The sequence below is a fragment of the Dermacentor variabilis genome, chromosome 10, assembly GCF_050947875.1.
Source record: "Dermacentor variabilis isolate Ectoservices chromosome 10, ASM5094787v1, whole genome shotgun sequence".
In the NCBI taxonomy this organism is placed as follows: Eukaryota; Metazoa; Arthropoda; class Arachnida; order Ixodida; family Ixodidae; genus Dermacentor; species Dermacentor variabilis.
This window is the reverse complement of record NC_134577.1, coordinates 84,700,030-84,844,208: the sequence shown is the minus strand read 5'-3', so window position 1 is coordinate 84,844,208 and position 144,179 is coordinate 84,700,030. Positions and strand designations below refer to the sequence as shown.

The 144,179-nt window shown below is 46.7% G+C and overlaps 3 protein-coding genes across 3 annotated transcripts; 2 read left to right on the top strand and 1 right to left on the bottom strand.

The window, feature by feature from the left end:
* Window positions 1-26,687: 26,687 nt before the first annotated feature.
* Window positions 26,688-75,369, bottom strand: LOC142559313 (uncharacterized). The gene is made up of 3 exons (XM_075670928.1): window positions 75,247-75,369; window positions 30,068-30,272; window positions 26,688-27,180 (listed from the first exon to the last, which is right to left on the bottom strand). The coding sequence occupies exons 1-3, from the start codon at window positions 75,367-75,369 to the stop codon at window positions 27,002-27,004; spliced, it is 507 nt and encodes a 168-aa protein (XP_075527043.1). The 3' UTR covers window positions 26,688-27,001.
* A 4,866-nt stretch (window positions 75,370-80,235) lies between these two features.
* On the top strand, window positions 80,236-86,884 carry LOC142559312 (uncharacterized). The gene is made up of 3 exons (XM_075670927.1): window positions 80,236-80,981; window positions 84,765-85,165; window positions 86,548-86,884. Exons 1-3 carry the CDS (start codon window positions 80,310-80,312, stop codon window positions 86,882-86,884), a joined length of 1,410 nt encoding a protein of 469 aa, XP_075527042.1. The 5' UTR covers window positions 80,236-80,309.
* Window positions 86,885-90,607: 3,723 nt separating this feature from the next.
* On the top strand, window positions 90,608-107,972 carry LOC142559630 (uncharacterized). The gene is made up of 5 exons (XM_075671203.1): window positions 90,608-91,080; window positions 100,768-100,995; window positions 102,447-102,857; window positions 104,518-104,786; window positions 107,145-107,972. Exons 1-5 carry the CDS (start codon window positions 90,652-90,654, stop codon window positions 107,293-107,295), a joined length of 1,488 nt encoding a protein of 495 aa, XP_075527318.1. The 5' UTR covers window positions 90,608-90,651; the 3' UTR covers window positions 107,296-107,972.
* The last annotated feature ends 36,207 nt before the right edge of the window (window positions 107,973-144,179 follow it).

Here is a 144,179-nt window from a genome sequence, read left to right as displayed (position 1 = left end):
TTTTATCGTGTTATACTTGTGATGTGCCCTATAACCCCCTCCGCACTGGAAGAACATGAATGGCCGTACGGCTATTATAAGTAAGTAAATAAAATAAATAAATAAATAAATAAATAAATAAATAAATAAATAATGTGACATGATGTCTTCTAGTAACGTCAGCTGCACCAGCTCTCCGGAGCTGTCAAAGGGTGATTGCTACGAGTCAGATGAATTCAATAGCTACGAATGGCCGTTCATACTGCAACATGAAGACCAAGAGTGTACATCCATAAACACTGATTTGATACGTGCTGCTTGCAAATTTAGGTGTTTTACCCCTTCTCGGCGAAGCATTTCGCATACTCACTACATCATGTTGTAGAGTGCTGCATTTGACATTTGTATGTGTATTTATGGAGGGCACAATTTTCCGGGACGAACGCCTCTTGAGTGTCCATAGCACTCACCAGTGAATTTGCTTCCATCGCCAGGGTCCAGCGTCCGCTCGTCGTTCGCTTTAAATATTGTGCAAGCAGCCCGTCGGTGGCATCAAATATCGTCAGCACATAAATAAGTACGCGGATTTTGTGCATGTGCGCAATGTCGTATCACTCGTTGTGCCACTGGCATAAGCGACCGAATACCTTAGAAAACAGCGAGCGGGAAACCGTAGTATGGGAGCGTTGTTACGCTGCCTACTTATAATTATTCATGCTCGTTGCATGCACAGAATATAATGTGTTCTATAAAGTAGACATAGAATAATGCTTTCTGCGTATGATTGTTCATTTAGAGAACGCGTAATTTTCTCTCGTGAACATCGTTTGCAGCTGAAATAATTCTTTGGTTTTACGTGCGCAAACAACGAAAAGCAGGCGAACGAGGCGGTTGGTTAAGCTGCTCTACGCAAGGGGCCTACACTTGTTGACCATTTGGAAAAACAGGTTAAGAGTACAACTCGTAAGCTAAATAATGAGTAAGCATAACAATATGTGAAAAAATTAACCCATGCGCATAGTCATGCTTCATATACTGAAGTGCTGGCGAGGGCGACTGGCAGCCCTCGTGAACGCCAGCGTACTGATGTTGATAGTGCGCTCTGTCGTCGCCTCTCGCTTCAAACTGCGTGTGAGGCTAGCGAGGGTTGAAGTTCGTGCCATAGAGTTTCCTATAAAAATTACTAGAGAGAACTCTGGCGCTGCAGTCGTTGTGCTACCATGGGAATGATGGGAAGTGCATAGATTTGTCTGATCTTCGTGCTTGTGGATTCAGACGTTCTTGTGGCTTTGTATGTTACGCTATATAAATCTTATTATCGTATATTTCAGCGCAATCTATATTCTTCGAAGTGCGGAAGACGCCGGGACAGCGTACAATTGTTATTAATTGCAACGATTGAGCTTCTCCATGTGGCCAAATCCAAACGCGCCAAGCGTCTCAAGGCACTGCCATGTCCGCGATAAATTCATAAGGGCGTCTCATTCGCTTGTCGATACATGCTTCCGTGGCTTAATGGCTTCAATATCAGGCTTCTGTGCTAGAGTCGCGGTGTTCGAATCCTGCCGTCGGGCAATTTTAATGATGTTTATTTAATTACTTATTATGCAATACACTGTTCAAAATGACGAGTTTCCAAAGTCACAAAGCCGCTTGAAGCCAAAAGGACGAAGTTTAGGCAAATCCATGTTACTTCCCATAATTCCCATGCCGGGACAACCGCTGCCATTGCAGCTCCCGTAGACACTAGCGTCAGAGTTCCCTCTACTAATTTTTGTAGGAAACTCTATGGTTCGTGCGGCCAACGCTACGGCTCTATGGTTCGTGCGGCCAACGCTACTTGCCCCCCCCCCTCCTTCCCTCCCCTCACTTGCCATTCACATAAAACATAACTTCTCGCACCTTCAACTTCTCACGCCAAGCACTAGCTCACGATCGCCAGCTCCTCAACGCCGTCGTCTGCCATTCATTCCCAGCATGCTCTCTGCTTGCCACCGTTTACGTCATAAGACAATGTGGCCAGTAGCTGAGGGGTAGGCAAGGCTGGTTATTCGAGGGAATTAACAAAATCCATCTGAAAAATATCGGCGAAGTTCTCAAACCTGCTTACTTAGGACATGACGGAAAGATGCGGAGGAGCGTACCCTAGTACATTAGTTGACATCATTTGACCACAATGAATTGCCAGAGTTGCCCTTTTAAGAATGATGCACGTGAAGGTGCGTACTTGTTAGAGTCGGGATATTTAGTAAGCTTGTTCTTTCATAGCCTAATTTTCTAGAGGATTAGACCGGTTACAGTACATTTGTAGCGGGGCCCGGAGCCTTCTTCTTCAGATGCCACAGCTGGAGGGGGTGGCGGGAGAAAATAAGGGCCATCCTTTCCAAGCGCTTACTCCAAAGCTCTCGCTCCACAGCGCAACAGCAAGTGTCGGGAGTGCCGCCTGTTCGCTTGTGCGTGCAACGATGTTACGACAGCATGTTCACCAAGTTGTGCCCTCACATTGTCGCTCCGTTGTCCATCTTCGCAGCCTCTGGAATAGCACACAATTCCTTGGAGAAATTGAACAAACTACTTATATTACTGCTGCGATGCCATAGCTTTGTGAGAACTACCTGTGCAGCGAAGATTTTAATTGATATATTTACTGTACGCGACAGATGTCACCCACCGTTGGGTTGTACGAGAGCACGGGACCGTTCACGTCGGTGGCGGAACACCGACCGCCAACCACCGACCATGAATACTGGCGAAAAAGCTGTACAAAGCTATTCATCATGGTCTGCATCATATTCCTCCTCGTCGTCGTCAATTAATCTATTTAATGATCCCATAGTAGCCGTATTACATAAGGGATGGGTTTCCAACATATGCAAAAAGTGTTTCCTTTAAAACCACTTCAGAAAAAGTCCCCCCCCCCTCACGTTCACAGTTATTCAAAAAATAGGTCCCTGTCTTGGCAAACAGATGCGGTCTAGTAATTGAGAACCGACTGTGACCCTACGTGCTGAGTCGTATGCATTTTCTTTAATCGTTCGACTTGAGAAAGTCTTGTTGAGGCTCGGAAGGCGCCCACCCGACACTGTGTCCCCGAATCTAAGTAAAGAAAGCATACGGAAACGGTTACTGTTGCTGGTTTTTCAAGCCATAAGTCCCTCCCGCAATTAGAACTGCAGGCGGAAGCGATCGAACATTATGTTCAGCACCAGAGCACACCGACAAGGAAAGAATTTGTGCCAGAAGGCCGTAGATACGCTCGACGCAAGGTAGCTTTTTCAATATTGCCGGTAAAATGCATTAAACTTTTTTTCGTTCGTTTATGAACACCGATAGAGTGAGCTCTACTTCGAAAGTGCTGAATACCCATCAGTCCTGCTCAAAATGGTTTCCTCATGCACACACACAGGGATGGAACGATACGTGTGTATTGTGAAATGGGTTTTGTCGCTTCATTTTAATCTATTTTGCCCTAGTTAACATTACTCTTTCGCTCCCCTCTCCGCCTCCCACAGTATAGATTAACAAAGGCTAATCGATGCTGACCTATATCGTTGCGTTTAGTAATCAAACTGTGCCCTGTATCATTTATTTCTTTTATGCTGCCAGAAGAAGCACCTCGGTTCTTCTAACACATATGGGCAACAATTTCTGGCGAGTAATCTGACAGCCATCAGCCCATCATAAATCTGCAACGTTTATCGCCCGTCCCAAGTAATCAAAGTGCTGGAAAAGCTTGCAAATGTGTCACCACTGCATCTGCGTGCACCTGTACCTCTGTATGTATAACGTGCAAGGGCAGCAGTGCTGTTACGTTTGTGGGCGAGCGCGCATGTCCCAGGTGACGCTGTTATTGCGCTTAAACGAGGTGCATTAACGGAAGGCGATGACTTCATCCATTTCTGCAGCTGCTTCGTGATAGGTGCCCAAAAAGTGGCGGGCGTGGTCCGCACCTGAAGGTAGTTTCGTTGCACTTCAAGCCATTCCTGCACTTGGCGTAATTTTTTGGATGGAATTTTCTTGAAGGAAAGCACCCGTCACCTTCGTCTGAAAGAAATAAAAGGAAAATAATTTTTAGAGAAGGAGACGCAGACGCTTCGTTGCTCTGAAGCTACGTCACCGTTGAACTGTGACGTGCGAAGGCGGTGCAGCGCAGTAGACTTTCCGCGACAAACACGAATGGACCGTGAAACTTTGCTCATGTCATCAGAAGTTTATTTGTTCTTATCAGTTTCGAAATTCCTATAAAATTAAAACTATATACTCCTGTATTTAAGGAGCTAATGAAAAACAAGCGTGAGTTCGCAAATCATTATTTAAATACAAGTCCTGGTACTGCTATGTCAGCGTTCTGTAGTAGGGGAAAGGCCGACGACCATCAGTGAATGGAAGGTTGGATTATGTCACTCTGCAAATTGGCCCTGATATCATTAACATTGATGAAACTTCGGGAACTAAAGGCGATTTCAAGCGTGCTCTGTGTTCGTTATCGTGACACACAGTGTCATAGAGTAGAAATGATGCCGTTAGTTTCTCCTCAAATGAATGTAATTAATGTGCGGTGTTTCCTTTCACAGCTATCTATGCAGTTTGTGTAGGATAAGTTGTTCTAATGGTTAGGCCTGTCACTTATTCCACGTGTTCTGCGCTCGCTCATTTTTTATTTATCTTTCCTTTTCGTTTTCTGCCTTAGTTTACTTCAACCAAAGGGATTACGTTCTACTAGGTACACCGCTTGCTATAGTCAACAGTCCTGTGAGCGCGGCCTGGGCATTTCCTCTTCCTCATTTGTACATAATCATCATCTTGACTAGAGGCCATATTGGAACGTGGCTTGCCCGATGAAATAAAAGAAAGACCTAGGCCTAACCGCTGTTTCATAAGTCCATATGTACTTGCAATCGTCTGTATAAGGGGCTGACACCTTATATGTGAAAATGTCATCGCACCACTAGTTAGAGCTCAGCTGCCGTCCTATATCAATATTTATAAGGCCCTAATGGCAAGAGTGTTTCCAGTGTGGCAGGAAAACACCCTTAAGGGTGTCAACATTTTTGCAGGGTGCGAAATTGTGGTTATTTTTGTGTGCCCTGAAAATGACGGTTGCTATTTCACCGCACGAGACCAAGACGCAGCCAGGATCTTACTTTCTCCTTTAGATTTGGCTTGTAGGTAACACAGTTAATATATTAGGCAAGAATTAAATATTTAGAATTCATTCCACTCTGTAAAGGTGGACGACCAGCTAAGCTGTGTAGATGGTATAATATAGAAGACAGATATACATAAATATTTTGGTGTTCTTTATTATTTCACGCAAATTGCTATAGCTTTGTGGTCGCTATGAGAGACGACCAAGGGCTCGGTGATGACGATGGACTGGCTCTTCGCGAACGTTAAGTCGAAACCACGAGGGCCTCGTGGTCGTTGGCACCTTGGGATCGGTGTAGCAATGTAGCCCGAACCGGTCGAGCATAAACGAGGCCGGCCGGTCGCCGTCTGGCTGCGTCACATCCACGTTGAAGTCGCCTACGACGAGGAATGGAGTTTGTTCGTCATTGGCCCGATCGAGCAGCCATCGAGAGTGGTTGTTCATAAAGTGCTCGACATCGCGCTTGGAAGAGTGAGGCCGGACGTACACGATGGCAATTACCGTTGGCGGTCCCTATGGCACACACGTCCAAACAGCACGCCGCTCTTTCTTGTTCTCGGGTGGTGGACGAAACGTAGTGCGGCCCGACGGCAGCGCCTGCGTCGTTTTTCGCGTATATGGCAACTCCGCCAGCACGGGAGTCGACTCGATGGCAGCACGTGACGGCGGTGTATCCATCTACTTGAACGAAGAAAGCGGACCACGTCTCGAAGAGACACAAGAGGGATACCCGTCAGAGTGTAGGACATCGTGTACCATGTCCTCCGCATGCAGACGCAGCGACTTGACGTTGAGAGCCGCCAGTGAGGAGGAGGTATGTTGCGGGTCGGCGAGTCTCGGCACACAGGCTATGGCGCCGGTTGGAATGTGACAGTAGGAATGTGAATTACCCAGACGCCGAAAACATCGTCCACCAGGTCGTGGTCCAGGTTCTCTCGGGCGTGGCAGAAGGTGTGATCTCCCTTGGCGGGGGTGAGGTATAGCCGGTCGAGGATATCGTGATGATGTGAAAAGGCTTCGAAGGAATTGAAATTCTTTTAGCGATTCCCGGTTCCGTCAAAATCTTGCAACCAACTTTGCATTCATTTCTCTCCTGGAAAAAGAGAGGCTTAATGCTAGCAAGACCAAAGTCATTGAAACAAGCGATTACAAATAAATGTAACGAACCCAAGGCTTCCGCGACGTGCCAAAAATTGCTCAGCCAAATCGATCACTCACATGCCAGATCGCAGCTCGCAATAGGTAGCTTTAGCAATAAAGAGCGCAAAGCTAGGGCACGCAATTGGACATACGTACAAGAAAAACGAACGCTGAGTTTGGGTTTTAAAGTTCGATAAGTCTCTTGGATAGGCCATTTGTAGAACTCTATATGTGGTGTGCACTAATGTCGCCAAGGCCAATATGTTGTTGACTGGCCAACAATTTAAAGAAAGATAACATTATCCCGATTTGCTTATCTTCAGCCGCATCGTTGAGGCTGTAGATTTGAAAATACGGCATCGGTGACTCCATATCTGTACGCCTTGTTAGGTGTTAGACTTTTGAGTCCACAAGTACGTGCTCTTGGGCTTGGTGGTTCCACATACGCAGTGCCATTTTCGGGCGTGACCGCATAATTGATAAAGCAGAAAAAAGTTCTCGCTATCAGTCGATATTTGTAATGTCATTGCGTGACACTATAGTTATTGATTGTTTATTATCTGAACATCTAAGGCATATTCACGAGGGGAAAGACTCAGGCGCTGTAGCACACCTGCTTAAGGCCTAATTATTCCAAGTTTTAAAAAATAAGCACTCTTTCATACTAAGGTCCCTTCCTTATTTTATGTAATCGGTTGTCCCGAGCAATAGAAGGTTGTCGCGAAACCACCAGAAACAGCACTAGGATCTCGAGTCCCCGCTCACCGAGAGGCATGACGCATTGTTCGCAGCAGCCGCAGTCGCTGGCGTTGGGTACCACCTGCCCGTCGCAGTGGCTGGCCTCGATCGGCTTGCACGCCACGTTCGAGCAGAAGTTCGGAGTGCACAGACTACCTGCAGCACGAAGAGGCGCCACGAGGAGCGAGGCGGCGTGTACAAAAATGACGAGCAGGTTGGACCAGCCCATGATCTGCAAAGTGCAGCATGCCCAGCGCATGAGTAAGAAAAGTAAGGTCACTGAAGATTCTACAATTTTGATAAATATTCGAATTATGCTGATCCCTCGCTCTGGGGTAATCAGGAGGTACTTTCGATTAGGCTGCACTTTCGCCACTAGTCCTGTTGAGATGCGGTACGAGTACAGCTGAGTGCCGTGAGAGCTCAAAAAGCTCAAGTACAATGTCTGCATCTGCATTTGACGTCGATTTAAACAGTGAATAGTGCTATGCAGGTCTTGTCGTCTGCTCGGCGTATTACTTGCTTTGCCCGTTGTTTCATCGCGTCTGCTGTTGTCGCGAGCCACATGGTGCTGTGTGATGTGCCATAGCGTCTCCTGTTGTCGCCAAATCGTTTCACCGGCACCTTTTGAGTTGGTGCGCCTCCTCGTGGTTCGAGATACGTTTCGCTTTCACATACGCCGTTATCAAAGTTTGCATCCTGTGTGATCAAGCTACTGCAATCTGGCAGCCCTCACATCAACTTGGAGCGAGCCTGTCGTGAACCTTTTCGACAGCTTTTTCATGTAGCAAAAGGGCCTGTAGTAAGATTGTAAATTGGATGAGTTGGTACCCATAATCTTTTTACAATGCAATTTCAAAACACAGGCAGGCTAAACAGCACGTGACAAGCGCTGGCTATCAACTAAACTTATTACACGTAGACGGTAGCCTTATATACACGGTAGCATCACTTGCAAAGTACGCCTGCGCACACATAGCCTGCAATCAGAAACTGATGTCCACAGTTATCGAATCTTTCGACGCCCTTAAATGCCAGCAAAGTTTAGGTGTGCAGAGGATTTAAAAATAAAAGCTTGATTTCTCAGAAATCTTCCAATAAGGCAAACTGCTACTTGAGGGCAATCTTTTTCATATTTCCACAGTGAACTGCATTTTAGTATGAACTTCAGTAAACCGTACCGAACTACACCCTGCTTCTTTATTTCGTCGTCTATTTGTATGAGATAGAGCCAAGCGCCTCTACAACGAGTGCTTATGAAACGGAAGTACCTGTATGATGAATGAGTAATTCTATCTTGGTTTTATTGGGAGCAGCAATGTATATGCGACTTTTAGACGAAGTGACCTTTATAACCAATGATTTTAGCGGCCCCAAGCACTTAGTAATAAAGGCGTTTGACTGTACACCGCGGAAATTCTTTTTGTCGTAATTTTCGGCTTGAGAATGTGCCTCGTGTTATATTCGCGTTCGTGACGCGAATCAAACACGGCTTTTTAACTATGACCTTTGGCAGGCGGACCCTCGATCCGCTGGCCACCCTGCTGGCATCCCATTTCATGCGTCGTTTCCAGTTCCCTTGTTTGAATATAGTTTGTTGTTTTTTCTGATACCTACAACCCCTCCTCGCGTTATAGTTATGGTCGCGTTATTTACGTCAAAATGCGCTATGTTGCCATCGCTGCAATCGACAGTTCAGCTGATAGCACTGGGTCACATATTAAAGATAATCACATCTGAATAAGCGGTGCCTATGACTCAAACCTACCTTTCCTCATATGTTCTGAGGAGCTTAAGGAGAGCCTTAAGGAGGTAAAGCAAATTGCTGGAAATAGGAACAAAGTATTGACCAAATAAGCAAATGCGTGTGGAACAGAGAGCTTGCTGAGCTAAATTTTTGTACAATTCATTTTAATGAGGGCAGAAAGTGGCGAACTGCTTAAATCTGTACGCCACTGTCTTAAGAAACATATATAAAGTCATAATCAGCGGAACTCTGGGGGTAGGCACCTACTTGATGCACCGTCTAGACAACGACGTCAAAAGTTGGTTGAATCCATGATCACTGGCGAGGAGTTATAGGAACAATGCCACAGCTGAACGCAGCTGCGAAGCTATATTTCTGCACACGCCACAACTGAATATGATCTACGGAAATTTTACACGGGTACTTATCTCCAGCTAGCGCGATTTTTGTCTCGAAAAGAACACGTGGTCACTCACGAAAATCTTCGGTGGTGCATTGTTCTTTTATGTTTTTTTTTTGCTTAGACAGTTTTCGCGACTAAATTTCGTGTCAATGTTTTGTAAGCTTTAGTTAATCGTTTAATTTTGCTCAATTTGAGCTAAAATACTTGTAGATCGATGCTCAACCGGACAAAAGTGTGGTTGGGGAGTGAGGTGGAGGTATGATTGACACCTGTTCTCTATGCGAAGAACAGGCTGTGAAGAAGAAGACGCGCCTCGCGGCACAGCCGCATCGCCAACACGCGGCTCGTCTCCGCTCGCGCTGTTGATTGCTGGCGTCCGTTTGGACAGTGCTTCGGGCTGCCTCGCCGTTCCCGGTCGCTGTGCCCTCGCATTAGGCGCCACCAATAGACCTTTTCACAATTGGTGGAGGTGCGGGGACTCAAACCCCGTCGCTTGTAACCCTGGAGCTAAGATCAAGAACGCTACCGCCCGCCATGACCGACAGCTCATCCCAAACGGCACCGCCGCCACAGTCCGTCACCTGCACCGGCGTTCCACGACAACGGGACCCCAAGATCTTCAGCGGTGCAGACGACGAAGACGTAGAAGACTGGTTTGCGTCATATGAACGGGTGAGCGCACACAACAAGTGGGATGATCCAGCCAAGTTAACGCACGTCATCTTTTATCTGGCTGGTGTTGCCCAACTGTGGTTTCACAACCACGAAAGTGACGTACCCACATGGTCACTCTTCAAGACCACCTTTACGGAAGTGTTCGGCCGACCCGCTGTTCGCAAGCTGCGCGCCGAACAACGCTTGCGCGCCCGAGCACAGCAGACGGCAGAAACGTTCACAAGCTACATAGAAGACGTCGTGGACCTTTGTAAACGAGTCAACGCCGCAATGCCCGAAGCTGAGCGAATTCGCCATATGCTGAAAGGCATCGATGACGGCGCATTCCAGATGCTCCTAGCTACAACATGCACGAAAATAGCAAGCGTCTATATCGCTTCGACTGCATGCGCGAAAATTTTCAAAAAACTGCAAGTCATTTCTAACCAACTCTTGCATTAGAAACCTGCGTAATTGTTCTGCGGATGCCGCGCGAAACAATTCAACCGTTCTTGTTCAGCGATTCTTCGCTGAACATTACGGGACCTTGGCCTCACCTGCGCGTTAACTCCCAAGCGCAGTGCTTTCTTCAGTTGCCCGTGTCCGACACATCTGTAGATACCGGCCGTGTTCTGCCAATGAGCACGCCAGTTGGTCAGCGTTACAAAATCAAGAAATGCTGGTCAGGTTGGCGTGAAAGCGTGTTCAAAAATCTAGCCATAGAACGCGGGCTACAACAAAAGAGAGGCAGATACAGACGCCTACTAAAATTTCAGTTTCATACCGCTGCAAATTTCCTCTGCGATAGGGAGTTACACTCGACAGTCGCATACGCGATCGTTGTTCTGGCACAGACCTAGATAGAGTTCCCTGCAAAAATTACTAAGAGAACTCAGGCGCTCGCGTCTGAGGCAACTGCACGTACGGGGCATGGTTCAGTCAACTTTGAGAATGATGTGTTCTAGAACACTCATTCGGCTATGCCTGGTCCTTGCTACGATCGGCTACGTGACTTGGCTCACTGATGAATTGCAACAAAATTATTGGACGCATGTCACGCGTTTGTGGGAAACGGGATGAAACGAAGCTCTCGTTAGTTTATGCGTTAAGCTAAGCGAAACAAACGTTAATGGTGCGAATATTTATACAAATTGAAGCAACTTTGATACGTCGTTTACACAGATGTGAAACCAATGACATCAACGGGACGTAACGTTTGTACAAGTGTAACGTAATCACGCAAATGTCCCGGCGCAAGTGCGGTGTCTGTTTCAACGAGACACTGATCCATGTCAAACTTATTAGATGCAACGCACGTGTTCGTTGGTCTTTTGTACTGCACGTAACAATCATCACTCGCAAAACAGTTTCTTCACGTTACACATCGCCAGAATTGTCAACGTCTGTAATGACCTGTGTTCACCAATAGCACGATTTCACACCTTTGCACGGACGTCATGTTACGACTTGGCGATGCATCGAATGAGCGCGTGCTTTGTATATTCTTAGATCTCTTCTTGTTGTTCGTGTTTTTTTTTTCACTTGGTACGATGGTGAGAAGCGACGCGTGCGTCGAAAAATGCTGGGCGCAACGGGGAACGTTAAACGTGTTCATCCCTCTGACACGTGTTGTAACCGTTGTCTTCGTTGTCTTCGTGGACCGTGATGACTCGCTAAAGTGACAAATGACGAGGTGCAGGGTGAGTGAGTGAGTAAAGACTTTACTTGAAAACAAGGTATTGACGGATGACCTTGTTGTTAGGCAGCCACGAGCCTTGGACCCGGGCGGGTTCTTCAGCTCTCTCGATGGCCTTGGCCTGCAGGTCAGGGTCGGAGCTGAGCAACATGGCCTCCCACTGCTCAGTATTACTTATTTCGTGATTTGTGTGATTTTCGGCTGAGCACGACCACATAATATGGTATAGATCCGCTTTTTTGCTTACAATGCTTACATGTATTAGGGTATTGGTCCGGGCAGTAGTAGTGATAGGCTACGGGTTTGGGGTAGGTGTTCGTCTGAAGTCGTCTCCAAGCTACTTCTTTTAGCTTGTTAAGCGATTTGTGTGCTGGCGGGTACATTGGCCTGGTTAACCTGTAGTGCTGAGTTATTTCCTGGTAACTGACCATGGTATCCCTCTCTGATCCTAGCGTGAGCCGTCCGGGTGCTCGGTTGGCGAGTCCTCCAGCGGCGGTGTGGGGGGGGGGGCATCGTTGCCGGGTAGGGTGAAGTGTGCTGGTGCCCAAATGATCTGGATTGGTCGTGGGTGTTGGTTGGTGTCTACTATGTGTTTTACGGGAGCCGAGACCCGACCTTTCGCCAAATTGCGTACTGCTGCTCTGGAATCGCTAATACTGTAATGACGATGTGTGGAGGCTATTGCCAGAGCGATAGCCGCCTCTTCCGCTGTTTCGGAGCTTCTGGTACGAATTGAACCACCAGCGCGTATTTGACCTGAGGAGTCCACCACTGCAAGGGACATACAGTTGCGTTCTATATATTCTGCTGCGTTGACATAGATTACGTCTTTGAAGGCGTGGAATTTCTGGTGTAGGGCTTTGGACCGCTCGGCCCTCCTTTCCTTGTGGAATTCGGGGTGCATGTTTCGAGGGAGTGGACTAATTTTGACATGGAGCCTCTGATAGGGAGGATTGTCTACTTTAATGCTTTGCATCGACTCTTAGTTGATGCAGAGATTCTGGAGGATGTTTCGCCCGGCGGCACTCTGAGCTAGCCTTTCGTATTGAGATATAAGGTGGGCTTCTACAAGTTCATCGAGGGTGTAGCGCACACCTAGGGCTAGCAATTTGGCGTTGGCTGTTCTTATAGGTAGCCCAAGAGCCTGTTTATAGGCCCTCCGGATAATTCCCTCTATTTTCACTCTCTCAGCCGCTTTAAAGCAGAGGTACGGGATGATGTAGGTGATGCGGCTGAGCACGAAGGCTTGTACCAACCTTATGAGGTTGGCTTCTTTCATGTCAGAGTATCGGTTGGCAATTCTTGAAATGACTCGCACCGTCTGCTGAACACATGCTTCCAGTTTATGAATTGTGCTGCCGTTGCGCCCGTGAGCTTGCATGAAGAGGCCTAGTTCACGAATGGTGGTCACCACCGGGATCGCGCCTCCTCCGGCTCGCACAGTGATTTCTGGGGGTGGCGCAGTGTCGGATTTGCGGTTTGTAGGGGCTCTGAGTAGGAAGAGTTCTGATTTTTGTGGGGAGCAGGCGAGGCCTTTGTCGGTAACGTACTTTTCAACCGCGTCTACAGCTTGTTGCAGCGTGGTTTCTATATCTCCATCGCTACCTTTAACCACCCACTGGGTGATGTCGTCGGCGTACAGACTGTGGTGTAGACCTGGAATCTGATTAAGTTGTTCCGGTAATCGGATCATTGCTAAATTAAAGAGGAAGGGGGATAAGACTGATCCCTGCGGTGTGCCACGACTTCCAAGAGGGATCTTGTCCGATTGTAGTTCTCCTATTCTTATTTCCGCAGTGCGGAGGTTGAGGAAATCTTTGATGTAGATGTAAGTCCTCTGGCCATCACCTAGGTACTGCAGATTCTCTAGTATAACCTGATGCGCTACGTTGTCAAAAGCCTTTGTAAGATCAAGGCCCAGGATAGCCCGGGTACCATTCTTGGGTATGTGGTCCAGAACTTGATGTTTAAGCTGAAGCATGATGTCTTGCATGAAAAGTTTTGGACGAAAGCCAATTATGGAGTTCGGGAATGACTTGTCCTCCGCAACATTGTGGAGGCGGTTAAGTATAACGTGCTCCATGAGTTTTCCTACGCATGAGGTCAAAGAGATCGGGCGTAAGTTCTCGAGCTGTAGTCGCTTACCATGTTTAGGTATGAATATTATTTGTGCATGCTTCCATTGTGAGGGGATAGAACCGGTTTCCCAACAGCGGTTGAAGTACTCTTACTCTGTTAGGGCAGTGATAAATACGTCGTCTAGATTTCGGAGGGTCTTATTTGTTATGCCATCGGGGCCTGGTGCAGATTTAGTTCGGAGTTTCAGCAAAACGGCTCGCACTTCAGCCTCTAGGATGGGTGCGTCTAGGTTAAGATTCTCCAGACCAGTGTATGGCTTCTGGGGGATTTGTGCATTTGTGCCTATGTACCTGGTTTTGAGCTCTGTTAGGAGCTCGTCGTTGGTGCCCTAGTATTGGTGCGTGATCTTAGTGAGGCATTTCCTCTGCTCGCATTTACTCTTATCCGGGTCCATAAGATATTGGAGGAGATTCCACGTTTTGGCTAGACCGAGTTGTCCCTGCATGCTGTCGCATACCTTTTCCCATTGGTTTTTTGTTAATTGGTTAGCGTATTCCTCGATTTCTATGTTGATTTGCGCGATGCGCAAGCGGAGTGTACGGTTTAGTTTATTCTTTTTCCAGCAGGTTTGCATGCTCTTTTTGGCGTCCCACAAGTGTCTTCAAGTGTCTTCAGTGACACAAGTGTCTCCATCGTCTTCAGGTATTTCCCTCGTGGGGCGTTTCACGCAATCTCTGAGATCCCCGATCCAGGCCTCGAGATCGTTTATATGCTCGGTGGCGGTTGTCTCTCGAATCTGGCGGAAGCGGTCCCATTCCGGGAGCGAAACTCGTTTGCCTTTCTTGCGGGGTGGACCCGCCTGAATGTGGATTCCTATGATATAATGATCGCTACCGAGGCTTTTCCCGGTATTAGTCCAATCATAGTTGCCTATGTTTTTGATGAAAGATAGGTGGGGAGTGGTGTCAACACTGACACTATTCCCGATACGGGTGTGTGTCTGGGGGTCTGTGATGAGAGTCAGTCCCTGTTGTTGGGCTTCTAGCCATAGGTTACGACCTTTGACTACCTCTGTGCGGTATCCCCATGCAGTGTGGGGAGCGTTAAAGTCACCTAATAATAAAATGGCCTTTTGTTTGGAGATTCTGAGAGCCTTCCTGAATAGAGTTGCGAACTTGTGACGTCGGCACTTTGGGCTACTATAGGCATTAGGAATGAATATGCTTTCATCCTCCTTACGTTTTGCGATGAGTTCAATAAAGACATGGTCCATGTCGACTTCTTCGATATCATGTTTAATGGCTGTTAGATTTCTGTGAACTAGAATAGCGGTGGTGGAATCCTACCCAGAAGCATTACAGGATTTGTACCCTGCCTATTTTGCATGGCCTTCCGTCTCCTGAAGGGCAATGATATCCGGGGCGGCCTTATCCCCAAGGAACTGCTAAAGGTTTCCCCGTTTGCGGCGAAACCCACGGCAGTTCCACTGCCAGATCTTGTAGTTGGGAGTGTGAGCCATTTTGAGGTGGCGGGGGTTCAGCGATCGGTTTGGAGAGTCCGGATAGGGATGGACGGTCATAGGGTTCGGATGCCACGCCCTTAAGGGAGCCGGAGGCCGTGGATGTAGATCTCGACTCCCAGCGAAGTACTTTGGCTTCGGTCGCGGCTACCCGAGACTCTAGGTTGGTGGTTCTGGTTTCGAGAGCGTCTAGAAGTGCGCTTATTTGTTGCAAGTGGGCACCATTCTCCTGATGTTGCTGAAGCATCTGGTTGGCAAGTTCAGTAATCATACGTTCTAGTTTCTCGAATCTTGGGGATATGTCTGAAGAGTTGTCTGTATGATCTTCTACCTTATGTTTCTGTGGTGGTGCTGTGGTGCCGTGTGAGGGATTAGATGGTGGGTTTGGGCGCGGCGTCTGACTGCGCTCCTGTTGTCTGTTTGTAGTCGGGTGATTTCTGCACGCTGCTTAGTGAACAACAAATCAGGCAGCTAATAGAACAACAGAGGACAGAAATCACTAAACAAGGTGCAGAGAAAATTTTTTATGTGAAGGTTAGAAATGAGCAGTTTTCCAGTTTTTGTAAATTGACCCCAATGTCTTCTGTAAAGACCGACGACGCCGCCGCCTTGTCGTTACTGTCGTCGTAGCAATAGATCACTTTGCCCTGTGCGCACTAGACACAGAGCGGTACGAAGCCTTGAACTATCGTTTCCGCAGCCGAACGGCTGATGTGGAGGGCGGTGAACCCAATGACCCATTTCTTAAGGCGAAAGCCTTAAGCCTGTTTCACATGATGCGATTTTCGTCGCGCCGGAAGTGCAATTTCCGTCGTTTGCGATGAAAATCGCAGTCGCAGTGCCGACCCGCCAATTTTCGGCTGCGACTAACCGGTTGGTCGCTGTGAAGTGTGGTGCGCGACATAGTGCGGTGATCGGGACGGTCAGGAGCAGACGACAAGGAGTGCACGCGCCGAGGCAAATTCCGTGCTGGAAGGAGAAAAGCGACAACGCCGAAGAGCGTCCGGCACGTGAACGCACGGTGCAAGAAAAACAACTAAAAGAAGAGAAACAAACCAATTAGGGAAGACCACGGGGCGTTAGGCAGCCAATCGGAGAATGCCTAATTGGCCAGAGAGACGTACGGGAGACGCCGGGGAGACGCCGGGAGAGTTCCCCCACCACGTCGGTACTTCTTGTTCTTAACCCCCCGAAGAGTCGCACAGACCCAACTCCAAACCCCAGCATCCGTTTCCACATGAGGACGTACTCCATTCCAGAGGTCACACAGCTACGAGTGCTTGGCATGGTCATGCAGAACAACGGCAGACATACGGCGACCTTGAACAAACTCACCCCCACAGTACATCACACTATGCGCCTGGTTAAGCGGATAGCCAATAGACACAATGGGATGAGAGAGCAGGACTTGAGAAAGTTAGCGCAGGCCTTTGTCATAAGCAGAGTTCTATACTGGCTCCCATACCTACCTCTCAACCGGGCGGAAACGGAAAAAGTGGATGCGCTTATACGTGAAGCGTATAAGACAGCACTTAACCTCCCCAGGCACACGCCAAACGAGCGCCTCCTTCGCATGGGGGTACATAACACATATCATGAGCTCACGGAAGCCCATCGCTCAGCCCAAATGGAGAGGCTGTCCTCTACCACCACAGGTTGGCACATCCTGTACAAACTAGGACTAATCCCGACTTCCAAGGCCCATCAGACATGTCCTTTACCATGGGACATACAAAACTGCATCACTATTCTCCCCCTGCCTAAAAACATGCACCCCGTGCATCACGAGGCACGCAGGCAGACCAGGGCAAAAGCCCTCTACAAACAACACCAACACGACCACCTCACTGTGTGTGTCGACGCCGCTGGCTACACACAATAACCAGCCTATGCCGTAAGTGCAGTGTCACATCAACTTGGTTACATCACAGCTGCCACAGTACAGGTGCGCACGTCCATAGAGGCGGAGGAGGCTGCCATAGCGCTGGCCATCTCAACCACCGCTGCCGAGGTTATCCTTAGCGATTCCAAAACTGCAATCCGCAACTACTCGAAAGGCCGAGTTCATGAACTGACACTAAAAATTCTCAATCATCAGACCCCCCTCAGACCAATTAAGCTCACCTGGGTGCCCGCGCACGCAGGCCATCCAGGCAATGAGATGGCCCATTCTATCGCTCGAATAGCCGTCAACCGAGCCACGCCGTCCGATGACCTGGATAACGCCAGAGACCGATTGGTCGAATATCACGAGATCACCCTCCACTACCGCGAAATGCGGTTGAGATATCCTCCCCCAGATAAATCCTTAACAAAATTCCAACAAAGTACCTGGCGCCAGCTTCAGGCACAAACTTTTCTTTCTCCAGCTTTTCTCGCCCTGTTTCATCCAGGCCTATATCGACAGGAATGTACGCTCGGCGGTGCGCCTAGAGCCAACTTCCATCACATAATGTTCTTATGCCCTGAGCTCCAGCCACCCTCTGAGTGGTAACTCACCGACGTCGAGGGATGGGAGACCGCGGGGTATGGCTCCAACCCAGCCGACCAAATACGGCTGGTGGACTAGGCTCTGAGGGTCGCCGAGGGCCACAAACTCCCGGACACCCTACGTGCTCCTGAGCCCCCTCACAAGTAATGTTGTGAAAGACTCAAGTAATAAATGTTTACCACCACCACCACCCAACAGGAAGCGACGCCAGGAGGAGGTCAACCACCGGGAGTTGAAGACGGGCCGTCGGGTTCCGGACCCGAGCCACCAGGACTTCACGAGACCGGGGCCTCCTGCCAGCCCGTTCCAGTGCGTCGCCCGTCTACTCGAGCGTGCCGTCAGCTCCTCAAGGCCGGTGAGCTTCTGCGCCCGTGGGCAGGACGAGAACAGTCGGGCTCCGGGCCCGAGTTCTACGCCATCTGCCCGGCCAGAACGCCGCCCCCGTCTGTCGTGCCGCCTGCTGCCCGAGGCCGGCGTTCGAGCTTCTGTGCCCGTGGGCAGGACAAGAGCAGTCGGGCTAAAGGCCCGAGCTCTACACCCAGCTGCCCGACCAGAACGCCGCCGCCGTCTGCTCGTGCCACCAAGCCGCCTGCTTTACCTCTCCAAGCCAGAGCTGGTGCGCTCCGGTCGCCCGGTCAGTCAACTTACACCACGACCTTTGGTGAGACCGGCGCAACTCCTTTCGCCAACTTGTCGCCGCGTCTCCGCATCGAGACTGTTATGCGTCCCTGCCGTCGTGGCAAGCCCGGACTCGCGCACTAGTTAGCTTCACACTAGCCCCAAATGTGTCTTACCGCCGTAATCTCTATTTGAGGGTTTGTTTTATTCTTTCTATTTCTTTCTATAATTTATTTTACGCTTCTAGTTTGATTAAAGGTATTTGTGTGTGTGTTCGAAACCAACGGCTTTGTCCTCAATTGGGTTCTCGGAGGCTCCGTCTAAGAGAACCGTTAAAACATTCGAGTACACGAACCGTTGTCCATATTTGGGCATCACAGTCGCACAGTCGCATCGTCGCAGCGATCGCTGCGATTTTTCGTCGAAGTTGGGCGGAGAGCTATCGCGGAGCTATTTCGCCGGCTTCTTTTGAAAATGGCGTCTCGCACAACAAGTGCAATGCCGGCGACGTGGATTGCCGAATTCGGTACGTACGGGAAGGCAGGATAAAACACTGGTCCTGCAGATTCCATTCTCCCGTTTCTATGCGTTTGTTGACACGCTACGCAGCAAATGAAGTGCATTTTCACGTTTGCTTCGTACGCCTTTGCGAGTTGTCAGTGCTAGGAGGTGTTCGATCCCCACCAGACGACGAGGTCGTCACAATTTTCTTTTGCTCACTAGCATGCAAAAATCGCGCTTACGGAGCAGCTTGAATTATTTCAACCTCGGTAAGGGCAAATGACAAGACAGCAAAGTACCCGAAGTTTCTACGTTGTGCTGAACGCGGTACCATTCAGTTGCATTTTCTTCTTCGTTTTCAAGCTTGAATATCCCGATGCATCTTGAAAGCTTATTTATTTTCAAATTTGACAAAGCAAAAGTGTAGGCTATCGTAATGAATTTGCTAGACTAGCATTAAATCCGTGGCTTGAATAAATATTACATGCACGTTAAGTTGCACCTCTTCTCTGGAGAATTTTCTTTTCTTCCACAGAAATCAATAAACGTTAACTATGTTGCAGACTTTGTATCCTTACTGCACCTGTAATAACACTTGCTTTGAAAGGTAATTAACTCCACAGCTAGTAGATTAAGTAAATTACTTGCTTGCTATAGTGGCACCGTGACAACATACCCTCCTGCACCGTCATGTAAAACTTGTGCGACAATGCGAAAAGCAGGCAATCGGCCTGTTCTTGGGGAGCAAAAACAGTATAAAACGACACGCTGAAGAAAAGTAAATTTAAACTGTGCAGTGAAGTCAGCCAGTACAAGCAGTTCTTCAAGCTGGCTACAGCTGATCAAGTGTGCAGAAGCATTTATGCCTTACATGTTTCTAATAAGTTCGTGATCACATATATTAGTGTGTAAACCCATATGACGATATCTGCTGTGATTACTCTTCATAAGTAATGAAATACCATGCTGTTTGCAAGAACATATCACCCGACGATTTTAGAACAAATTTCTGCATTCCAACTATACACAATATGTGGTTTATTCAATAAACGACCACAAACTGGGCTTCTTTGCAATGAAAAACTTATTCCAAATTTTACTTACATGCAGGGAAGAAAAAAAATGTATACACAAGAATATTGTCCCTCACTTTATTCACCTGCCACTGTGGCTATAGCATTCTGCTGCTAACACTAGGCGAGGGTTTGATTTGCCAGCCATGGAAGTCGCACTTCGATGGGAGTCATAGGTAAAAAAAAAGCGCTTGCACTTAGATTTAGTTCATCACCTTTTATTGAACCCTTCAACTTCCACATAGTATTGCATAAGGGGGCATGCTTATGCAAAATCTAACACCAATAGAAAGCAATGGGCAGAGATTTAAAACAACCATCTTTCGTGATAATTCGAGTGAGTAAATATTCATTGCATCAATATGTATTGTTCAACAGCACTGCACAAATAAGCACAATCAGGTACAGCAAGTACTCTGTCCGCAAGCTGGTTCTACAGATGTATAAATGTCAAGGCATGAATGCTCATACTACGTCACACATAGCACAAAGAAAACCTTTTTCAAGAGCTGTCCCTTCTTGCAGATATGAGTGGGCCATCAGCAGCAGAAACATTATTGGAGGGCATTGTGTAATACCGCTTATGAAAGAATGAAGAGAGTGAAGAGGCTTTTAACAGCAGTACCTCATGCTACTCTAATAAGAGGTACGATGAGCAAAACCATTTCTGGTAGAGCGCTTAAGCAGTAACTTTCTGAAAAACAGAAAATTCCAGGTGAGAGTAGGAGGTACATTTGGCCCACCCACAACACAGGCATACTACAAGAAACACTACAGCCTATGGTGTATTACAGTCTATGGGAAAGCTGTCTTATACAGAAATCAAGAATGATGCAACAAGCCCTCGACAACACTGCAGACTTTCTTGGCCAGTCTGGCCTCTCGCTTTCTGATAAGTCGGCTTAGATCGACGTCAGAAAAAAGACTAGAATCAAGATTTACTCTAGATTGCACATTGTGGTCCCAATAGCTGGAGAAACATATCCGCAAGTCAACATCCACAAATCCTCACCTAGTGTAAGACCATGACAGCAGAGCCAGCATGTGGGTGAAACAATTATGTCATGCCTGGATGCAAATTCTACACCTGGTGAAATGAATAATCTCGAAATCATGGGGGGTGGGCGAGTGGATACTATGAAAAATCGCAGATGCTGTGCTTGTGTCCAAGGTGTGGTATGGTATGAATTACCAGCAGCACACAAAAAAGACAACTCATCGAATACAGGCATCGGGTAACAGGTATTTCAGGCTTTACCATGCTTGAAGACCTCTATGAGAAAGAACAAACGAACAAGCACCTAGACAGAGTAGAGTTGCAGCCTGCAGCACAAATTCTTTGCCTCAAGAGCTCATAACTTGGTCCCAAGATACTGTGCCAGCTAGCATATGAAATGAAAGGACGACTACCCCTCCCTTTAGAAACAACGTCGAGAGCACCTGAACTTGAAACACAACAGGCCCATACCGTGAAATATGGGGGCAGACAGTTAGACCAGGAGACTATATGCAACTGCCAGACACATAGAGGAGGTCGCTAATCATGAATATGCAAGCAAACATCAGGCACACATAGTACACTGATGTGGCAATAGCAGTTTAACAGTAGTATGACGTTACATAAAACTAAACCACATATAAGTGAGTACCATTCCAGTTCACCCTACCCCTAGAAAAGCTGAACTGAAAGCAATCAAAGCAGCACCCTGCACAACTACCTTCATGGATTCACAAGAAACTGTATGGGCCTGCACATCACACAAGATTGTCAGTAAAATCAGGAGATTGACACGTGACTTGTAAGCACATGGCCAGAAATTACATTACAGGATACATAACCATGCAGATATTCCAGGACACAAGCGGGCTTATAAGCCCGACATAATAACTGAAAACTGGATGAGTTTGTGTGTATTCATTATTAACTAAAGTGCGACAGATAGACAACAGACAAGAACGAAGTGCTCTGTGTGTTCACTTTGTTCTTGTCCATAGTATTTCTGTAGCACCATATTTAATGAATTCATAAGGCTGCACAGGAGAAGTATGATACCTCTGGCCAAGCGCCCGATTTCACATCCAAATCCACGCGCACGCACGCGCGCGTGCACACACACACACACAAACACAAATGTTGCAAGAGTGCATAGCATGAACCAGTATCAACAGGATGAGGACTAACTTTCAACTGAAGTTCATTTGTAAAAATGTGGCGAGTTATACAAATTACCAGAAAAAAAGACGATGAGCAGAACGAGAACAAGGTGATAGCAGGAGCCAACGTTTCGACAAGTGGACTTGTCTTCTTCAAGGTACACTTGTGGAAATGTTGGCTCCTACTTTCACCTTGTTCTCGTGTTGCTCATCATCTTGAATTTCCATCTTCCGCCTTCCCCGTGTTTTCCCCAGAAAAAGAAAGACATCTTTGAAGGATAGATAAAAATTGGTGCTTGATGCTGCCAAACATAAATAAAAATGCTACAGAAAGAAAATATAGAAAAATTCCAAGTGCAGGAAAAGAATCATTACCATTGCCAATCCTGCATGCCACCACCTTTCAAGAAACACTGTTGTTATTCCAGTAGACAGACTAACAGCTTGCTTATGCAAGCGCATTCTTCCAGTTCCATGCCATTGGAAAAAAGAATGAGTTTCCTGGAATGTAGCCACATGCACACTTGGTGATCACAATGTTTCTTTCCCTGGACTCCATATGTATTTTCTACCTTTCCCGCTTTTATGTTTGGTTTCATCAAGCACTAGTCTTTATCAGGTTTTATTGCTGTACTACTTTCTGATAACCTTTATAGATCACTGCATTTTCACAATAAACCTTTTAATTAGAAGTTAGCGTACCCTGTTCTTACGGCTTCACACTATACATTCTTGCTACATTGGCCAAATAAAAGATTTTATAAGGTACATAGAAGCATCACAAGGGCCATTAAAGTGACTTGTTGCAGTCTAAAAAAATAATGAATAGCCTGGCTGCAAATGGCACCAGAGAACACATAGGACGAACAAGAAAACCCAGATGATCTAACAACCAAAAGTTTAATGTACACACCGAGCAAATGCTTGCTGACAAGCAATAGACCGAACATACACAAAAAAGAGAACCAAACATTCATGTGCGGTTCCTGTCAGGAAATGCATCCATTTCTAACGGAGGCCGTGCTAACAAGATTCTCCCAGCATTTTTAGATCTACAGCTTCCTTAATTTCTCTAGGCAGCCGATCTGCACAGAATGCTAGCTTCTTCCTCTGCAATGCACGCTCAGATGTGGAGAGTGCATTGTCGAGGAATAAGCTAGCGTTCTGTGGAGATCGGCTGCCTAGAGAAATTATGGAAGCTGTAGATGCAAATACACTGGGAGAATCTTGTCAGCATGGCCTGTGTTACACTTTCAAAGATGGATGCGTTTTCTGTTGGGATCTGTATCAACACACATCAGTTTTTGCTTCTGCTTTTTGTGTAACTTCGATTTATTGCTTGTCAACCAGCATCTACTCGGCATGTTCAATAAACTTTCACTTGTTAGTACGCCTTGGTCTCTAGCAGAAAGGTGTTCATTCTTTTTACAGTGAAGCTTTATATGCCTAGGCAAAACACTCATGGCCCGATCCCAAAAACCCTAGTGCAGGGGTGTGAGCCATTGTTTAAGGAGGTGTGAGCCATTGCAGTCGTCTTGCATGATGGACAGAGAAATTTCTTGTTGGGTAGACATAGAAATGCTTATGCATTTCAAACATACATTTATCTACGTATTATTGCAGGGAAGGGACACAGAGGGGGACGGGGTTAGGAGAAGGTCGTGATGTCATTATTATCTCGCAGCAAAGGTGTGGTGGGCCATTGGCTAGACCGATAGTGACGTCGTTTCTCTCTAGCACCAAAGCGCGCATGCAGCAGACTCTCTCCGACTTCCCAATAGGTTCAAAAATGTTTCCCTGTATTTAATTAAATGAAATGTGCAGCCCCGGTGTGTCACTTGGTAACTACAGTGCATAACTGAGCCATAACCATTATGATTAGCGCATTACAAAATACAAATGCGTAACATAATTTAGAAAGACTTTGATGGACCCGCTGGATTAACGCAATCAACCACTCATTGCACTTTCCCTGATGGTGATCTTGCAAAGTGCGATGTGTGGCATTCCAAATAAACAATGTGATAAAACCAAGCCAAACATGTGCATAACCTCATTAAGAAAAACAGACATAACCAATAATATCGAAAGACTTGAATAAACCATTGGAATTAACCCAGTGAGAAACACCGGGGCCGCACATTTCAGCTTCGCTGGTTTACCGTCTGTACAAGGTGCATGGGCAGTAATTTTTTCTGTTATTGTTTGTCAAGTATTGTATAATGTTGTGCCAGTAAAACACGTTGGGCTAGTTGGTGCAATGTATTGTTACTGCTTTTTTGCTGGTTTTTTTCTTAATGTTGTGCCCTTCTTCCTTCTGTAACAACTTTTTTATTCCCCCTTGCATAATACTTCAACCTTGCAGCCTGCGAGGTATATAAATAAATAAGTACATAAGTACGTCATTCATTAATCTGCATACACCTCGCACCATTCCTTGCTCAACAGAAGTCACTGTGTTGTCTCACAGCGTGCATCTACATTAACTGCCGTTTGCGTTTCGGTATGATTTGTGAACAGTGTAATGCATAAAGATTACATGACATTAAGGTTGTGACCTATGCGGTGCATAGGCAAACCTTGGAAAAGATGACATGTTGGATTGTTGAAAATAAGACAAATTGTATATATCGCAATTACTTGAACAGCATTTAATTGACCACTTGACAAAAACTTCACATAGATTCCAACACGTACACTGAATCTGCAGTTTTTTTTTTGCTTATTAATGTAGTCGTTACTGCATGGCCACATTGTATATTTGAAAACGAAGTTAAAAAATTTGTTTGTTGCAATGTAACAATATGCGTAGATCACTGCGATTGTACACCAGAACTTGATACAAACATACACACTATAGGAATGCAGACAAATGCTCAGGACAAACTCCAGAATGTTTGCATCCTGATACTTATGAAAGTGAACGGTTTCATTGCATGGCTGTCAATGAGAGGGAGAGAACAACTTAACTGTGTTCGTGGAACAAAAACGCATTGATAAGCTTAGACATATAGTCATTGCTGAACACTTTCGAATAGAATAATTATAGCTTGCTACCGACATTGAATCAGCCTTTCGACAGCAAGAAAAGGAATCAGTTTTTCCGGCACTGAACATTGAATTGCAGAAAATGCAAGCAGGCATAAAATTCTGCCAATAGAATCTGTTTAGGAATACCAAATTGGAATAAAAATTGACTTTTATTTGTACTTTTATTTGTACTGGGGGGGGGGGGAGCAATCTAGATTGAAATGACTCCCATAAGCATGTCGTAACAATGTTGATCTAATACAGGTTAAATGCATGACTAGCTTAAGAAATCTGGATGATTGCTATAAATTACAGTGAATAGACTGTAATATCCAATAACATTAGTAATATAATAATAATATTTATTTCCACAAAACAGGCTAACCGTGAGAGGCATGCGAGGCTGAGCAGAAAGCTGAAAAATTCTACGGCTAGTGCGCCTGCCGTGGGCCTACGATCCTGCATTATGGATAGCGCGTATTGCTTTGGTATACTTGCTAGAAGTTCCGAGTATACCACCAGCGCGAGACACAGGACCACGAAATGGAAGAGAAGCGTGTCTTTTAGAATGCTATCTTACAACGTACAGGTTTCTACAAAAGTGAGGGTAACTGCTCGAAACATTTGATGCGTCAGTTCTTGCGCCTTTACAAATATTTAGAGAGGGCTCCCATATATATATTCGCAGCGCAAGCGCGGCGATGGACGAACCAGACTATCGCTAAGGTTGAATTTCACAACATAATTTTCATTCCACGTCGTAATCACACAGATCGTTTGAGGCTTCGTTCAGGGGCACACGCTGGCGTTCGGGTTGGTGTTTCTTATGGCGTTTGGCGTAAGAATACGGCTAGGAGCAGGCACCACATATGCGCAATCACGGGCAATATACACGCATCATTTCTCTAGAAGCTGACGCCGAGCACGGGTAGCGCGAGGATCTTGTTGGGCTGACATGACTTCGTGGCAGCCGAATTCCGAATGCTGCATATGCAGTGAGGGTAGCTATATGAACTTGTCGATAGGTCATATTGTATATTGTTGTAGCGCAGGCAGAACGAAATGGTCATAGAGGGTAGATAAGACAGCACACAGCGCTGAAGCGAAGAATAAAGAACCGCTGAACCACCTGCGAACAGATGTTTACGTGCGCGATGTCGCACTGAACTACAGAAACCGCCATCGCGCACTCCAAGACAAATCTTAACTAAGGTATTTAGATTAGTAAACGTACATATTATTTGGTTCTAATCAAGAGAAGTCAATAACATCATAGTGTAAACGTTTTATTCATTACAATAAAAGAATTATGCAGCGTGTGCCACGAAACCTAGCAGTAAGCAACCCTGGGCGTCGCACCAGTCGCATTGTTGAAATCGCAATAATGTGAAAAAATAAGCCATCTAAAAATCGCATTGCGACGCGTGCGACAGCACCGATTTTCGTCGTTGCAGTCGTAGCATGTGAAACAGCCTTTAAGTGGCTCCTTGCAATGACTCATACCTGAAAAAACGTGGCGTCTAGTCGAGTGGTACAACAAATATCATCATCAGCAATCGCTCATGACCCCCTCCCTCCCGCCCCACGAGCAAGCAGATGCAATGGCTCATACCCCGTATGGGATGGTGTGAAAAAACTTTATTTTATGAAAAAATTTATTCAATACCTCCGTATGCAAGCGAAAAATGCAACGGAGCAGTATGTTTCCTTCTTCGTCCGTTGTCGTTTGTGCGGTTACATTATGCAATCACAAAAAGCACCTCGGTCTTTCTAACACATATGGGCTTAGTAGTGCGAATGATTCTGGGCAGTAGTCTGGCATTCTGATCACCACGTCATAAATCTGTGCTCTCCCTGCACGTCTCAGTTAACCAGAAACCTTGAGAACCTTGCAAATGTGTCGGGACCGCATCTGCGTGCGCTTGTGTGTCTGTGTTCATCACGTGCAAGAGCAGCAGTTTTGTTACGTTTGTTCGCGAGCTTGGGCAACTATGTCAAAAGGGATTGTTATTAAATTTAAACGAGGTATATTATTGGAATGCGATGAGCGTATCCATTTCTGCAGCTGGCACGTCGTCGTTGCCGAAAAGATGGTGGGTGAGGTTCTTCACGCACCTGAAGGTGCTGTCGCTGCACATCAAGCCCTTCTTGCACACTGCCCACTTTCGCAGACCGTATTTGGTGAAAGAAAAGCACACGTCACCTTCATCTGAAAGAAAGAAAAAATGATAATGAGAGAAAGACAAGCAGGCGCTTCGTTGTTCTGAAGACAAGTCATTATTTCAGTGCGAAGATGGTGGAGTACAGAAGACTTTCCTCACCGAACTCGAAAGGACCATCGAAATTTCCTCGTCTTATCTGAAGTTTATTTGTTCCTCTTATCGGTTTCAAAGTTTCTATAGAGTTAAAATTAGGCACTTAAATTTTTAAGAGTTCATGAAAAGGAAGCATGAGTTTACAAATCATTATTTAAAGTCCGGGTGTGCTTCGTGTCAGAGCTCTCTAGTAGGGGAAAGATGGCGGACTTTTTATGGTAATCAGCGAACGTAACAACAGATTATGTCACTGTGCAATGTCTGTCACGATATTATTATCATTACCTAAACCTCTGGAACTAAACGTATTTAAACAATGTGCGACGTTGTTTTTTCAGCTTATTCACGCAGTTTAAGCAGGTGAAGCTCTCATTATTGCTAGGCTTATGACTTGTTCCTCCTCTTCTGCTCCTGCTCATTTCCTTGGGTTTCTTTCTTTCTTTTCTGTCTTTCGCATTTCTTTACTTCACACGAACAGTTAAGTTCTACTTGGTACACCGTTTACTCTGGTTATCAGTCCTGTGGGTGCTGCATGTCTACTTCCTATTCCTCATCTGTATATCATCAAGACTCGGAACTGTAATAGGGTGTGGCTTGCTCGATGTAATAAAAGGGAGGCCTGTGGCCTAGTCATTGTCTCATACGAGCCCGTATGTGTGTTACTTGCCATCATATTGCATATGTGACTTATACATCTGACATACTTTTAGAAAGTTCTGGTTATTTCTTTCTGCCTTGGGGATGACTGTTGCTCTTTAGCCCTGCAAGACCAAGGCCCATTCAGGAGATTACCGTCTCATTTCGCTCTGGTTCGCAGGCAAAACCATGTGTTGCCTGAACAAGATGACAAATTTCAATTTTAAAATTTGATTCTCCCCTTGAGCCGAAATATCCATGACACAAAATAGTTATCAAAACAGCCTTAAAACGAGGCAGACTTCAGAAAATACATATTTCGGATTTGCGCATGAAATTTAAGAGATTTATGCTCCGTTACTTAAGCTATTGGCAAGTTGTTGCTGGTCGGTCCGGTGAAAATCAGCGGGCTTTCGCAAAACGCTACCATTTAACCTCGGTTGCTGACACTTTTCAGCGCAGTGGTGAAAAAAATGACGCAAAGTAGTCGTCGGGAGGGCACAGTGACTGTCAGCTGTGTGATATGCAAAGCTGCTTCTGATGGGTCCTGGACAGCCTCCATAAACGATTAGCTGTCGGAAGGGGCACACTGTGAGCCTATTCAGGTGTGTTTCTATGTCAGCAGGAACAATAATTGAGGAGGTACAACGTATTGCGACTGCGTGATTACAAACAGCAAATTGTGGCAAATGGTTTCTTATTCGCCTAGCTGTTTTTCCCTATGCGCAGCTATTCCCCTTTAGTGCAATGACGAAATACATGATCTCCTTATACTCCTGCGCAGATATTTGCGGTTTGAAGGCTCTATCTCTGCTCGGTTCCTCATGCAACGCGTCCTTGTACAATGAGACGCTGTTCACATTCAACTGTATAAAACCTCCAGCGTGGGCTTCTGCAGTACTTTATGCTTCCTTAAGCATCCATTATAGGCCGCAAATTGTCTTCACGTCTTCTGCTTCATTTCCCAAGAGGCATGACTGGATGTGTGGAGAGATACCGCTAGTGATATCACAAGAGACGCTTACGAGCCTCGACGCCTGATTACTGAAGTTGCTTTCCGCTACCGGCACCCAATAACTAAACCAAAAAACACACGTTCAGTCGGCTGCAAATATTACGGTACGGGAGCTTAATGAAAAACGTGAATTTCTGCTGTGCTAGGGCATTCTATAATTTTTGGTTTAATTTAGTACATCCCTGTGCAGGTCACCAAGCCTGCAATACAATAAAGCGCTGATTTCGAGATGATGTGAAAAGGGTTCGCTCAAATCGAGATTCCTCTTAGCGATTACCGAACGCCTTAATGCTTTCTGACCAATTACGCACTCATTCCATTTTCTGGAAAAAGAGAGCCTGAGGCCAGCAGTACCAAAACCATTGAAAAATGCGACCACAATTAAATATAACAAATGCAACGCGCTCGCGGCGTGCCCGAATTGGCATCCAAGAATCGGTCACTTGCATGCCAGATCAATGTTCTCAATAGGCAGCTTTATAGAGAACGCGAATGCTGGGCTCGCAATCGGCGATACGTGCCAGAAAACCAAAGCTGCGTTTGGGTTTTGAAGTTCCATTAGTCTCTTGGATACGCGATTCGTAGAACTCTGTATTGGGTGTGCACTGACATCACCGAGGCCTATATCTTGTTGAGTATCGAACACGTTAAAAAAAAGCTAGCATTGCCATAATTTTCTTCTCTTCAGCAACAAAGTAGGAGCTCTAAATTAGACAGTACCGCATCCGCGACTTTATGCCAGTACTTCTTACTGAGTGTTAAAATTTTGGGTCTGCAAGCACGTACTGCTGCGCTTGGTGGTCCGATATAGATAGGGAAAATTTTTAGCGGTACAACGAAATTGACAAAACAGAAAAAAATTCTGGCTCTCAGTTTATGTTTGCAATCTCAATGCGTGACATTAGAGTTAGTTATTCTTAGTTGCAGTTATCGTTAGCTATTGTTTCATGAGCCAAAACATCTAAGGCATGTTCCCAAGGGGAAAGACTGACGCACGAAAGGACATTTGATTAAGGCATAGTTACATCGAATAATCGAACAATATACATCACTTGATAGTAAGGTCCCTGTCTTGTTTTATGTGTTCGGCAGTCTGTAACATAGCACTGGGACCTCCAGTCTCCGCTCACCGAGCTGCTTGACGCAGAATTCGCAGCAGCCGCAGTCGCTGGCTTTGGCCTCCACCTTCCCGTCGCACTCGCTGGCCTTGATCGGCTTGCACGTCACCTTCGAACAGAAGTCCCGAGTGCACAGCTTCCCTGCGGCTCCACGAAGCGCTACGAGCACACTGGCGGCGTGTACGAAAACGACGAGCAGTTTGGACCAGCCCATGATCTGCAATGTGCCACATGCCAGGGGCATCAGGAACAAAAATGAGGCGGCTGAAGGCTCTACAGTGTTGATAATTATTTGAATTTATCCGCTAACGAAGGCTGAATAAGAAGCGTTTGCGCCTGCGCTAGAAGCAATTAAGCAATTAGAAAAAGCGCGCTCACACTTCCTTTCTGAAAAAACTAGTGTCAGTGTCGGCAATACGATAGTTATAAACAAGCTTCCAAATCTAGAAGAGGAATAGCTGACAATACTCGCTGGACTAACTCTCTGGACTAACAGCTTCGAAATAAATACAGGAGGCCGCTGAAGGGGAACTCAAGCCTGCTGAATGCAAAAATCACTTCGCTGGTCAGCAATCCCGCTTGCGGAAGCTCGGCTGACACCACAGTTGGTGCTGATATCATGCGCAGTGTATCTGAGTGATTGGCCACCATTTCCTCATGGTGCGATGACACTGATAATAGAATGCGACGCTCAAAACTTCTCTTCTTTAACATAGCGGACGATGAAGGAAAGGGCTGGGCATCGTCCGAGCAGAAAATTGTGGAATTCCGTTCTCAATAACTTGACGTAATCCTATCAGACACGCACTTTGACAGGACGCACAGATTAAGAAAGCCTGTCGATAGCAAAAGAGGCCCATGATAGCGAAGTTTACCTGCTATAAGGGTAAAGAACGCATCTTGTCAGCTTTGTGAAAGCTTGAAGGGTCTGGGTCTTTGATGCTACAAGACTTCTCCTCAGCTACAGAAGAAGCAAGAAGGAAGCTGATAGAACTCGCGAAGTCGAGAAAAAAAAACGTTTTCCGAACTCAGCTTCGACAGAATGCGCGTAGAAGACACAGCCCACGTATAGGACCACGTCACTAGCACAGCAGTGCAACAGAGCAAATAGCTGAAGCAGAGCACATGCGGGCTGTTACGATCAGCCTGCAGGGGCGCCGACCTGCGAAATTTTGCCAAGCCTGCTGCAGCTGCGAGAGTGGCGAGCTTCGCAGAAGCAACCTTGGAACGCTTCCCGACCCGCTGCGACCATAGAGTTTCCTACAAAATTACTAGAGGGAACTCTGGCGCTAGTGTCTACGTGAGCTACAATGGGAGCGGTTGTCCCAGCATGGGAATTATGGGAAGTACATGGATTTGCCTAAACTTCGTCCTTTTTGGCTTCAAACGGCTTTGTGACTTAGTAAACTCGTCATTTTCAACAGTTTATTCCGTAATAAATAATTAAATAAACATCATTAAAATTGCCCGACCGCAGGATTCGAACACAGGGACTCTAGTACAGAAGCCTGATATTGAAACCATTAAGCCACAGATGCATGTATCGAGAAGCGAATGAAACGCACTTATGAATTTATCGCGGGCATGCCAGTGCTTTGAGACGCTTGGTGCGTTTCGATTTGGGCACATAAACAAGCTCAATCATTGCAATTAATAGCAATTGTACGCGTTCCCCGGCGTCTTCTACACTTCGAAGAATATAGATTGCGCTGAAATATACGACAATAAGATTTATATAGCGTAATATACAAAGCCACAAGAACGTCTGAATCCACAAGCACGAAGATCAGACAAATCCATGTACTTCCCATCATTCCCATGGTAGGACAACGACTGCAGCGCCAGAGTTCCCTCTAGTAATTTTGTAGGAAACTCTATGGCTGCGACGACGCCCCTTGTAAAAAATTGGAGGACGCTTAAGCTTCGCCTTCAAGAGTGGAACGCGACAGCGTTCCCGTCGACCCGCCAAGGGGTGTAAGACAATGGGCTACGGCGCAGCGACTACGCGCCCCGCATCGGACGCGGTGAGCGTCGAGCAACGCAGCGTTCGGCGCGACAACGAAATGTGCGCCTGAGCAAGCGACGCACGCCTGAGCCTTAGAAACAGCTCGTTTCTAAGGTAACACCGCGTTCACTAGAGGCGCTTTTGTACCGCTTTGAAGCATCGAACTCGTGGCTCAGTGGTAATGTCTCCGTCTCACACTCCAGAGACCCTGGTTCGATTCCCACCCAGCCCATCTTGGAAGTTGCTTTTTATTTATGTAGTGCCTGCCGTGATTTATCGCTCACGGCCAACGCCGCGGACGCCGACGCCGACACCGACCCCGACGCCGACGACACCGGCTTTTCTGCGACACGAGCTCCTTAACGCTATCGCGTTAAAACAACAATGCACCTCATCAACAACCCGTCGGCGCCGGCATGTCTAGACGCGGTCGGCGGGCCGAGTATTGCTGGTTGATTCGCGGTCGCCTTTACGGTTGCTTGGAGCGGGGCAATTCCTGGAAGGGGATGCTTTGCGGTGCGGTCTCACGGGCCCCAGAAATCACCGGTCAATGGACAGACGCGGCGATTGCTGACTTCAGGGACAACCCTGGAACTCTGGTCAACTCTCGCCTGCTCAGGGCAAGACCCCTGTCTGCCAGAACCCTCTCACCTCGGTGTGTTCAGTGAAACCTGTGCGGAAGTGAGTGTGTAAATCCTCCCCCTCAAAGGCGGGTCGATGACGATGACTTTGGACGCTCCCATTGGTCGAAGGTTGAAAGGCTTCCCTCACCCAGGGATCTAGAGAGGACAGAGTGTTTTTAAGCAGCTGTTGCGCAACTGTTGAGGGTGCAGTCTCTTTCAGACATGCTAGACTGATGAACTATAACGTTCTCAGGTAGATACTTTAAATAAATCCCATATTCCTCGTTGTCGATGAGAACAAGTCTCTCCCTTCAACAACGTCCTCAGCGTGGATGAGTTGGACGACGGCATGGGCCAGTTACCATCTATCTCATGCCCGACCCCAATCCTTACAGAGCAACCACGATTGCCAGCAGTCTCCAGAGGATCGTACAGTCACTACCACCATCATTTAAGAATATTGTAAGCCCAATGCGAATGCTCGATCAAGTCCCTTCTTTCCTTGACAATACAGGTTTTGACAGTATCATCTTCACGGAAGCATGGCCCCATCCTGACATTTCAGACAATGAAATCAGCCCCATACACACCATGTATAATATTTGCCGATGTTATCACACTAATTAACGAGGGGGAGGCGTACTTATAGGCGTTAAGAAGACAATGTACTATCGTATTTAATTGATTTATACGCTAACCTAGAAATCGTCTTCGTTGCGTGGGTGACTGGTTTTGAGAAATTATGAAGAGGTTGTTGTTATGGTACTCCAGACTATAATCTGTTGTTTGTTGGCGACCTCTGAAACAGCGTAACTCCCGCCTTTAAGACTTGTTCGGCCGAAAGCATTTGCCTCTTCTGCGACTTCAACCGTCCCTCCATAAACTGGACGCAGTAGTGGTCGACGTGCTGCCTTTCTTCTGATTTCATTACTTTAACATTGGGCTTCAACCTGCCGCAAATCGTCAGCGAGCCCACTTGTGATTTTAGTATACCGGATTTAGCACTAACTGTCCATAATACGGTTGAAATTACAACATATGTAAATGGCTTCAGTGACTGCAAGTGACTGCAAGTAAACTTAAAGCCCCGTCCCGTTTTGCTGGTGCCAGAAGAAATATAATTGGAGATTATAACAGAAAAAAACTGCAACATTATCAATGCTAAAGTTGAAAACTTCCTGCTGGTGTTTTACTTCCTCCTTTCCTTAACTGATCAGTTCATGTTTACTGGGCTTTGTTGAGAAACAAGCTAATGTCACTATTTAGTCAACACGTTTCGTTAATTAAAATACCAATTGAAAACAACCCGCGGTTGGCTAAATCACTTAGCGGACTGAGAAATAAGAAGAAGCGATTGTGTGCAATCCCAAAACGCGCATGCACTTCAACATCTTGGAAAAACTACAGTGACTTTTTGAAAACCTACTGCTCGGCAGTACCCACTGCCAGAGATAAGTATTTTTCTCACAATTTGCCATCACCATACACGCAACAAAAATATTGCTACGTGTAGCTGACGTACGAGTCTACAATATATTTACACGTAGACAAGCGGTGGCAATGATGGCGACGCTATATCAAGCGGTGGCCACGTCGTCTTCCTTCTCCTCAGGGCAGCCACACTGTGGCGGCTGTTCCGTAGCATCACCCCCGGCAGTAGAAGCGCCGTCCCGGTGCTTAAGCTACACATCCGCGGCGAAAGGTGTGTGATAGGGCTTTAGTCTCGCCACGTGAACGATGTCACTTGCAGCCGACGATGACGCTGAGAGGCTGGCGGGGATGACTTCATACGTGACATCGGTCACTTGTCGCACCACACGGTATGGGCCAGTGTAGCGGGACAGCAGCTTTTCGGAAAGGCCCACACGTCGAATGGGGGACCAGAGAAGCACCAGAGAACCCGGAGTAAATTGTACGTCGCGATGGTGGCAATCATAGAGGCGTCTCTGATGCTCCTGCGAGGCCTCGAGACGGGTGCGGGCGAGCTGGCGCGCGTGGTCGGCGTGTGCGATCGCGTCGCGGGCGTATTCAGTGGTTGAACGTGTGGCCGAGGGCAACAATGTGTCCAAGGGCAACGCGGGTTCACGGCCATATAGGAGATAGCATGGTGAATAGCCGGCGGTGTCGTGACGCGATGAATTATACGCGAACGTCACATATGGCAAGTGAAGATCCCAGTCGTGGTGGTCGGTCGCGACGTACTTGGAGAGCATGTCGGTGATGGTCCGGTTGAGGCGCTCCGTGAGGCCGTTGGTCTGTGGGTGGTAGGACGTGCTGAACTTGTGCTTAGTCGAGCAGGAGCGGAGGAGGTCCTCGACGACTGCCGACAGAAAGCTGCGGCCACGGTCAGTGAGTAATTGGCGCGGGGCACCGTGCACTAAAATGATGTCATAGAGCAGAAAGTCAGCAACGTCAGTAGCACAACTTGTCGGGAGGGCTCTGGTGATTGCGTACCGCGTAGCATAATCAGTAGCGACGGCGACCCATTTATTTCCGGAGCCCGAGAGAGGGAACGGTCCAAGAAGGTCTAGACCAACACGGAAAAAGGGTTCCGGTGGGATGTCGATCGGCTGAAGACATCCAGCTGGAGGTGTGGAGGGCTTCTTCCGGCGCTGACAGGGCTCACAAGCGGCAACGTAGCGCCGCACGGAGCGAGCGAGACCCGGCCAAAAGAAGCGACGGCGTACACGGTCGTATGTGCGCGAGACGCCCAAGTGTCCAGCCACGGGAGCGTCGTGAAGTTGTTGGAGGACAGTCGACCGCAAGTGGGATGGAATTACGAGCAGAAGGTCACGGCCGTGTGGATCGAGATTGCGGCGGTATAGTGTCCCTTCCTTAAGGAGAAACATCCGGAGGGAGGCGTCGCCAGGCGTTGACTCCAGATGGTCGATGAGGGCTCGTAAGGAAGGATCGCGGCGTTGCTCATTGCCGATTTCGAGCAACTTGGACACAGAGAAAACGCAAGTGATGGTGTCCGCATCAGCCGGGTCGTCGACGGGGTAGCGGGACAAACAATCGGCATCCTGGTGCAAGCGTCCCGTCTTGTATACCACGGAGAAGGTATATTCTTGCAGGCGTAACGCCCAGCGAGCGACTCGTCCCGTGGGGTCCTTGAGCGAGGATAGCCAGCAGAGCGCGTGGTGATCAGTGATGACACAGAAGGGGCGTCCGTACAAGTAAGGGCGAAACTTGGCAACAGCCCACACAAGAGCGAGGCACTCGCGCTCTGTGATTGAATAATTGCGCTCGGCGGGTGATAGAAGTCGGCTGGCATAGGCTATAACGCGATCATGTCCACGCTGGTGTTGTGCTAATACTGCTCCTATGCCGTGACCACTGGCATCAGTTCGAACTTCCGTTGAAGCAGACGGGTCAAAATGGGCCAGAATTGGAGGCGTGATAAGGAGAGTAGTGAGCTGCGAAAAAGAAGCGGCATGGTCAGGTCCCCAAGAAAATAGGGCGTCTTTCTTCAAGAGGTCGGTAAGGGGACGGGCGATGGTCGCAAAATCCTTCACAAAGCGTCGGAAATATGAGCACAGCCCTACGAAACTACGAACGTCCTTGGTAGACTTCGGAACAGGAAAGTTCGTAACGGCGCGAATCTTGTCCGGGTCAGGTCGCACGCCTCTGGCGTCCACGAGGTGTCCAAGGACGGTGATTTGGCGGCGAGCGAAGTGACATTTTGACGAGTTCAACTGGAGACCGGCGCGGCGGAACACGTCAAGAATCGCTGAAAGGCGGTCTAGATGCGAGTCAAATGTGGGTGAGTAAACGATGACGTCGTCCAGATAGCACAAACAGGTGGACCACTTGAACCCCTGAAGCAAAGAGTCCATCATTCGTTCGAAGGTGGCGGGCGCCTTACAGAGACCGAAAGGCATCACCTTGAACTGATAAAGGCCGTCAGGGGTAACAAATGCAGTCTTCTCTCTGTCCATGTCGTCGACGGATATCTGCCAGTATCCGGACCGTAAGTCGATAGAAGAAAAATAAGTGGCACCGTACAGGCAGTCTAGAGCGTCATCAATACGTGGCAAAGGGTACACGTCCTTTTTTGTGATTTTTTTCAGGTGGCGATAATCTACACAAAAACGCCACGTGCCATCCTTCTTTTTGACAAGTACGACGGGAGAAGCCCAGGGACTACAGGAAGGCTCGATAATGTCCTTTGCAAGCATCTTTTTGACTTCCTGTTGGATAACAGCTCGTTCTGACGCAGAAACACGATATGGACGTCGGTGGATAGGGTTCGCATCGCCAGTGTTTATGCGATGGGTCACGACGGACGTTTGACCTAAGGGTCGATTGTCAAAGTCAAAAATGTCGCGATAGCCTTCAAGAACGCGGCAAAGGGCTGCATCTTGAGCAGGTGTAAGGTCAGAGGAGACCATCTTCTTCATGTCGACGTCAGTACTGTGCGATGACGTCACGGTATGGGCTGAGCGGTAACGATCTTCCACTGTGAATGGCTCGACCTCATCATCCTGCAAAGCGCGAATTATAGCCAAGGAGATCCCCTGAGGCAGAACTTGCGCGGTTAGCGCGAAATTGACGAGTGGAAGGCAGGTGCGGTTACCAGTAATTTTCAGCACAGTGTGCGGCACGATAACACCATGTGTAAGCATAACGGCCGGAATTGGTGCGGCCACGTAATTGCCGTCAGGTACAGCTGGTGAGGACAACAAGTCTACGTGTGTCATAGAGTGAGGTGGTAGGCGAATAAAATCTATGCAGCTCAGATGGCTTGGAGGCGGGTCCACAGGGTCGGCAAGAAGAGGCAAGTCAAGGCGAAGTGAGCTGGCCGAACAGTCAATGAGGGCAGAATGATGGGCAAGAAAATCCAGACCGAGAATGAGGTCGTGAGGGCAATGCTCGATGACGGTGAAGAGAACGACGGTGTGTCTCTCAGCAATGGTGAGTCGGGCAGAGCACATGCCAACAATAGCGACAGTCCCTCCGTCGGCGACTTGTACAAATCGGTTCGGGGCAGGCGTCAGAACTTTCTTGAGCCGACGGCGAAGAGCAGCACTCATAATGGACACATGCGCCCCGGTGTCAATCAACGCGCACACAGGAACATTGTCGACGAGAACGTCCAAAAGATTCTTGTGCGTCGGTAAGGTGAAGCGAGGATTTTGAGCCAATGTCGTCTTTGCAGCTTCACCTCCAGAAGCTGCGCTGTCTAGTTTTCCGGTCGGGGGCGCGGCGAGTAGGTCGGAGAAGGAGCACGGCGAGACGGGGGCGAGCGAGATTGACGACGGGAGGGAGAAGGCGATCGGGAGTAGCGGGGTCGTGGCAAAGGCGTCGCAGGGTCAGATGATGGGGTGGGCATAGAAGGGGCGAAGGAAAAGGACGCACTAGAGGGGCTAGGGTGGTAATTAGGAGAATAGCGTGTGGGGGAAGTCCAGCGGCTGCGGCAGCGGCGAGCGACATGTCCAATGCGTCGGCAGTTAAAACAGATCGGCTTGTCGTCCACGGTTCGCCATTCGGAGGGGTTGCGCTGTCCATAAGAGTAAGAGGGGCGCGGTGGGGCCGTGCGTGGAGAGAGGTTCCGAGCATGCGGAACGAATGGAGTGCAGGCCGACGTTGGATAACTCTTGACGGACGATGGCCTGGATCAAGGAGATTGTCACCGGAGAATGATCAGGTGACGGAAATGAAGGGGCCGCCGGTTGTGCCGCTTCGACCTCACGACGAATAATGCGGGTCAAGTTGTCACATCGCGACGGCTGGAGGAAGAGGTCGTCACAGGATGACGTAGCAGCTGTGTTGGGAAGTCGCGTGATGTGCTGGGATAACCGGCGGCTTTTAGCATGCTCAAGACGGCGGCACTCCTTGAGGATCGTATCGATGCTGGTGACGTTGGTAAACACCAGTAAATTGAAGGCGTCGTCAGCAATCCCTTTGAGGACGTGATTTACCTTATCGTCCTCAGACATGGTCGGGTCAGCCTTGGCACAGAGGGCCAAGACGTCGAGAATGTAGGACACGTAGGACTCGGTCGACGTCTGTACACGTGTGGCTAGGGCTTTCTTGGCATTGACTTGACGACCGAAGGGATTGCCAAAAAGGTCGCGGAGCTTCTCTTTGAAGAGATCCCAGCTCGAGATCTCCTCTTCGTGAGTCTGGAACCATGCAAGTGGAGCTCCGTCGAGGTAGAAAACAACGTTCGCGAGCATAATAGTCGAATCCCACCTGTGACTGGTGCTGACACGTTCGTATAAGCGGAGCCAGTCGTCAACATCAGGACTGCCGACTCCGTTGAAAACACCAGGATCCCGAGGTGGGGAAATGGCGACGTAGGTCGGGGCTGCAGGCGGAGACGGTTGCGTAGAGGAAGTGCCGCCAGCAGGAGCCGAAGTTGCACTGTCGCCGTTGCGACCGCTAAGAAGCTCCATGACGGGTACGGGGAACGTCCACCTCCACCAAATTAATATTACGTGTAGCTGACGTACGAGTCTACAATATATTTACACGTAGACAAGCGGTGGCAATGATGGCGACGCTATATCAAGCGGTGGCCATGTCGTCTTCCTTCTCCTCAGGGCAGCCACACTGTGGCGGCTGTTCCGTAGCAATATATTTGATAATCAATGGGTCCGGATCGACACGACAGCAACGTCAGCTTGCATGATGACGACCACATTTCAATTCCAGACGAAGATTGGCCTAACGCGTTCAATGCATTCTTTTCATCAATATACGCCATAGAGGACCATTCAAACGTGTCTGAGGTGGCTGGTCTTCACTATCCCTTTTTGTAGCCCATCGACATCACTATCGATGGCAGCGCGTTCCATATAAATATACTGAAAGTGTCCACATCAGCACGCGTTGACGAGATTAACTCAAACGTACTAAAAATACGACCTCAGTCTTAAATAAAGTATTATATGATACATACCGCAAATAGCTATCGACAGGAAAGCTTCCCCGTGAATGGAAAATCACGAAGGTCGTTCCCATTTATAAACGTGGCAATAGAAATTAACCCCTCAATTACAGACCCATTTCACTAACTTCCAGCTGCTGCACGATGTTAGAGCATATCGACTCCCCTATTTACGATCGTTTGGAGCATAATAACTTTTTCTTTGCCAGCCAACGTAGATTTAAGAAGGGTTTACCGTGCAAAGCCCAACAATTTGAGTTCAAGCCTGAATTACACTTTAACCTGGACAAAAAAAATTGCAAACTGACTGCATTTCTTTTTTTAAAGAGCTTTGATCACGTAGCTCTGTTCCGACTAATTTCTTAACAATCTTCTTCATGCTAAGATTCACTAACGCTATCTTGGATGCGGAACTTTCTTATCAGTCGGCTGCAGTTCACCGTTGTTAATAATTTTCCTCCTTCCTCTCTCACGTTTCCTATGGTGTGCCGCAGGGCAGTGTTCTCGGTCGCCTATGTGTTCTGACATATATAATAATGATTTACCGCACAAGAAAAATTATTCGGAAAAACATTATTATATGCGTTGTGCACATGATAGATATCTTCTCATGGGCAGATTTTTGCTGATGATTGTGCAATTTACGGGGTGTGTTCTAGTACTCATGACAACGTAAAAATTCAACATGAGCATGACCTTATTATCGATTGGTGGAGCACGTGGCTAATGCCGCTTAATCCAAATAAATGTAATGGCTTTCACTCGTTAGAACGTCAGCGCAAAGTTTTCCTACTATAGTAATAGCAACCCTGTGTCTGAACTTACGTCTTTAAAATATCTACGCGTAACCCGGACACAAAGCCTCCCCTGGATGACAAATATCAATAATACCTGCGGCGACGCTTCCCGGTCCTCGTGCTATTTACAGGGGAGCCTGCGTAAGACTCCGACTAATGTACGCGCATTAGGATACCTAACATTTGTCCAGAAAATGCACAAAGTAGTGCGGAAAACGTATCCAGATCGACGAGACAATTTGTTACACAAAACGTTTTGCGGCCAGCTAGCCACTGAAAACCGCTTAATGTTCTGTAAAGCCTTACCAGATGTAACAACGTTTCTTAAGCAAAGATTTCTTTGCAAATTCTTAATTACTTTGTTTCTGGTGGCGGTTGCTGCCTTGCCGATTTCCTCAAACATGACAGACCTCGTTTATGAAATCGGCTTATGTATAGCACCTTAAGTGCTGACCCTAAGTTTGTGCTCACGGGCGGCTCCGTTCTTTACGTTATGGCGTAGTGAGACAAAAAGTGACACCTGGAGCATGCATACCTTCACTGCAATAACTAAACCCCTTCAAGCACATAATTATTCTGTTATAGCGAAGCTTTCTGTGCGTAATTTCCCTGCGTTCGGCGATATTCTTTTCTGTGGTTGGTTTCTTGCCTAAAAGAACGGGTTGTTTCTAGAGACAGTACAATAGTGAAGTGAACCCAGCCCGAAGAGTGTGTCTTCATAGGTGTCATAGCAAAGTTGCCCGACCTGAGAGACAGTGTATTCGGTGGACTGTAATGGACGTAGCGGACCCGTAATCGACTCGGCACCTTTCTGGGCAGTTGCGCAATCACTTTGCTGCGAAACAAGGTACAGAAGATGAACAGGTGTATAGCATTTATTGATCCTCTTCAGGATAGCTTTGCTTTCTATAAATTCCAATATATACGTTGCATCAGCAGGACTCTTGTACACGTCAGGCCATTGCGCCTGTCTGACGCGAGTGTTTGCGTCAGGACCGCACCAAGGCGCTGACAATGGCGACGACGTAACAATGGCGGTGATCGCATCATTAACTATTTTTTTTTTGACTCCCCAACTTTTCTCTTCGAGAGCTTTCATGCGTTGTGCCCCTCCTTGTGGCGATTTCCAGCTAGCTCTCTTCCTCTTCACTGTGACTGTTTTAATGTGTGCAAACCAAATAATAATAATAACAATGGTGAAGAAACTTTATAAGCTGTTTCGATGCGACTCGGGATGATCCCGAAGGCTGTGAAGTCTAACACAGCGTCTCACAGCGCTATCAGCCGCCGTTCGCATCAACGCGAACTAAGCCGCGAAAACACAGCGCAGTCCGGACTCTGTACTCGTCGCAAATGGCTTTCAAGATACTGTGTCCCGGCCATGATAGCTCTCGTATTGTACGTTGACATACGGGAAAACATAATTCTGTTGCGCAAAAATTCAAAGAAGCCCCTTTTCCAGCGTTTATGCCAATCACAGACAAGCCGTGGCGGCCGCCATTTGCGCGTGCCGGCGTGCAGGTGTCTTGGGGCCACGAAATAACGCACCTGGTTCCTTGCAATGCCTCCAGCTGGCGCTCGCCTTCGTCACGTCAAGGCCCACGCAAAAGGTCGCGTTTCTACCACAAAGCCCGCCTTCGTGCATTGCGTTCGAGGCCTGCGTTTTCCGGTAAACATTACGGGTGCATACGCTCCTGTAGCCGAGAAGCATGAGAAGCAGCCAAGAATATTTGAATGCTAATATCCCACTCTTAGAGGCAAAGCTGAAGCGTCCTCCAATTTTTCTGCATATAGGTACAATAAAGCGCCTCTACAGCAAACACTTATACAACGGAAGTTACAGTACACGAATAAATACTTCTGCCCCGGTTCTAATGTGAGCAGCAAAGCGCGCGACCTCTACAACGACGTGACCTCTATAACGAATGATTTCGGCAGCGCCAAGCACTGCGATATAAAGGTGGTAGATTGTATACCGTATTCACACGAATTCTTTTTTTTTCGAATCTTTTGGCTTGAGAGCGTGCCTCGTGTTATATTCGCGCGCGTGACTCGAATCAAACGCGGCTTTTTAACTATGACCTTTCGCACGCAGAGCCTGGCTCGGCTGGCCTGGTCGCCGCGCTATCCGCGTCCGCTGCCACATCGCCTCACGCCAGAGCTACGAGCTAGGGGCTGTCACTCAATTTTGCGCCGTTAATCCTATCCTGATTTAGAACGCTTCTTGTGCCGCATCAGTCGGGTTAATTACGGCGCCTTAATAGCAATCTTGAGAAGCAGGATGGGCGCTGTTGTGTAGGCGTGTCAAGCGAGCAGTATTCGAAGTCACGCAGTAAACACAGCGCCATCCCTGAAAGGAGCTGCCGTGCTCGATTATGTCGCAGGCATTTTCTGCTACCTTTCCAATAATATTGGTGCGTAGGATGCATTGGGGGGGGAGGGGGAGGAGGGGGGTTGGTGTCGTTCACGCCGACAGTGACGGAAACTTCAGCACTCCTCCTTGTACTTTATTTTGCGGTGGCGTTTCACTGTAACATTGATTGAAGCCCGGCTACACTCCGATATTATAGGTCGCCTCCTGTATGTCTTCGGACGCGCTTCGCGTTATAATACTAATACAGATTTTTTTTCTGATACTGATAATTCCCTTTCGCGTTATCTTCACTGTCGCGTTATTTACGTGAAAATAAGGTATATTGCAATCGGTGTGATGAACAGTTTAACTGATATCAGTGCGTCACGTATTAAGGATGATGACGTCTAAATTGGCGATGGCCATGACTCAAACCTACGATTCTTCATATGTTCTAATGAGCTTAAGAAGAGCCTCGGTAAAACAAATTACTGGAAATAGGAACAAAGTATTGCCCGAGTAAGCAACTGTGTGTGGAACAGAGAGTTGGCCAAGCTAAACATTTGCAAGATTCATTGTGAAAAGTGGCAAAGTGCTTGAAACTCTAGAAACCTGTCTTGTGAAAAATATCTGAAAGCCTAATGAGCGGAACTCTGGAAATAGGCACCTACTTGATGCACCGTGTATAGAACGACGTTAAAATGGCGTGAATCCTTGCCCATTTCCGAAGAGTTATAGGAACAATGCAACAGCTGAAAGCGCCGGCAGCTGCGAAGCTAGATTTCTGCGCACGCCACAAGTGAATACGCTCTCTTGAAAGTTTACGATCGCATTCATGACCAGTTTGTGTTATTTTTGTCTTGAAGAGAACGCGCGGTCTCTCAGGAGAAGCATTGGCCATGTATTTTATTTCCGCTTGGAGAATTCTCGCGACAAAATTTCTCGCCATAATTTTGCAAATTTTTCTTCCTCATTTAATTTTGCTCGAAGGGAGCAAACGCACTGGCAAGAAGACGCTGAATTCAAAAGTGAGTGTGGGAGGCTGGGAGGAGGTACGTAAACGTACAGAATATACGACACAATCCACGAAATTGGTAAGCGTCTATCTCGCTTTCTCGGCAAGCGCAAAGAATTGTCAAGAAATTACAATTGATTCCTAACCATCTCTTGCATTACAGACCTGGGTAAATCTCCTGCGCACTCAGGGCTATTGTTCAGTCCCCACGAAACCATTGTACGATTCTTTGAGTGTTTTGTTACGCACCGAAAATTACGGGGCCATGGTCCCACATACGCAGCCGCTGGCTGCGCTTGTCCGACACATCTGTAGATATCGCCCGTGTGCTGGCACTGAGGGATTCAGACTGTTAGCGTTGTAGAAACAAGAAATACTGCGCGATTTGGCATGAAACCGTGTCGAAAAATATGGCTCACAAACACCGACCACAGCAAAAGAGACAAAAACGCAGACGCTTACTTAAAATGACAGCTGTACACCCCTGCAAATTTTCTCTACGACAGGAAGCTGCACTTGACGGAATAGCATGCGTGATCGTTGTTCTGGCACAGCGCTAGATGGCGCCAACAGCCGAGAGTGTGCAGCGAGTTCTGCAACTCAAAGGTTTTCCCGCAAAAATTACTAAGGAAACTCTGGCGCTAGTGTCTATGGCAGCTGTACGTATGATGCCTGATTCCGTCAGCAATGGGAATGATGTGTTGTAAAACATGGATTCGACTAAGCTTGGTCCTTCTGGCTACAAACCGCGGTGCGACCTGGCGCGCGGACATTGGCCAAAACTAATTTCACGCATTCCATGCAGCTTGCGTTATTTATTTGCGTGAGGTTAAGCAGAGGAAACGTTTTTGGCGTAACTATTTATACATAATAAAGGGGCACTAAAGCGACCCAATAAATCAGATTGGACTAATAAAGCATTGTTTGAGAACCTTGCAGGCAGTCATTTCAAAATAATAGTTTTATTATTAGATGAGAAAATGAAAGTTGAAGTATCAGCATTTGAATTTTGACTCGAAGCCCCAACTCCGGTACGTCAATGTCACGTCAGTGATTCCAAAGCACGTTTTCGCATTTGGGCCGCGTCGGCTGTGTAAATGTCCCCGAAACTTGCCATGTTTAATATTCGGTCCCTTTAGAGCACAATTTAGTCAGTCTGTACCGCTATATAATTAAGTAGGCCCTAGAAGGTGCCATCAAAATCCATGACGTCACAGCGACTAGGTGCGGGAAGTTCAAAAGGCGTCGCCACAAGTATTTCGTTCTAGCCCTTTTTCTGGCTTACCAAGAGTGTTATCGTGGTAGGAGTGGTAGTTTTGGTGTTGTAGAAATGTAATTTGCTGATGCAGAAGAAATCATTTTTCTCTTCAGTGTCCCTTTAACGTAGCTGTGATAAATCGTTTACACAAATCTAAAACTGATGACCCCAATGCGATATGATGTTTATATAAGTGTGACGTAATCACGCAAATGTCCCGGTGCAACTCCGTCGTCTGTTTCAATGAGACACAAAAGCACATTGAACTTATTAGATGCAACGCACGTGTACGCTGGTCTTTTGCGCTGCACTTAACAATCACCATTAGCAGAAGAGTTTCTTCACATTACACATCGCCAGAAATGTCAATGTTCGTAACGATAGGAGTTCACCAATAGCACAATTTCACACGGTTGCACGGATGTCATGTTACGACTTGATGATGCATCGAATGAATGCATGCTTCGTGTATTCTTGGGTCTCTTCTTGCTGTTAGTGTTGTTCACTTGGCACGATGGTGAGAGCCGACGGGTGAGTCGAAAAACACTGGGCGTAACGAGAAGCGTTCAACGTGTTCATCCCTCTTGCTGACACTCGTAAACACATCATCAGCTGTCTTCGTAGACCGTGGTGACTGGCTAGGCGTGCAAATGACAAGGCACACACTGAAAACATTTTATGTAAAGGTCACTAACCAGTGGTGCTCCGGTTTTTTTGTTAGTACCCTAATGTCTCCAGTGAAGACCACCGGCGTCGCCCTGTCGTGGCTGTTGTGGCTTAATATAGATCCCTTTCCCTGGTGTGTAGTGGAGGAAATGAATGGAAGGAAGTATTTAACTTTCATTTCTACAGCCGTACCACTGATGTAGAGGACAGGTAACACAATGAATCATTTATTAATCGAATTTTTTGCAAGAATTGCCAATGGAAAATTATTTCATTTTGAAGCTCCAAATTTCCTATCCGTATGAAAATTACGCGTTATAAGAATACGCTGTCTAAAATGATTATATCCTGATTTACAGAACTGCCGCATTATCATGCCTTATTTTCGCTTTTAAGTTCTATTCTTTCTCCTGATTAAAACATTCCTGTAACCCTTAGTGGGTTAAAGCAATGCGACAAGAATAAAAAAGAAAGAATGAGGCACTGCAGCCATTGGCCTATTGCCTGAGTAGGTACACGCCGCAAAAGGAGGCCGTGATTATCATCATCATAGAACCACCCGATTCGTCACCAATTTCGCACAGCCGCAGTGACACATCATTTTTTTCGCACATGCCCTGCATGGCCTACGCTCCGTAGTGGCGACAGGGAGTGACGTAAGCAAGCCGGCAGCCACCTGCCCTTTCCGAACGGCACTAGGTGAAAGCACTGCCAATACAACAAGCCCACGGTCCTTGGAACACTGGTCGCTACCACAAAGAGGCCATTGATAACGGATATGCAAGGACACAAGGTCAAGCGTAAGACGAAGCGATATCAAGGGCGTCGTCGAACTGCAGTGGTCCTTCTTGGCATCCCGCTGACACCGTCTCGGAACCACCGCTACTGCCGAATCTATAGAGTTCACATGCCCCTTCGGAGGTATTATAATATCTGGCCTGGCAGTAAACCTAACTCGCGCAGGTTTCGTACTATTCTTCGGAACGATAGCGCAAGCTTTTCCCAGAGAAATGATGGCGTAGGGAGCTCCTGATCCTTCAAATACTTCAAGCAGACAAAACTGCTGGACCAAACGGTGACACGTGGTAACGGGCTGCAGCTGCCTGTCTTGACATTCCACCTACGTGCACCCAGGACGGCTACCTTCATTTGCCAGCCAGCGATCCAGCCTGCTGCTGCTTGGGCTGCCTACGACGTTGATGATTTCGAAACCATCCTGGAGTGCCAGAAAGAAGACGGTGGCGAAGAGGTTCGTCGCTTTGAGGATGACACCATGGAAGGACATCGGCTGACAGTCGGGGGAGGCGACGATCAAGCCGTAACTCGCAAGGCCGGGCTCCCAGGTCGATCGCGGAAACAACTGGCAGTGATGCTCGCAAGCGAAAGAAGCATGTTTCAATTTGGCCTCCAAGCAGCCCGCCAATTTAGATGCTAAGCATGGCTGCTCACGTACCCTTAGGAAAGGACTTGAACACCGCGATTCGGCTCTACAGACGGATTCATTGTTTCATTCTTGCTCATCATCATCAACAGCAGCAGTAGCACCAGCCTGGCTACGCCCACTACAGGGCAAGGACATCTCCCATACTTTCCCAACTACCCCGGTCATGTGCTAATTGGGGCCATGTTATCCTTGCAAACTTCTTAATCTCATCCGCCCACCTAACTTTCTGCCGCCCCCTGCTACGGTTCCTTTCTCTTGGAATCCAGTCCGTAACCCTTAATGACCATCGGTTATCTGCACTCCTCGTTACAGCCCTGCCCAAACCCTGCCCATGCCTCCCCCCCCCATTTCTTTTTATTTATTTCAACTAAGATCTCATTAACTCGTGTTTGTTCTCACACCCAATCTGCTCTCTTCTTATCCCTTAGCGTTACACGCATCATTATTTTTTCCATAGCTTGTTGCGTCGTACGCAATTTAAGTAGAACCCTTTTCGTAAGCCTGCAGGTTTCTGCTCCGTAGATGAGTACTGGTAAGACACAGCTGTCATACACTTTTCTCTTGAGGGGTAATGGCAACCTGCTATTCATGATCTGAGAATGCTTGCCAAACGCACCCCAGCCTATTCTTATATTTCTGATTATTTCAGTCTCATGATCCGGATCCACGGTCACTACCTGCCTTAAGTAGATGTCTTCCCTTACTACTTCCAGTGCCTCGCTATCTATCGCAAACTGCTGTTCTTTTCCGAGACTGTTAAACATTACTTCAACCCCGCAGGGGCGTCTGCGTAAGCAGGCTTCTGGTGTGTTGCGACGCCATGTACCCGAGCACATGAGGGTTGGACCCTCCCGCGTGTAGCCGTGCATGGCTTAGCCATGTCTGGGGAAAGCGGGATCCTGGGGGTTGAGCTGATGCGGGGTGTTTGGAAGTATAAGACCCCCCGGCGGAGGCAACACACCTCTTTGACCTCTGCTTCCCATAGACGGCACCTCCAGGCTGACCCACCTGGGGGAAATCGGCAGTCGCCATTTCCTGTCCTTTCCATTCATCGTTTTTCTTTCTCGCCTTTTTCATCTTTCCTGTCTGCTCTTCACTTCTCCTCACTTTCTAGTTTCCCGGTGGCAAGGGTTGACCTTGTGTGCCGGGCCAGTCTTGGTTACGTTGTATTTGGTTATAGCAGCGATGTGGCGGCTGGCGTTCGCAGGACTTCTCTTGCAGGAACTTCTATCACGTCCCTTTGTTGGGCTCCATGGTGGGTGGTTGGCATCGCAGGCCGAACACCCAACTACACTTATGGAAAATGCTTTTCCTAAACTCTTGGATCGCCCCCAGAAACGAGGACGCACCGAAGATGTCTTTCAGTTCTTCCGACGCCAAGTCCACACCTTCCCTCGTTTCCATGTTGTTCACTCGGAAAAACCAGTGCGAACCTTTTCACCGTTTCGTGTTTCCAAGTCTTTGACTGAAATTCTTGGTACGAGATATAAGGCGTCGAGGATGGCAAGCGGTGATCTCCTCTTGGAGCTGCGCGATCAGAAGCACTATGAGAAACTGGCGAAACTTGTATCATCTGGGGAGACCCAAGTAAAAGTAACCCTGCACCGTACCATGAACAGGACCCACGGCATTGTCTCGGACGATGACTTGCTGGAGCTCCCTGAGGCTGAACTCTTGGAAGGCTTCAGTCAACAAAATGTCATAAATTTTAAACTAATTAAGATGAGGTGGAGTGGTAAAAAGATCTAGAAGAAACACCTGATACTCACCTTCGGCTCAAGTGTCCTTCCCGAGTCCATCGAGGCCGGTTATATAAAACGTCGTGTTAGGATATACGTGCCCAATCCTCTCAGATGTTTTAAGTGCCAGAGGTTCGGCCACAGTTCACAGAACTGTCGAGGCCGGCTGACATTTGCCTAGTGCAGTGACAATGAGCATTCCTCTGAAACGTGCCAGAACACTCCACATTTTGTCAACTGTGATGGCGAGCGTGCCGCATACTCGCGGTCTTGCCCGTCTTGGAAAAAAAGAAAAAGAAATTGTGACAATCAAAGTCAAAGAAAATATATCTTTCAAGGGGGCCCGTAGGCAGGTGCAATACCTGCCTAAGAGCAGCTTTGCCCATGTGGCGCGTCAGGGGGCAGCGCTAAAACGGCCTCAGACGGCTGCCCGGCCCACACAGTGAGCCGGCAGTGACGTCACCCTCCCCGGCGGTTGCTGCTAGCGCTGCTCCGCCACTCCAGCAGAAGAGGCGATCCACTTCCTGGCAGGTGGCCTCAAAGTTCTCGACCAACGTGCCGAGACCTTCACGTCAAACAAAGCGCTCGGAAGAGCGCGTGTCCAGCGCCTCGCAAGAGGCCACGGACGCAACCACTAGCAAGACGGCGCCACCAGCGCCTAAAGAGCGGCGAGCATCTTTCGACTGCTCCAAAAAAGACATAACTCGCGTCACGGCGCCTTCAAAGGGCCCGTGAGCTGATCCTTATCTCTTAAATACACAGCATCCAACACATTTACCATAATGGAGACACAAATACTACAATGAGGTATTAGATGTCTTCTTCAGAACCTTGACGATATTCGAGAACTGCTACACAAACATAATCCAAGGTTGCTGTGTGTTCAAGAGACACATCTGAAACATACAAACACAAATTTTATTCGTCACTACACAATCTATCGTAAAGCCCGCAATGAGGCGAACGCCTCGTCTTGCGATGCAGCAATAGTTGTTGACAGGTCAGTAGCTTGTCATCATGTCGCCCTTCAGACGCCCCTTGAGGCAGTGTCAGTTGGGGCAATTCCTATTAATAAGTTCATCACAATATGGAGGTTTGCATATACATACCCCCAAATTATCATCTCAAAAAGCGAGTTTTCTAAGCTAATTCATCAGCTCCCTGACCCCTACCTACTCGTAGGCGATTTCAATGCCCACAACACCATGTGGGCAGACACGCAATGCGACGCCAGAGATCGTTTTATTAAAAATTTTCTCGTGAACTCTGGTGCATGCCTCTTTGACAAGAAGGAGCGAACGTATTCTAATTCTCATCATAATTCATATTCATCAATAAACCCGTCGATTGGCTCTGCATCAATTTTTCCTGATTTCCAATGTCATGTAACCAAAAATCCCTATGGAAGTGACCCCTTTCCTATAATGTTACATTTAGTACATCAACATGAATGCCCTACACACGCTCCCTGGTGAAAACTAGCCTCCACCGAATGGAATAATTTTAAGGCATCCACGTACTTATCATTAATTTTAGCATAAATGAAGCAGTAGCATATTTTACTTGTTTTATACTCGACGCAGCTGAAAAGTTTATTCCACAAACACAGGCTCTCTCTTGTAAAAGACGGGTACCTTACTCGAATAAGCAGTGCAGACTGCCGCGAAGGAAACAAAACAAAACGTGGGGTTTGCTGCGTCGCTCCACGACTGCAGAAAACCTTACAGAATTTAAACTGGCAAATTCGCAAGGAAGGCGCACGCAGAGACAGGCGAGGAGGGCTAGCTGGGAGAAGTTTCTCTCGGGCATCACTTCCTACACCCAAGAGTTCAAAGCATGGAATTATATAAGAAAGATAAAGGGGCAACAAATCTACCCTTTGCCCTTAATGGACGACCAAGGGACTACCTTGGAAGACCAGGCCAACGCTCTGGGCGAACATTTCGAATATGTATCAAGCTCCGCACATTACACCCAATCATTCATCATCATCATCATCAGCCTGGTTACGCCCACTGCAGGGCAAAAGCCTCTCCCATACTTCTCCAACAACCCCGGTCATGTACTAATTGTGGCCATGCCGTCCCTGCAAACTTCTTAATCTCATCCGCCCACCTGACTTTCTGCCGCCCCCTGCTACGCTTCCCTTCCCTTGGGATCCAGTCCGTAACCCTTAATGACCATCGGTTATCTTCCCTCCTCAAACTCAAATATAGATATAAATTAGCTGAACTTAAGGCACTTGATCGTAAATGCCGTCCACATGAACCATACAGCCGTCCTTTTAATATGGTCGAGCTTAAAGCTGCGTTGAGCGCATGTAGAAGCACTGCACCGGGAGTTGATTGAATCATGTATGACATGATTAAGAACTGACACAAAGACACACAAATGACACTTCTGGCACTTTTCAACTCTATCCGGGCTGCCGGATACCTCCCATTGTTATTGTTATTGTTATTCTCGTCTTGAAGCTGGGTAAAGACCCTTCCTTGGCGGCAAGTTATCGCCCGATAGCCCTTACAAGTTGTCAATGTAAGCTATTTGAAAAAAAAATGATTAATCGTATACTAATGCATTTTCTTGAACTGAACAATATGCTTGATCCCTATCAGTGTGGCTTCAGAGATGGGCGGTCCACAACTGATCATATTGTACGCGTTGAAGGAACTATCTGCGATGCATTTGTACATAAACAGTTGCTCTTATCGATATTCCTCGATATGCAGAAAGCGTATGACACAACGTAGTGATACGGGATTTTGCGAGACTTGTCGGGAATGCGCATTCGTGCAAGTATGCTAACCATACTAGAAAGCTGTCTGTCCAAACGTACCTTCTGCGTGAAAATCGGCAATATATTGTCGCGACCATTTATACAAGAAACTGGTGTACCGCAAGGAGGCGTGCTTAGCCGCACGCTCTTCATCGTGAACATGAACACGCTTAGGGCTTCATTACCGCCAGCCATTTTTTATTCTGTTTACGTAGATGCTACACAAATAAGTTTCAAATCCTGCAACTTTGCAGTGCGAGAGACAAGTACAAAAGGGCTTGAACAAAGTGTCCAAATGGGCACATGAAAAGGGATTTAAAGTACACCCGAACAAAAGTTCTTGTGTGCTTTTCACCAGAAACAAAGGGCTCATTGCAGATCCCAATATCGAAATGTATGGTCAGCAAATACCCGTGAACAAAGAGCACAAGTCCTTAGGCATTATACTTCACTCTAAACTAACATTTATTCCACACATAAAGTATCTCAAGGTTAATGCTTAAAAACAATGAACTTACTGAAAATTTTATCGCAAAGAACATGGGGAAGAGACAGGAAATGTTTGATGAATCTTTACAGGAGCCTTACTCGATCACGATTAGACCATGGGGCCGTGATCTATCATTCCGCCGCCCCGAGCGCGCTAACGATGCTAGATCCAGTCCACCATCTAGGAATCCAACTGGCCAATGGCGCTTTCAGAACAAGTCCCATTGAAAGTTTATATGTAGAATCAAATGAGTGGTCACTCCGTCTGCAGAGAACATACATCAACCAAACATATTGTTACACACGAGGTGTTTAATGCAGAACCAGATGAATCTGGTTGATAGGCGCGGTTTGGAGAGTGGTCCCGCGGCAGCTTAGCTAACGTCGTTCTCCTCTTCTTGCCCCTGGTTGTCTGCCCGGCAGCCGTGGCTCATGACAAAGCTCGTGACATGTCCCCGCTCGCAAACGAAGCCCGCCGGGCGAGTCAGGCATCTCGTGGGTGGTAACGCCTCAGACGCGCGACGTGGGTCATTCAGCCTTGGCCGAACGTCGTCCACTGCTCGTGAGACGCGCAATAGGATAGATAGTTCACTTCACTGAGGCGCTCCAAAATAACGTAGCGGCCAGCCTAGTGGGCGAGAACCTTCTGGCACAAGCCTCGCTTCCGCAACGGCGTCCAGAGCCACACAAGGTCACCAGGATCGAAGTAAACGTGGCGGTGACGCCCGTCATAGCGTATCTTTGACCGGTCCTGCGATGCCATGGTGCGTAGCCTAGCGAGGCGTCGCGCTTCTGCTCGACAGAGCATCTCATCAATTGATTCGTTGTCATGAGCGAAGTAGGGAAATATGGTGTCGAGGGTGTAGCGCGGCGGACGAGCATAAAGAAGGAAAAATGGTGAGTAACCAGTGGTCTCGTGTCTCGCGGTATTGAAGGCATAGGTAATGGAAGGCAAGACACTGTCCCTATTCTTGTGTGCTAAATCGACGTTGGACAGCATCTTGACAAGCGTTCTGTTTGTGCGCTCGACCAGACCATTAGTTTGTGGATGGTAAGGCGTAGAATGGCGGAAGCTACATGAACACAGAAGAAGGGTTTCTTCAACCACGTCCGCGGTAAACTGTCGCCCACGATCGCTGATTACTATGCGAGGAGGTCCATGTCACAGTATAACGTGAGCCAGTAAGCAGATAGAAACATCTGTAGCAGTGGCCGATGGCAATGCGGCGGTCTCACAATAGCGGGTAAGATGATCTACGCAAACTATAACCCAACGTTTGCCCTTGGAGGATCGCGGGAAAGGGCCCAGAAGATCTACACCAACTCCCTCAAAGGAGAAGCTAGAAGGGGGAACTGGTTGAAGCAGGCCGTGTGGCACTTGTGACGGATGCTCGTAGCGCTGGTATTGAGAGCAGCTGGCGACGTACCGTTCAATATCTTTCCGCAGCTTAGGCCAGTAAAAACGTTCTTGAGCCCGGTAGAGTGTACGCGTGGAACCAAGATGACCGGAAGTTGGGTCATCGTGCATGGCCAGTAATACTTGGTGGCGAAGGTTCTTGGGGACACCTAAAAGGTAGCGTGCACCGGTGGTCGAGTAGCTCTTCTTATACAGCGCGCCACCATCACGTAGGCGAAAACGACTGCCTGCAGGTGACTCCTGTGCTGCCGCGAAGAGTGGTTGTAAGCTCTCGTCCTTGTGATGCTCGGATATGACAGTACCCATATCCGGAAATTCCGGGGACACAAAAGCGATATATTCGTCAAAGTTGTCCGCATCACATTCAGTTGTTTGAAGTGGCATCCGAGAAAGCCAATCAGCGTCAGCATGTCGCCGGCCACTTTTGTAGCAAATAACGAAATCGTATTCCTGTAGACGGAGGGCCCAGCGCTCCAGTCGTCCTGAGGGATCCCGCAGATTCACAAGCCAGCATAGCGAATGATGATCTGTTATCACAGTGAAGGGGTGCCCGTAGAGATACGAACGAAACCGTTGCACTGTGAAGATAACCGCCAGACACTCTTGTTCGGTGACTGTGTAGTTTCGCTCGGAGCGGCTCAAGGACCGGCTAGCGTACGAAATCACGTGCTCACTGTCGCCGACACGCTGAACTAGCACAGCATCGATGCCTACGCCACTGGCATCGGTGTGAATCTCAGTTGGTAAGGAAGGATCAAAGTGGTGAAGAATTGGTTGGGACGTCAACAGGAACTTGAGCTGGCGAAACGATGAGTCGCAATCTGCACTACACTCAAAGGGAACGCCTTTTTGTAGAAGGCGTGTAAGGGGATGAGCGATGTCAGCAAACCGGGGAATTAATCGGCGAAAATAGAAGCACAAGCCCAAGAAACTTCTTAACTGCTTGACAGAGTTGGGTACTTTAAATGCTTCTACGGCCGCAATCTTTTGTGGATCTGGTCGGATGCCTTCTTTAGCGACCAGGTGTCCTAGCACAAGAGTTTATCGTTCCCCGAAACGGCATTTTTTTAATTGAGCACAAGGCCCGCTTTCTCCAAGTGGTTCAAGACCAAGTCCAAACGTTTGTTGGGCTCACTAAACGTTCGCCCGAAGATCACAACGTCGTCTAAGTAGCACATGCAAACTTCCAATATTAAGCCGATTAATATCGTGTCCATGACCGTTTCGAACGCTGCGGGCGCGTTCTACAATCCGACAGGCATCACGTTAAACTCAAATACTCCGTCGGGTGTTACAAATGCTGTCTTTTCTCTGTCGTCCTTGTGTATAGTAATTTGCCAGTAACCTGACCGTAAATCAATTGATGAGAAGTCGATGGCGTCGTCGATTCGTGGGAGCGGATATACATCTTTCTTAGTAACGGCATTTAGGTGATGATAAGCAACACAGAACCGCCACGTACCGTCTTTCTTTTTCACCAATATCACAGGGGCTGCCCAAGGACTAGATGATTCTTGAATGACTCCTTTGCATAGCATTTCTTGGACCTGATCGCTGATTATCTTGCGTTCTGACGGGGACACACGATAGTGTTTTTGGCGAATTGGCTGGGCGACTCCTGTGTTGATGCGGTGGCGCGTTCTGGATGCAGGAATCGGTGGCGGGCCATCGTGCTGCGCAAAGTCGAATACCGAGGTGTGTTTCGTAAGCAGGGCCATCAACACTAGACGCTCGTGATCACTGAGTGATTTATCGATCATGGAAAGTATCTTCGAGCTCCCGGGGCTCGAGACACTGGTTGCTCCTCCATCGGGTAGCTCTGTAATTACTGCCACCGATACGGGCGAATCTTCCTAAAACGTGGCAATCTTTAGGCCTTGAAGTAACACTGCCGCTTCAGTGGAACTGTTTAGCGCCCATAGCCCCAAGCATCCATTGGTCACTGAGGCCACGCAGTGCGGAACTAACACGTTTTTCTTGAGGCAGTTCCGATGTACAGGTTCCACTTCAGCTTCGAACGAGATAGGAGTCGGAGATGAACAGGCGACGGCAACACGCACCGCGGATAAGGCGCGGGCAACTGTATCATGAGACACGCACAACACACTCTCCGGGCTAGCTGCACCTTCAAGGAGCACAGGCGAAACACTGGTGTCGACATTGAGTTCTCCTGTCCGGCAGTCAGCATTGGCACCACACAATTGCAAAAAGTCAATTCCCAGAATCGCGTCATGCGAGGAGCGAGGAAGAACAGTAAACTCTGCAGTAAAAACTTTCCCACCCAAAGACACATCTACGTTACACAGACCAACAGGGTATAATGATTCACCACTGACTCCATGGAAACTAGTGCACTGGTCCCAACGAAACATAACCTTGCGTCTCAGAAGGCCTTTAAGCCCCACACTCATGACCGAGACAGTTGCTTCCGTGTCAACTAAAGACATTGTAGAGACCCCACCACTCAGTACAGGAACCTTATTCTTCAGCATGAAAATAGTTGAAGACAGTTGAGTCGGCAGCACACATTTTCCAGCGACCTCACCTCCATAGGCCACGCTGGCTAGTTTCCCGGCGGGGGTGACACGAAACGGCGCCGAGGCGATGGTGACGGGAATCGCCGCCGAGGGGATGGTGATCAGGAGGCTCGGAAGGCTGGTGGTGGCGTCAGAGTACGGTCGGAGGCAGGGGAGCGGTAGTGGTTTCGGGTTCTTTCTTCTCCAAATAAGTCTCCTGGGCGGTGCATCGGTCCTCTCGGAAGTGGCTTCCTGGAGTGTCCTGGCCACTGAGTGCGCAGTGTACGATCGCTAGACCGCATAGTCGGCGCTGCGATCCGTAGTTCGATGCTTGGCATCGGCTACAGTGCCTAGCTATACGGCTAGGCATGCCGCAGCAGTAACACACTGGCGAAGGGCGAACTACAGAATGCGGATTGAAGTATTCTGCCGAAGACATCGGTTGAGGGTAACGAGGCTCTTCCCCTTGAAAGTCGTAGGTAGCGGCAAGTCTTCGTGGACGAAAGTTGCGTGGGCGTGCATCAAAATGTTGAGGGGGAGAATCATTGCGTGGTGGTTCGGTCGTACCGTAATGCGGTTCGTCTCTGGAGCCGCTAAGATCCGCGACGTTCACCGAGTGGTTCCAAGTAGCCGAAGGGGGTTCCCAAAGAGTGTCTCGGAAAACGGAGGAGCTGCAACGTGGCGGCGCATAAGGTGCCTGTTCGTCATGCCGCTGTAGCTCCTCGCGGACTATCTGGCGGATGGCGGACGAAAGGTCTGGGAGCAGAGGACTCGTGTCAACACTTGCTACGGTCATTACATTGGCCAGCCGTCCAAACTTTGGTGTAATTCGGCGAGTCTTCAGCGCCTCGAACGTACGGCAGTTCCATTTCAGTTCTGATACAGTGTTCAAGTTCTCTTTACCAATAAGAAAGTTGTACACGTCTTCCGCTATTAATTTTACGACGTGTCCCGCTTTATTTTCCTCTGTCATTTGAGGGTTGACGGTTCAGCACAGCTTCAAAATTTCTTTGATATATGTAGTGCAACCCTCGCCGGGTACCTGAGCTCTCTGGGCTAATGTGAATTCCGCACGTTTCCTCTTTGCGTCCGAGTCACCGAAACACTTCTTGATCTCCTCAACGAAGCGTGTCCATGTAGTTAGCGTGTCCACGTGGTTGTCATACCATACCAACGCCGTGCCGGCCTAGAAGAAAACAACTTTCCTAAGCTGACTGGCAGTGTTCCAGTTATTGTATTGACTTACCCTTTCGTAATGGGTTAACCACTCATCCACATCTTCCTCTGCCTTCGTCGAGAATGTGCGTGGCTCTCGGTAGTGCTGAATAGGGACTGGGGTCGCCAAGGCACTGCTGGTGAGGGTATTTTGTTCTGTGGCCATGATGAGCCCGACGGCGAAAGACCGGCGAGGCGACGGCTTCGGCGTAGTTCTTATGCTGATGGCTCCATTGTAGGTCGTGGGAGTTACCCCGCACAGCTCCACCAAATGTTACACACGAGATGTTTAATGCAGGACCAGATGAATGTGGTTGATAGGCGCGGTTTGGAGAGCGGTCCTGCGGCACCTTAGCTAACATCATTCTCCTCTTCTTCCCTCTGGTTGTCTTCCCGGCAGCCGTGGCTCATGACAAAGCTCGTGACAATATTTTCATAAGGCTTGCTCTACTCCTCAACATCCGTGTTTTAATACCGTTAACGATATTACATATGCTATACTCTTTCGTAATCGTCCCTCTGTAAGAAGCCCTTTTCACTGCGTGTGAGGGAACTTAGCGTTGGAATGATTGTCCCACTCCTCAAACACCGCTTAATGCCTCCAGCTAAGCTGCTACCCCCTTGGGAATGGCAGCTGATACAATGTGATATATCTTTCCTGCAAGTTGTGGCGGCGCTGACGTCAATTATCCAGGGTTTAGCAATGTAAAGGCAGAACCCATGTGCAGTGCAACCGTGCGCAGCCTCACTCGACTCCTTACGTCGAGAGGAACACGTGGACACCCAAAGCAATACTGTGAGTCGCTTGCTTCACGAATTACCGGACTCTGAACTTCGCAAGAGGCGCCCGCCCAGCTAAGCCTTACGACGGGTACGGTCTAGCCGACGACCTTGGCCCAGTTCGGCGCACCAATGGCCACCAATGATGGCACCGAGATGAATCTCGAGCACGCACAAATCCCACTTCCTGATGAACCTGCCGGCGGAGACTGGCTGACTGTTAAGTACGGTCGGAAGAAAACATCGACTCCCACCAATCCACCTCTCCAACCCCGACACCCATCGGTTCCCCGACAAGCCCGACTCCCACCGCTACACCGAAATGACCTCAAGGTAATCATCCGCCCCCGAGAAGGACTCAACCTTGCCACCTGGACCACGCCACAGGTTGCTGAAGGCATCAAGCTGGCATGTCAGCACCCCACTACTGAGCACGTACGGACCCTTACTGTAAGAATTGACCCAGTACAAAACATCGCTATTGCTAGCACACCAAACGAAGAGCTAGCTATGAGCATCCGTCGCATCACTACAATTCACCTGGGCGGTCGAGAATTCGCAGTCACGGCATACGTGGCGGCACCCGACAGCTCCGTCAAAGGGGTCATTCACGGCATTCCCGCAGGAACTCCCACAGAAGTCCTCCTTAACGGACTCTATGCACCTGGCCGAGAAATCTTACATGCCCGTATGCTCGGACAAACCGCTACGGTAGTGATCACATTCACTGGCAAGGCTGTACCCTTCTACGTGCGATACTACAGCGGTGAAGTACGATGCAAACCATACCGACCAACCACGCATTTCTGCCGCATCTTCCACCAAGTCGGCCACCGGACCGATGTATGCCCAACTCCAGAAGCAAACGTATGCCCCCAGTGTGGTACACGAAACCCAACTCAGGACCACCCCTGTCACCCCCGGTGCGCCTTATGCCAGGGGCCTCATCCTACGGCTTCCAAGGAGTGCCCTGATCGACTGAAGAAGGCATCTTCAGCATCCCGAAGGACCAGCCGCCGGGACTACTCAAGGTCGAAGTCTCAGTCACGTACAGACCAGCAACGGAGGCGTTCCCGCTCCAGGTCTCGCTCCTGCTCGCGGAACCAACAAGGAGGGACCCGGAACCTCAACGAACCTGCTGTACCGGGATCACAAGCGGTGAGCTGGTCAGCACGGCTTTTCCCCTCTCACACAACCCACCAAGACAACACCCTGTCATCGCGTCTACACACAGCACCCACCCTACACAATTCTTCACCCCTAAACAATACTGACGTTCAACTGCAAATTCTAGCTGAGCTAAAGGCCATCAGAGAAGAAAACAAACGCCTTCATGAAGAAAACAACAAACTTCGCACGCAGATTGCAGAACTATACGCCACTCGTACTGCCACTCAGCATTCCACACTAATGACCGCACCCTCAATGCCATCATCTTCGGAACGTTCTGAACCGATGATTCTCGCGGAATCAGCAAAACCGACAGAAATCGCACAAGTCGAGGAGAAAGTTGATGTACTGCAACGGCAGCTCCTAGCAATGCAACAAAGCATCCAGCAACTGGCAAGTGTTATTGAAGAAACACGGCTCGGAAAAGATCAGCGACGCAAGAAAGTTAGAACACTAGTACAACAGGAAGTAGAGCAGGGACACCCTGCCGATCCACCCGTCAGCCAGGACGAATAGCAAAACCAAGCACAGGAACGAAAACCCACTCATAATCTGGCAATGGAATTGTCGCAGCTACAAACGCAAGCAAGGGTCACTGAGACAGTACATAAGTAACGCCAAAATGAGACCAAGCGTAATCGCACTACAGGAAACAGGCACACACCCAACTCAAACTGGCTACAACACACATATCACCACGCCTGACAGCCGCGTGGCCACACTTACAGCTAAAACGCTCACAACCACACAACACACTATAGACGGCAGTGATGTCGATCATAACCTAATTGAGATCCTGCCGCTCCAACGTGGCCGAAAGAGCCTTTTCATACTGAATATATACAGCCCACCCAAGCAGAAGCAGGCCAAGTTCGACTACTTGATGACTAAAGCGATTGGCATAGCCAATAATAATAGTCTGCTGATTGTAGGCGACTTCAACGCGGCTCACCAGGCATGGGGCTACACGACAGCCACATCAAAAGGCACTGCACTCCAGTACACGATACAGCAGCACCGTCTCACCATCCTCACAGACCCCGCATACCCCACACGTCTAGGAAACAGCGTCTCCCGAGATACATGCCCTGACCTCACCCTCACTAAAGGGATACAGCAAGCTTCCTGGCACAACATGGAGGAAACTCTGGGCAGTGACCACTGCATACTTGCCACCACATTGAACGTTGCGCATGCACGACACCCGATAAAAAAGACAACACTCACAGATTGGACAGCTTTTCGCAAAGAGCGAGCGGATGACTCCTCAACCAGTATTACGGATCTCGAGCAGTGGGTACGAGAGCTCCAACAAGACGTAGCCAGACATTCAAAACAGATCACACTCACCACAGACATACCGGCCGTAGACCCGCACCTTCTTCATCTCTGGGAAGCACGTCGAGGCCTTGTTAGGAGATGGAAGCGCCAAAAACATAATCGTAAATTGAAACTACGTATAGCGAAACTCACGGCAACCGCGGAATGTTATGCTGAGGAGCTCACCCGTCACAACTGGCGACAACTATGCAACAAGTTGCAGGGTAATCTTAGCACGGCCAAAACATGGTCCCTGCTACGCCATCTTCTTGACCCCACACAAAGCAAGGCAATTAGCCAGCAAACAATTCAACGTATCCTGCACAACCATCCGGGTTCTGATGACGAAATCCTGGAGGAGTTGCGGGCGCAGTACATAGGCGATTTCGAACCCGCACAAGGACAACCTCCAACCTACAGCGGGAGCGACAATTACGACCTCGACAAGCCGATCACCATCACTGAGGTGCAACAAGCACTCCATGCACTCACACGAAACACCACCCCAGGCAAGGACAAAATAAATAACAAGCTCCTGCGCAATCTGGATGATGGCACCATTCAATCTCTTACTGACCTCTTTAATCATCACTGGGAAGCGGGTACGCTACCAGCAGAATGGAAGCACGCGGACATCATACTCATTCCGAAGCAAGGCAAACTCTCCAGCTTAGAAAATATGAGACCAATCTCACTGACCTCATGCCTAGGCAAGCTTCTGGAACATGTCATTCTGAACCGGCTTCAACCTTACCTAGAATCCAGCGACCTCTTTCCCGACACAATGTTCGGGTTCCGGCCCCACCTTTCTACCCACGACATCCTTCTTCAGCTGAAGGAACAAGTCCTTGAACACATCTCACCGCACAACACCGGAGCGATTTCAGCACTCGATCTCAAAGCCGCTTTTGACAATGTGGCTCACCATACCATCCTTACAAACCTAAGCCTCACGAACTGTGGTCGTAATACTTACAATTATATACGCGCCTTTCTAAGCAACCGCATGGCCACAATAGGCATTGGCTCACTCAGAACCCCGACGTTACCTACTCGCAACAAAGGAACCCCACAAGGTGCCGTTCTATCACCCACCCTTTTCAATATTGCTATGATGAAATTACCTGAGAAACTCAACGCAATACCAGGAATCAGGCATGCAATATACGCCGATGACATCACTATCTGGACCACCACTGGTTCCGAAGGAGAGAAACAAGACGCCCTTCAACAAGCGACCGACGCCGTCCAGCAATATGCAAAAACAAGTGGTCTCCGGTGCTCCCCCGAGAAGTCAGAACTATTAGTCGTTCGACAGAAATCACGAAGAAAACTCACTGAACTACCCCAAATCACACTCACCCTCGACGACAAAGAAATACCCACAGTAAACCGCGTCCGCATTCTAGGACTCCACATACAACAGGACGGCGGAGGCGCATACACCATCCAACGTCTCAAGCAGACCACCTTCCAAATCATGCGAATGGTCAGCCGTATCACCACCAGACAATACGGACTGAAAGAAGACGACATAACACAGCTCGTCCGGGCCCTGATAATCAGCCGCATGCCTACGCTGCCCCGTACTTGCCCCTCACTCCCAAGGAACTTGATCAATTAGACGTACTTCTTCGGAAAGCCTACAAGCAAGCGCTCGGCCTACCACCAGGAACAGCGACACTCAAGCTTGAAGCCCTAGGAGTCCATAATACTATAAGAGAAATTATAGACGCCCACCTCACAAGCCAACGAGAACGACTAGCCCTCACACCAAGAGGAAGGACAGTCCTAGCGCGCCTAGGCTACCCCACACACGGCAAAGGCCACGAACAAGCAATTCATCTGGCCCCCAACTTCCGGGAACACATCAAGGTATCCCCTATTCCCAGAAGCATGCACCCGGAACATCACGCCGATCGTCGCCAAGCTCGCGCAAAAACTCTACAGACGAAATATGGCAGTCTCCCCACCACACTATACACAGATGCCGCGCAGTACCCCCAAAAGGCAGCCATGACGGCCAGCGTTGTCGACTGTAACCTACAAGAGGTGGTCTCGATGACGGTCCGCACTGACAGCGCCCTCGTAGCGGAGGAGACAGCCATCGCCTTGGCCATCACCTCTAGTCAGACCAACGAGTACGTCACAATCATTACTGACTCCCAGGCAGCTTGCCGTAGCTACGCGAGAGGCAGAATATCTTCAATAGCCCACCGACTCCTCAAACAAGCCTCCCAATTGCCGGACGTTGAAATAGTGTGGACTCCAGGACACGAGTCCCTCCGTGGAAATCAGCGTGCGCACGCTGTAGCCCGAGCTCATGCCTCCCGGGCGCCACAAGAGAGGGATACGGCCGCCTCCATGGAGCCCGTACCTTTACAATACAACGCCATTCTACAACACCACAGATTGAACAGACGACAATACCCGCCTCCACACAAGACCCTCTCACGTGAAGACGCCGTAACATGGCGACAACTACAAACCAACACATACCCCCATCTAAGCAGACTACACGCAATACACCCTACACTATATTCATACAAATGTCCCCTTTGTAATGATTACGCCTCCCTATATCACACCACATGGGCGTGCCCCAACGTGAAGGCGGCCCCGCAAATACCCAACCCCACACCCGAGCAGTGGGAGGCCGTGCTGACTAGTTCGGACACTCGTAACCAGCAGCAACTGGTGCGGCGGGCCCGGGAGACAGCAAGAGCCGCAGGAGCCCTGGACTAAGGGCGCCTCCCGCACAAGCAGACAGACACCTGCTTGTCCTTTCTTTTTAATAAATGTTTCTCCTCCTCCTCTTCCTGCAAGTTACAAAGCATGCTCCAGAGATCGAAATCCAAATGCTTTACCTGGAACTCCAGTGCAAGCACTCCTGCACGGAGCGTATCGTAGTCCCATGGCGGGGTGTCCTATGCAGCCGTCGGTCCATCTTTCTTGGAATTCGATGAACTGCTTCCGGAAACAAGTATCTTTACGGCTGAGGCCTATGCACTTTTGTCGGCTGTGAAGCATATAAGGAAAACAAAACTCAAAAAATCAGTTATTTATACGGACTCCCTAAGTGTTTTGAAGGCCTTGACGTCATTTTGTAAGCAAGAAAATCCAGTAATTAATGAACTCTGTTCCGTCCTGTGTAAAGCGTATACATCTAACCAGCATGTCATCATATGCTGCGTGCCCGGTCATAGGGGCATCGAAGGTAACGTTCTGGTGGGCAAGATGGCCACGTCAATTGCATCGCATTCTGTTAATCCTACCGCTGCAGTCCCTGTCACAGACCTGTGGCCCTTCTTGCCCAGAAAACTGCGCAAATTCTGGCAAAGCTTGTGGTATGTGGAAACAAATAATAAGCTGCACGTAATAAAGCCGCAATTAGGTTTCTGGCCTTCTGCAACAAAATCACGCCGAACAGATGTTCTATTTTGCCGTCTTAGGATGGGACAGACATTTGGCACCCATAACTTTTTACTTTCTGGAAATGAACCTCCTACCTGTTGTAGATGCGGGGAGAGGCTGACTGTCGTCCACGCCCTCGTTGAGTGTCGGGAAGCCGAATTTGAGAGGAAGAAACATTTTCCTCTAGCATACCGGCAGCACATCCCCCTTCATCCTGTAATGTTACTCGGCCCAGAACCGCTCTTTCACACTAACGCAGTCCTAGGTTTTCTGAAAGGTGTGTTACATGTGATTAGCCCCATACATTCGTAGCACTTCCTCTCTTCAATGGATGCCGCTGTGATAGTTGTTTCATATAGCACATGCCTCTAGGCCCTTGTGCTTCAAGGGCTCGGGGGAGGCCGTAGTGCTCTAGCCAATTTTGACATCTCACATATTTTGTATAAAATATCATATTTTTCGCAATGCATATTACTGTTCATAGTACACGTCATTAGTGATTGTCATAATGTTGATAGGTAGACTTTATATTTTTTCATCAACACCTTTAGGCCCTTTACAGCCACGTTACGATAACTTTACAGAACTCATCAGTGCACTGCGTACCCATTAACACTAGCATGGCGCTCTTTGGCCATACCTAGCCCTTGCGCCATTAAACATCAAACATTCATTGAAACATTACTTCAGTTTTCTGGAGATTAATTTTATACCCACCCTTCTGCTTTGCCTGTCAAATTCGGTGAGCATGCATTGTTTCCTTAATACGCTTTAATTAATTGACTGTTTTTAGGCATCAACGTATAAAATCTTTTTATGACACGAACTGTATGTCCTTTGTGCTATGTAGGGATAGAGTAAACTTTCATTGAACACGTAGCAATGGATGGCCACTCACGTTGTGATAATGCAGTGTATCTTGACTGGCTGCGTGCCATGTGCCGTGGTTATGGGCCTTATGAGTTTGTAGAAGGATGGCTCGGGACGATGTCAAGTCTGACTGATTGGTCATGTTCTTGAACGATGGGCTTCATGAACGCAAATTTGGATGAGCACAACACAACTAACGAATAAGAGCCTCCTTTTTGGTTCTTGCTCGCAGTATGTACAAAGCAGTTTACACGAACACAAGCACAACGCTGGGCAAAATGGTGTTATCAATGAAAATTGGAGCTTCGGCTTCCATACCACTTCAATCAGGTGTCATAAGAAGCCTTTTTTGATGGCAACCTTCTGTATTCTCTACTGAGTACCAGCACTACTATTATCACAGAGCACAATATATTGTGAAACGTGTCAGTCCAAAGTAACCTTAGTGAGACTGCATTGCAGTATTATGCGTTGCCAACCCAAATTTTTTAATTGCACAGATGTGATCTGACTGCCTCTCTATTCCATTTTTTACGCAATGAAACTTAATCAACCGAATTTTCTAAACAACGCTGTCGTCCTTTCACCTCCTTTAAGGAAAAGGAAGGCTTTGGAAGTTTCATTTTTGCAGCTAAGGCTGCCATTGAACAAGCTCTTTTTGTTGTTGTTTTTTCGGTGCATTTGTGATGACTCACGGCGACTTCACCACCGCTACATCGTGACAGTATTAGGTCGGAATTGTTGGTAGTATCCTCTGCAAACGCCACCAACAAGTTGTTGATCTAAAGGTCAAGCGCACAAGCCCCTAATCCAAGACCAAGGCGAAGACCATGGCCAAGAGCAAGGCATAATGGCAATTTATCGTGTGATTGCTATCATCTTCTTTTGATTTTCTTCTAGTGACGGCGCATATCCACTGTGGGGAAATGGCCAACACTGAGATGAAATGAATAAATCACATTCAGTACTGACTAAAGTTTTTATTCTTCGGGTGTGCCTAAGTTTTTTGTCCAGTTCATAAAATATAAGCCTAAATCCGGCCCGCCTGACAACTCAAGGACTCGGTATAGTTACGAATTCTGATGGTATTTATTTTTATTTACAGTACTGCAGCTTTGCAGATGCTACCCGAGCAGGTGGACAAAATGCATATAAGACTGATGCGCTGATAACACAAAGGGAAAACAAAGAAAAATTCACAATTTTTGAGATGCAATCATACAAGTTACGTAAAGAACCTAATTTACATGGCTACAATAATAGCAGTTATATAGGACGAGTTAGAATGAAATTTTAATACGTCGAAGACACTAGATGAAATAAGTGCCCGTCGACACTAACTGTTGCATAATACAATTTGAGAGAAAATCCCACCTAAACCGCAAAAATTTTATGTAATGAAATAAGCTACAGAATATATTGGAAATACTAAGGTACATAGGTTCAAGAGACATTGTCAGCAATAGGGTGCTTCTGAAGAACTAAGAAGACTCGAAGATATTCTTCCGGAACTGGTTCCGGAACTATTCCGGAACCAGTTCACTAACTTTGACAAGTTTATGCTATAAGCGTCAATTCAATATTTCCTTCTGGTATCAGATGTAATTTACTGCTGAAATCTGGCAATGAATCTTCACTGATAATGGAGAAGTCTAGCTAATTCTATTCTCTACTTACGAGGAGGAACATCGATTACCTAAATGTGCCAAGGCTTCATAAGTACTTCGACAGCGTTTTTTCATGTTTGTGTCTTGTAGAAGCTCTTGGTTACGTGAAGAAGATGTATTTTGATATGTCGATTTTGTAACAATGGTGCAGTAGCTTGTCCATCTTGCAATAATGGTGCAGCACTTCAAGGTCCCTCCGTATAATACGCTTATGAACGCCGCCGATTCTCGTGGCATTAATTTGTGGGTATGCGCCACTGCCTTGGAGGTCATATTTGTCATCATCATTCTCTTTGAACTGTTGTCGTCATCGTTGTCTAAATTCGCTTTGAACTATTGAAGCTGTACACCACGCATAAAATTGAAACCCGAAAAGAAGGCAGCGGTGCGTCGCGTAGGCTTTTGCTGGTATACCTTTTACGCACGTTCATCCTGTCGTACAAATTGACTGCGTCTCGTTGTCGATGGTTCCTGCATGCAATTCTTCCGTGGTTACACTTTAGTAGGGAAGCTTCGCGTTCGTGTTTGGTTTATCAAATGTTGTCGCAAACTTCTCGTGTACCGTGCATATTCTGCGCGCTAAAGAACCACAAGTGATCAAAAAATATTCATTATTTCTCAATAGGGCACGTCGGCACGTCCCATCGGCACGTAAAACTGCGGAATTTTTCCTGTTGCAGTGTGCAACAGGAAGTAGTAATCTCGCTCTTGCATAACAATTTGACATTTTAACTGGGGAATATTTCTCTAATACAGTATACGTTGTCTTTGACCTGCTCGCAGTTAGTCTTCATCCAGAATTACGGTTTAGTCTTGTTGATTTAGCTCGATTCCATATGCCCCGAACTATCCTTCTGCACACGTCGCTACATCCATTGAGCGATATAATCAGAAATATTCTTCTCGCTAATAGTATTTTTATGGCCTTGCGATATAACTATTTTGGTCGCAGCGCTAAGCTACTTCCTACCTTACCCTAAACTTACTGTTTCAAGATCATATGACGATGATTTCGACCAAGGTTGTTGAAACCGACAAGCGAGCCTGTGAACACTAATCCGGAAATAGTTTTCTATTATTTTTTTGGTTGCCTATTTATTGGCCCTATGCCGAGTTCATAAATGTAGTACTGCTACAGCGTAAATTCTGCTTTCGAAATACAATAGCTGCTGTTGTTTCATATTCCCTATCTGTGTGTTCTTCCCACCGCACCTAGTGACCCTCACCCTCTATAGCCAGAATCCTATTCCCCTGTCCGCGCACATTTATAATGTGTGCAGTTAATTTGGGCACCAGATCACAGCAGCCTGCTTTTTGATAAGACTGCTTCTCATTTCGGTTATCTTCCTCGTGTGCCATTGTCAGTGTACATAACTGTAGCTAGAATGCGCGCAGTTGGGCAAGCGTCTCCTGCTCCTGTACCAACTGCTTCTCCTTGAGAAACAGTGAGAAGGCCATCGAACATTCGTGAGGGACTGTTACCGTTCAGAGTTCCAGAAACTCGCTACTGCGGAAGACGGATAGCTTCGACCAGTGGTGACGCTAGGCTTGACCCGTCAATGGAGTACGTGGTTGTCTTGTCAATGTTGACGCAAGTGTTGCGTCAGAACGAACAGCTCCTCGAGAAACTTGCGAGTTAGACGCCCATGCGAGTGATTCCGGAGGGGTCAGCAGCCGTGTCAACCTTCTCCGGGCGCGAGGCGACATTGCTGCGAAGGAATGCATTGTGGAGTTGAACCAAACGGCAAGCTCGGCAAATTGAAGCGACGAGAAGAAGCTCACCGTGACGAAGATAAAGCTATCGGGTCCCGCGCACGACTGGTAGCAGTCCACGGAAGGAAGTTTGGCTTCATGGCCGTCCTAGGAAGCCACCTTCCTAGATACGTTCGTCCGGCATCGGTGACAGAGCAATGGAGGTTCATGGAACAGCGCGATCAAAAAAAAAGGGGGGGGAGTGCTACAAAGGCTACGTTCGCGAGGAAGAAAACTTTGTGTGCGTCTTGGCCTCACTGGGGAGGAAACAAAATAAGAAATCGTCACAGAATTGGTGTCGAGAGAATTGACTTACGCTATGAGGAACCATGTCCGCAACTGCAATAATTACCTGCTGCGCGACATTAACAGTTATGAATGCTTCAAGAAGCAATGTTGAAGGCAGGTCCACGTCAGAGAGACGAGAAGCTTGCGCAAGTTTTAGGACAAGCGAACTACCTTCCCGACAAAGCGAGAACGCTGCGAAGCTGACACTGCGGCAGGGACCCGGGTGCTAAAATCGCGAAGAGTGTGGTCATCTCAAACGAGTTTGCCCGAGTCCACGACGTGAAAATAAATGCACTTCTTGCGGCAATGGCGCAAAGCCCTTCTCGTAAACGTCAATGGCGAACCTGCAGTCGCTCCAGTGCACATTTGTGCGCAGATCATCTTGATCAAGTCAGAATGTACGATGCAGATACGCAAAGGAATAGCCACCCCAAATAACTGGGAGCAGTTACGCAGTGTTGATGGAACTTGTGAAACAATGGGCGAAATCGAGGCTGATTTAGAAGTTGACACTAACCTGCTCAAGGGCGTGAGATGCACGTAGTTTCTGATGATGCCTTTATAGGGCCTGATGTTATAGTGTGAACGGACATTATTGACTCGCCCAATGTTGTGTTGCTGAGGAAAGAAGGCAGCAGCACGCTGTTGGATGAGCGAGGCGTCCCGTTTCTCAGGAAGATTGAAGTCAACAGTGACCATGAGCGAACGGCCTCGTCTACCAGTGAGAAGGTCAAGCTTGAAAATACCACTATTTAGAGGGTTACCGTCGAACTGTTCTCGCGATGTATGTGTTTTCATTTTATTAGGCGTTCTTTCTTCTAACATCGTTTACACATTTCACAACAAATTTCAATCGTCATCACCCTCATTGTAGCAAGAAGAATGCGTTGTCACACTTGTCGTGGAGCCGATTACTGCCGTTAAGCTTCCTCTCTCTTTCCTTCTCTCTAGCTCTCTCTCTCTTTTTTTTTGTGAGCATCACCTCCAGTGTGCACAATCACACTAGTGGGTATGTACTAGCTATTGAGGCCGCAACAACCACGACCTACTGGAACTCCAGACCTGCACAGATATCCGGCTTCTATGGGAGCAACTTGCGCCCACTTTCGTTCAACCGACGGCCGTAGGGAGCGCTTTTATAACCTGTTCGTCTGCTACGCGGTGGGCCGCTGTGCGGTGTTGTAATTAGTACGGCAGCTGTTGCGTTGTGACGAACTGCTTCTCTAGTTGATGATTTTTGCTAACACAGTGATGTCACAAGGCTTTGATCGGTCACTTGGCTCCAAAAGTTGACTGCCCGAACCTAAACAATGTCGGAGCGTGTAATCCGCTGCTGTCTAAAATAGCGTTAAATAGCCGCTCCTACTGTCTTCTTCAAGCAGATTATTATAAATCACATTGTGTATAGAGTTCGAACGTACACAACAGTTTCATTGTACACGTTGTAAAATTCACTTCTGCGCTGTTTAGAAACTTGAAGCCATCGTAATGTTCGATGACAGAACGATTACCACTCATTTTAACTCTTAAAAGTTGTCCGTGAATGCGTCGCGAGTTCAAAAAGTGAATTATGCACACAGATTCATTGCGTACGTATCTTAAGCACCACCGTTATGCTGCCGCCGTACCACGGAGAAAGGCTAGCTTTACAGTTTGAAAAGAGTCCCGTGACACAATTTAAGGCCTGCAGTGCAGTACGTTTTAAAGCACTGGGATCGCTTCATTTTTTGCAAGCTTTCTACTGAGCTAGACATCCAACGATGCTAAAAACAAGATATGCTCACCTTCGCTTGAAACAGAATCGATCAGCCTATTGCACCTATCAGGCGGAGGACTTACTCGTGAACACTTTTGTACTATACTTTTACCAGATCATCTGCCTTTCACTACGGCACACACCAGTAAATCCTAATGTCATGTACGACAATAGGCTGTCTGTAATCAACTAAAAAATGCTACATTATCCTATGAATTTTTAAAACAATTTTTCCAGTCTCTTAAGGAGGTTAGGAAAGGGAAATTTATGCCGTCGATCTAGCATTGCAGCGGCCACCTATGCTCGTTGTTTACATTTCTTGCACCGCTCCTCCTCTTTTCGATTCACTATTCAAACTCAAAGCATTCGAAAATATGTCTTCTTTTGTATATTTGTGAATTTATTCATTTACCGCCAATACAAGCGCTTTGTGCCTGCCGAAATGGCAAGACAAGCCCTGAACAGATCGCAGAAGCAAACGACAGCGAACAGGTTATAACCAGCGCCACTCTGCCCCTACGTTCTTTCCCTAGCGGCAAAAGGGGCAAACTAGACCAGGCACAGATCTCCCCTAGGAGGAGGGAGATCTGTGCCGGTCTGGAGTTCAGTAGGTCGTGGCAACAACAACGTGCGCGTTCGCTGTAAGCGCTATGGCGGCGGTGATGCAATGGCATCTAGCCGTCGTATTCGCTGTGACGCCATCTGCCATGAGCTGTCCGTGTCCGCAGTACCAATGCAAGTTGTTCCGGTACAACTGTGGGCCACTGCCAGATCCATGCGAAGGCCGGATTGCGCTCGGCGCTGGTTTCTGCGGCTGCTGCCGTCAATGCGTCAAGCAGATCAGTGAGTAGGCTAGACAATGGGAAGTTGGGCTAGTGGAAATCATAGTCACTCCAACAAAAATTACTAGGCATAACTCTGGTGCTGTCATCGTTAAGCCATCATGAGAATGAGGAATACGTGATTTTTGTAATCATCGGGCCAGTGGCACCAGAGGTTCCTCCTGTGTTGTTCATTGCCCTTTCGGTTGTAAATTTGCAAGGAACCGTGTTTCTGTTGTACTGGACATAGAGTCCCGCGGTGGAAGAAGAAGAGACTGAACTAGCGCCATCAGGCATACAGGCTCGACGATGGTAGCCTCGACATCAACGCAGTCATCTGTTTATTAAATGGTAATTCTTTGGGGGGCCTTCTGTTCCAACACTGTAAAAGCGCGAAAGCTATAAGTTTTAATCCACGCAAATTCCTCTATTTGAGTTGATGCATCTACAACGTAATGTTTTATCGAAAATGATCGCTTTTCAATGGTACAAGATTGTTTGAAGCCAGAAGTAAAAAAAAAATTGGGCAAGTTGATCTGCTAAAGATGATTGCCGTGTGGTGCGAGAGTGGTAGAGAGGCGTTATCCCTGGAGAGGACTCGATGGCACTCAACACCGACTGCTGTGGTAATCCAGTGTATAGTATCTCCCATTTTTCGGCCATCTTGAGTGCCACAGTTGGAGCAGTTAATTGGACATTTTAAAGCTTCTTTCAGTGTGTACCTGTTTATTCACTGTTCCTGGTTAAATCGAGACTTGTTGAAGTGTCTTGTTCTTTGCGTAGTTCCCTTTCAGGGGCTTCGCAGATATCCTATATTCTTTCAAAGGTTTTTCATAAACTTTGGCACAAGAAACCGTCTTGGCTGCGAGCGCTAACAAAAAGAAATATAAGCCACCAGGAGACACAGCAACGAAAAAAATACTTAATAGAGGAAACAACACGATAAAATGATCTAAAGGTGTCAAGACAAACATCAGTGCATATGCGTACAAAGATGCTGTCACTGCCAAAGTGTGAAGAGACGCACTCGCTACTGCTTGACGTCGACATTCGCTCAGGCGACGCTTGTGGCAGAATCAAGTCACTCAAATATTTTAAGAGACCAGAATCGTTATTTTTCTTCCAAGCCACGGTGTATTTCCAGAAGGGTTGAAATCCGGGCGAGTTGGTGCATACTTGAAGAAAAACACCAGTCACAAAACACAAAGGACAAAAGGAGAGGTTCACACCACAACGACCAGTCGTTGTGGTGTGAACCTTTCCTTATGTTCTTTGTGTTTTGTGACTAGTTTTTTTTTCTTCAACGCGATGTATTCACGGTAGCACTGCTCAGAGGCAATCACTCATTTAATAAAGCGAGCTCGTCAACTGCTCTCGTGTAACATTCAAGGTCTTCCTTTAGATGGGTAACTGAAGAGCGGTCTGTATATTTTATTATTTTTCATACCACATTAAGCACAACTGTTGACTAGCCTAGCCCTGAGAGGGGAACGGAAGAAACTGGTAGATAAGAAAGAAGCCGATCAGTGAGTTAGCGGTTAGAGGGAAAATAGAGGAATGCCAGATGAAGCTGCAGAACAGGTATTCGGCTTTAACTCAGGAAGAGGACCCTAGTGTTGAAGCAATGAACGACAATGTTATGGGCATCATTAAGGAGTGTGCAATAGAAGTAGGTGGTAACTCCGTGGGACAGCATACCAGTAAGCTATCGCAGCAGACGAAAGATGTGATCAAGAAACACCAATGTATGAAAGCCTCTAACCCTACAGCTAGAATAGAACTGGCAGAACTTTCCAAGTTAATCAGAAAGCGTAAGACAGCTGACATAAGGAAGTATAATATGGATAGAATTGAACATGCTCTCAGGAAGGGAGGAAGCCTAAAAGCAGTGAAGAAGAAACTAGGAATTGGCAAAAATCAGATGTATGCGTTAAGAGACAAAGCCGGCAATATCATTACTAATATGGATGAGATAGTTCAAGTGGCTGAGGAGTTCTATAGAGATTTATATAGTACCAGTGGCACCCACGACGATATTGGAAGAGAGAATAGCCTAGAGGAATTTTAAATCCCACAAGTAACGCCAGAAGAAGTAAAGAAAGCCTTGGGAGCTATGCAAAGGGGGAAGGCAGCTGGGGAGGATCAGGCAACAGCAGATTTATTGAAGGATGGTGGGCAGATTGTTCTGGAAAAACTGGCCACCCTGTATACGCAATGCCTCATGACTTCGATCGTTCCGGAATCTTCGAAGAACGCTAATATAATCCTAATCCATAAGAAAGGGGACGCCAAAGACTTGAAAAATTATAGACCAATCAGCTTATTGTCAGTTGCCTACAAACTATTTACTAAGGTAATCGCAAATAGAATCAAACACCTTAGACTTGTGTCAACCAAAGGATCCGGCAGGATTCCGTAAGGGCTACCCAACAATAGACCATTCACACTATCAATCAGGTGATACACAAATGTGCGAAATATAACCAACTCCTATATGTAGCTTTCATTGAGTACGAGAAAGCGTTTGATTCAGTCGAAACCTCACCAGTCATGGAGGCATTACGGAATAAGGGTGCAGACGAACCGTACGTAAATATACTGAAAGATATCTACAGCGGCTCCACAGCCACCGTAGTCCTCCATAAAGAAAGCAATAAAATCCCAATAAAGAAAGGCGTCAGGCAGGGAGATACGATCTCTCCAATGCTATTCACAGCGCGTTTACAGGAGGTATTCAGAGACCTGGATTGGGAAGAATTGGGGATAAAAGTCGACGGAGAATACCTTAGTAACTTCCGATTCGTTGTTGATATTGCCTTGCTTAGTAACTCCGGGGATCAATTGCAATGTATGCTCACTGACCTGGAGAGGCAAAGCACAAGGGTGGGTCTAAAAATGAATCTGCAGAAAACTAAAGTAATGTTTAACAGTCTCGGAAGAGAACAGCAGTTTACGATAGGTAGCGAAGCACTGGCTGGAAGTGGTAAGCGAATACATCTACTTAGGGCAGGTAGTGACCACGGATACGGATCATGAGACTTAAATAATCAGAAAAATAAGAATGGGCTGGGGTGCGTTTGGCAGGCATTCCCAGATCATGAACAGCAGGTTGCCATTATCCCTCAAGATAAAAGTGCATAACCAGCTGTGTCTTACCAGTACTGACGTACGGGGCAGAAACCTGGAGGCTTACGAAAAGGGTTCTACTTAAATTGAGGACGACGCAACGAGCTAGGGAAAGAAGAATGATAGGTGTAACGTTAAGGGATAAGAAAAGAGCAGGTTGGGTGAGGGAACAAACGCGGGTTAATGATATCTTAGTTGAAATCAAGAAAAAGGAATGGGCATGGGCAGGACATATAATGAGGAGGGCAGATAACCGATGGTCATTAAGGGTTACAGACTAGATTCCAAGGGAATGGAAGCGTAGCAGGGAACGGCAGAAAGTTATGTGAGCGGATGAGATTAAGAAGTTTGCAGGGACATGGCCACAATTACTACATGACCGGGGTAGTTGGAGAAGTATGGGAGAGGCCTTTGCCCTGCAGTGGGCGTAACCAGGATGATGATTATTATTATTATTATTATTATTATTTGTTGACACCGATTCTTCCTGAGTGTAGCCTTTGATGTCTGCTCGCGATGTGCATGCTGAGCAAAACTGTTTTAGCAAGCTTCGCTTCTCGCCATTGGAAAATGGGTGTCGAATTTTCACAGCATTTCAATATGACCGATGACTGCATTCCCCAACAGGGCTATTTTCCTGTGACAAGCAGTTCCAGGTTTCATTTTATCAGCATTACCTCATTACCAATGGCACAGAGTTCCAGGTTTCATTTTATCAGTATCACCTCATTAACAATGGCACAGTTATTTTCATCTCGAGGTCGCCTTTCTCAAGCTGTTATTTAAGATTTACCTGTGGAAGCCGACTTCCATATCCTGCTATTCTTCTTGCCTCACCCGCACACCGTACCCTCTAGTTTGCACAGGAAGGATGAACATAACGGTCCAATTTAGTGTAGTGTTTTGTCGCTGGTATTAAGCAAACACCGCGTGCTAAGCGAAACAAAATACCTGCCAACTCTCCGCTTTGAAGGGTTTTCCGAAGACAAAACAGCCACTTTACTGGAGTCTAACATTCGCACCGGTTTGCCGGCGAGTGTGGTGGGGAACAGCACCGACTCGCATGGATGTGGCAGTGGCCTACAGTGGTGCCGGAACACCTTGCACTGGGACTGCGGACACGGACAGCCCATGGCAAATGGCATCACAGCGAATACGATGACTAGATGCCATTGCATCGCCGCCGCCTCAGCGCTCTCAGCGAAAGCACATGTTGTTGCGGCCTCAACACCTAGTACGTACCCACCGGGGAGATTGGCCACGCTGGAGGTGATGGTCACAAAAAACAAAAAAGAGAGAGAGACGCGTTGCAGCAGTTATGTACTTCCGATTAAAAGCCGTTTTTATTGCAACAAAAGTTCTGCATGGGGTGGTAGGAATGCAGGCGCAGCGGTGAACGGCTTCTACAGCGCTTGAAAGCAGCCAGCTCCAGTGCAAGCAAGACATAGACAGGCCCCAAGTAGGCAGTAATCAACGGTTTCAACAACTGTAAATATCAGGATACAGGCTTCATTGCATATGTATATTACTTTGTTGCAACTAGCTTTCGGCTCGATTGTCGCTTTGCACTGGGATTTTCAAGCTGTAAACTGTTAAGTGTGCACTGCGGACGTAGCGGACGTTTCATCAAATCCCGGCCTCGGCGGCCGTGATTTGATGGGGGCTAAATGCAAAGACGACCACGCCCCGTGCATCGGGGGCACGTTAAAGATCCCCTGGTGGATGTAATCAATCCGAACTCCCCCACTACGGCGTGACTCACAATGAAATCGTAATGTTTGGCACGTAAGACCCCTAGAATTTGATTTAATTTTAGTTGGGCAAGTTGGTTTACGTTTATGGTGAAGAGCGGCGCGAATTAAACACGGACGGACGGAGGAAACAAATGTATGAGTGCTGACTCGCGATTGGTGCCCTATTGAAATCATGCAAATTTATAAACCTATGTTATCGAAAAAACCGTTTAAAAAAGAAATAAAACAACACCTCCACCATGAAACACAACCAACACACCTGCCGAGTAATAACGTATCACCGGCTCGTAGCCTACCGTGTGGCGCCAAAAAAAAACATACCAGTGTAAAAACACCCTGAAACAAATTATCGTGGTCCGTCTATAAACGTCACTCCTTCCTCAGTGAGGGCGATGGACGGCTTTACTTATGCACCGGTAGTCATTTTTGCTTACGTGGAAAGCGTCCACGAATGACTATGAAAGAACGGCTTTTTGTTTTGATGCCGGAGGGCCTTTTTCAGCAGAAAACATGCTCACTTCTAAGCAAGAACTTCGCGAACGTGTCCCTTACACCAAAAAAAAAAATCAAAGAACACGCGTTAGTGTGTGGCTAGTGGTTCATGTTAGGGGTGTTGCTTGTTTTTTTTTTTTTCGTTTTTATTCAGACATGTTGATAGCATAGGTATATAAGTTCAGGTGATTTCAAAAGAAAAGCGCGCGTTGAGAGTCAGCGCTCGTTCATGCAATTCTTCTGTCCGTCCCTGTTAAATTTGCGCTGCTTTTTCACTTCATTTCATTTATTTACCCTAAGGGCACAGAATCGGGCATTACAAAGGGGGGATAACAACAAGAAACTTTAAAGGGGGCTTAAAAGCTTGAAGACCAAACACAAAATAAAGAACAGCACTGTTTTCAGCATTAAGGAGATACAGTGCGTCTGGTAGTAGCATGACTTAATGATTATATAATGCAACAACACAAGATCTAACTACAACACTATTTAGAATATTGCAACAAATACAAGACTGTGATCAAAGGTGGTGGGGCGCTCAATTAGGATAACATGGTAGTTGACTAAAAATCAGCTGGTATGGCAGGTTTGCTCATGAGGTAGTTTAGTAAAGCCGACTGAAAAGAGGATGATTTCTTAATGTTGACAATGTGTTGCGAATACGCGTTCCACTCATTCATAGATAAGTCTACAGGTCCGTGAAGTCCGCGTGAAGAGTGGGTGTACCTTGAGTTCGTGGTCAATACCAGCAGAGGTGTCGGCTGCTGAATGAATGAATTTGCGTGAAAAAGCACTGTGTGCCTTGAACGCGTGGGTACTCGACGGGCCTTTGCTTCTGCTTCTGTAGGAAAACCAAGGTCACGGTTACGATCTTGGCAGTCAGAGTAGAACGTGGTAGCAATTGAAGAACGCCAAGGGGTTTTCCGCAATTGAACGTGCTGAAACAATTCTCTTCTAGGTCTCGGAGACCCTTGCACTCCTAGGGGGCTCTGTCCAGGTCCTACTGAGTGCAAAGAATCCCTGTACTGCGACCCAGACCAAAGAGCCTGCCTTCCTTTTCCTATTCTGCCCACTAGAAACTACAACGACACGGACTCTTCGAGCCGACCCGAGCCGTCTAAATAACCGCGAGAACAAGCTGGTCTTATTTGCGCAGCGAGTTGGAAGTTAAAGGGCAGTACTTTAATATTAATAAAGTTCCAAAATAGACAGATGTTAAATAGGTGAAGTGATAGGCTGTGGTCGGTCAAAAGGGGTTTCCAGCAGAGAACTTCTCTGTGATTGCGTAGACAAGTCTTCTTGACGGGACTGTCGACACCTCCGATATCCCTGGCATAGTGAATCAATCCATGCGCACAGGCTCGAAGTATACCTCACCAAATTACCCTGTCGGATTCCATCTCTCAATGTTTATCTACACAGGTATAGTTTGAGGCATTCTTCCCCTCGCATTTTCTGTAATGAGGCGGGAAAAAAAGATAGATAACATAATTCTTTGAATGTGCCGCCGCTTTCCCGCGCTGTGAAAAAGAAGCTTCCAAATTTAATTGTGCAAGATTAGCCTGGACCTGACCATTCCCTTTAATCCTTTATTTGGAGCTACCATTCTTGGGTACACTCGCAGGGTTGGTTTGCGCCGGCGTCCAGGAATACATTCAGAGACGTGTTCCACAGTGTAAGAAAAAAAATGATGAGGGGCGCAGAAACAAAAAGACGACAGAATAGGGTTGAGCGCTGGCCTTCAACTGTAGTAACTTTGAGAAGATGACCTGATCCCGCCAAAGCCTGTTCCTGCCAGACTGGGAGGTGTGTTAACAACAGGCTGATGGAGCACCGCGCGCTTGTGCGGGCTTTGGCGGGATCAGGCCGTCTTGCTAGCAACTGCAGAAGAAACCTTGTCACGCCCTTATTTGACAACGTACGTGTTTTTTGGGGAAATGAGAAGAAGAAAATGCAGATTAATACTCGAACGGCTTTGTGAATCAAATGTTACTGGCAGGTTTGTGAGCGTCCCTTCTATTGATCTGGTGAAAACAGAACTCGATTACCTTGACGAGCGGTTTCGTGCTTTGCGGAACTGATAGCGGCATCATTCAAGTTGTCCTGCAAGTTTCATGCGCCAAGATGCAGCCTTTGCATTAACGATGTGACTTGCTGTCATTCATTCCAATGTTAATACAGTTGAAGATCAGCGCTATACCTTTTCCGTCGTCCTTTTGTCTCTGCGCCTCTTCTGATTTTTTTTTTTTTTGCATACGCGCTGAAACATATCTTTGTTTAAATTCCAACTGTCCCATCTCTCCGCCCCAGCGCAGGAATTTATTATTGATTCCAAGCAATTGTCCAGTTAAATCTCCTTTCTTTATCATTATTACATTTGGTACATTTAAGTTCAGGCTACGTCATTCATTTTCCTGCATCCCTTACACAGAATTTATCAGTTTTTGCAAATTTACATGCGAATGTTTCTTTTTATATTCATTAGGCCGTATTCACCCGAGTCTTGGCCAATCCTCCATAGTGGGTACCAGTAACACGTCCAGAAGACAAGAAAAAGAAGAAGAGGAAGAAGAAGAAGATCGCGTGTCTGTAAGCCGAACGCCTACTCGGTAAGCAACATACGCGGAGCAACTGTGTCTTGTACGCGTTATACAGGTACAAGGAAGCGGAGGCCTCCAAACGTGGCGTCTGTTTCACTGTGTGACGCACGAAGGACAAACCTCGTGCAATTTAGTGCCCCGCCCGTCATCAGCTCGGGTTTGCCATAACCACCATAATATAGCTGTTGTAGACACTTGCACCAAAGCTCCTTCCAGTAGCTTTTGTGGGGTAGTTTATAATTTGAAGCAGTTGGCGTCATTGTTCATCTAAAAGCGGGCAGTGAGAGAGCTATGTTAGCTTCATGAATCACTAACGCCCGCGCATGCACTGCTATTTCTCTATTCGTGTAATTGTGTTTGCTCTCTATTTGCCATTAGTATAACACGTTGTCACAGAGCGTTTCTACATACCTATGTAATATTGTTAACAAAGTATTTTACCTACACTCCATCTCACAAGTCGTTTTCAGCACTTCCGAAAGTAAGAGGTCTACACACGCAATGCCCTTGCGCAAGGCATTATAGTTCCGGGATTGAATGTCCGATTATACTCGGGATTAGTGAGTTTTAGTTTGTTTGGGACACCATATACGTTGCAGCGATGCGTGACACGTTAACACCTTTCCGCATGCACGTCCTATACTGCAGTTATTCTGACCGTGAGCAGACGACACGGCGCGGAGGAACATATCTCGAGAGGCATTCAATTTTCCAATTGCTATGAGGACCTGCAGTTTCCACGTTGCTGCAAACGATCTCTGAGATGGAGTATAGCTCAGATTACATTTCTGGCAAAATATACGCGCGCTAGTACTTTGCTTAATTGTGTTTGCTTTCCATCACTGCTTCGAATGAACGTCTCTAATTTTCCTGTGTATGCTTGCTTTGTACCACCTCTTGCCTAAGGGACCCCCAGGCTCTGTCAAAAAAGAGCCTCTGGTCATTTTTCGCCAGGTCGCAAATATAGTTGGCCAACGTAAGACAGGGATGATTAAAGGTCGCTGGGCGAACATTTCGTCCTGCAACGGGAGTAAAAGAAAAATCGGGCCGCGATGACGATATCGATAACTCTGCAATTACACGGTGTTACGTGCGTTACCTGTATTTATTCCCATTTCAAACAAGGATTGTCTCCTTTCTCTCGTGTAGGTAGACACGTTCAAGCTATCAGGGGCGGTACCGTCGTGAGTGGTTGAGTATACTGCGGACGCTTTCCTGGACCGCCATCTACGGCGAGGAATGAAAGCTACCGCTGTAACCCCCACAGTTTTAATCGAATCACGTGACCACGCACCCGAAGAAAGCAGGCGGCGCGAAAAGGGCGGACAAGACGAGACGACGCCCCATCACGCCCGACCGGTAGCAACTCCAAGTTCGCCGTTCTCCACAGGCAAACAAGAACTCGTCTCACAGGATGGCCAGGACAGGGGGCTCGGGCTCTCAGTCAGAGGCGGTTTCAAGCACCGCGTTGGCATCGCGACACGCGGCCAGGCAGCAAAGCCCAGGCGACTGCACGACCCTTCTCCCGCTGGCTCTCCGCGTTCCGGCGCATCGACTCCAGCCGACCGATCGCGTGGAAGCCAATCCAAGACGAGTCGTCGCAGCTGGCTTAACACAAGGCGGGGGAGACGCGTCCGTTCGCCGAGCAGATCGAACCCGAGTTCGGTCCAGATGCTGCGCACGGGCGCGAGCCCCGAACGTGTGCTCGGTCCATTTCCGGTTCGTTCGAGGAAACACACGCCGAGTCCGACGAAAAACGCGGCCGCTTCGAACTTTGGCGGAAGTGGTAGTACGCCGCCTCCGTTACCGCTGGATGCGAATGGTGGCGGTACAAGCGCGGTCGTTTCGCCGTACGCTGGGGCGACAGAAACGACAACAGCGCCATCTCCAGCACTACGCGAAAAAACGGCGGTAAGTGCTGATAAGAGGTTACAGTTAGAGTTTGGCGAATATTGGAAGTTTCCAATGTGAATCGTCTAATGCGCGCGAAATTTCATTTAATTTCATTTTATTTCCTTAAGGACCCCGAAGTAGGGGTATTACATAAGGGGTGGGAATACAACATATACAAACAAGTGTTATAATGCATTCAATTTTGTAAGTTGTTACACCTTGAACAAATTGTGAAGAACGGGTGATGGTAGCGATTTGATGAGGAAGGCCATTTCACTCTTTAGATGCTTGGTAGAATAATGAGGCTGAAGATGTATATGTGCGTCAATGTGGTAGGGCTACCTGCTCGGGATGTCCAATGCGTCGTGATCGGCGTGGTGGGGGAACAATGTATGGAGGTCGATTAAACGTCGAATAGTAGAACTGTGGAAGAGGGAAGGGGTAGCAATGCGGCGAGGAAGGGATAGAAGCGATAAGGATGATTATTTTTTTTTAATATGATATGCTGACGTTGTGAGAGTATGTGAAATGCATATACCTGGTGGCGCGATTTTGAACTGCCTCGAGGGCATTGGCGAGATATGGTTGATGCGGATCCCAGACGACATATGCGTATTCGAGTTTCGTTCTTACGAATGATCCATAGGCTAACAGTTTTGCATGCAATGGAGCGAGGCGAAGGTGACGTCTTAGAAATCCCAATGCTTTGTTATCCGATGAAATAACATTATTAACATGCGCATTCCAGGTCAGATCATTGGTCAAGGTGATACCTAGGTACTTGTAGGATTCCACCGATTCCATGGTGATGTCACCAATCCGATAAGAAAAGCGAAGAGGGTGATGGCGACGGGTAGATGAAACAAGTTTGCATTTATTAGAGTTGAGGTCATCAACCAAACAACAAACTATTCTTGTACCCGTTTAAGGTCGGATCGAAGAGTTATTTGGTCAGTGATGGTATTGACTGCGTGGTAAATAACGCACTCATCGGCAAAATATGGATATGGTGGGACACATGCAAGGGTAAGTCGTTAATGTAAATTAAGAAAAGAAGGGGCCAAGGACGGACCCCTGTGGTACGCCTGATGTGACGAGTGTAATGCTTGAAGCGTGGTTATTAAATGAGGCATACTGTGAGCGGTTAGTTTAAAATTGCTCAAGACATTTAAGATATCAGCATGCAAATGCAAACGAGAAAGTTTTAGTAATAGGCGCTGATGAGCTGTTTTGTCCAATGCTTTCGCGTAATCCAAAAATATGGCGTCTGTTTGTATGTTACGGTCGTATTCATATTCGTATTCGAAAAGTGAGCATTCGGTATTTTGCATTACCAAAAGTAACAGAATATTTTGCTACAACCGACATTTGAAAACGTTGTTACGGTTAACCGTCCGCTAAACATCCGGCCGCAAATTATGAGGACTCAAGCAACGACAAATGTTTTCAAATTAATTATTAATGCGAAATTTGTTTTCGCTTTCTTGGCGGACACCGACATAACTGCCTGTTAGTGTTGCTTGTAGTCTATCATTAAGTACTTTTGGGCGGCTTACTTATCCAGCATTCTTGTTTTTATGTTACGATCATTGATGTTTGTTCATTTGTTTGTTTTTGAAACGGGCCTATTGAACTTGAATTTTGTTTCCTGTTTCGACAACTTCTTATCTGTTTTCGCAAAGCACTTATTAGTTTCTTTAAAAAGCTCCATTCTATGCAGTAGCCATTAATTTTTGGAAAGCTTGTTTGCAATCACGCTCAAAAGATGTTGAGACGCTATTTTTGCAGCGTTTAATCATAATTATTGACCTTGTGTTAAAACTGGTCCGTTAACTCTGATACCCTGCGGTTTTCTTTTTCTTTCTCTAGTCATTACAAGTGTGTTATTTATATATAGTGAAATAAATATTAACGTGACAGCGTTAAGGGCTCCGTGTCACACAAAATCTAATGTCGGCATCAGCGTCCGTGAGTGAAAATTGCCATATATACTTAGGTATATGTATACGCCACGACTTGCTATATCGAATTCTGTATATGAGAGTTATATTGCCACACCATTCTATCACTATAAAGTTGCTCATTTTTTGTCTCACATTCTTGACAATGTTATTTCTCGGAATTTTGAGAATGACGGGCCGCAAGCAAATGTCATGAAACAAAACACCGACAGAGCATGCCTTTTAATTTAAATCTTCTCAGGCCGAAATGTTGAAAGTGGTAAACAGCACCAGAAGCCCGAAAAGGATGTATTTTTTTTCGGCGCGGTCTTTCACTGCCTCCGGGATCGGCCCATGCACGAGGCCGCGTTTCTACCAGAAAGCTCGCACTTGGCCGTAGCGTTCGCCGCCAGAGTTTCCCGGTGAACAATACGGTTACATACGCAGCAGTTGCCGGGATGCTTGAGAAGCACTCGGGTATCCTTGAATGCTATCGCCTTCCACTCTTAACGGCGAAGCTTACGCGTCCTCCAAATTTTTCTGCCATAAATATGTATTTCATCGGAAATCTGTTTTTTTCTTTTTTTCTTGCCGCGATTCACCAATGGTGTGAGCGGCTCTCCACTCGCATCATAGCCGATATCGGCTGACCGTGAGGGGTTGGTGATAAAAAAGCTATAGAATCCAACAAAATAAATTTTTACGTGATAACCGGCGCGGTTGACCAAAGCCCTCTGGGCAGTCTCTATCACCCTTTATTTAGGTCTCGATTATTTAACTTTTTTTTCGCTGGTAAATACAATATTGTCGCTTCACGCCAATGTGCACTGTTCAAAGGGGTAAAAAAATGCAAGGTCTAGAATTACTGAAAAAGTACTCTTTAAAACTAAATCGCCCTCCAGATGCCACCGTCGGCTCCCGCTGTCGTTAGCCTACAGAAAGATGACTCATTAGTCGTCGTTTGGACTACCCGAAAATTACCTCATGGCAGTTTTATATAACTGTAAATCCTCGTTTCTTTGGGCGCTGAGCAGAACACTTACGCATGGTTAGTGTTTTAATGTCCGTTTCCTGCAAATACCCGATTGCATGCTTACGGCACTATGCATTCAACTCACAGCTTTCCATGTCCAGGAATTTTGGACGTTGCCCCTTCGACTATCCGCCAAACTTCACCGCAGCGCACAACCGTAACTCATTGGGCAATGGGTAACAATTTCAGGAAGTGATATCTCAGAAGGCCGCCGCAATTTCAGCAATACTTAATAAGCAATTTACAGACAGCACACCTTTATAATAATATGCACTTTTACGACACTTATCCGTAAACATTCCTGCTGCATTTTAGCAGTGTTTTGTTTCTGCCGAAAATTCTGCTGCGACGCAGCGAGGACGTTACGTGTAAGGGCCGTAAATACACATGTTAATAAATTAGCGTACCTTCTCGAAGTAGGTAATTGAAAGTTGTCGAAATTCGGGCTTGAAGTATCAGTTTCTTTAATTTGCTCCCCTACAAGTTACGCTAGCGCATTGCGCTGAAATTCGACAGACGGCCGCAGGAGCAATGTCCGAAATTCCTACCTATGAACTTAGGTGGAGCCGAGTACATTTGTTCCCAACCGCTTTTTTCCGTGTTTTTGTGTGTGTGTTTTACGAAGGAACAAAGTTCTAAGCAAGAAGCGATCAAGTCATACGCTAGCTGGTAAGCGCGAAGTGTGTGTCGTCCTCCTCCGCGTATCTTGTCTAAGCGCCGGTCTTCCAGAATTTCCATCCTGCGCATGGTGGACCACCCGGACGAGCGCTCTTGCTCTCGCGCAAAAATCACTCAGCGCACGTGCATATTTCACATCGCGTGCTGCAGGCCACGCTTCTCAAGGCGAAGTCGCCACAGTCGGCCCGCAGTCTCGACCCAGTGCTCAAGAACCTTCAGTGCGTCGTCAAGTGCGCCGTGGAGCTGTCGTTACTGCTGGCCGCGGTCGTGACACTCACCGTCTGGCTGCACCGCAACGCAGCGGCTCCGGTGACCGCCAGCTCGTGTTCCACGGAAGGTTGCACGGCGCATGCGTCCGAGTTCAACGGCACTCTGAACTACGGCGTCGACCCTTGCGTCGACATGGACGCGTTCGTCTGCTCCGTGTGGCGCAGTCGCGGCTCCGGCGAAGACCGCAGTTCGTTGAGCCTGCTCGCCCACGTGATCCGCGAGTACGAGGCGAGCGTGGCGGAGATCTTCTTGACGGGCAGGACCGAATTCGAGGCGTCCAGGTATCTCGGCGGCGAGTGTAGACTCAGAGGGGGAATGACGATAAACAGTGAGGTCGCTGTAGCGTGGAAGGAAGAGCGAGACGGCCAGACGAAGAGTCGCATAACCTGGTTACACGTTTCAATAGTGTCTCTCCGACGTGCACTGTCTCTAAAAAAAATTGTGAGCCATTCCACTCTGTAAAGGTAGATGACCAGCGAAGCTGTTTAGCACATGACACAGAGGTGACACGGAATTTTCAACAAAGGAACGAACTTAGTTGCCGTAATTTTTTACGATTGCAATTATATGGACACTCCTAGTGCATTACCGCCGTCGCCGTAATGTTCCGTATAAAGTCCCACGGCGCTATCACCACCGCCGCGTGCCCTATGCTGTATGTGCGGGTGAAGGCGTAGGCGGAGCTTTCAATCTCAGCCGTGCGAAAGAGACGAAAGCGGGAAGGAAGCGCGCTGTCTTCCGTCGTGCACCCGCCGTGGTTGCTCAGTGGCTATAGTGTAGGGCTGCTGAGCACGAGGTTGCGGGATTGAATCCCGGCCACGGCGGCCGCATTCCGATGGGGGAGAAATGCGAAAACACCCGTGTACTTAAATTTAGGTGCACGTTAAAGAACCCCAGGTGGTCGAAATTTTCGGAGTCCTCCGCTACGGCGTGCCTCATATTCAGAAAGTGGTTTTGGCACGTAAAATCCCGTAAGTCAATTTTTTTTCCGTCGTGCGCGAGGCACCGGAGGAAGGGGAGAGAGGGGGGAAGGCGGCGTTCTACTCCAGCTGCAACTGCGCATGCTGCGTGAACGCGCGCAGCTCGTAGCTTTGTGCGTGCTGTATGTTCTCGGCTCCCACTTCGCGTTGAAGTGCTAGGGAGTACGAATGTCACTTCGCACGCAGCGGCTGCCGCGTTTCCTCACGACAGCGTTTTGACAACGAGTTACCGCATTAATCGAGCGGGATGTGTTCGTGTTTATTGTGCTCGTTGACATTATGCTTATTATTTACTTAGCAAATGAACGTTTGCAAGTTCGTATGGATGATAAGAGTCCTATCCTTATTTCGTATAGACGTCCACTAACTTGCTATCGCAATCGATGCTTCGCCTTTTCGGCGAAACAGCGACTTTCAAGTCCATTCGCGTGGACGACGGGACCGCCACCCCGAGGAGCCGGGGGGAACTACACACGCGTGACGTTTCGACGGCACCGCCACCACGGGAGAGCGGAAGGAAAGGGAAGTAGCCACGCAAGCGCTTGAAACGCCGACAAAGAGAGGGCGGTGCGAACGTAGACATGGCCGACCCGGGTCAAAGTGTAGTATCTGTTCTTATCAGTGACGCAAAGCACTTAGAAAAGGAAAGCTTTCTGAATTCGGTCCGTGTCCTAATGGCGCAGGATGGCGACGGACTTTTTGCGCAAGTGCACCCAGCGACAAGCTGCACCATCTCTGGACAACTTCAAGCACTTCTTTGCACTCAGTTCTCTACCGTGGCCTTTTGACGTCACGGAGAGTGTTGACGCCGGTTTGCGCCCTTTGGAACGTGTCCTCAACCTGAGCCTGATGTGGGATATCGACACTTGGTTCCGAGCCTACATGAACTCAGCCCCAGCTTACGAGTCCAACACCACTGGGGTCCTAACGTTGTTTGTTGAGGCAAGTGGTCATATCTCATTCTTCGAAATGAATTCTAAAGTGCAAGCCATCAGTTATCTATTTGGAGCTGAAAGTTGAGCTAGTTCGTTCCGCATTAAGTGCATTATAAGAATTTCCAGCGACAAACATACACCAATGAAGAAAGCAAGTGAACAGAAAGATGCAGCTATTCGTATTGAGGAAGTGCACTTATAGGGGGGAAATTTTGGCTTTTGCCGTTGCGCTACTAAGCTCAAAGGCGCAGGTTCAAACCCCTGCCACGGCGGCCACGTTTCGATGGGTGTCAAGTGCAAAAACGCCCGTGTACCGTGCGTTGGGTGCGCGTTAAACAACACAAGGCGGTCCAGATTAATTTGGTGTCCCCAACTACGCCTCGCATCATTATCATATATCACGTAACACTAAAAAAAAATTTGTTTGTTGTCAATGTAAGCGAATAGCCCGAACGAGCGAAAGCTCACGCGTGACGAACCCTCCTCTCCCCCTCCCCGCGACTCGGTTGCGCCAGAGTTCACACGTGACATTTCCCTCTCCCCTCTCCCCCGCCCCACACCACAAGTCAGTTGCACCACAGCACGTCCCATTTCCCTCTTAGCCTTTGTACCGTAAGTCCGACTACCAACCGTCGCCAACCACGAAAACGGGCCAAAGAGGCAAGGGAAGCTTCTCACTATTAATATATATATATATATATATATATATATATATATATATATATATATATATATATATAATATCAGTCAGAAACCATGCGTTAGAGATGCGTATCGCCGGTATTGCGGCTAGCATTCAAGTGGTGTTGTTGGTGCAGATATAATGTATCGAAGCATCCTACTTCCCTCTGGACACGTGGGCCGTCTAGCGGTTCGCGCACCGAGTCCCTTTCCTTTTGCATGGCTTCCGATGAAGCAACGGTGGCGTGCTGGCGCGTGCTAATGCTGAGAATCAATTACTCGTTACCAAGCTTGTGATCGGGGCCGAACGGAACAACGTGGAGATGCTGGGCTCAGGGACCCGGGTTTTATATCAACCAGTACCAAGTTTCTCATGTCTTTCATTTTGTTATAATGTTCGCCGAAGTAAATGGGCTAGAAACTATGTACGCCATCGCTAAGCCCGGAATGTAGGCCAAGACTGCTAATCGCATTAAAGCGTTTTGTAGTCAAAGAGTGCAAAAGATCCCAAAGCTCGAGCTGGTGCTGAAGATAAAGCCCTCCAGTTTTGTATTGGCGGTCGCTGACTTGCTCAAAAGGATGCGCGGCCTTGAATATCTATAACCACAAAAAAGACATGGTGTAGTAAAGCAGTTTGCGGAAATAGGCAAGATATAGAAACCTTTACGAGAGGCAAACTTATCTTCTGGTTTTCAGATTCGTGCATGTCTCAGATGGATGACGAATTTCCACTCTAGGTGAAAAAAAAAAGTTCCTCTGAAGGCTCGTCCGCAAGGAAGACAATTAGAAATTCCGTAAAAGCCAACAAAAAACATGCGTAAATGAGCGTTTAATATATAAGACAGGAAGACAACCTTCGAACTTATCCCCGTATCAGAAGGAAAGCAAAATTGTTTTGCGGTCGGAGCGAAACAGTTTGCCGATTGAGTGCGTGCGCTACCCTACGACTCCTCTACGCTGACGGTAAACGCGGACGGGGCGCCCAGCTGCGACCACTCCTGGCGTGACGGCGAAGGACACGTATACGACGCACCGCAAAACACCCGACTTGGGAATGTACGGCACAGGAAGCGCTTCCACCAGGAAGAGATACCGAGCTACGAGACACCGAGCAGCTCTGGAGTAACTCGTAGTTTTTTACCTGGTAAAGCCAACCCTTCGCACCAGTCGTAAATCCTGCTCCTGGGATCGCGCCTTCCACTCCCGAGCATTTTCCCCATTTCCCTTCCTTCGTAATAGGCCTAAAAGCTATTCCATATAAACAGTATTTATTGAATGAATGAATCAATGAATCAATAAATCAATCAATCAGTCAGTCTGTCAATCATACAATCAGGCATTGCCATAAACATACCATATAGAAGGCCTTCATGTTGTTAGCCAGCGCAGTGTCAGTACCAAGTGACCGCATGTGGAGTAGCCATTAAACCGCAAGCGAGAATTGAAACATGGTTTGTAGAGAGATGCAAGTGGCGACAAGGGAACTTAACCAAGGATGCTCACTTTGGCTGGCTACGTGGTACCACAGAAGCAGGCAAACGGCATACAGACCCTTATATACTTCCTGTTGCTACTACAGCTCCTCAATAAATATGTGATTCATTGTGTAAGACTTAAAATAAGATATACAGTAATCTCTGACTTGAGTGAACTTCAAAGGACCCAAGGAAATAGTTCACTTAACCGAACGTTCACTAAACTGAACATTTACTGAAATATCGAACACCATAGGGCAGAGCAGACATCGAGACAAACGTGCAAAATGCAATTTGTGGAGTTATTTGCATCAACATATACGAATTCACTAGCTAACAGTTACGTTGCGGCCTATTTAATTTTAGTGGTGGTGGTGGTGGTGAATGGGGGGGGAGTTTACGAACTGTGTTTTTTTACGACGCCCGAGGTACCGTCCAGGACCCCTTACAGCAAAGGAAATGTAAAGTCGGAAAGTTCGTGTCAACCCTCCCCTAATTTATAGCAGAGGAAGCAGTCCGAATTGTCGCTTTGAGAATTTCGCGGCGACGCCCAAGGGCTGGCATGTCAATGCGACGCCAGATTTCAATGTACTTTTCTTATTTCGGTGATTTTGTGGGTCTCACAGTTTTTAATTACACCCTGAAAAGTGAACAAAGTTGTAAATCAGTTTGTAACTGACACCCTTACAAAAGGGTGTAGGGATGTCAATTATAAATTGGTATACACCCTTGTTCAATTGTAAAGGGTATATTACAATGCAGGTAGAGCCATCGCACTCAAGGTGACCATTTAGATCCTTCAGAATGATACGTCCCTCTTGTTTAACGATAAACACTTACATGGACCTGAGTAGACTGTGTCAAAATCTGCGCCGTCGCTGCGAACTTGTGCGGAAACTTCAACAACGCATTGGGCAATCGTCTTTGGTTGTGGAGTATTTTCTGGCTTACCAAGCTTCTTAAAAGTGGTCGTTTTGCTATTCAAAAGCGTGTTTTACTAATTCATTTTAACTTATTATGCGTGCATAAGAATGCGAATGTTGCTGATTTAGTTGAGCAGTGCTTTGTACAATAGCGCAAGCTACAGGAACAAAGAAAGACGAACCACGGAGGCGCTGACTGTCAACTGGATTCTTATACATGTCAAGGACATGTCGAAAACCTTAATTTAGCTCCGTACTATATGCGCATGAAGCACACTTTATCGCTTGCAGGAAAGTGATTTGTTGATGAAAAAGGCGAGAACCTATTACGTGCAGATGTGACGTTGGCAAGTTCCTCCTTCCCTTTTTTGTATGTGTGTATGTGTCCTTCCTATGAATAAAACCGCAACCTTGCACCTGCGTCGTTCGTCTTCCTGTTGTCCTGTAAGAAGCGCTCTTTTCCGGAATGGTTATTCCTCTTGATTATGACTTAAAGTTCCAGATGCTTTTTTTTTGTCTGTGCGATTAGATATTTGTAATCAACACCTAATTCGAGCTGTCAGCCACTGGGAGGCCATGTTTGCAAACATACTTCGCTTCGTGGCTCCTTAATACGTCGGTACCTAGAGTTTAGTATCGTGCCTAGCGAAACGGTCAGAAAATCTTTCCCGCGGTAAAAAAAAGAAAGAAGGAAAAACCAGGCTTGGATTCCTGCCGACTCGCAGACCAGCGCAGAGCCGTCTGTGTGGCTCGACTTCGTGCGACATCTCGAGATGACCCAGAGCCGAACGTACTACTACCGACGCATGCACGACGCCTACAACGGCACCCTTCCGGACAGCGCCGAGGTCGCTCGTCGACTCGCCAACGAAAAGAAAATCCTGTCCATCCTGGACGCCGTGCGGGCATCGCGGACCGGCGCCAAGTCCGTGGTAACGAGCTTGCGCAAGATCTTAGCCGCCGTCGCCCACGCAGAACTCTCCGACTGGCAAGAACCAATCAGGGCAGCCTCTGGCTCGAAGGCCGCTGACGTCAACGCCCTCGTGTCTGTGCAAGACGTGCGTTTGCTGCGGGCCGTTGACGAGTTGCTCTCGGCTCACAGCTCTCGAACCCTGCTGGAACACTTGTCCTGGTGGCTGCTTCAGCGGCTGACGGTGATTGGCTGGCCGCAGGCGTACGACGTCATCGCCGGGAGCGAAACGGTAACCTCCACGTGCTTTCCGCGGTCTCAGGATAGCGCGGAGTAGCGCTGAATTAATTATCACTTTTTTTTCAGTGCTAGTATTTTGTTTCGTACGGTGAGCTCGGTATTTCTTCTGCAAGTTTCTTTTTTTTTAATATACTTCTGGCACGTAATACTGCTTTGACATTAATCAAAATGACGCGGCAGGATCGCATTTTCTGTCTCGGATTGTTTCGGATCGTGCGCGTGCTGCGAGCCTGGTTTGCCAAGAAAAATAAATGCGAAGCCATCGCCGGCGCCTCTCGCCGTAACCGACCTCCAAATAGTAGCGTGCATGCCATTGATGGCTTCTAGCTCTTGTTGTAGGGGCAAAGCACGGATCTTCGAAATTGGCTTTCATTACTCTGAGTGCTACATGGAGACAAAGAAAGACCACAGAAGGGGGATAACTCGGCCCTTACTTTTAGTGAGACATCGTTTAAGGTAGATTCGCCAACTTTGGAGGTACCATCGTCTGGCCTCAAAACGTGGGCCAATCCCGAACGCAGTGCAGTGAGAAAACGTGGGCCGATTACGAACGCAGTGAGCTCTAACAAACCATCTTAAAGAGCTGGCTGTCGGGAGAAAAATAATGCCATAAACTGACACATGACAAGTGCCAGAAGTTTCAAAGAATGACTTTGGCACGACAGAAGCCCGGTGTGCTATCGTGGCCTAACGGTTCGGGCATTGGTCTGCTGCGCTGGAAGATGTAATTTCACCACCACTGTCCGTCATGCAATTCTTTAGGGCATTGCATAGGCGGACTTAATACCCCGACAGGGGTCCTTAAGGAAAAATAAATGATGATGATGATGATGGTGATGATGATGACACCCCCCCCCCCTCATCGGAGCGTATCTATCGTGAAACTCGAAGCGTGATAAGCGTGTGCGATCGCGTCAACGCGTGAACGAACTCACAAAAGAAAAAAAAAACGAGCTACAGAAACCTCAACCTGATTAATCAGTTAACAACGACGCTCGTCACGGCAACCGAGACGTCACAATCATCGCAAAGTATTGCGAGTTAGCGGGCCGAAGTTTTGGCTTAGTCTTGTTTCTGTGTTTCGTGTCTCCAAACATCCGAAGGCTCTTTCAAAACTCGCACGCTAACTTCAAAATATTCCCGCAAGTTGCATGAAGAAACGCTTGGTTTCTCGTGTAAGGATGTCATGCCGGCTAACAAATCCGGATATTTATGTTGCGTCCTCAGGTAAATACTTACGCCTGACGCCACCAATGACAATATTGACCGTGCTGTTGCTTTTATTAACATTTGATTTTATTATTCCGCCTGGTTCGTTTGCTTCTTTGTTCGACTCTGCCTATCATTGCTACCTACTGTTTGCCTAAAACGACAGGGAATAGCCGGCATCACTCGTGAAGCCGACCTCTTGTACACACACATTTAATTAGAAAACGAGAACTGCTGTTTCCTTTTAACCTGTTGCAAGTGCCTGGCAATGTTAATTTCTAATATCCGATCAGTTCGCTTTTTTGTATGTCGAAGCAAGTTTCCAGTTCTATATAGCTTAAGAAATCAATTGGTAGTTGCTATAGACGTTTTCAACGGACGGAGGGAGCATCTATTCTCTGTACGGTTGTGCGGTAGTACAAAGGCACGTGCTGCCGCTTTGGCAGTGCTTTTGTGAAGGGTCCTACCGTAATTAAAACATTTCATAGGTAATTATGGCTACGCCGATGGGGCTCTTTTCCAAAGGTGTGTAGTAAATAATACTGTTGCGTGAAAGTACAGTAGTGAAACTATTTACAGAGTGTAATAACATGGGTAACGAGCACTGGCCATCATGAAAACCAGTCAACATCAAGCAAGGCACCTCATTGTCATCAGATCATTAGTGGTCCCTTACGGGTACTTCCCACTATATCCAAGGGTCGACATCATCGTCTTTGAGAATCAAGCACGTAGCATGCCCGCCCCTGGCAGAAGCACTGGCCCGGCGCCACTGAGGGTCCACAGCAGAGGACGGGTGGTAACGCTTGGGTCTCGAAACGTGGACGACATGGCTGGACAATTGGACGGAAGATACAGTGGAACTGGCAGACACAATCTCGTGTGTGATATTAGTCACTAGTCAAAGGGCACACGATATGGGCCCGTTTAGTGAGGAAGGAGCTTTTCGGGAAGGCCCACACGTCGGGCCTTCCTGAAAAGCAACACGAGGGCACCCGGAGCAAGACGTTTGTCGTGGTGTCGCTGGTCGCAAAGGCGCTTTTGATTGTCTCGGGCAGCTGCAAGTCTGCTACGGACTATCTGCCGCGCGTATTCAGCCCGGGCAATGGCGTTGCGTGAATGTTCACTAGTGTCGAAGTCGCGGAGGAAGGAAGAAATGTGTCCAACGGCAAAGTTGATTCACGTCCGAACAAAAAGTAAATGGGAGAGTATCCAGCAGCGTCGTGGCGGGAGGAATTGTATGCGAACGTCACGCATGGGAGTGCAAGGTCCCAATCACGGTGGTCAGCCGAAGCGTACTTTGAAAGCATGTCTGTTAAGGTCCGATTCTAACACTTGGTTATCCCCAGCCCGTTCGTCTGGGGACGGTAAGGCGTGGTGATATTGTGCTGCGTGGAGTAACAGCGACGAGCTTGGACAGGAAAGTACGGCCTCGGTCAGTCAGCAATTGACATGGTGCACCGAGTACTAAAATTGCGCCACGGAGTAGAAAGTCCTCCACGCCTGTAGCACAGCTGGTCACCAGCGTTCGTGTCATTGCAAACCGCGTCGCGCAATCGGTAGCGACGGCAATCCATTTGTTTCTTGAAGCCGATGTAGGAAAGGGTCTGAGAAGGTCTAAACCTGCACAGAATGGCTCAGGTGGGACGTCGATGGGCTGGTCATACCCAGCAGGAGGCGTAGACGGTTTCTTTCGTCGTTGACAGAGCTCGCAGGCGCTGACATAGCGCCCCACTAAGCGGGCTAGGCCAGGCCAACAGAGGCGACGGCGCACGCGGTAATGTGAGCGAGTAACACCAAAGTGGCCAGCGGCTGGGGCGTCGAGAAGCTCACGAAAAACTGTGGTACATAAGTGTAATGGTATAATGAGGAGAAGGTCAGGATTGTCAGGGCACATGTTATGCTGATATAAGGTACCATCCTTCGAGGTGAAGATGCGCACCGAGGCGTCTTTAGGAGATGGTTCCAGGCGCTCCAACATTTCTATTAAGTAGGCATCCCGACGCTCTTTGTCCGCGATGTTAAAGGCCAACTGTAACAAAATTTTAGAACGCGTATGAAGCCCAGGTTCAGGTAATTTATACGTGCATTAGCTTCTGTGCAAAATCTTAAGCTTGAAATACAGGCCAATGCGTCACAAAAAGCTCGAAACTGAAAAACACGCCGCCATTATCACCCGGCGGAAGCGAAGTACAGCGAAGAATGTGGAGAACGAGAGCCCGTGCTGTCTGCTTTTCTTGCTTGTATTCCGTTCCGCCGTGTCGGCGCACAGGTCTCGCACGTCTGCTAGCCACACAGTTGGTATACTTTGTTACCTACTTGGTGCGCTGTGATAATTCGCCGTTGCGCGCTAGCGATGTTCTTTTAATGCGAAATATTATCCGACTCCAATCGCTTTTGTCTATCTGGTTCTTTAGGTTCAACAGCAGGGCCTCGATTCGCTCTGCCTCCGCTCGAAGAAAGGCGCATTGGGGCGGACAAGCTCAAGATCGCGTCCGGCTTAACGCGGACTCGATCCAGGCCGTCGTGGTGCAGTTACGCTACATGGGCGAAAATTGGACCCCCTACTCTCTAGTGTGGCTGGCGCGGGAATAGAATATGACCTATCGCATGCCGGAGCAGCTGGAAGAGGGTGCATCGCGCGCAAGCTCGGCTGACCAGCAGCATGCTGTTCGGGTTCACTGAAGCGAGCGTGTTACGCAGCGTTCGACAAAGAAGTGCTCCCTCGTCGAGCACTTGTCCGCTAGCGCTGCGGCAAAAACTGATCGCCGCGCTTCTGCTGGTCATATCATGCAATCATGCAAAGCGCAGGGTAAAATGACGTATCCGACTTCAGCAGCCGCTGCCTGGCACGCTGGACGCGCCGGACTCGTCGACCGATCAGCTAACGGCATCTGTAGTAAATGATGATAGGTAGCTGAGGCTTGGCACGGCCGGGCTAGAGCGGCTTAGCTCAGCCGGGTTAGAGCGGCTGGGCTCGGTGCAAAGTTTGCGTAAACTCACGGACAGACTGTGCGGACTGCGGCGGGGATAAAACTTCGCCCGTTCCGCCCTGGCGGCATTGCATTCCTGCACGTCTTGGCACCGCATCTACACCATGGCCCCCTTGTCGCGTTCTCCTTCGTGACAAATACGCCATATATGCAGTTCCTGCTCGTTTCTGGCACTTTGTCCGAAAGGATTTCGTTTGTCTGCTTCGACGCATCCGATGTAGGGAGGCACGAAATATTTTGAAGATGATGCACTACCGGAAATGAGAGCTCGATAATATCGCCCTTGAGTACAACTTATCTTTGAACGTTACCTTTGGTTTTCGTGCGCCATTGCGGCATACAATACTTATAGTCAACCCCGAAAAAGCGTTTGATAAGCAGATCTTGATGGGTAAGTGACTGTGCCGTTCAAATGTAGCTGTGCAGCTTCGTCAACTGCAGTTTGCACGCTTTGTGCGCGTTGGCTGGTCCGCGGCGCACTTGCCTGCTGCGCCGCGGTGCACGCTTTCGCTCTGAAAGCTCGGACAGGAAAGGTGTGTTCGGCCTTCCTCTGCTCGGCGTTGTGCACTGCACGGCCATTGGTCGTGTTCGAGTACGTATTCGATAACCCGTCGACCACGCAGTGCATCGGCATTCTTGCAACAGCTCAAATCACGAACGCAGCTGGGAGAACGCGCGCCGAGAGAAACGCCCGTCGACTCGCAAATGACGAGCGAACAATGCGCCTCGCTGCCTTGGCCCAACATGGCGCAACTGAGAGATCAGCGTTTGCGTATGGTTGTTCTTCAATATTAGCCACATCCGCATCGCTACCGCTTTGCCGCTAGGTGCACGCGCCGTCAGAGTAGGCGCTATTTATTATGCGAAGCATATTAACGTAGGTTTCGGGCCTTCGCGCGACGCCCGGCGGTGGCCACCATTGACCCTGAAGTGGGGTCACGTGACATGACGTCACGTTATGACGTCACACAGGCTGCAGATGGGGCCTCATATCGCGCCGTCGGTCGCCTCCCGGCGGTGGCCACCATTGACCTTCAAGTGACTTTCAAGTAGGTCACGTGACATGACGTCACGTGATGACGTCACACCGGCTGCAGATGGGGCCTCATATCGCGCCGTCGGTCGCCTCCCGGCGGTGGCCACCATTGACCCTGAAGTGAGATCACATGATGTGACGACACGTGATGACGTCACACCGGCTTCAGATGGGGCCTCATATCGCGCCGTTGGACGTCGCCCGGCGGAGGCCTCCACGCTTCGGTTCGCGCCATCGCGCGCGACGCGGCGGCGGCGCCACCATCGCTGCATCACGTGATATGTGACGTCACGCCAGGGATGAAGCGGCGCGCGCCCGCCGTCGCGTCAGTCTCTGTGCCCGCAACCGCGCCAGCGTCTTTGCGCCGGGCGTGTATGCGGTCAAGATGCCTCCAAACGCTAAGGATACGCTAAGGTTAAGCCCAGTGGATGCGAAGCATCCACTGGGCTTAACCTTGATAAGCCTCCAATTTTTAGCTACTAAATAACAAAATTAGGCAATTAGCAGCCCTGCTGCTGTGCCAAGATCACATTTGAGAATATTCGCTAGGCATCTATAGACCCGTGAAATTTCGTTGCAGCTGGCCTTTAAGCAACTGGCTCACGGGAAAGAGGAAGTCTAGGGATTCAGTGCGCGAAGAGTCCCAGTCGCCCACAGGGACAAACAATCCTCATCCTTGTGCAGGCTCCCTGTCTTGTATACAACCGTGTAGATTGAATATTGGCACATGTAGGATCTTTTGAAGAGGCGAGCGAACAAAGGGCATGGTAGTCGCAAGCTACTGTGGACGGTCGGCCAAATAGACAAGGGTGAAATTTGAAAATGCCCATACAAGAGCGAGGCGCTCACATCCTGTAATTGAGTAATTTCGCTGCGATGCGCGACAGCAGCCTGCTGGCATGCTACGTGTTACTCAAACACGATGATGTCGACCATCGGATTTATTGTGCCGTACCCATAAAAGGTCACTGCTGCTCAAATGACAATGACGTGCCTGGCTGTCTTCCATGTTGGCCAGTACTTGGTACCCTTGTAAACGGACCCTGTAAAAAGTTTCACGTAACAACATTTCGCTCAAAGAGAATTTTATTGTCTTTTGAATAACATAATGCTGTACGAACAGTTTCAAGGAAAAACGACGCATCATGGCGTAACGTCAAGTTCACAAGCACGCCCGTGGATTTGCGATAGGAGCCAAATGCTCGTGAAGATGCGCGTTCTTGCTGTACCACGAGACCTCCGTACAAGGTCTAGTATTCTCTGATAAGCTTCTGCCGTTCTTCTGATGCTTCTGCGTAAGTGTAATATGTCATCACGCGTGGTATTCTGTATAAATCAGGAGCTTGTGCCTTTAATCGAACATTGCACTTAGCATCTCAGATTATGGTACCAAATAATTTAGCAGATTCGCCCGAAAGGAGAAGCATTGACAGCGATAGCAAGTCTCAGCCTTGTGCTTGAACTTCTCCGACGGTGCTCTAACCAAACTTTTTTAAGCTACCTTAGGTTTACTATACCTTGTCAAGAAGCGGGTCAACAGATTGAGTAGCACACTGTGGTATAAAAGTTACGAGCAGGGATAAGGAGCCTCGGAGAGGCTGGTTTCGATAGGTGGACCTATCTTCGTTAAAGGCCCTTGACGAAGACATGTCCACCTATCGGCCATCGAGCTGGGGCCCCGTCTCTCGGTCTGGCGTGACGTCACACCAGCGAGCGCCCTCTCTCGGTAGCGCTGCAGCAGCGGCGCGCAAGGCTTCACCTCCACCATCGATGCCGCGAGCTGGGGCCCCGTCTCTCGGTCTGGCGTGACGTCACACGGTCACGTGACGCGCAGCTGTGTATGGAGGCGCCACGACCAGCGATGGGCCGAAAGTGCGAGCAGTATTGCTTTCGCAATAAAAACAGCGCACGTACTACTTGGAGGTTCGTGAGGCTCGTCCTTTTATGCTTCCCATTCAATACGTGTTCTGGCGCTTTGTATATGCCGAACGTGCACGCCTTGATTATATCCTTAAAGAAACACTGTGCGAGTTTTGTTATTATGTAGTGTAGCTACTAAAATGTAGACCGAAAGTTCTTTGCAGGAGCCAGTATTCAAACCGTATACTTATGGTGTAGTATAAGACAGATAATGAAACTTTTCAGCTTTCCTGTTTAGCCAGAACGTCACTTATTATCACGTAAGGTATACATAGTATGATGGGCCAGTTCCAGTGGAAGACAAACATAATATTGTAAGCTAGCGATTTGGAAGAAAGCCAAATAAAAAAAACTATCCCATTTAGGGGCTGTGTGCACATTTGTACATGCCAAGAAAATGCACTGAAAGCAAAACAACTGCTCAAAATAACGATGTCTGAAACGTGTCGTATGCATCGTGAAACGTATGTGATTTGATCTCTACAGCAAGTTCGAACATTATTCGTAAATCGTTTTAGTAAAACAAGTAGTAAGGCGTACGGCCGGGTTCTCGCTGTCGGTGTCAGTATGTCGTCATGTAGAGAGTTTGTAGCAGCTGTGTGATTTACATGGCTACTACACATGTTCACGTAATTTGTCATGTAGTATGCAGTAGTCGTCATGTAGCGATTGTTTATTAACAGTATTTTACATAAAAGACATTCTTTAGGGTGATTATAGTATGTGTTTTCGAAGTAGCTAGAGCTAACATATTTTATGGTATCGTTTCTTTACGTTTTTATAGAGAGTTATCGCTTGCGGTCCACATTTTGCAAACTTGACAATGTTGATTGAAGAACTGTAAATACCAATCTATACTTCAGCCTTTCGTGATTTTGAAGATGCAAGAACTGTGGCGCAAATAATTTTTTTAATTCGTTAGTCAGAATAATTGGCGCGTGGAGGAGATACACCAGAATGCATCATTGCGCAAAAACTGATGGCGTGAACAGAGGATCCACGAGACGCTATCGGCGACTGCAGAATCCGTTACTCGTGCTCCCAACACTTTTGAAGTAAACAAAAGATGGCCACAATATGCAGGGGAGTCACGGCTGCCTTACGCTGTCGGCAGTTTGGTGTTCTGCTCGATTTTATCGATTTTCGGCGTTTAATCAAGGCGTTTCTTCGAAGCAGAGAGGGTGTACTAGCCACCGGCCAACTTATACTAATCGCTCTCAAAAGTTCCAGCAACGAAATAGCGGAAATAGCTACTCTGCGTGCAAACGTCCGGCTTGCTCGTCGAGCCACGGAACATTTCTTTTTTAACCATCTAGGGTTTAACGGACGCTAATTGTTGTGCGTAGCAGACCTCTCCGAAACGTGGGAGCTCTTGTGCGCAGCATTGCTCCACTGCTGCTGGTAAGACACGTGACCGTCTTCGATGTTCATAGGCAACTCCGCGCTACGACTCGTGTTGCAGTATGCCACGTGGCATCCCACAATATATGAGCAGTGATGTCTATTGTCCTTTCAGAAGCTAAATATGCCTATCGGGAAGTGATAGAACTAGGCTAAGAACTGGAAAGTTGCCTGGTCAATGTCTCTCGGGATCAAAGCAAATGCGAGTTCCAGTTGTGTGTGTTACGATGCACCTTTCTGTTTCTTTTGCTGACCCGTTACAAATAAAAAGTTTCGTCCACCCATTCAAGCCTGTCGCAAGGTCGTGTCTGCCCGATGATTGACGCTTGTGTTTGCACTGCGCGGTGCTCGAAGTTGGGCCTGGGTTTGAAAACACAGCAGACACACCTGCCGCTCGTAGAAAGGCCTTTCGTGGGTCCTCACACCTCCGTCAAACGTGAGGAGGTGAAAAGTATATGGCGACCAATCGGACCAAGTTGCGTTCTTTTTTTTCGAACAGGCCTACGAAATTTAACCGTGGTTTACTTTGAACAAACTCATCTGTATGTGTCTATAAATGCATGACTTCGAAACAAATCATACCAAGTGTAGCGGAATTCTACTACGCGCGCATTGTTGGAAAGCAAAAACTAGCGACGTCGTGTGCAGGTAAAGTTTGACCACCTTGGGTCCTTTACCATGCGCCAATATTCGCAATACGCGAGTGTTATTTGCATTTCGCAGGAGAGGAGTTCGAACGCGCGAGCTCGTGCTAAGCGGCCCAACTCCGTATAGCCACTAAGCCACCATGCCGCACTTCCCGAGTTGTCTACTAGCTTGGGCCACTGATATCCCCTGGCTACTGTGTTACCGAGCAGAATTCACGTCATCTGGGTATGGTGCCGAAATAGACGACTTGCTGCTGGATTGTTGTCTTGGACTTCTGTATGGGCCATTGGGAATGTGTCCGTGCACACAGGTCACGCTTCATATTTACATATAACATAAACGTAATCACTGAAATGTCCACCAGTAATAAACTTACCATCGCCAGTGTTGATCACACTAACGTAGATAATAATCATCAAAGGATGCTTTCTGTCTGATTTCTTTTCGTTATTTTTTGTTCTTCTTTGCCCAGGCTGCAAAACACGCAGTGAAGCTGGACTGCTACGAACTGGCAGCTACCAGGTTCGCTCTACTCTTCGCATCGGAGAGCGCCGTCCAGCTCTTCTCGGTCGAAACACGTCATCGTGCCGAGGCATTCCTCAGGGAACTGATCTCCGACATGGCGGACATAGCTGGCAAGGCTGCCTGGCTGAGCGACAAGGCTAAAGCCGCCGTTCGGAAAACGCTTCTGGAAATTGAAGTAGGCATTCCGGGAGGCAGCTGAATGTGCTTTGAGGGTGGGGACAACCTAAACGACTGCAGACGTATTACGACCCTTCCGTTTTGTGCGCGTCAAATGAAGGTGTTAAACCTCTCAACCTTATGTACAAGAAATGTAAAAGCTCAGAGCGCCCTAAATTACTTAATATAAGGGCTTTTCTGAAGCCTGTATGGTTTGGTTTACCGGGAGGGCGAATGTGTAGTGTTGTCAACATGCAGAAGGTGGTCAAGTGGGAGCAGGACATCGCGAAGTTCTGTCTCTCACTACTTCTCCCTTGCTCACCGCCTTCGCAAGCAACTTGTTGTGAAGCCAGATGTAGCAACATAGCGGACTAAATCACTGATTCAGTTTATAATTATCAAGCGCATGCAGATTTGGCGTTTAATTTTATACGTTTTCTAAGGCCCAAATGAGCGCCGTCATTAATGAGCGTGTGCGACTCCCACAATTTTCAAGTCTATGGGAATTTGGATATTAAAAACGAAATATTTACTGGTCGTATCGAGTATTGACAGATTTTGTGCAATTTAATGGCAGCAGAAAAGATTCAGAGGCAATGTAAAACATTTTTCCTGGAATAACCGCGATACGGGGTCCAGTCAACTCAGCAGAATGTAAGCGAGTCTATAGATGGTCACCACAGTTTCTTTGTTCGCCCAAGGGGTCGCGCGAAGCTGCCTGTCAACCACATGTGCGACCCTTTTTCCACAGCAAGCGGACAACATAAAGAATCATAACCGAACATGTTAAAGACGGAATAGAAAAGTAGCAAATCTAGTACATCGATTTCAAATACGTATTTAAGTCGTGCTTCAGTTCTGAAATACTCACACACGCCCATTATTTACTTTGCTATTATTATTCAATATAATATTTTATTATACATTTTTGATTCTTGGAAACGACATAAGGACCGAGGTGGCCGAAAAAATCTGCTACGACCAAATTTGCCGAGATAGCCATCACTACACTGAGAGCATGCAGCATGCCCATAAGCATGCACAATAAAATTCTACAAGCGAGTACGAAAGGTCAGAACATAAGGAAGCCATCACAGTGGGTGCACAAAAGAAAACAACATTTGCATTAAAGGTAACCTGTGACAATACTAACGCAAACATGTATGTCTACGTCAATTGCAGTACTCCTGTCCCGTAACGAATGTTCAGTTTTTGATTATCTTCGTTGTTCCCACCAGAGTGGCACAGTGGCTACGGTATTGCCCTACTTTGTCCGAGCTCGCCGGTTTGAATCCCCACCGCGGCGGCCGCATTTCGACGGGGAGGGTGGGGAGATGAGGTGGGGAAGTGCAACAACGGGCGTGCACTTAGCTTTAGACGCACGTTAAATGATTGTTCGAAATTTGGCGACCTTGACGCTTCAAGTGAAATTATGTTATTTTTTATTATTATCTTTTCCCTCGCCAAAAGGTTGTACTGTGGCCCCCAGACTTGGCAGCGTCGAACGCGACGCTCTGGGAGTTGTACTCGAACCTCGGCGTATCTGACGAGCCGGCAAACAACATGGTTGCCGGTGGCAGCGGAAGTCCGCCCTCGCCTCTCTCCTCGACCGAGTCTCTCACGCTGTTCGACCAATGGCGGCACGCGAGCGACGGCTTCCGGCGACTGCCCGCCGCCAAGCGGGAGCGCATGCAACTGCTGTGGCAGAACGACGAGTTGTCGCCCTTTTTCTTCGACCGCTGGAACAGGAGGCTGCGGGTTTCGCAGGCCGCTCTGCTGAGCCCGCTCTACCGGCCGGATTCCGAGGAGGTGCGAGATGCCGACTACGGTGGCCTCGGAGCAGCCTTCTTGCTGCACGTACTGCGAGCGTTTGAAGAGCCGGTGAGCGCAGGAAGCACAGGTGGCCAGAGTTATTCAGGATACTGAATCAAATGTTCGGATTTTGTCGCGATGACCCAAGACGTAAAGATTCCAAGTTAAATGGGCTAGGTCATCACAAAAAGAAAAAATAATGAGAGTGGGATTGCAAAATATAATTAGTCGGTTTTCTTGCGCTTGGCTCCACCGCACGGTAGCGAAAACAGCAGCGAGTGCTGTTCAGTCCTAAGTGGAACACTGGGCTTCACTCGAGACTTATAATCACGTGATCGATGTACGTATTCCTTTTCGTTTCCTCATTGTCATCCTTCATTACTTTTCTTTTTTTTACCTCTTCTTTCCCTGTGCAGCGTAGCAGGTCGGAACATATTAGTCCCCAGGCCGAACTCTGTCTTTCCTATAAAAAATTGCCTCCCTCTCATTGAAATTGACAAATGACCCAAGCTGCAAGACACCAGGCGTTGATAAAATTTCAGGTAGAGGATGATTCATAGCTTGCTGAAGGTAAACGGTTCCCCACGAAATGAAGACTTCGATGGAGTTGTCTTCAAGGCTAGGCATGAATATTGTAGGTTGTAGGTTAATTATGAATTCGTGCATGCATGTATCGTCTTCACTTTCTTCCGTCGTCATCTGCGCGCTGCCCGAACCAAAGATGCGTAGGTCTATGGAAACCGAGCGAACTTGCGCGTTCGGTGTAATGGGCCGTCGGAATGTTAGGGGTCGGCGGTTGAGGGGTCGGCAATTTGAATTGAATTGTATTTGTTCGTGGATAAGCAGTAATTCACTCCGCGCAGAAATTCTGACCAATCAGAATTCAAATATATGTGCGAAAGTCATTTTTCTCGCCTCGGATTAATTCCAAAATCGCGTTACTATTGAGCCAGGGTACAACGAACCTATTTATAGTGCAAAATTTGTTCCTTATACCCGAAATTCGTCATAATGGCACTAACGCTCAAAACTATACCTATATGCAGAACTCGCTTTATTTACAAAATTGACACGTACTATGCTTACTGGAAGAGTGCCATCACCAATGTGATGGCACTCTAAGCATATTTCCACCCTAAACTGGATGCTCTCCAAATTGATAAAACTCGAACCGCAGCAACACTCATAATGCACAACAAATGGAAAACTGTATAACTGTTAAACTAAAGAAACCAAGACGAACCGTCACTAATTCGCGGTCAGGTAGCTTTACGTTGAGGTGGCTCACAAAACAGATGCTGCGCCAAAAATATTTGTCGAACAAGTGTGGTGACCATCATGTGCACTGTCTCGCGGGAAACGCCACGCAGCAGTAAGATATTACCTGCTTTCCTCTTCTTTTTTTGTTGTTTAAGCCACATCAACCAATTATACTCGAATAAATCGTTAATCGAAAAATTGGAAAGTTAAAATGTCCCTGCACAAGGCGCTACTGGTGATAAAATCACGTCCAGCGCTTGGGTGCCTCAGTGGGTGCCGCAGTGCTACAGTTGCCCTGCCGACCCCTCCTCAACGAATGGAGTGGGTCAGCCCCCCCCCCCCCCTCCCTTCCTGACTTTAAGAACTGCCTACCACGGTTGCAATGCTATACGGTTTGCTCTCGGAATATACCCTCTGAATATCGTTTTTCTTCGTTACAATATATTTGAGTGGGTTCTGGCGGATGCAGGCTGCGGACGTCGACGATGGCATGCTTCCCCGGCTAGACTACGGCGCCGTGGCGCAGAAGGCACGTGACCTCAAATGCGGCGCCCACTTTCTCGCAAACCTTCGCGAGGTGGCCGCCCTCGGTATAGCGTGGCACGCCATGAAGAAGCGCGACGCGGCGACTACGGGACGCCATGTGCCTGCCGCTGCCGCAACCACTACGGATGAACGCGGCCGGGTCCACGCGTACACCTCGGACCAGCTGTTCTTCCTGGCACACTGCCGAAGCAGGTGCGTGTTTGCAGCGCGCCAGCAGTGGGCGAGTTCTGGGCCATGTGCGTATTGTAATGCGGCAGCGCTTTTTAGGGTACTTCACGCACTTTCTGGAGATTTTCTGTCTGTCTGTCTGTCTGTCTGTCTGTCTGTCTGTCTGTCTGTCTGTCTGTCTGTCTGTCTGTCTGTCTGTCTGTCTGTCTGTCTGTCTGTCTGTCTGTCTGTCTGTCTGTCTGTCTGTCTGTCTGTCTGTCTGTCTGTATGTATGTATCTTTGCGTCTAACCGTTTTTCTGCCTACCTGGGTCACTAGGTAGTGCGTGGTCGCACGGGTAAGCACATCGAGCTGGTGCGCTGCAGCAACTTGGGTGACTGAGCTTGTGGAATGTGTACGTACGTGTCGCTCTTCAACGAACTTCTTTGATGGCAACTTGGATCATCCGGTATGTACCAAAGGGAATGTGCCACTTTACAATGACGAAATAAATATCCCTTAAATTTCTTCGATGCTGAGGGGAAACGAACCCACGTGACAGGGGTTCCTCGAGAATAGCAACGCCGCTCATTAGTAGGCTGCGCCGCAAATGCACTGGTTACGTGTACGGGCCGCATTCAATGAACGCATTTTTAGGACAACGCTTTAGCGAGCTGCGCCATGAATGCACTGCGTATGTGCTGCTCTTCAATGAACGTCTCCCCAACTTGGGTCACTGAATGTGGGACAAGCGGCGAAACCGTTCTCAGCGTTCTCAGGCACCGGCTCCTCACGCTTCTCGTCTCGGAAGCCACGCGCGGACCTATCGGCGGGGCCACTAGATGGCGCAGCGTGTCGAGAAGGAAGCGCGAAAGAGAAGCCCGGTTGTCGCGTGACGCGTTCCTAGGTGTTCGCACGCACCGGTGCGCCGTGAATTTCCGAGGCCACGCGCAGGCGTTGCGGGGGAAGCGCTAGATGGCGCCGAGTGTTCTTAGGCAAGCGCGAAGGAGGAGTTCCGCTGCAGTAGACGCCTCATACATAACTCGTTCCGATGGTGTCGATACGTTGAGTCGCTAAATTGAATCAATGGTAATGCCTTACGTTCGGCAATTATCGGGGATGGGTTCTCCCAGAGTATTTTTTTTTCGTATGGTACATTTGCAGCAAGATGATTTGCTAACACCTGAATTCAGAAGCACAATTCCACATCAAGGCAAATTGAAAAAAAAATGAACTCTTTCTCGCCATAGAGAGCACAATCGTAAAAAAAAATGTGTGCAACTGAATATTTATAAGTAATAATCAATTACTGAATGGATTAGGGAATTTTCAGCAGCTGAAATTTCACTCCTACGTTATCATAAACGCTACTATAGGCTTTGCTTTAATATTACCACGCTAAAACCCGCTTTTTGACTCATCAACCAGCGTACAGCCGTACGATACGTTGTGCTTTCCAGGGCTAATGGCAGTACATGAAGCAAACAGATCATGAATCCAAAGTTCTTCCCCCACTCTGCGTTCCGCTTCCTTTGTGGTCAACGCCTCTTCGGCTGAGATATTAGGCCGACTACTCGATATGGCGAACTGTTTTCCTACTCGCACCAAACCGCTTTTATGAATAAACAAAGCCACTCCCTCTCATATGGCCAAGTTGCGCCACCCGCACGACATCCTCGCACATCTTTGCTTATTGTAAACGAATTTTAGCTTGGTTTTTCTTTTTTTATACTGCGTATAGTAAAATTGGAAGGTAGATATGAACTACGATATTGTTGCGAAAGGTACGCTCAGACATTTATTTTTATACATCCGCGTTCATTTGTGTTATAGATTCATTATGTACATTTCGTGTTTCCATTTCGCGATATACTGAGTCAAAGAACTTGAGACCGAAATCACCGAACCGACTGGCAGCGGGCCAGTGCCGTCGGCGCTTTCGCCGAGGGAGGGGCGGTATACCAACGCTGCCATGATGAGCGGCAACGGAGCCAGCTGTGGAAGACGACGAACGCGCGAGCAGTCGGACGAGCCATTGCCGATGATGATAGTTTTTTGCTCACGCAGATTTGTCGATGGAAACGAAAAAATGAACGGAACTCTAGCCAGAAACAGCTTCGCTGTAACTCACTGTGCAGTGTCGGGGCACCGACTCCAACGATTTCATGACAAAGCACGTTGTCTCAGCCCTGCAACTTACTAAAATATGGCGATGATAACGATAAGCCACGTGGCAAGGCATTGTGATGCTCAACGTCTCGTAAGCGCCTCCGGCAGACGAATTATAGGCACTTTTTATACTGATAGTCTCCTGTACTCGACCTCTCTTTTGCTTCAATTCCAGCTACTAAAATTGCAGCGAGAAGTGTCCGCGTGTCTACAGCTTCCCACATCTTGTGCGCAGGTGCAGAGGACACCTTCCGAGAGAAAGCTTGCGTGGCAAGGATTGCAACGTGGCTGTGCGTCACGTACGAGGCTTCGCAGAGGCATTTGGCTGCGTGCGTGGATCGCCAATGGCACCAGCGAATGAGTGTGTCGCTTCGGACATCCTGTGAGGAGCGAAACGACCGGATGCGTGAACAGCGTTTATTTTTTTTTTTTCCACCACCGCTGTGCACACCTCCAGTCATCTCACGCGCCGCATGCCTGCTCTCTGTATGTGTGTTGAATCTGAGTTATTTTTCCTTGATTATTTTTTACTGCATCTGTGGAGGGACCTACCGAGAAACTGCGTTTGTTGAGAGACGCCTCATTCTTCTGACGTTTGATACCTTGTATGAATGAACGCTTCCTTGCGCGTCTAAGGTGGTTATATTCGAAATGGATGTGGATACCCTGCTGCTGCCGAGGCCAGTACTCAACATCGTCTGCGTACCATACTGACTGTTCCGGGTATGCATGATGCAAGATAGCGACGAACAGACTTCTGCGACAATTCGGTTAAGCGTATTACGTAAAATGAGGACTCCTACTTGCGTTCGACGCTGATAATTTTTAACAAAACGATAGTGACCGGGCCATCACAACATTAAAGAGAAATGTGTGTTTGCAAATAGTGCAACGTGGAATGACTGTGCTCGCCAGTGGCATTGAAAAGGACCAGTGAATGTTCGGTTGGAGAACGTGAAGTTGGGCTCGTTGGTTTGAGATAAACGCCGCAGCAACAGGGCCGAAAAGAAACAGAGCAATATATGTGCTCTATTGCTTTGTCTTTCATCGGTCCGGTTGCTGCAATTTTACTGTTGTGTTTTTTTCTAGGGAAGAGTGAATGTTCGTTTCTTGTTAACATATATGACGGAACAATACAGCAATTAAGGTCACTTTCACTTGACAGAAGAAACATGCAAGATCTCCGTACTTTACCAGAGTGCTATCTTGATAGAGTTAGTGCAAAGTTGATCCGACGCGCTTGGCGCGCGGGCGAGCGTCGCTCAACGCCTGGTGCATCGAGCGCGTTGGCCGCGCCCGTTTACGTTGGCTGCGCCAGTGGGTCGAACCATAGGTCGAACTGCAGACGCTGTTGTTCTAGCCAATGTGACGTAACAGTGTGCGCGCGCTCGCGCTACGTCGGACTCCATTTAGCCATTTAACCCTCTCCTAGTCACGTGGTGTCGCAGCGGCGAGGCTCCGAGCGAGCGCCGCTGCATTGTAAATTCCAAATACAGCGCGAAGACACATACACATAAAGAAGACACGACAGACGCGGACGAGCACTGCTACCAACTTTGCAGGCTCTGCCCTCGGATTTGCGTTGATGGCAAACGAGGTTGCAATACCAGACCTGAACACCCCCAAGTGAGATGGGCGACAGGAGTGGTATATTCAGTTCCCTTGAAGCATAGAGTTTCTCACTATATTACCTAGAGGGGAATCTGGCGCTGCTGCGCTGTGGTATGCATGGGAATGCCGGTATATTGTGACTCCGGATTGGCATCATTCTCGGAGAGACAGGACACCTTGAAAACGCGCTTGGCAGGCACCGTTCCGTCTGTCACAATGGTTCATTTTCTACGAAAATAGCACGTGAAAAACTGTTTTGGCTTTATTATTACGCAAAGACATGTTTTGTTTAACTATGAGAACTTGTTATTGCGTGTACGATTACATGTTACGTAAAACGTACCAGCGGGCCGCTAAAGTTGGAGGACACACGACAAGGTTCGCGCTCGCTTTGAAACAGTTTGTAGTCTGTTCTTGCTTTTCTTCGCTTGGTCATGCACTGTAGGTGAGTAAAGATGTAATATGCGTGAATGGAAACATTTTGTGAAGATTTTACTTTAAAAACGCGTAATTTGTGTAGCCATATCCACGTTTTAGACGAAGCCTCTTACAACACCAGCCAACGCGAGCCTCGCAGACACATATACCGTCATTCCCATGACGGCGCGGTGCCCCCTTAAGAAACTCCCGTAGACGGTGGCGCCAGATTTCCCTCCAGGTGTTATAGTGAGAAACTCTATGCCTTGAAGTGTGGAAATGTACCATAGCCGGAACCATAGCCGAAGAATGCTATGTATTAATACTGGCCTTTTGAATAGCCAAAGAATGCTACGCATTAATAATGGCTTTTTTTAATGGAGCCTCGCACCACACAACCACTGCGAATGGAGCCGCCCTATTAGCTTTTTTTCATTCTAGGACTGTCGTTTCAGTGACGGCAAGGCCACAGGTTCACTGTGCAATTTTTTAAACTCTATAGTACTCTAAACTGCCGATATATATCAGTTTTATATATTACAGTGACTATCTTTCACAAGTAGCAGCGAACCTTTCTTCAAAGCTTCGATAACATTTCGTCACAGTCAGGTTTACATACAAGTCTCACTCAAGAAAGAATGGCGCAAACAAACATGGACGAGATAGAGAAAAAAGACAGAGCTGCTTTGAAAAGACTAATCTGTGCCTACATTGCAAATAATGTAAGTGCAAACCGTTGGTAAAAGAAACGAAGGTGCTCTCAAAATAGGAAGATCGGGTAGTCGAGGGAGATTGCTGAACCATTATTTATAAATATAAGTCCGGTGACATGTGCGTTAGGAGGCCATCGGTGAGTCAGCACCAACTAGAAATACATTATTTAATCACTAATCTTTAAGCTGCTACACGTGTTTGTGCGAAGTTATATATTTTGCGTGTTTTTCGCAATAAACCATTGTTGCTAGCCTGCGCTGGTCCGGGTTTTTCTATCTCGTCCCTGTTGGTCTGCGCCATTCTTCCTCGACTGTGGATTACCAACACGCCCAATAGTCAGTATACTTCTAAATCAAATCATCATCATCATCATCAGCCTGGTTACGCCCACTGCAGGGCAAAGGCCTCTCCCATACTTCTCCAACCCCGGTCATGTACTAATTGTGGCCATGTCATCCCTGCAAACTTCTTAATCTCATCCGCCCACCTAACTTTCTGCCGCCCCCTGCAACGCTTCCCTTCCCTTGGAACCCAGTCCGTAACCCTTAATGACGATCGTTTGTCTTCCCTCCTCATTACATGTCCTGCCCATGCCACCCCCCCCCCCTATTTCTTTTTCTTGATTTCAACTAAGATCTAAATCAAATATCACTGCTCTATTTATACCTTCTGACGCATATTTTTTTCTGACCCCCTTTGCCTCGAGCGCCAAAGGATCGGGCACGCATCCGGGCCGCGTTCCTAGCTCGCGCACGGGAGATTGAATCGTGTTCGCCGGTTCACCCTCACACGCTTTCACTCATATACAACCTCACGGCGACGGCGACAGCAGAAATGCATCTGGAGTGTCCACAAGATTGCTATCGCAATAAAAACGTTGCCGGTCAGTTTCAAACCTACGACGCTACGCGCAGAAGCCGAGAGTCTTACTCACTTTACTAAACAGTCACGCTTGCCGACCGTGAATATATCTGAAGCATATAGATGTGTTGTAGCGGCAATACAAAAGAAATGTCAAAGTAGAACAGTTTCTATGAAGTCTTTATTGAAAAATTTAGTGATAGCGGAATAAATGCCATCTGTAAGACAACATGTAGAGTCAGCTTGCACAATTGTAGACATCAGGAAAATTTAGATTTTGCGGAAATCTGATGCCAAATACCAGGCCACACCACCGATGCGTTTCGGTGGTCGTGGTATGTGCCTTCCGTGGGTGTGTTCCTTCACCGACCCAAACTCCACCGCTATCTGAGGGCTTATCCGCTTCACGTCGCGCAGCAAACAGATAAGCAGTCAATGAGTTGATAAGGAGTGCTGAGGGGCTATATGAGTTCCATCACGTTTAATAATGGTTCGACGTGGATGGATAAGGTGCTAAAGAGTGGTAAGGTGCCTATAATGGTCGGATGAGGGCATTTCGCCCGCATCGAAATGCGGCCGCTGCGGCCGCGAATTGATCCCGCGACCTCATGCTAAGTAGCTCAATACCACAGCCGCAAAGCCACCGCACCGTGCACGACATAATGGTAATCAAAATTTATGATCATGGTAAGTCGACGTCCCTAACCCTGGTATAAAAAAATGCATCTTCACGCCTATGCTTGACTTGATTTAAATAACGCTTGGCGTGAATGTGTCCAAAACGCTCTCTGCGCTTCCTTCGACACGTTCACCACAGGCGTCCTTTACATCAAGTCAAATATGGTCTTCAAGGTCACATTCGCTTGTGAACACGGGGTAACATCCTTCACTGGAGTGTCCGGTAGCCGCACGGACTGTTTCGATGCTGACACTTTAAGCATCCCCCTCCCCACATATTGCACTGGTGAGTTTTGTAATTTTTGTGTGAACATGTCTCAAACTTTCGAAGGCATTTTACTAAGAGCAGTTTGGCAATATTTTATTGAGTTCACGTGTTCTTTAGTCTGTTGTCTCGTTCCCTGGCAGGGACAAACGAGATGACAAATTTTCTGTATGCAGTTGTCCTCAACGTACAATGCGTGCGACAGATAAGTGTGACCAGTGGATGATAGAAGATGCAAATGCAGATAGCTTCTATGAAGGAATTGATATTTCTTTAGAAAGGCTGTCACTTGAGCCTGTTTTCGGAAGAGGTAATTGGGACGGTACTTTTCGCTGAGCAGTTTGCTCCAGAGGACCGACATGGCACTTTTGGTGTCGCGCCGCACGCTGCCTCAGTTAAAGCGAACGAATACGAAACTATCACCGCTTCGGCCCTGCTACTGTGCGATCAGATGTCATATCATATTTAGGCTGACGGTAACTAATCTGATCTGGAGATTGCACACCGATTTCCAACCAGGAAAAAGGCACAATCCAAGATCGTCGCTAAGTTTATCTTCCGCATCCCCAGAGATAAGTGCATGAATGCAACGAAGAAACAAAAGGCTGCGGACATTAATCCTAGGCTTTGAAAGTTCTACTCCAATCTATAATATATCACCTAAGCCCAGCCAACAAAACACTGCTGGGCAAGGCGCGGAGTGCGAAGCGCGAAAGTAGTTGAAAGTTCACGTGGCCATCCGGCAGAAAAATGTTCATGAGAAAGACGGGAAATTCACGGGTCCTGCGGATAACCTGAGCGGAAGACCTATTACAAATTGCCTCAGCGATGATATTTGATCTTGCAAGAATCATGGCACGAGTCCCGAAACGTATAAATTGTTCATTGCATCTTCTCTCCACCTTGCGGGTTTCCGCAGAACTATTACGTCAAACCCTTCCCTTTGCTTCGTGTTGTCGACAAATTCCACTTCGCACTGCCATCTGCTAGCCGCCTGGTTAGCTCAGGTGGTAGAGTGGCTGCCCCGGAAAGGCGGTGGTCCCGGGTTCGAGTCCGAGACAAGTTTGCTTCAATTGTCAGGCTTTTTCTTTCGAGGAAACCGTACGGGTTTCCTCTGTAGCAATTGCTACGAATGGGAGAATGTCTGATTTTCCCTTTACCAATTACTCTTCTCCACCTTGCGCGTTTCCGCAGAACTGTTACATCGAACGGTCGAAGCGCGCGGAAAAAACTTAGACCAACTCCGTGCTTGTCTGTCCCCTAATTCTTTTATATATAACACCATGCTTGTTAATTTAGTTATTATGCCTATGTTTACGAGTTTATCTGGCCGATAAAACTACTATCCATTCTTTTTGTAGCTGTCCACTACATTGCTATAACAATCGATACTTTGCATTTCGGGCGAAACTGCGGCGTTTTAATCAACGCTACATCAATCATCTACTATTGGACTATTGTAATGATCACATCTGTTAGCTTGACCAATTCTGCATTTCTTTTGCAGATATTAGGCGTCACGCGGTGGGCAGGTTTTGATGCGCTCCTCGCCAAAGAATGCTTGCACATTAAACCCGACGAAAAGTGAGAAAGGCAGAGACAGAGCGCCAACGCGCTACTAAATTTATTTGAGGCGGCAAATACTAAACATATATTCTCAGTAAACCAGGCTGCGCAATAAATAACAGTACAAGCAGCGCACACGCAGATAGGCATAACATAGCAGTAGACACGCAAGAAACTAATCTAAGAATCGACTTTTTTTAATGTGTTCGCATTCTTATGGTACTTCGCAGAGTTTCCGGTGTATGTCTATCTATCTATGTGGGCTTGTATATAACTGTTTTCGCGCCTACCTGGGTAATCCATGATCGAATGGGTACTGCATACGGCTGCTGTGCTGAGGAAACAGGTTTTGAAGCCAACCATCGGACTAACTTGGGTGGCTGAGTGTATGGCAATATATTCATATGTTCCGCTCTTCAGTGAGCCTCTTTCACACCGACATAGGCTGGACCAATGAAACACTTTGACGACAAGGAGCACAAGATAGGTGCCACTGGATCTGTGCCTCTCTTCAACGAACTCCTTTGCTGCCAACTTAGGTTACTGAGTATGAACCAGTGAGTGTGCGCCGCTCTACAATGACGAAAAAATCGCTTAGGTTTCTGCGCTGCTGAGAGGACTCGAACCTAAGCCGCAAGCGTTCCTCAAGGACAGAAGCCCGACCCTTTAGCAGGCTGCACCACAAATGCACTGGGTATGTGCCCCTTATCAATGAACGCCTTTCATACGAACGCATTTGCAAGCTGCGCCATGAATGCACTTTCTCGCGCTCTTCGGGAAACCTCTTGCCAACTTGTTTCACTGAGTATGTGCCACTGAGTGTGTGGCAAGCGAGGGCAAGCGATTCTTCATGTTCGCAGGCACCGGCGCGCCACGCTTCTTGTCTTGGAGGTCACGCGCCGACTTCTCGTCACCGCCACTAGATGGCGCTGCGCGTCCAGAAATAAGCATGAGAGAGGAGGCAGCTGTCGGGCATGGCGCGTTTCTCAGTGTTCGCGCGCACCAGTGTGCCATGCATCTCGGAGGCCATGCCCACGCTTCGTGATAGCGGATGACGCCGAGTATGTTTAGGGAAGAGATAAAGAGGAGCCCCGCGGCAGTGCAGGCCTCGTAACTCGTTTCGACGGCTGCAATACATTGTGTCCCTATATTGATTCTATATATTCAACTCACATTAATTATAAAGAAAGGGGCATTGCAAGGAAGCACAATCTCTCCGATGCTATTCACAGCATCCTTAGGCGAAGTATTTACGGTATTAGACTTCGAAGTCTTGAGAGTGAGGACCAACGACGAATATCGCAACGGCCTTCGGTTTGCAGATGACATTGTCCTGTTCACCAACACTGGGCATGAAATGCTACAAATGATTGAGCACCTAGACTGAGACAGTGTAAGAGTAGGCGTGAAGATTATTATACGGAAGACAAAAATGATGTTCAGTAGTCTGGCAACTGAACAATAATTCGTGATTGACAGTCAGCCTCTACAGCCTGTGCAGAAGTGAGTTTATCTAAGTCACTAATTATTCACAGGAGAGCCTGATGATAAAAAACGAATTTACACAAAAAGATAGGTTGGAGTGCGTACGGCAGGTATTCCAAATTTTTACTGCGAGCTTACTTGTGCCGTTTAAAAAAAAAGTGTACAATTATTGCCCCGAACCGGTGCTAACAAATGGGAAAGGAAGAGCGGTCAATGAATGCAGAAAATCAGGTGGGGTGATCAAATTAGAAAATTTGCAAGCGCAAGCTGGAATCACCTATTGCAAGATATGGGGTAAATTAACATCGCTCTGAGAGGCCTTCGTCCTGCAGTGGACGTAAATATAAGCTGCCCATAGTGATGATAATTGAGTCAATGGTAGCGCATTGCAGTTGCCAGTCATCGCATGACAGGTTCTGCCAAACTTTTTTTGTGTAGTGGGCTTCAACGATTCCCGTGCCAGCACATACCGGCTTCTTCATATCACGCGCATATCCTTACACTACGGTAGTTCGCCGCCAGACCTCGATGGCATTACCACGGCAATACTACGGCAATAATAAAAATTTTATTTACCTCCCGTGGTTGCTCAGTGGCTACGGTATTGGGCTGCTGAGCACGAGGTCGTGGGATCGAATCCCGGCCATGGCGGCCGCATTTCGATTGGGGCTAAAACAGCCGTGTACTTAGATTTAGGTGTGCCTTAAAGAACCCCAGGTGGAAGAAATTTCCGCAGTCCTTCAGTGCGGCATGGCTCATATTCAGAAAGTGCTTTCGGCACGTAAAAGCCCAAAATTTATTTTAAAAACATTACTTAATATGTGACTACACGCATTCCATAGCATAGTAAACTATTCTATTAAAAATTGGTGGATTCCCACAGAATGTAAAAGTTACACCATTATTAAAAAAGCAAGGTGACACTTTTACCTCTAACAGCTAATATGCTGGTTCTTCTATATATCACTCCCCATGCATGTGCAGCCCCCGATTTACGCCATAACCTAACGAATAGGCGCAGAATAATTTTCTCGAAAAAGTGAAAAAATGTTAAGCCCATCAAATAGCCCATCAAAGTATCGTTTCATCCCCTTTAAATAAATTCTTCAAAAAGCGCTGGTTATTCCTATATATCTCTCCCCACGAATGCGCAGCACCCGATTTACGCGATAACCTAACGAACAGGCTCAGAATAGTTTTCTCAAAGAAATCAAGAAATGGTAAGCCTATAGCCCATGCAAGTGTCGTTTCAGCCCCTGTAAATAAATTCTACAAAAAGCGCTGGTTCTTCGTACATATCACTCCCCACGCTTGCGCAGCACCCGATTTACGCCATAACTTAACGAATAGGCGCAGAATAGTTTTCTCCAAAAAGTGAAAAAATTGTAAGCCGATAGCCCATGCAAGTATCGTTTCAGCCCCTTTAAATAAATTCTACCAAAAGCGCTGGTTCTTCGTACATATCACTCCCCATGCATGTGCAGCCCCCGATTTACGCCATAACCTAACGAATAGGCGCAGAATAATTTTCTCGAAAAACTGAAGAAACTGTAAGCCTATAGCCCATGCAAGTATCGTTTCAGCCCCATTAAATAAATTCTACCAAAAGCGCTGCCTCTTTGTATATACCTCTACCCACGCATGCGCAGCTCCCGATTTACGCCATACCCTAACGAATAGGCGCAGAATAATTTTCTCAAAAAAGTGAAAAAATGGTAAGCCTATAGCCCATGAAAGTATCGTTTCGGCCCCTATAGATATATTTTCACAAAAGCGCTGGTTCTTCGTTTAAACCTCTCCCCACGCATGCGCTGCACCCGATTTACGCCAACACCTAACGAATAGGCGCAGAATAATTTTCTCGAAAAAGTGAAAAAATTGTAAGCCTATAGCCCATGCAAATATCCTTTCAGCCCCTTTAAATAAATTCTACCAAAAGCGCTGGTTCTTCGTGCATATCACTCCCCATTCATGTGCAGACCCCGATTTACGCCATAACCTAACGAATAGGCGCAGAATAATTTTCTCGAAAAAGTGAAAAAATGGTAAGCCTATAGCCCATGAAAGTATCATTTCGGCCCCTATAGATATATTTTCACAAAAGCGTTGGTTCTTCGTATATACCTCTCCCCACGCATGCGCAGCACCCGATTCACGCCATAACCTAACGAATAGGCGCAGAATAATTTTCTCGAAAAAGTGAAGAAACTGTAAGCCTATAGCCCATGCAAGTATCGTTTAAGCCCCTTTAAATAAATTCTTCAAAAAGCGCTGGTTATTCCTATATATCTCTCCCCACGAATGCGCAGCACCCGATTTACGCGATAACCTAACGAACAGGCTCAGAATAGTTTTCTCAAAGAAATCAAGAAATGGTAAGCCTATAGCCCATGCAAGTGTCGTTTCAGCCCCTATAAATAAATTCTACAAAAAGCGCTGGTTCTTCGTACATATCACTCCCCACGCATGCGCAGCACCCGATTTACGCCATAACTTAACGAATAGGCGCAGAATAGTTTTCTCCAAAAAGTGAAAAAATTGTAAGCCGATAGCCCATGCAAGTATCGTTTCAGCCCCTTTAAATAAATTCTACCAAAAGCGCTGGTTCTTCGTACATATCACTCCCCATGCATGTGCAGCCCCCGATTTACGCCATAACCTAACGAATAGGCGCAGAATAATTTTCTCGAAAAACTGAAGAAACTGTAAGCCTATAGCCCATGCAAGTATCGTTTCAGCCCCATTAAATAAATTCTACCAAAAGCGCTGCCTCTTTGTATATACCTCTACCCACGCATGCGCAGCTCCCGATTTACGCCATACCCTAACGAATAGGCGCAGAATAATTTTCTCAAAAAAGTGAAAAAATGGTAAGCCTATAGCCCATGAAAGTATCGTTTCGGCCCCTATAGATATATTTTCACAAAAGCGCTGGTTCTTCGTTTAAACCTCTCCCCACGCATGCGCTGCACCCGATTTACGCCAACACCTAACGAATAGGCGCAGAATAATTTTCTCGAAAAAGTGAAAAAATTGTAAGCCTATAGCCCATGCAAATATCCTTTCAGCCCCTTTAAATAAATTCTACCAAAAGCGCTGGTTCTTCGTGCATATCACTCCCCATTCATGTGCAGACCCCGATTTACGCCATAACCTAACGAATAGGCGCAGAATAATTTTCTCGAAAAAGTGAAAAAATGGTAAGCCTATAGCCCATGAAAGTATCATTTCGGCCCCTATAGATATATTTTCACAAAAGCGTTGGTTCTTCGTATATACCTCTCCCCACGCATGCGCAGCACCCGATTCACGCCATAACCTAACGAATAGGCGCAGAATAATTTTCTCGAAAAAGTGAAGAAACTGTAAGCCTATAGCCCATGCAAGTATCGTTTAAGCCCCTTTAAATAAATTCTGCCAAAAGCGCTGGTTCTTCGTGCATATCACTCCCAATGCATGTGCAGCCCCCAATTACGCCATGATCTAACGAATAGGCACAGAATTTTCTCGAAAAAGTGAAAAATGGTAAGCCTATAGCCCATGAAACTATCGTTTCGGGCCCTATAGATACATTTTCACAAGAGCGCTGGTTCTTCGTATATAGCTCTCCCCACGCATGCGCAGCACACGATTTACGCCATTCCCTAACAAATACGCACAGAATAATTTTCTGGAAAAAGTGAAAAAATAGGTAAGCCTATAGCCCATGCAAGTATCGTTTCAGCCCCTTTAAATAAATTCTGCCAAAAGCGCTGGTTCTTCGTGCATATCACTCCCCATGCATGTGCAGCCCCCGATTTACGCCATAACCTAATGAATAGGCGCAGAATAATTTTCTCGAAAAAGTGAAAGAATGGTAAGCCTATAGCTCAGGAAAGTATCGTTTTGGCCCCTATAGATATATTTTCACAAAAGTGCTGGTTCTTCGTATATACCTCTCCCCACGCATGCGCAGCACCCGATTTACGCCATAACCTAACGAATAGGCGCAGAATAATTTTCTCGAAAAAGTGAAAAAATTGTAAGCCTATAGCCCATGCAAATATCGTTTCAGCCCCTTTAAATAAATTCTACCAAAAGCGCTGGTTCTTCGTACATGTCACTCCCCACGCATGCGCAGCACCCGATTTAGGCGATAACCTAACGAATAGGCGCAGAATATTCTCGGAAAAGTGAAAAAATGGTAAGCCTATAGCCCATGAAAATATCATTTCGGCCCCTATAGATACATTTTCACAAAAGCGCTGGTTCTTCGTATATAGCTCTCCCCACGCATGCGCAGCACCCGATTTACGCCATTGCCTAACAAATACGCACAGAATAATTTTCTCGAAAAAGTGAAAAAATAGGTAAGCCTATAGCCCATGCTAGTATCGTTTCAGCCCCTTTAAATAAATTCTGCCAAAAGCGCTGGTTCTTCGTGCATATCACTCCCAATGCATGTGCAGCCCCCGATTTACGCCATAACCTAACGAATAGGCGCAGAATAATTTTCTCGAAAAAGTGAAAAAATGGTAAGCCTATAGCCCATGAAAGTATCGTTTCGGCCCCTATAGATATATTTTCACAAAAGCGCTGGTTCTTCGTATATACCCCTCCCCACGCATGCGCAGCACCCGATTTACGCCATAACCTAACGAATAGGCGCAGAATAATTTTCTCGAAAAAGTGAAAAAATTGTAAGCCTATAGCCCATGCAAATATCGTTTCAGCCCCTTTAAATAAATTCTACCAAAAGCGCTGGTTCTTCGTACATGTCACTCCCCACGCATGCGCAGCACCCGATTTAGGCGATAACCTAACGAATAGGCGCAGAATAATTTTCTCGAAAAAGTGAAAAAATGGTAAGCCTATAGCCCATAAAAATATCATTTCGGCCCCTATAGATACATTTTCACAAAAGCGCTGGTTCTTCGTATATAGCTCTCCCCACGCATGCGCAGCACCCGATTTACGCCATTGCCTAACAAATACGCACAGAATAATTTTATCGAAAAAGTGAAAAAATAGGTAAGCCTATAGCCCATGCAAGTATCGTTTCAGCCCCTTTAAATAAATTCTGCCAAAAGCGCTGGTTCTTCGTGCATATCACTCCCCATGCATGTGCAGCCCCCGATTTACGCCATAACCTAATGAATAGGCGCAGAATAATTTTCTCGAAAAAGTGAAAAAATGGTAAGCCTATAGCCCATGAAAGTATCATTTCGGCCCCTACAGATACATTTTCACAAAAGCGCTGGTTCTTCGTATATAGCTCTCGCCACGCATGCGCAGCACCCGATTTACACCATTGCCTAACAAATACGCACAGAATAACTTTCTCGAAAAAGTGAAAAAATAGGTAAGCCTATAGCCCATGCTAGTATCGTTTCAGCCCCTTTAAATAAATTCTGCCAAAAGCGCTGGTTCTTCGTGCATATCACTCCCAATGCATGTGCAGCCCCCGATTTACGCCATAACCTAACGAATAGGCGCAGAATAATTTTCTCGAAAAAGTGAAAAAATGTTAAGCCTATAGCCCATGAAAGTATCGTTTCGGCCCCTATAGATATATTTTCACAAAAGCGCTGGTTCTTCGTATATAGCTCTCGCCACGCATGCGCAGCACCCGATTTACGCCATTGCCTAACAAATACGCACAGAATAATTTTCTCGAAAAAGTGAAAAAATAGGTAAGCCTATATAGCCCATGCAAGTATCGTTTCAGCCCCTTTAAATAAATTCTGCCAAAAGCGCTGGTTCTTCGTGCATATCACTCCCCATGCATGTGCTGCCCCCGATTTACGCCATAAACTAATGAATAGGCGCAGAATAATTTTCTCGAAAAAGTGAAAAAATGGTAAGCCTATAGCCCATGAAAGTATCGTTTCGGCCCCTATAGATATATTTTCACAAAAGCGTTGGTTCTTCGTATATACCTCTCCCCACGCATGCGCAGAACCCGATTTACGCCATAACCTAACGAATAGGCGCAGAATAATTTTCTCAAAGAAATCAAGAAATGGTAAGCCAATAGCCCACGCATGTATCGTTCCAGCCCCTTTAAATAAATTCCACCAAAAGCGCTGGTTCTTCGTACATATCACTCCCCATGCATGTGCAGCCCCCGATTTACGCCATAACCTAATGATTAGGCGGAGAATAATTTTCTCGAAAAAGTTAAAAAATGGTAAGCCTATAGCCCATGCAAGTGTCGTTTCAGCTCCTTTAAATAAATTCTACCAAAAGCGCTGGTTCTTCGTACATATCACTCCCCACGCATGCGCAGCACCCGATTTACGCCTAACCTAACGAATAGGCGGAGAATAATTTTCTCGAAAAAGTGAAAAAATGGTAAGCCTATAGCCCATGAAAGTATCGTTCCGGCCCCTATAGATATATTTTCACAAAAGTGCTGGTTCTTCGTACATATCACTCCCCATGCATGTGCAGCCCCCGATTTACGCCATAACCTAACGAATAGGCGCAGAATAATTTTCTCGAAAAAGTGAAAAAATGTTAAGCCCATCAAATAGCCCATCAAAGCATCGTTTCATCCCCTTTAAATAAATTCTTCAAAAAGCGCTGGTTATTCCTATATATCTCTCCCCACGAATGCGCAGCACCCGATTTACGCGATAACCTAACGAACAGGCTCAGAATAGTTTTCTCAAAGAAATCAAGAAATGGTAAGCCTATAGCCCATGCAAGTGTCGTTTCAGCCCCTTTAAATAAATTCTACCAAATGCGCTGGTTCTTCGTACATATCACTCCCCATGCATGTGCAGCCCCCGATTTACGCCATAACCTAACGAATAGGCGCAGAATAATTTTCTCGAAAAACTGAAGAAACTGTAAGCCTATAGCCCATGCAAGTATCGTTTCAGCCCCATTAAATAAATTCTACCAAAAGCGCTGGCTCTTTGTATATACCTCTACCCACGCATGCGCAGCTCCCGATTTACGCCATACCCTAACGAATAGGCGCAGAATAATTTTCTCAAAAAAGTGAAAGAATGGTAAGCCTATAGCCCATGAAAGTATCGTTTCGGCCCCTATAGATATATTTTCACAAAAGCGCTGGTTCTTCGTTTAAACCTCTCCCCACGCATGCGCTGCACCCGATTTACGCTAACACCTAACGAATAGGCGCAGAATAATTTTCTCGAAAAAGTGAAAAAATTGTAAGCCTATAGCCCATGCAAATATCCTTTCAGCCCCTTTAAATAAATTCTACCAAAAGCGCTGGTTCTTCGTGCATATCACTCCCCATTCATGTGCAGACTCCGATTTACGCCATAACCTAACGAATAGGCGCAGAATAATTTTCTCGAAAAAGTGAAAGAATGGTAAGCCTATAGCCCATGAAAGTATCATTTCGGCCCCTATAGATATATTTTCACAAAAGCGTTGGTTCTTCGTATATACCTCTCCCCACGCATGCGCAGCACCCGATTCACGCCATAACCTAACGAATAGGCGCAGAATAATTTTCTCGAAAAAGTGAAGAAACTGTAAGCCTATAGCCCATGCAAGTATCGTTTCAGCCCCTTTAAATAAATTCTGCCAAAAGCGCTGGTTCTTCGTGCATATCACTCCCAATGCATGTGCAGCCCCCAATTACGCCATGATCTAACGAATAGGCACAGAATTTTCTCGAAAAAGTGAAAGAATGGTAAGCCTATAGCTCAGGAAAGTATCGTTTTGGCCCCTATAGATATATTTTCACAAAAGTGCTGGTTCTTCGTATATACCTATCCCCACGCATGCGCAGCACCCGATTTACGCCATAACCTAACGAATAGGCGCAGAATAGTTTTCTCCAAAAAGTGAAAAAATTGTAAGCCGATAGCCCATGCAAGTATCGTTTCAGCCCCTTTAAATAAATTCTACCAAAAGCGCTGGTTCTTCGTACATATCACTCCCCATGCATGTGCAGCCCCCGATTTACGCCATAACCTAACGAATAGGCGCAGAATAATTTTCTCGAAAAACTGAAGAAACTGTAAGCCTATAGCCCATGCAAGTATCGTTTCAGCCCCATTAAATAAATTCTACCAAAAGCGCTGGCTCTTTGTATATACCTCTACCCACGCATGCGCAGCTCCCGATTTACGCCATACCCTAACGAATAGGCGCAGAATAATTTTCTCAAAAAAGTTTAAGAATGGTAAGCCTATAGCCCATGAAAGTATCGTTTCGGCCCCTATAGATATATTTTCACAAAAGCGCTGGTTCTTCGTTTAAACCTCTCCCCACGCATGCGCTGCACCCGATTTACGCTAACACCTAACGAATAGGCGCAGAATAATTTTCTCGAAAAAGTGAAAAAATTGTAAGCCTATAGCCCATGCAAATATCCTTTCAGCCCCTTTAAATAAATTCTACCAAAAGCGCTGGTTCTTCGTGCATATCACTCCCCATTCATGTGCAGACTCCGATTTACGCCATAACCTAACGAATAGGCGCAGAATAATTTTCTCGAAAAAGTGAAAGAATGGTAAGCCTATAGCCCATGAAAGTATCATTTCGGCCCCTATAGATATATTTTCACAAAAGCGTTGGTTCTTCGTATATACCTCTCCCCACGCATGCGCAGCACCCGATTCACGCCATAACCTAACGAATAGGCGCAGAATAATTTTCTCGAAAAAGTGAAGAAACTGTAAGCCTATAGCCCATGCAAGTATCGTTTCAGCCCCTTTAAATAAATTCTGCCAAAAGCGCTGGTTCTTCGTGCATATCACTCCCAATGCATGTGCAGCCCCCAATTACGCCATGATCTAACGAATAGGCACAGAATTTTCTCGAAAAAGTGAAAGAATGGTAAGCCTATAGCTCAGGAAAGTATCGTTTTGGCCCCTATAGATATATTTTCACAAAAGTGCCGGTTCTTCGTATATACCTCTCCCCACGCATGCGCAGCACCCGATTTACGCCATAACCTAACGAATAGGCGCAGAATAATTTTCTCGAAAAAGTGAAAAAATTGTAAGCCTATAGCCCATGCAAATATCGTTTCAGCCCCTTTACATAAATTCTACCAAAAGCGCTGGTTCTTCGTACATGTCACTCCCCACGCATGCGCAGCACCCGATTTAGGCGATAACCTAACGAATAGGCGCAGAATATTCTCGGAAAAGTGAAAAAATGGTAAGCCTATAGCCCATGAAAATATCATTTCGGCCCCTATAGATACATTTTCACAAAAGCGCTGGTTCTTCGTATATAGCTCTCCCCACGCATGCGCAGCACCCGATTTACGCCATTGCCTAACAAATACGCACAGAATAATTTTCTCGAAAAAGTGAAAAAATAGGTAAGCCTATAGCCCATGCTAGTATCGTTTCAGCCCCACTAAATAAATTCTGCCAAAAGCGCTGGTTCTTCGTGCATATCACTCCCAATGCATGTGCAGACCCCGATTTACGCCATAACCTAACGAATAGGCGCAGAATAATTTTCTCGAAAAAGTGAAAAAATGTTAAGCCTATAGCCCATGAAAGTATCGTTTCGGCCCCTATCGATATATTTTCACAAAAGCGCTGGTTCTTCGTATATACCTCTCCCCACGCATGCGCAGCACCCGATTTACGCAATTGCCTAACAAATACGCACAGAATAATTTTCTCGAAATTGTGAAAAAATAGGTAAGCCTATAGCCCATGCTAGTATCGTTTCAGCCCCTTTAAATAAATTCTGCCAAAAGCGCTGGTTCTTCGTGCATATCACTCCCAATGCATGTGCAGCCCCCGATTTACGCCATAACCTAACGAATAGGCGCAGAATAATTTTCTCGAAAAAGTGAAAAAATGGTAAGCCTATAGCCCATGAAAGTATCGTTTCGGCCCCTATAGATATATTTTCACAAAAGCGCTGGTTCTTCGTATATACCTCTCCCCACGCATGCGCAGCACCCGATTTACGCCATAACCTAACGAATAGGCGCAGAATAATTTTCTCGAAAAAGTGAAAAAATTGTAAGCCTATAGCCCATGCAAATATCGTTTCAGTACCTTTAAATAAATTCTACCAAAAGCGCTGGTTCTTCGTACATGCCACTCCCCACGCATGCGCAGCACCCGATTTAGGCGATAACCTAACGAATAGGCGCAGAATAATTTTCTCGGAAAAGTGAAAAAATGGTAAGCCTATAGCCCATGAAAATATCATTTCGGCCCCTATAGATACATTTTCACAAAAGCGCTGGTTCTTCGTACATATCAGCCCCCATGCATGTGCAGCCCCCAATTACGCCATGAACTAACGAATAGGCACAGAATTTTCTCGAAAAAGTGAAAAATGGTAAGCTTATAGCCCATGAAACTATAGTTTCGGGCCCTATAGATACATTTTCACAAGAGCGCTGGTTCTTCGTATATAGCTCTACCCACGCATGCGCAGCACACGATTTACGCCATTCCCTAACAAATACGCACAGAATAATTTTCTCGAAAAAGTGAAAAAATAGGTAACCCTATAGCCCATGCAAGTATCGTTTCAGCCCCTTTAAATAAATTCTGCCAAAAGCGCTGGTTATTCGTGCATATCACTCCCCATGCATGTGCAGCCCCCGATTTACGCCATAACCTAACGAATAGGCGCAGAATAATTTTCTCGAAAAAGTGAAAAAATGGTAAGCCTATAGCTCATGAAAGTATCGTTTCGGCCCCTATAGATATATTTTCACAAAAGCGCTGGTTCTTCGTATATACCTCTCCACACGCATGCGCAGCGCCCGATTTACGCGTTAACCTAACGAATAGGCGCAGAATAATTTTCTCAAAGAAATCAAGAAATGGTAAGCCAATAGCCCACGCATGTATCGTTCCAGCCCCTTTAAATAAATTCTACCAAAAGCGCTGGTTCTTCGTACATATCACTCCCCACGCATGCGCAGCACCCGATTTACGCCTAACCTAACGAATAGGCGCAGAATAATTTTCTCGAAAAAGTGAAAAAATTGTAAGCCTATAGCCCGAGCAAATATCGTTTCAGCCCCTTTCAATAAATTCTACCAAAAGCGCTGGTTCTTCGTACATGTCACTCCCCATGCATGTGCAGCCCCCGATTTACGCCATAACCTAATGAGTAGGCGCAGAATAATTTTCTCGAAAAAGTGAAAAAATGGTAAGCCTATAGCCCATGAAAGTATCATTTCGGCGCCTATAGATATATTTTCACAAAAATGCTGGTTCTTCGTATATACCTCTCCCCACGTATGCGCAGCACCCGATTTACGCCATTGCCTAACAAATACGCACAGAATAATTTTCTCAAAGAAATCAAGAAATGGTAAGCCAATAGCCCACGCATGTATCGTTCCAACCCCTTTAAATAAATTCTACCAAAAGCGCTGGTTCTTCGTACATATCACTCCCCATGCATATGCAGCCCCCGATTTACGCCATAACCTAATGAATAGGCGCAGAATAATTTTCTCGAAAAAGTGAAAAAAAGGTAAGCCTATAGCCCATGAAAGTATCATTTCGGCCCCTACAGATACATTTTCACTAAAGCGCTGGTTCTTCGTATATAGCTCTCGCCACGCATGCGCAGCACCCGATTTACGCCATTGCCTAACAAATACGCACCGAATAATTTTCTCGCAAAAGTGAAAAAATAGGTAAGCCTATATAGCCCATGCAAGTATCGTTTCAGCCCCTTTAAATAAATTCTGCCAAAAGCGCTGGTTCTTCGTGCATATCACTCCCCATGCATGTGCAGCCCCCGATTTACGCCATAAACTAATGAATAGGCGCAGAATAATTTTCTCGAAAAAGTGAAAAAATGGTAAGCCTATAGCCCATGAAAGTATCATTTCGGCCCCTATAGATACATTTTCACAAAAGCGCTGGTTCTTCGGATATAGCTCTCCCCACGCATGCGCAGCACCCGATTTACGCCATAACCTAACGAATAGGTGCAGAATAATTTTCTCGAAAAAGTGAAAAAATTGTAAGCCTATAGCCCATGCAAGTGTCGTTTCAGCTCCTTTGCATAAATTCTACCAAAAGCGCTTGTTCTTCGTACATATCACTCCCCACACATGCGCAGCATCCGATTTACGCGATAAACTAACGAATAGGCACAGAATAGTTTTCTCGAAAAAGTGAAAAAATTGTAAGCCTATTGCCCATGCAAATATCGTTTCAGCCCCTTTAAATAAATTCTGCCAAAAGCGCTGGTTCTTCGTACATATCACTCCCCATGCATGTGCAGCCCCCTATTTACGCCATAACCTAACGAATAGGCGCAGAATAATTTTCTCGAAAAAGTGAAAAAATGGTAAGCCTATAGCCCATGAAAGTATCGTTTCGGCTCCTATAGATATATTTTCACAAAAGCGTTGGTTCTTCGTATATACCTCTCCCCACGCATGCGCAGAACCCGATTTACGCCATAACCTAACGAATAGGCGCAGAATAATTTTCTCAAAGAAATCAAGAAATGGTAAGCCAATAGCCCACGCATGTATCGTTCCAGCCCGTTTAAATAAATTCCACCAAAAGCGCTGGTTCTTCGTACATATCACTCCCCATGCATGTGCAGCCCCCGATTTACGCCATAACCTAACGAATAGGCGCAGAATAATTTTCTCGAAAAACTGAAGAAACTGTAAGCCTATAGCCCATGCAAGTATCGTTTCAGCCGCATTAAATAAATTCTACCAAAAGCGCTGGCTCTTTGTATATACCTCTACCCACGCATGCGCAGCTCCCGATTTACGCCATACCCTAACGAATGGGCGCAGAATAATTTTCTCGAAAAAGTGAAAAAATTGTAAGCCTATAGCCCATGCAAATATCCTTTCAGCCCCTTTAAATAAATTCTACCAAAAGCGCTGGTTCTTCGTGCATATCACTCCCCATTCATGTGCAGACTCCGATTTACGCCATAACCTAACGAATAGGCGCAGAATAATTTTCTCGAAAAAGTGAAAAAGTGGTAAGCCTATAGCCCATGAAAGTATCATTTCGGCCCCTATAGATATATTTTCACAAAAGCGTTGGTTCTTCGTATATACCTCTCCCCACGCATGCGCAGCACCCGATTCACGCCATAACCTAACGAATAGGCGCAGAATAATTTTCTCGAAAAAGTGAAGAAACTGTAAGCCTATAGCCCATGCAAGTATCGTTTCAGCCCCTTTAAATAAATTCTGCCAAAAGCGCTGGTTCTTCGTGCATATCACTCCCAATGCATGTGCAGCCCCCAATTACGCCATGATCTAATGAATAGGCACAGAATTTTCTCGAAAAAGTGAAAAATGGTAAGCCTATAGCCCATGAAACTATCGTTTCGGGCCCTATAGATACATTTTCACAAGAGCGCTGGTTCTTCGTATATAGCTCTCCCCACGCATGCGCAGCACACGATTTACGCCATTCCCTAACAAATACGCACAGAATAATTTTCTCGAAAAAGTGAAAAAATAGGTAAGCCTATAGCCCATGCAAGTATCATTTCAGCCCCTTTAAATAAATTCTGCCAAAAGCGCTGGTTCTTCGTGCATATCACTCCCCATGCATGTGCAGCCCCCGATTTACGCCATAACCTAACGAATAGGCGCAGAATAATTTTCTCGAAAAAGTGAAAAAATGGTAAGCCTATAGCTCATGAAAGTATCGTTTCGGCCCCTATAGATATATTTTCACAAAAGCGCTGGTTCTTCGTATATACCTCTCCACACGCATGCGCAGCGCCCGATTTACGCGTTAACCTAACGAATAGGCGCAGAATAATTTTCTCAAAGAAATCAAGAAATGGTAAGCCAATAGCCCACGCATGTATCGTTCCAGCCCCTTTAAATAAATTCTACCAAAAGCGCTGGTTCTTCGTACATATCACTCCCCACGCATGCGCAGCACCCGATTTACGCCTAACCTAACGAATAGGCGCAGAATAATTTTCTCGAAAAAGTGAAAAAATTGTAAGCCTATAGCCCGAGCAAATATCGTTTCAGCCCCTTTAAATAAATTCTACCAAAAGCGCTGGTTCTTCGTACATGTCACTCCCCACGCATGCGCAGCACCCGATTTAGGCGATAACCTAACGAATAGGCGCAGAATAATTTTCTCGAAAAAGTGAAAAAATGGTACGCCTATAGCCCATAAAAATATCATTTCGGCCCCTATAGATACATTTTCACAAAAGCGCTGGTTCTTCGTATATAGCTCTCCCCACGCATGCGCAGCACCCGATTTACGCCATTGCCTAACAAATACGCACAGAATAATTTTATCGAAAAAGTGAAAAAATAGGTAAGCCTATAGCCCATGCAAGTATCGTTTCAGCCCCTTTAAATAAATTCTGCCAAAAGCGCTGGTTCTTCGTGCATATCACTCCCCATGCATGTGCAGCCCCCGATTTACGCCATAACCTAATGAGTAGGCGCAGAATAATTTTCTCGAAAAAGTGAAAAAATGGTAAGCCTATAGCCCATGAAAGTATCATTTCGGCGCCTATAGATATATTTTCACAAAAATGCTGGTTCTTCGTATATACCTCTCCCCACGCATGCGCAGCACCCGATTTACGCCATTGCCTAACAAATACGCACAGAATAATTTTCTCAAAGAAATCAAGAAATGGTAAGCCAATAGCCCACGCATGTATCGTTCCAACCCCTTTAAACAAATTCTACCAAAAGCGCTGGTTCTTCGTACATATCACTCCCCATGCATGTGCAGCCCCCGATTTACGCCATAACCTAATGAATAGGCGCAGAATAATTTTCTCGAAAAAGTGAAAAAAAGGTAAGCCTATAGCCCATGAAAGTATCATTTCGGCCCCTACAGATACATTTTCACAAAAGCGCTGGTTCTTCGTATATAGCTCTCGCCACGCATGCGCAGCACCCGATTTACGCCATTGCCTAACAAATACGCACAGAATAATTTTCTCGCAAAAGTGAAAAAATAGGTACGCCTATATAGCCCATGCAAGTATCGTTTCAGCCCCTTTAAATAAATTCTGCCAAAAGCGCTGGTTCTTCGTGCATATCACTCCCCATGCATGTGCAGCCCCCGATTTACGCCATAAACTAATGAATAGGCGCAGAATAATTTTCTCGAAAAAGTGAAAAAATGGTAAGCCTATAGCCCATGAAAGTATCATTTCGGCCCCTATAGATACATTTTCACAAAAGCGCTGGTTCTTCGGATATAGCTCTCCCCACGCATGCGCAGCACCCGATTTACGCCATACCCTAACGAATAGGTGCAGAATAATTTTCTCGAAAAAGTGAAAAAATTGTAAGCCTATAGCCCATGCAAGTGTCGTTTCAGCTCCTTTGCATAAATTCTACCAAAAGCGCTTGTTCTTCGTACATATCACTCCCCACACATGCGCAGCATCCGATTTACGCGATAAACTAACGAATAGGCACAGAATAGTTTTCTCGAAAAAGTGAAAAAATTGTAAGCCTATTGCCCATGCAAATATCGTTTCAGCCCCTTTAAATAAATTCTGCCAAAAGCGCTGGTTCTTCGTACATATCACTCCCCACGCATGCGCAGCACCCGATTTACGCCATAACCTAACGAATAGGTGCAGAATAATTTTCTCGAAAAAGTGAAAAAATTGTAAGCCTATAGCCCATGCAAGTGTCGTTTCAGCTCCTTTGCATAAATTCTACCAAAAGCGCTTGTTCTTCGTACATATCACTCCCCACGCATGCGCAGAACCCGATTTACGCCATAACCTAACGAATGGGCGCAGAATAATTTTCTCTAAGAAATCAAGAAATGGTAAGCCAATAGCCCACGCATGTATCGTTCCAGCCCCTTTAAATAAATTCCACCAAAAGCGCTGGTTCTTCGTACATATCACTCCCCATGCATGTGCAGCCCCCGATTTACGCCATAACCTAACGAATAGGCGCAGAATAATTTTCTCGAAAAACTGAAGAAACTGTAAGCCTATAGCCCATGCAAGTATCGTTTCAGCCCCATTAAATAAATTCTACCAAAAGCGCTGGCTCTTTCTATATACCTCTACCCACGCATGCGCAGCTCCCGATTTACGCCATACCCTAACGAATAGGCGCAGAATAATTTTCTCAAAAAAGTGAAAAAATGGTAAGCCTATAGCCCATGAAAGTATCGTTTCGGCCCCTATAGATATATTTTCACAAAAGCGCTGGTTCTTCGTTTAAACCTCTCCCCACGCATGCGCTGCACCCGATTTACGCCAACACCTAACGAATAGGCGCAGAATAATTTTCTCGAAAAAGTGAAGAAACTGTAAGCCTATAGCCCATGCAAGTATCGTTTCAGCCCCTTTAAATAAATTCTGCCAAAAGCGCTGGTTCTTCGTGCATATCACTCCCAATGCATGTGCAGCCCCCAATTACGCCATGATCTAACGAATAGGCACAGAATTTTCTCGAAAAAGTGAAAAATGGTAAGCCTATAGCCCATGAAACTATCGTTTCGGGCCCTATAGATACATTTTCACAAGAGCGCTGGTTCTTCGTATATAGCTCTCCCCACGCATGCGCAGCACACGATTTACGCCATTCCCTAACAAAGACGCACAGAATAATTTTCTCGAAAAAGTTAAAAAATAGGTAAGCCTATAGCCCATGCAAGTATTATTTCAGCCCCTTTAAATAAATTCTGCCAAAAGCGCTGGTTCTTCCTGCATATCACTCCCCATGCATGTGCAGCCCCCGATTTACGCCATAACCTAATGAATAGGCGCAGAATAATTTTCTCGAAAAAATGAAAGAATGGTAAGCCTATAGCTCAGGAAAGTATCGTTTTGGCCCCTATAGATATATTTTCACAAAAGTGCTGGTTCTTCGTATATACCTCTCCCCACGCATGCGCAGCACCCCATTTACGCCATAACCTAACGAATAGGCGCAGAATAATTTTCTCGAAAAAGTGAAAAAATAGGTAAGCCTATAGCCCATGCTAGTATCGTTTCAGCTCCTTTGCATAAATTCTACCAAAAGCGCTTGTTCTTCGTACATATCACTCCCCACGCATGCGCAGAACCCGATTTACGCCATAACCTAACGAATAGGCGCAGAATAATTTTCTCTAAGAAATCAAGAAATGGTAAGCCAATAGCCCACGCATGTATCGTTCCAGCCCCTTTAAATAAATTCCACCAAAAGCGCTGGTTCTTCGTACATATCACTCCCCATGCATGTGCAGCCCCCGATTTACGCCATAACCTAACGAATAGGCGCAGAATAATTTTCTCGAAAAACTGAAGAAACTGTAAGCCTATAGCCCATGCAAGTATCGTTTCAGCCCCATTAAATAAATTCTACCAAAAGCGCTGACTCTTTGTATATACCTCTACCCACGCATGCGCAGCTCCCGATTTACGCCATACCCTAACGAATAGGCGCAGAATAATTTTCTCAAAAAAGTGAAAAAATGGTAAGCCTATAGCCCATGAAAGTATCGTTTCGGCCCCTATAGATATATTTTCACAAAAGCGCTGGTTCTTCGTTTAAACCTCTCCCCACGCATGCGCTGCACCCGATTTACGCCAACACCTAACGAATAGGCGCAGAATAATTTTCTCGAAAAAGTGAAGAAACTGTAAGCCTATAGCCCATGCAAGTATCGTTTCAGCCCCTTTAAATAAATTCTGCCAAAAGCGCTGGTTCTTCGTGCATATCACTCCCAATGCATGTGCAGCCCCCAATTACGCCATGATCTAACGAATAGGCACAGAATTTTCTCGAAAAAGTGAAAAATGGTAAGCCTATAGCCCATGAAACTATCGTTTCGGGCCCTATAGATACATTTTCACAAGAGCGCTGGTTCTTCGTATATAGCTCTCCCCACGCATGCGCAGCACACGATTTACGCCATTCCCTAACAAATACGCACAGAATAATTTTCTCGAAAAAGTTAAAAAATAGGTAAGCCTATAGCCCATGCAAGTATCATTTCAGCCCCTTTAAATAAATTCTGCCAAAAGCGCTGGTTCTTCGTGCATATCACTCCCCATGCATGTGCAGCCCCCGATTTACGCCATAACCTAATGAATAGGCGCAGAATAATTTTCTCGAAAAAATGAAAGAATGGTAAGCCTATAGCTCAGGAAAGTATCGTTTTGGCCCCTATAGATATATTTTCACAAAAGTGCTGGTTCTTCGTATATACCTCTCCCCACGCATGCGCAGCACCCGATTTACGCCATAACCTAACGAATAGGCGCAGAATAATTTTCTCGAAAAAGTGAAAAAATAGGTAAGCCTATAGCCCATGCTAGTATCGTTTCAGCCCCTTTAAATAAATTCTGCCAAAAGCGCTGGTTCTTCGTGCATATCACTCCCAATGCATGTGCAGCCCCCGATTTACGCCACAACCTAACGAATAGGCGTAGAATAATTTTCTCGAAAAAGTGAAAATATGTTAAGCCTATAGCCCATGAAAGTATCGTTTCGGCCCCTATAGATATATTTTCACAAAAGCGCTGGTTCTTCGTATATACCTCTCCCCACGCATGCGCAGCACCCGATTTACGCCATTGCCTAACAAATACGCACAGAATAATTTTCTCGAAAAAGTGAAAAAATAGGTAAGCCTATAGCCCATGCTAGTATCGTTTCAGCCCCTTTAAATAAATTCTGCCAAAAGCGCTGGTTCTTCGTGCATATCACTCCCAATGCATGTGCAGCCCCCGATTTACGCCATAACCTAACGAATAGGCGCAGAATAATTTTCTCGAAAAAGTGAAAAAATGGTAAGCCTATAGCCCATGAAAGTATCGTTTCGGCCCCTATAGATATATTTTCACAAAAGCGCTGGTTCTTCGTATATACCTCTCCCCACGCATGCGCAGCACCCGATTTACGCCATCACCTAACGAATAGGCGCAGAATAATTTTCTCGAAAAAGTGAAAAAATTGTAAGCCTATAGCCCATGCAAATATCGTTTCTGTACCTTTAAATAAATTCTACCAAAAGCGCTGGTTCTTCGTACATGCCACTCCCCACGCATGCGCAGCACCCGATTTAGGCGATAACCTAACGAATAGGCGCAGAATAATTTTCTCGGAAAAGTGAAAAAATGGTAAGCCTATAGCCCATGAAAATATCATTTCGGCCTCTATAGATACATTTTCACAAAAGCGCTGGTTCTTCGTACATATCACACCCCATGCATGTGCAGCCCCCAATTACGCCATGAACTAACGAATAGGCACAGAATTTTCTCGAAGAAGTGAAAAATGGTAGGCTTATAGCCCATGAAACTATCGTTTCGGGCCCTATAGATACATTTTCACAAGAGCGCTGGTTCTTCGTATATAGCTCTACCCACGCATGCGCAGCACACGATTTACGCCATTCCCTAATAAATACGCACAGAATAATTTTCTCGAAAAAGTGAAAAAATAGGTAACCCTATAGCCCATGCAAGTATCGTTTCAGCCCCTTTAAATAAATTCTGCGAAAAGCGCTGGTTATTCGTGCATATCACACCCCATGCATGTGCAGCCCCCGATTTACGCCATAACCTAACGAATAGGCGCAGAATAATTTTCTCGAAAAAGTGAAAAAATGGTAAGCCTATAGCTGATGAAAGTATCGTTTCGGCCCCTATAGATATATTTTCACAAATGCGCTGGTTCTTCGTATATACCTCTCCACACGCATGCGCAGCGCCCGATTTACGCGTTAACCTAACGAATAGGCGCAGAATAATTTTCTCAAAGAAATCAAGAAATGGTAAGCCAATAGCCCACGCATGTATCGTTCCAGCCCCTTTAAATAAATTCTACCAAAAGCGCTGGTTCTTCGTACATATCACTCCCCACGCATGCCCAGCACCCGATTTACGCCTAACCTAACGAATAGGCGCAGAATAATTTTCTCGAAAAAGTCAAAAAATTGTAAGCCTATAGCCCATGCAAGTATCATTTCAGCCCCTTTAAATAAATTCTGCCAAAAGCGCTGGTTCTTCGTGCATATCACTCCCCATGCATGTGCAGCCCCCCATTTACGCCATAACCTAATGAATAGGCGCAGAATAATTTTCTCGAAAAAATGAAAGAATGGTAAGCCTATAGCTCAGGAAAGTATCGTTTTGGCCCCTATAGATATATTTTCACAAAAGTGCTGGTTCTTCGTATATACCTCTCCCCACGCATGCGCAGCACCCGATTTACGCCATAACCTAACGAATAGGCGCAGAATAATTTTCTCGAAAAAGTGAAAAAATAGGTAAGCCTATAGCCCATGCTAGTATCGTTTCAGCCCCTTTAAATAAATTCTGCCAAAAGCGCTGGTTCTTCGTGCATATCACTCCCAATGCATGTGCAGCCCCCGATTTACGCCACAACCTAACGAATAGGCGTAGAATTATTTTCTCGAAAAAGTGAAAAAATGTTAAGCCTATAGCCCATGAAAGTATCGTTTCGGCCCCTATAGATATATTTTCACAAAAGCGCTGGTTCTTCGTATATACCTCTCCCCACGCATGCGCAGCACCCGATTTACGCCATTGCCTAACAAATACGCACAGAATAATTTTCTCGAAAAAGTGAAAAAATAGGTAAGCATATAGCCCATGCTAGTATCGTTTCAGCCCCTTTAAATAAATTCTGCCAAAAGCGCTGGTTCTTCGTGCATATCACTCCCAATGCATGTGCAGCCCCCGATTTACGCCATAACCTAACGAATAGGCGCAGAATAATTTTCTCGAAAAAGTGAAAAAATGGTAAGCCTATAGCCCATGAAAGTATCGTTTCGGCCCCTATAGATATATTTTCACAAAAGCGCTGGTTCTTCGTATATACCTCTCCCCACGCATGCGCAGCACCCGATTTACGCCATCACCTAACGAATAGGCGCAGAATAATTTTCTCGAAAAAGTGAAAAAATTGTAAGCCTATAGCCCATGCAAATATCGTTTCTGTACCTTTAAATAAATTCTACCAAAAGCGCTGGTTCTTCGTACATGCCACTCCCCACGCATGCGCAGCACCCGATTTAGGCGATAACCTAACGAATAGGCGCAGAATAATTTTCTCGGAAAAGTGAAAAAATGGTAAGCCTATAGCCCATGAAAATATCATTTCGGCCCCTATAGATACATTTTCACAAAAGCGCTGGTTCTTCGTACATATCACACCCCATGCATGTGCAGCCCCCAATTACGCCATGAACTAACGAATAGGCACAGAATTTTCTCGAAGAAGTGAAAAATGGTAGGCTTATAGCCCATGAAACTATCGTTTCGGGCCCTATAGATACATTTTCACAAGAGCGCTGGTTCTTCGTATATAGCTCTACCCACGCATGCGCAGCACACGATTTACGCCATTCCCTAATAAATACGCACAGAATAATTTTCTCGAAAAAGTGAAAAAATAGGTAACCCTATAGCCCATGCAAGTATCGTTTCAGCCCCTTTAAATAAATTCTGCGAAAAGCGCTGGTTATTCGTGCATATCACACCCCATGCATGTGCAGCCCCCGATTTACGCCATAACCTAACGAATAGGCGCAGAATAATTTTCTCGAAAAAGTGAAAAAATGGTAAGCCTATAGCTGATGAAAGTATCGTTTCGGCCCCTATAGATATATTTTCACAAATGCGCTGGTTCTTCGTATATACCTCTCCACACGCATGCGCAGCGCCCGATTTACGCGTTAACATAACGAATAGGCGCAGAATAATTTTCTCAAAGAAATCAAGAAATGGTAAGCCAATAGCCCACGCATGTATCGTTCCAGCCCCTTTAAATAAATTCTACCAAAAGCGCTGGTTCTTCGTACATATCACTCCCCACGCATGCGCAGCACCCGATTTACGCCTAACCTAACGAATAGGCGCAGAATAATTTTCTCGAAAAAGTGAAAAAATTGTAAGCCTATAGCCCGAGCAAATATCGTTTCAGCCCCTTTAAATAAATTCTACCAAAAGCGCTGGTTCTTCGTACATGTCACTCCCCACGCATGCGCAGCACCCGATTTAGGCGATAACCTAACGAATAGGCACAGAATAATTTTCTCGAAAAAGTGAAAAAATGGTAAGCCTATAGCCCATAAAAATATCATTTCGGCCCCTATAGATACATTTTCACAAAAGCGCTGGTTCTTCGTATATAGCTCTCCCCACGCATGCGCAGCACCCGATTTACGCCATTGCCTAACAAATACGCACAGAATAATTTTATCGAAAAAGTGAAAAAATAGGTAAGCCTATAGCCCATGCAAGTATCGTTTCAGCCCCTTTAAATAAATTCTGCCAAAAGCGCTGGTTCTTCGTGCATATCACTCCCCATGCATGTGCTGCCCCCGATTTACGCCATAAACTAATGAATAGGCGCAGAATAATTTTCTCGAAAAAGTGAAAAAATGGTAAGCCTATAGCCCATGAAAGTATCATTTCGGCCCCTATAGATACATTTTCACAAAAGCGCTGGTTCTTCGGATATAGCTCTCCCCACGCATGCGCAGCACCCGATTTACGCCATAACCTAACGAATAGCTGCAGAATAATTTTCTCGAAAAAGTGAAAAAATTGTAAGCCTATAGCCCATGCAAGTGTCGTTTCAGCTCCTTTACATAAATTCTACCAAAAGCGCTTGTTCTTCGTACATATCACTCCCCACACATGCGCAGCATCCGATTTACGCGATAAACTAACGAATAGGCACAGAATAGTTTTCTCGAAAAAGTGAAAAAATTGTAAGCCTATTGCCTATGCAAATATCGTTTCAGCCCCTTTAAATAAATTCTGCCAAAAGCGCTGGTTCTTCGTACATATCACTCCCCATGCATGTGCAGCCCCCTATTTACGCCATAACCTAACGAATAGGCGCAGAATAATTTTCTCGAAAAAGTGAAAAAATGGTAAGCCTATAGCCCATGAAAGTATCGTTTCGGCCCCTATAGATATATTTTCACAAAAGCGTTGGTTTTTCGTATATACCTCTCCCCACGCATGCGCAGAACCCGGTTTACGCCATAACCTAACGAATAGGCGCAGAATAATTTTCTCAAAGAAATCAAGAAATGGTAAGCCAATAGCCCACGCATGTATCGTTCCAGCCCCTTTAAATAAATTCCACCAAAAGCGCTGGTTCTTCGTACATATCACTCCCCATGCATGTGCAGCCCCCGATTTACGCCATAACCTAATGATTAGGCGGAGAATAATTTTCTCGAAAAAGTGAAAAAAATGGTAAGCCTATAGCCCATGAAAGTATCGTTCCGGCCCCTATAGATATATTTTCACAAAAGTGCTGGTTCTTCGTATATACCTCTCCCCACGCATGCGCAGCACCCGATTTACGCCATAACCTAACGAATAGGCGCAGAATAATTTTCTCGAAAAAGTGAAAAAATGTTAAGCCCATCAAATAGCCCATCAAAGTATCGTTTCATCCCCTTTAAATAAATTCTTCAAAAAGCGCTGGTTATTCCTATATATCTCTCCCCACGAATGCGCAGCACCCGATTTACGCGATAACCTAACGAACAGGCTCAGAATAGTTTTCTCAAAGAAATCAAGAAATGGTAAACCTATAGCCCATGCAAGTGTCGTTTCAGCCCCTATAAATAAATTCTACAAAAAGCGCTGGTTCTTCGTACATATCACTCCCCACGCATGCGCAGCACCCGATTTACGCCATAACTTAACGAATTGGCGCAGAATAGTTTTCTCCAAAAAGTGAAAAAATTGTAAGCCGATAGCCCATGCAAGTATCGTTTCAGCCCCTTTAAATAAATTCTACCAAAAGCGCTGGTTCTTCGTACATATCACTCCCCATGCATGTGCAGCCCCCGATTTACGCCATAACCTAACGAATAGGCGCAGAATAATTTTCTCGAAAAACTGAAGAAACTGTAAGCCTATAGCCCATGCAAGTATCGTTTCAGCCCCATTAAATAAATTCTACCAAAAGCGCTGGCTCTTTGTATATACCTCTACCCACGCATGCGCAGCTCCCGATTTACGCCATACCCTAACGAATAGGCGCAGAATAATTTTCTCAAAAAAGTGAAAAAATGGTAAGCCTATAGCCCATGAAAGTATCGTTTCGGCCCCTATAGATATATTTTCACAAAAGCGCTGGTTCTTCGTTTAAACCTCTCCCCACGCATGCGCTGCACCCGATTTACGCCAACACCTAACGAATAGGCGCAGAATAATTTTCTCGAAAAAGTGAAAAAATTGTAAGCCTATAGCCCATGCAAATATCCTTTCAGCCCCTTTAAATAAGTTCTACCAAAAGCGCTGGTTCTTCGTGCATATCACTCCCCATTCATGTGCAGACTCCGATTTACGCCATAACCTAACGAATAGGCGCAGAATAATTTTCTCGAAAAAGTGAAAAAATGGTAAGCCTATAGCCCATGAAAGTATCATTTCGGCCCCTATAGATATATTTTCACAAAAGCGTTGGTTCTTCGTATATACCTCCCCCACGCATGCGCAGCACCCGATTCACGCCATAACCTAACGAATAGGCGCAGAATAATTTTCTCGAAAAAGTGAAGAAACTGTAAGCCTATAGCCCATGCAAGTATCGTTTCAGCCCCTTTAAATAAATTCTGCCAAAAGCGCTGGTTCTTCGTGCATATCACTCCCAATGCATGTGCAGCCCCCAATTACGCCATGATCTAACGAATAGGCACAGAATTTTCTCGAAAAAGTGAAAAATGGTAAGCCTATAGCCCATGAAACTATCGTTTCGGGCCCTATAGATACATTTTCACAAGAGCGCTGGTTCTTCGTATATAGCTCTCCCCACGCATGCGCAGCACACGATTTACGCCATTCCCTAACAAATACGCACAGAATAATTTTCTCGAAAAAGTGAAAAAATAGGTAAGCCTATAGCCCATGCAAGTATCGTTTCAGCCCCTTTAAATAAATTCTGCCAAAAGCGCTGGTTCTTCGTGCATATCACTCCCCATGCATGTGCAGCCCCCGATTTACGCCATAACCTAATGAATAGGCGCAGAATAATTTTCTCGAAAAAGTGAAAGAATGGTAAGCCTATAGCTCAGGAAAGTATCGTTTTGGACCCTATAGATATATTCTCACAAAAGTGCTCGTTCTTCGTATATACCTCTCCCCACGCATGCGCAGCACCCGATTTACGCCATAACCTAACGAATAGGCGCAGAATAATTTTCTCGAAAAAGTGAAAAAATTGTAAGCCTATAGCCCATGCAAATATCGTTTCAGCCCCTTTAAATAAATTCTACCAAAAGCGCTGGTTCTTCGTACATGTCACTCCCCACGCATGCGCAGCACCCGATTTAGGCGATAACCTAACGAATAGGCGCAGAATATTCTCGGAAAAGTGAAAAAATGGTAAGCCTATAGCCCATGAAAGTATCGTTTCGGCCCCTATAGATATATTTTCACAAAAGCGTTGGTTTTTCGTATATACCTCTCCCCACGCATGCGCAGAACCCGGTTTACGCCATAACCTAACGAATAGGCGCAGAATAATTTTCTCAAAGAAATCAAGAAATGGTAAGCCAATAGCCCACGCATGTATCGTTCCAGCCCCTTTAAATAAATTCCACCAAAAGCGCTGGTTCTTCGTACATATCACTCCCCATGCATGTGCAGCCCCCGATTTACGCCATAACCTAATGATTAGGCGGAGAATAATTTTCTCGAAAAAGTGAAAAAAATGGTAAGCCTATAGCCCATGAAAGTATCGTTCCGGCCCCTATAGATATATTTTCACAAAAGTGCTGGTTCTTCGTATATACCTCTCCCCACGCATGCGCAGCACCCGATTTACGCCATAACCTAACGAATAGGCGCAGAATAATTTTCTCGAAAAAGTGAAAAAATTGTAAGCCTATAGCCCATGCAAGTGTCGTTTCAGCTCTTTAAATAAATTCTACCAAAAGCGCTGGTTCTTCGTACATATCACTCCCCACGCATGCGCAGCACCCGATTTACGCCTAACCTAACAAATAGGCGGAGAATAATTTTCTCGAAAAAGTGAAAAAATGGTAAGCCTATAGCCCATGAAAGTATCGTTCCGGCCCCTATAGATATATTTTCACAAAAGTGCTGGTTCTTCGTACATATCACTCCCCATGCATGTGCAGCCCCCGATTTACGCCATAACCTAACGAATAGGCGCAGAATAATTTTCTCGAAAAAGTGAAAAAATGTTAAGCCCATCAAATAGCCCATCAAAGTATCGTTTCATCCCCTTTAAATAAATTCTTCAAAAAGCGCTGGTTATTCCTATATATCTCTCCCCACGAATGCGCAGCACCCGATTTACGCGATAACCTAACGAACAGGCTCAGAATAGTTTTCTCAAAGAAATCAAGAAATGGTAAACCTATAGCCCATGCAAGTGTCGTTTCAGCCCCTATAAATAAATTCTACAAAAAGCGCTGGTTCTTCGTACATATCACTCCCCACGCATGCGCAGCACCCGATTTACGCCATAACCTAACGAATTGGCGCAGAATAGTTTTCTCCAAAAAGTGAAAAAATTGTAAGCCGATAGCCCATGCAAGTATCGTTTCAGCCCCTTTAAATAAATTCTACCAAAAGCGCTGGTTCTTCGTACATATCACTCCCCATGCATGTGCAGCCCCCGATTTACGCCATAACCTAACGAATAGGCGCAGAATAATTTTCTCGAAAAACTGAAGAAACTGTAAGCGCCCATGCAAGTATCGTTTCAGCCCCATTAAATAAATTCTACCAAAAGCGCTGGCTCTTTGTATATACCTCTACCCACGCATGCGCAGCTCCCGATTTACGCCATACCCTAACGAATAGGCGCAGAATAATTTTCTCAAAAAAGTGAAAAAATGGTAAGCCTATAGCCCATGAAAGTATCGTTTCGGCCCCTATAGATATATTTTCACAAAAGCGCTGGTTCTTCGTTTAAACCTCTCCCCACGCATGCGCTGCACCCGATTTACGCCAACACCTAACGAATAGGCGCAGAATAATTTTCTCGAAAAAGTGAAAAAATTGTAAGCCTATAGCCCATGCAAATATCCTTTCAGCCCCTTTAAATAAGTTCTACCAAAAGCGCTGGTTCTTCGTGCATATCACTCCCCATTCATGTGCAGACTCCGATTTACGCCATAACCTAACGAATAGGCGCAGAATAATTTTCTCGAAAAAGTGAAAAAATGGTAAGCCTATAGCCCATGAAAGTATCATTTCGGCCCCTATAGATATATTTTCACAAAAGCGTTGGTTCTTCGTATATACCTCTCCCCACGCATGCGCAGCACCCGATTCACGCCATAACCTAACGAATAGGCGCAGAATAATTTTCTCGAAAAAGTGAAGAAACTGTAAGCCTATAGCCCATGCAAGTATCGTTTCAGCCCCTTTAAATAAATTCTGCCAAAAGCGCTGGTTCTTCGTGCATATCACTCCCAATGCATGTGCAGCCCCCAATTACGCCATGATCTAACGAATAGGCACAGAATTTTCTCGAAAAAGTGAAAAATGGTAAGCCTATAGCCCATGAAACTATCGTTTCGGGCCCTATAGATACATTTTCACAAGAGCGCTGGTTCTTCGTATATAGCTCTCCCCACGCATGCGCAGCACACGATTTACGCCATTCCCTAACAAATACGCACAGAATAATTTTCTCGAAAAAGTGAAAAAATAGGTAAGCCTATAGCCCATGCAAGTATCGTTTCAGCCCCTTTAAATAAATTCTGCCAAAAGCGCTGGTTCTTCGTGCATATCACTCCCCATGCATGTGCAGCCCCGATTTACGCCATAACCTAATGAATAGGCGCAGAATAATTTTCTCGAAAAAGTGAAAGAATGGTAAGCCTATAGCTCAGGAAAGTATCGTTTTGGACCCTATAGATATATTCTCACAAAAGTGCTCGTTCTTCGTATATACCTCTCCCCACGCATGCGCAGCACCCGATTTACGCCATAACCTAACGAATAGGCGCAGAATAATTTTCTCGAAAAAGTGAAAAAATTGTAAGCCTATAGCCCATGCAAATATCGTTTCAGCCCCTTTAAATAAATTCTACCAAAAGCGCTGGTTCTTCGTACATGTCACTCCCCACGCATGCGCAGCACCCGATTTAGGCGATAACCTAACGAATAGGCGCAGAATATTCTCGGAAAAGTGAAAAAATGGTAAGCCTATAGCCCATGAAAATATCATTTCGGCCCCTATAGATACATTTTCACAAAAGCGCTGGTTCTTCGTATATAGCTCTCCTCACGCATGCGCAGCACCCGATTTACGCCATTGCCTAACAAATACGCACAGAATAATTTTCTCGAAAAAGTGAAAAAATAGGTAAGCCTATAGCCCATGCTAGTATCGTTTCAGCCCCTTTAAATAAATTCTGCCAAAAGCGCTGGTTCTTCGTGCATATCACTCCCAATGCATGTGCAGCCCCCGATTTACGCCATAACCTAACGAATAGGCGCAGAATAATTTTCTCGAAAAAGTGAAAAAATGTTAAGCCTATAGCCCATGCAAGTGTCGTTTCAGCTCCTTTACATAAATTCTACCAAAAGCGCTTGTTCTTCGTACATATCACTCCCCACACATGCGCAGCATCCGATTTACGCGATAAACTAACGAATAGGCACAGAATAGTTTTCTCGAAAAAGTGAAAAAATTGTAAGCCTACTGCCTATGCAAATATCGTTTCAGCCCCTTTAAATAAATTCTGCCAAAAGCGCTGGTTCTTCGTACATATCACTCCCCATGCATGTGCAGCCCCCTATTTACGCCATAACCTAACGAATAGGCGCAGAATAATTTTCTCGAAAAAGTGAAAAAATGGTAAGCCTATAGCCCATGAAAGTATCGTTTCGGCCCCTATAGATATATTTTCACAAAAGCGTTGGTTTTTCGTATATACCTCTCCCCACGCATGCGCAGAACCCGATTTACGCCATAACCTAACGAATAGGCGCAGAATAATTTTCTCAAAGAAATCAAGAAATGGTAAGCCAATAGCCCACGCATGTATCGTTCCAGCCCCTTTAAATAAATTCCACCAAAAGCGCTGGTTCTTCGTACATATCACTCCCCATGCATGTGCAGCCCCCGATTTACGCCATAACCTAATGATTAGGCGGAGAATAATTTTCTCGAAAAAGTGAAAAAATGGTAAGCCTATAGCCCATGAAAGTATCGTTCCGGCCCCTATAGATATATTTTCACAAAAGTGCTGGTTCTTCGTATATACCTCTCCCCACGCATGCGCAGCACCCGATTTACGCCATAACCTAATGAATAGGCGCAGAATAATTTTCTCGAAAAAGTGAAAAAATTGTAAGCCTATAGCCCATGCAAGTGTCGTTTCAGCTCCTTTAAATAAATTCTACCAAAAGCGCTGGTTCTTCGTACATATCACTCCCCACGCATGCGCAGCACCCGATTTACGCCTAACCTAACAAATAGGCGGAGAATAATTTTCTCGAAAAAGTGAAAAAATGGTAAGCCTATAGCCCATGAAAGTATCGTTCCGGCCCCTATAGATATATTTTCACAAAAGTGCTGGTTCTTCGTACATATCACTCCCCATGCATGTGCAGCCCCCGATTTACGCCATAACCTAACGAATAGGCGCAGAATAATTTTCTCGAAAAAGTGAAAAAATGTTAAGCCCATCAAATAGCCCATCAAAGTATCGTTTCATCCCCTTTAAATAAATTCTTCAAAAAGCGCTGGTTATTCCTATATATCTCTCCCCACGAATGCGCAGC

What these genes read in the sequence shown, in the direction of transcription:
- LOC142559313 (XM_075670928.1), bottom strand. Translation starts at nt 75,369, where the DNA reads ATGCCATTTGCCATGGGCTGTCCGTGTCCGCAGTCCCAGTGCAAGGTG. An exon ending in CCACACTCGCCGGCAAACCG is followed by an intron (nt 30,273 to 75,246) that starts GTGCGAATGTTA and finishes GGCACATTGCAG; the next exon opens with ATCATGGGCTGGTCCAAACT. An exon ending in ATTCTGCGTCAAGCAGCTCG is followed by an intron (nt 27,181 to 30,067) that starts GTGAGCGGAGAC and finishes TCTTTCTTTCAG; the next exon opens with ATGAAGGTGACGTGTGCTTT.
- LOC142559312 (XM_075670927.1), top strand. Translation starts at nt 80,310, where the DNA reads ATGAAAGCTACCGCTGTAACCCCCACAGTTTTAATCGAATCACGTGAC. An exon ending in CACTACGCGAAAAAACGGCG is followed by an intron (nt 80,982 to 84,764) that starts GTAAGTGCTGAT and finishes CGCGTGCTGCAG; the next exon opens with GCCACGCTTCTCAAGGCGAA. An exon ending in ACCGAATTCGAGGCGTCCAG is followed by an intron (nt 85,166 to 86,547) that starts GTATCTCGGCGG and finishes CTAATGGCGCAG; the next exon opens with GATGGCGACGGACTTTTTGC.
- LOC142559630 (XM_075671203.1), top strand. Translation starts at nt 90,652, where the DNA reads ATGACCCAGAGCCGAACGTACTACTACCGACGCATGCACGACGCCTAC. An exon ending in AAACGCTTCTGGAAATTGAA is followed by an intron (nt 100,996 to 102,446) that starts GTAGGCATTCCG and finishes CCTCGCCAAAAG; the next exon opens with GTTGTACTGTGGCCCCCAGA. An exon ending in CTGGCACACTGCCGAAGCAG is followed by an intron (nt 104,787 to 107,144) that starts GTGCGTGTTTGC and finishes TCTTGTGCGCAG; the next exon opens with GTGCAGAGGACACCTTCCGA.